Source organism: Cygnus atratus, chromosome 4, assembly GCF_013377495.2.
Source record: "Cygnus atratus isolate AKBS03 ecotype Queensland, Australia chromosome 4, CAtr_DNAZoo_HiC_assembly, whole genome shotgun sequence".
NCBI lineage: Eukaryota > Metazoa > Chordata > Aves > Anseriformes > Anatidae > Cygnus > Cygnus atratus.
Window position 1 is genome coordinate 26,584,150 of NC_066365.1, and position 120,472 is coordinate 26,704,621.

The window sequence follows — 120,472 nt, forward strand, 5'->3', positions numbered from 1 at the left end:
AGATTTCAAGCTTCATAGACATAGAGCTTTTTATCAAGTAATGATTTTAAAAATATGCGTAGATTGTGCACAGCTTTTCAAGAAGAATAATCTTCAAACCTGCCAACCAATACTGAATATCCTTGAAAATCCCCCAAGACTGAATTTTAAATTGACACAGTAAATAAGTTTGTCTGCTGAAGTAATGCTTTTAGCTGAAATTTTAAAGCCCTATTTAACACACTAACAGCTTTGCCTGGAAAGCTGCAAGGTGATCTGGCGCTGGATGGTGGTGAGGTCCTGAAGTTGTTAGAGGGTAAATCAGAATCAGTGTGGAAATGATCTTACATCTACATCCTAGAATTTACAAGTATTTCCTGGTACAATGCCATCTTCTGAAGCCTCTACACGTAAAGATCTTCAGTGGTTTAAAATAAACACAGTGCTGTTCACAAACTACTTACTGACAAATCAAAAATACAGAGAAACAGGCAGAAAGAGGTTACTCAGCTAGGTAGAATCCTATAGATAGAGCACACCTTCACCACTTGCATCCAACATGAAATCCTTGCAAACATTTTCCTGGGAGAAGAGGAGAAGGGCCCGGTGTGCCCAGCTTCCCCTAATGACTCTGTGGAATTCTGAATAAAACAAAATGTGCCATTTTTAGCACAGTTATGATCTTGTGTGTGCTTGGATATGGTGCCAATCTTCCCCTCAGCCAGAGAGCAATGTGTGCCCCTGCCTACGTTTCTAACTGACACTTTTCTTCACTAAAAGCACCCCATCAACTCTCAAATGAAACCAGGCTCTAATTAATTTTGCTAGCAGTGATAAAACAAAGACAAGCATAGAAATTTGGTTTTCAATCCTTTTAAACTTCTTTCTTCCCACTCAAGGAATTGTGTGCTTTCTCAGTTTTCATTTTAACTTGTTTATTCATGAGCTGTGTAGACTAAGATTTAGCATAAAATACAATCTGGTTGTTACCATTTCTAGAACACTTGTTTTTGCCATTTTTATCATAGCAGTTGAGATGAAGCAATTTGCAGAATGTAAATACTGTTTTTTAAATCCATAAAGAGCTTCTTCCTTTAAATTAAATTTGTGTGTTAATGCAATATGCACTTCAAATGCCTTGCCAAGTTGCTATGTTTTCCAGTTGAGCTGATGAGTTCATCAGTTCAAATAGTATCAATTTGAATGCTTGGCTTGTGCAAGAGTCTTAAAAACACTTCTTCAGCAACTAAAACCTTAATTGAATTGCTTCCATAAAGACATATTAATTTGTAGTTACTTGTGATACACATATATAGGAGTTTGGCTGCTGCTGCTAAATTGTTTGCCTTCAGCACCTGTGATCTGGTGCACTCTTCCAGGTTTTATTTCCAGGCCATTTTTAAATCAAGATGTGATTTAGCTAATTCCATTAACTTAATTTGTAACTACGTAGTTTTAAAACTTACAGAACCAAAGGCTCGGAGAGTTATTTTTCACCTTAGCTGCCCGACAGCCCCAGCCAGGCAGATTGCACAGTGAGAAGACTCCCGCGAGGCAGTGTTTGCTAAGCCTCAGGATGACGGTGACAGTTGTTTCACAAGTCACCCCTGAGGTGGACTGAATCAAATGTGAGGCTGGGGTGTTGCATGACTCACTTTTGCTTGGCTGATGGATGTTCCCTTAGGGACTATTGTCAGCTAGGAGAAAATAAAGCTCAGTTTCAAATAGCATTGTGGCTCGAGCTGATGCAGATGTGCACTGAGTATAATGGAATGATAATCACGTCCTTGACATACCCTGTTTTTTGCTGTATCCTGCAAACAGTCCTAACAGTACTCTTCTCTAGGGGAAGGGATGAAGCAGGCATTTTTGCTGTTTCCTGAATATGGAATAAAACTTGTAATTCGAATTTTAGGCAAAGATTCTGCAGTTCTAGCTCTCTTGATAAAATTTTAAGTCTCCAGCAGTACTTCAGGGGTGCTATTTTTTCCTTCTATCAGTTTCCCCATCAGCAGTCAACAGTTCTCATTGCTGGTTGTTCTGCTAGAACTATTTTAAATTTTATCAGAGTAGTTTTTAAAAAGTGAGGTACATAGCCTTCTTCTGAATAACTGATTGACTTCACAGGGATATAGAAAAGACAGAAAACTTGACATATTAATAATTAGCAACAGCTCTCTCTATTGTAGGGCTATATCCTAACATGATCATTGCTCAAGTCAGACAGTCTCCTTTTTATAAACTGCTCTAGCTGTCATAGTTTCTTTAAACTCTGTATTAAGCTGTAACAACTCTTGATAAAGCTGTCTAATAGACAATAATAAAATGCAACTAATTTGCCATTATTGTAGCACACCTAGTTGATCCTTTCCTGCTGACATTAGTTTTGAGAATTTAAATTTTAGTTTGGAGTATTTTAGCCTTGTTCTTCAAACTTTCTAAGGGAAGATAAAAAAGTGAAGATTACCATAGCATTTGAGCTTCTTTATACTGTAAGTCTGGACATACACCGGCCATAGTTTCATGCCTTTTTAATTGTAAGAAATGTTAGTATTTTCTAGTGTTTCATGCTTAAAAGACTTAAAGCATTAGAAAAACACAGGCCTTCTAAATATTAATAAACATACATGAAAAATTCTTTCCACGGCAGTAAAACATCTCTAATGTAATTCTTAGCTATTACTAATGCAGTATTTTTTTCAGCTGTTGAAAAGCCTGATTGCACTGTACAGGATCCTCTTCTGGGGACTTTAGTACGTCAGTGACCACAGTGCCCTGAATAACTTAACTCACTGTATTCACTTAATTCCCCGGAGTGCTTCCTTTTCTCAGATGATCGCTATTGCTTTCTCTACATTGGGCAATCTTGTTTGTCCAGGAAGAGGCTCCAGCAAATTCTGACTTTAACAAACATCGGGGTTAAGTGTTGCCAGCTGGGAAAGGGAGCACAGTTCAATCCCAGCCTACAGCATTTGTTAACCATGCAGTGATACTGCATTAACTAGGCTGCTCAGATGGGTAATGGACTCATTTTCCACCACCAGTGCCAGTATCTGGCCCTACATACAGCTGTGGAGCATGGATGAGCACTGTGATGAGGCCCCCCTTCTCCCAGTAAAACTTCAAGCAAGCTTACGAGATTAGCAACTAAATTCTGCCAAATCTCACCGTGATCTGTTAAGATGCTACTGTTCTCAGCTGCCTCTTCTTTTCCTTTGCTGATGATTATAAAGACTGGAAAAATGAAACGTGCCCACCCTCACACTTAGGCACAAAGCATTGCATCTTTGATTAAACTAACGAGAAGGCAGGTTTGAGACAAGTCACCAGACTCCCAGCTGCAGTTGGCGAGGATCTGAGCACATCTTCCATTCTGCTTATTGTGCCACAGTGGAAGTAATCTCCATCAGAAGGATGGGGCACAACAGATGGAAGCATGACTTAAACCACTTCGTAATAGTTCCTGAAGCTCATCGGTCAAGGATGGTATAAGACTGTAAGAGAAAATTATGTATGAACCCAAAGTGAAACAGGCTTGCTGAGGAGCACAAGGTGTGTAGTGTAGAATATTTCTCTTGCATGAATCAAGTCTTTATGGACTTAATAAACACTGGTTTTGTTTTCACTTGCTGGCAAAACTCTCAAATTTTTTGCAGCCATTAACGTTGTGAGAAATGTGTAGTTATTCTGATTAGTGGGACTGACAGTTTAAAAATTTAGGAATTGAAAAACTGCTTGTTCTGTCATATGGCAAAGCACTGGGGCTTGTTAGAGGAGTCACATAGTTTGAAACATATCAGATCTTTTCCTATAGCTGCTGCCTTTAACTCAGCTACAGAGCTGTCTTTGGTACCTCATCTCAGGCATTTTCAGCTTAAATGGAGAAGCCTTACATACTAGGCCTGTAGGATGTGGGGTGTTTCTCCCCTCCTTGCCCCTCCTTTCTGCATTTCTGCCTTATTGGTGTGTGACAAATACGCTGCTCACTTGCAATTACATTGACGTTCATGGAAATTGCAGGTACTTCATATCTGGAAACCAAACGCTGATGCTTTTTGATCCTTAGGGAACTAACTGCATTTCCTAGCCATAGGATAACAAAGAGGTCAGAAGGCTTTGCGATCCTTGGACAGAAGACTGTGTAGAATAATAAAATGAACTGGAAAAAAAATGAGCTGAAAGCATCTGGGAGTTTTTTGTATATACTGGGCAATACAGTCACTTTCTGTGACTGAAAGTTTACTGTTACCGAGGCCTAGAATTAGTCCAATAAAACAGCAGGGAGGCCTTCTCGGTGTTTCTTGCCTCCATTTCTCCCTAACATTTTTATATTCACTCGCTCCCCCTTCTAATGGAAGCAGGGAGAAAAGTGCCGAGCACAGCACTAATGACACGAAAAAAAAACACTGAAAGAAGCAGCAGGGAGGCCAAGGTTTCAACCACTCTCCCTCCCTTACCCAGGAAAATTTCAGTGACCTCTTGACACCTCCCATGGGAATCTTTAAATTGACAACAGTATTTGCCAAGTAAATACAAAAAATGGCATTAAAACAGTATTGTTTCTGACTTAATCTTCCTAAAGTCAATGGAAGTGAGTTAAAGTTCCCGCAGCAGTTGTAATGCCCTAAGCTCATTCTGGATGGCAGTGGATTTGGATACATATCAGGACTGGTTAATAAACACGCTTCCATGCGCTCAGAAAGGAGAATTCACTTGGGAAAGTGAAAAAAAAAAAATCCAGAATTTGAGTTAAAGTTCGTTCTTGGTTTATTGTCTGGGAAAGCTGGCATTTTGGTTAAACAACCATGCGTCATGACACATGGTAACACTACAACACTATCTAAAGTCAAAGCCCTGCTGTCCTGCGAAAACAAAAGGGGAAGGCATTCCAAGTTACTTATATCCTGGTTTTTTATTCTGCCATGTTTCTGCTGAAGTAAGTTACTCCTGAATGATTGTCAGGACTCTAGGAGAATATTCTGGTTTAATTATCTGCCAGTTGCCAGTTTTTCTTATGTAATCTGATGATCAGAAATGGAGGGGTATTACAGAGTACCCGGCATCTCCAGCTTCTCTGAACCATTTCTCCCAACACCTAGAGACCACCTCTGCAATAGTTTCTGGTCATTGCTCACCCTGGTCCTGGGTATTCCAGGAGACAGGTCACTAAACTGGAGATCTGTGGTTTAGTCCTGGGAATTATCCCTTTGCTTCCTCCCCAGCAAATCACGTAATTTATCCTGCAGAAATAACCACATCTATGCCACTCATTATCTCCCCTCATTTGTCTTGCCTGCTCTTCTCCTTCCAGTCTTTGTCATCATCAGGTGCAGTCTTCAACATATGAGGGAACTCTGCCTTCATGCTCCACATCGCTGTCCTGTAAAAAAGGAACAGCACAATAAATGTCATACATAAGAATGCTTCCAGAATGCAATACCAGAAAAACGTTCACAGACTAGTGGGAACTAGCACACAGGAAAACACCTCGTACAGACCATTTGCTGACAGCCATTTTGACCACAGCTGCCTTAGCTATATTTAAGGACTGTGACATGGATTAAAAATACATCCTTTGTTTACAGGGTAGGTGTGACCTTCGAGAAGAATGGTGGTAGAGCTGCATTAGCCATTTGGAGTGCTGCTTGCTAACAGGTTTCTGGCACACATACCCGTTGTTGTGCCCCATTCACATCCATATGCAGAGAGTTGCTGTGTGCGTTTTCTGGGACATGTGGGAAAATAATGCTCGAAAATGAGTTTTACTGTAGCTCATATAAAGTGTATATTCAAGCAGTATTTAAGGGCTGATTCTTAGCTACAGGGATGGAATCCAGCTGCCTGTTTTATTTGGCCCTGAGAGTCAGTTTGATATGATTTACATTTTCAGAGCTGGCTTCACAAAGAAAGAGCTAGAGGGTTGGTTTTGAGGGATTTTTTTTTTTTAGTGAGTAAATATTTTACAGACCAAATTCCTAGTTCTACAAAATCAGTGACTCTAGGCTGTGGGACAGTATAAGTAAGCACAAAGGCTGGAATTTATTGCTAGTAATGATCTATGAGATAAGATTTTCAACTAAGCCAGCGCAGAGAGGTCCATTGCCAGATGTGTGGGAGTGAAAGTGACACAAATCTACAAAAAAAAATAATCTTTGGCAATCCCAAAGTGATTATATAGCCCTGTAGCGCCAGAAGCCTCAGAGAATTCATTTTGTGTCTCAATGTCTTCATCAACTTAAAAGCCAAGTCCCAACCTTTACAAAAGAAATCCAAAGTACTGCCATGAATACTCCATAAATTTATCTCACTTTCTTAATCTTATTATAAACAAGGAAAGGATTTTTTTTTGTCTTGACTCCCCCCTTTGTAAAGAACTGTGGTAGCAGAATGACAGCGACTCTGCAAAAAATCAGTGGGGAACTTGTCCCTTTATTCACCTACTTTCATCCCAGTGCAATTCAAACTTTTCCAGTGCTCCATACAGGAGGCTTTTCCCTGAGAGTCAGGCTGCATTGCAAATCCCTGCTCTTTGCTTCTAACACATCACAGACAAAAATCGTGTACATGGATGGTACACTGAACACATCCAAACCTCTGTCTTATATCCTTCCTGAAGTATACCAGAAACTGCAGATATCTGAAGCTGTGAAAAGAGCTTTTGCACCTTTCAGACAATACAAGTATAACTTGTTCTGCTTTCTTTGTATCTGACAGTACATTCCAGAAAAGGATGCTTCATTCAAAAAAAAAATTGCTTTACACTGGGATAAGGCCACTGCCTTCCCTAGTTTTCGATGAAAGTGTTAGTGCATTTTAAATCGTTAGTGCATAGTACATTTTAAATTACATACTGTAATTTTTTATATCCTCATAAACAAACTCTTACAAAACCCATTGCATCACTTTTATTTTTGATATCACGGCAGAACTGTGTAAGTGTGGCAGAGAAGTTTGAAAAGTAAACATGCTGATAATTCTACTTGCTTGTCAGATAGCTCTGCCCAGCAAGCACTTTTATTAGGAAAATGCTATTTTAAGGAAGTAAATCTTTTTCAAAAAACTAGCTGAGCATGCTTTTAAGAACTAGCATTACAGCTCTATCAGATTTTTTTTTTTTTTTTGGCAAGCTACCAAACTATTGCAGCACTGAAAATTCTAAAATGGCTTAATTTAGAATTCGAACAAGCTACAAAACCCAAGAGTTTCATAAAGAAAAATGTCACGTATCTATCCTGGAGCATCTTACAAGCCCCTGCTCCTAAGCCTGGCAGTATGGCACAGCTACACCAAGGCTCTGTTCTGGGACAAAATCCAAACTGACCAAATTTCACTGCAGAGGAGAGCTAGGTGAAAGGAGTGTGGTGTTTTTCAACAGATGTCCTGATTTGGACAGTAGGAGGAACTGCAGGACTCAGCATAAAAACATACAAACAACATTTCGGATATAGCCTTGCTGTTGCTATATAATTCTTATGCTTTAATGACAGGTGTCATTAGATGTCCTTTACCGACAAAAGCACAACTGTTTTTATGAGTTACATCTCTGTAAATGCACTGAAGCTTTGCAGTAACTGAGTTAGACACCTAGAATTAGGTGTTTGTTAAAACCTGAATAAATGTCTGAGTTTTCATATGTTGTCGTGCAGTTGCTCAAACAACACGTTATTTGGCATGAGAATAGAAATAACATTTCTAAATCACCTTTTAAAGAGCCTGTGGGACTCTCAGTCATCTAAGTGGACTTGAAAACTTCTCATCTAGAAAGACTGAGGGGGGTGCTTACTAGCATGTTCTGAAGATAGATTTGGTGTGAAAATGTGAAGACGGTCCGAGGTTCCAGCCTGCTACTTTTTAGAGGACACTTTGTTGAGGGTAGGCCGCTGAGGCTTTGGCCAGGGATGTCTGCTCTATGAGGGTTAATTTTACCCCACTAGATAAAACAGCACAGTGCTGTGGATCCTTTCCAATTCGTGGAACTTATTGACTCTCCTTGACTCACGGGATTTTAGAGAGACAGTGGAGCTTTTCCAGAAATATAAAATACAATAAAACACAGAATTTAGGAATCGTAGACCTGATGTAACAGATACAGCCTTCTCTCAATGCCTACAACAAACCCTCCTCTGTACAGTCCACAAGCAAAAGTGCCTCTGACTCTTCTCTGCAGTTCCAGCTCCTCCTGTCTAATACCCAATTTTTCACTCAAGTCATACACATGCCAAGCACCCAGTTTCCAGACGCTCAGCTTCTTTCAGATGCTACAGTAATGATGTAATAAGGTGTGGTAATGGAGACTAAGTAAACTTTCATGAACATTGAATATTCTTTATCATATTATGTTTTTGCCTATTTAGAAAGAAAAAAAAAATGTTTGGGCCCTGTAACTCATCTAATCTGTTTGTGCTTTGAATGCTCCAAACACTTGTCACAATGTTCCTCAAAGGTAAAACGGGAGTTTAGTCTCTCCAACACGTTATTACTCAAGGTGTTTGATTATAGTTCTGCCCGATCTCAGTCTAGAGTCAGTAACACAATAATTCTACTTAAACATTTATATGGTTGTCAGTTTACTCATCTGTATGAAACACGGGTGTCAGCTCATCAAGAAGTTTTAGCCTGTGACTCGTATGCAGCCTTTGCAAGTGGGGAATTAATGGCTTTTTAACAGCTTAAAATTTGCTAATGATCTAGCAAACTACTAAAACAGCATGCAAGTGTTCCAAAAAGTCTAGGTCAGTCAGTAATTCTTAAACTGCATCCTGATTCATGTATGAATCTTCGGGAGAGCAGATCTGAATCAGATTGGGAGATACCTAGGAAAGGACTGAGCAGAGAATCTGGCACGCTCTGTCCTCACAGGAATTTCTCCTGCAGATGCAGCAGCGGATGCTGCAGCTAGGCTATGCAGATCATAAACCCAGAAGCCCAGTAGGTATCTTCCAATGACTAAACTGGGGAAAACGCTGTGAGATAACAGAGCTCACCTGAACACTGAGAATCTGTAATACATATATTCTTTAATGTCACATCCACTTTTTCTTTTGTATTTGTAGCTGTGCCATACTGTCTCGTTGTGACTTAAAAGTAATTGCAAAAGCATCAAATAGAGAATACATGCAAAGGTAAGATCCCAGCTTCACTTTGTCACAGAGAGCTAACACAATTTGTACACAAAGGACATCCTCCTCAAGGAAACAGGAAACTAAAAAGTAATCAAAATTCAAATGTCATCTCTGTCTTGTCAGGTCTGAGACGCAGCCAGGCAGCTATTGTCTGTGCTCTCAGCTAAGTGCCTAGTTGAATACTGAATAAAGCTGTAAAACTAGAAGCCAAAATGTACTGAAAGCACATCAACCCATTTCTCCTGCCTCCTCGCAAATATAAGTCATTGATCTAGTTACGACTAGTTCACAATACCTGAAGTGCAGCAGGGGCAGCACAGAACCCAGTTTGCAAGCAAACTGCCTGGATCGATATCAACCACGCTAAGCTCCCTGCTGTCAGAATCACGCTAACAGTAACCAAGGCAATTTAAAGCTAGCACTAATTGCAGCATAGCCATCTTGTTGTCAAAACAAAACCAACCAAAAATATATGAAAAGGGAATAGAGTCATCAAAGAACATCCTTGCCCATTGCCACCAGAGACTGAAGAAAGCTGGCCATGTTTCACTGTGTGTTGTACGTGCTACTACGAAAGGCAGCAACACAGCAACATCAGCACGGGCATCAATGGTAAGCTCTTACTAAATTGATGTCACTGGGAGTTTTGCTTTGCCTTTGAAAAGAAATCTCCACTGCATCTCCAGGGGTCATTTTTTGAGGAAATAAGATTAACCTTTCTGGTCTGTGCTTGAGATCAATGTGGCATGGGAAAAATAGGCTAATCTGGAAGTTACAAATGGGGAAACATCATCCTTTCTGAAAAAATAGCTATAAAAACAGTTTAGTGTGAAGAAGTGGATCTTAAAACAAAAGCATGCTTGTACTTCCCAGTTGAAATAATATTGTTAACATTCATTCTTGAACCTACAAAAAAAATTAAAAATCCAGCCTATGACTCCCTCAGAACACTGTCTTGTTTAACACTTCTTTTTGGTAGGATGTAACATCCCTGTTCCGTGATTCTTATTACCTTGGTATTACGTGATTTGCAGACATCTCAAGATTTTGAGGATGTAATCCACAAATAAATAAATATTCATATGTTTATTCCCTCAGGCCAGAGCATCCCCTACTCAGCCTCCAGTTACTCCAGTACTTTAGTGCATTTAGTGCTTTTGCTTGTTAGCGTGTTAGTTTACAAACGTCTGCACATTTCAAAAGATCTGCAAGCTAGCGAGTGGAATCCTATTCTGAAACATCTCATACTATTTCTTAGTCAAATTTCCTAAGAAACTAGATGCAAATGATCACGGAGTGCATCTGTCAGCCTCTCTTCCCAATTGTTTGTAATTCAATAGCAAAACCTGACAGAACATTTGTAAAGATATTAAGATTCTATAGGTTTTTATGGAAAGCAGTGGTCATATCCAGAAACAAGCAAAATCGAATGCCCCCGCTACAGAAGAAGGTGCAGCAGAGGTCACTCTCTTCTTGTTGGCCTGCCAACTTCCCAACTAGTCAAATGTTGCTCAGAGCCAGGCACAGCGTATGCTGTCTAGCATTTTAAGACAGAGGAAGAACTAAGGAGACTTGTAAATGTGACAGAAAAATGAATTACTGCAGTAGGATGTAGGGGAATAAAAAATATGATTGTGATGGCAGAGAGGGCTGAAGATGCGGGAAGGCCTGTAGGGTAGTTGGCCTACAGAAGAACAAGACAGCATTAGCAAATGCGAAGAAGCACAGAGGACATAGTGGGTGTACTGTCCCAATGATGCTGGACAGAGAACACAGGTTCATAAGAAATCAGGTTTACCAGTTGTGCTACTGACATTTTGTCTTTTGCTGTTCTCTTCTGCCTGTTGCCCTTCACGTTCTCCTTTATCCAGTGGCTGACCGATGAAGAGAAACAGCATACACCGGAGAGAAAAGAAAAAAGTCTGTACCTGAAAATTAACTTCCAGAGTACACAAAAATGTGTAAAAAGTTTTCACAAAAACAAACCAAAAATAATTAAAATCATAATTGTAGAAATCTAGCGATCAAGTAACTGGAGGGCCTCATACCACAAATCTGTGTTTTTAATGGTTCTCCGCCCTGCGCAACCTCTCCTTTGCATCAGCTAGGTCCCTGCACAACTTGTACTACGTAATGAACTGTACATAACAACGGAAGGGTTTCAAGAAGGAAGGTCTCCTCGTGTAAAACTGTGCAAAGTGTGCAGTTCCCTGTTTGTGGCTGGAGCAGGAATGAACGAATGCTTAAATATAACAGGAATTCTGTTCCTTTCAGTCCTGGCGTCAGCCTAGCGCAGCCACGTAGAGTCAAACACCTCATCCATAAGAGGGCAGTGGCGTACATCGGCATGCACACCCACGATTTTTTACACAGATTATGTTTGAAAATTAACTACTGCTGCTGCTCAGGAAGTAACATATTTATCTGACACTCTTCGGAATGTTTACTGCTCTGGCTAGTATACTAAAACATATTTAATATTTTACAGACTTTACAGAAAACATTCTCAGAGACTAACCTTGATAAAGGGCTAATCTTTTTATCCTGCTTCCCTGAACTTTCATCTCGCTTCTCTGGTCCACCACCTGTAATGTAAATGCCTTTACTGTTTGAGTAGATATTTTACATTCCTTAGGCAACAAACTGAGTTCAGACAACAATAATTGCGTCACTTACAAAATCATGCTGTGCTGTAAAGGCTGGTAAACCATTGCCCTGCAAACGTGATGAGATCTTGAGAAGCTATGGCCAGAAGTGACACACAATTGTGAGAAGCATTTCTGCATAGATTCAACAAGCGAGTAGCTCAAACGTACTGCTAATTCCTTCTGTAGCAGCAGTGCTTGCACAGCAAGAGAGAGGAATACTGCGAGACACAGGAATATTCCCAAGTATCAGATGTTCATACCCTTCTCCTCTATTTATGTTACAATACTCCCTGCAAAGCGCAGACATAGACCAGAACCCCATCTGCATCAGTTTTCCTAAACTCCAGAATTCGTGGGGGAGGAGGCCTTATTCCTTAATGAACCGTAGATATTTATAACTTTTACTATTGCTACTAATAAAAAGCAGTTAAAGATGTATTTGGCCTGTGCACATATATTTGGAAATCCTAACATTTGCAGAATATCACTTCTGCAGGGAACAACCCAGCTAACAAACAAGACAGCTAAGCCTACCACACAATCTACTGACATGAACCTTCACGACCTACAAAAAAAGCTTTTTATATGCACATAACTTTCAGAAGGATTGACAACAAGCTGGAATGGCTAACCTGAGCCGCTCAGAACAACACACGGGGAGGCTTTCTGGTTATTTCCCCTTGGAGCTGCAAGCAGAGGCGATGTTTAATTAGAGCCTGTGTACGAACTTGGGCTTTTGGCCAGGCACCACCACAGGCAGGGTGCCACACCTGGTTCAAAAAGCGACTTCTTACAACTCATTTTGGACGTTTTACCATCAGTTCACGCCTGCGTGAGGGTTCACTTCTTTATTTATGAGCTGCCTCGAAGCGAACCGCCTCACGAAGGATAACCTCAGCGGGGGCAGTCAGGGGCACTTTCTGCCCCCACTCGGCGGCTCAGGGGGTACCACCCGCAGACAAGCAGCCGGACAGGCCCCCCTCCTCCTCCTCTTCTTCTTTCTCCTCTTCTTCTTCCTCTTCTTCTTCTTCTTCCTCCTCCTCCTCCTCCTCCTCCTCCTCCTCCTCCTCCTCCTCCTCACAGCCGCGGGCCCCAGCTCGGGCCCCGGCCGAGGCCGCACCTGGCGGGCCCCAAGGGGCAGCCATCACGGCGCGGCCCCACCCGGGCGGGGAGGCGCCGCGGCTGAGGGGAGGTGGCTCACACCGAGCCGTGCCGGGCCGGGCCGAGCCGTGCCGGGCCGGGGGCCGCCCTCCCCGCCGCCCATCCCCTCGGCCTCGGTGGGGCGGTGCCGCCCCCCGCGTCAGCCCTGCGCGGCGGGGCGGGGAAGGGAGAGGAGGGAAGGGAAGGAGAGGGAGGGGACGGCAGCCTCGGCGCTGCCGCGGCGGGAGAGGCACCGGCGGCGGCTCCCGGGAACAAAGCGGGGCCCCTGGGGCCGGCTGCGGCGCCCCACGGTGAGGAACGGGCTCGGGGGGCTCGGGGGGGCGCTGGGTCCGCCGGCGGGGCGGGGGGGGCGGCGGGTCGCCCCCCGCCATGGGGCCGTGACAGACGCGGGCGGCTGCCGTCCCCGCTCCTGGGGGGTGGGGGGGGGAGGAAGAATCCAAATTTCTAATTTTTTAAAAAATATATTCTTTTTTTTTCGGCCCGAGCTGTGGTTTAAGGACCTCCGCCTTTTCCTCGTGGCAAAAAAAGGAGGAAAAAAAAAAAAAAAGGTTCTGGCAGATAAACGCCCGGGGGTACAGATGTGAGAGGCGAGAGCCGTGAAAAACGAGCGTTGTTCGTGTGGTGCGGGGCAGCTCCCGTGCGGGAGCGAGCCGAGGGCACGGCTGCGGGGAATAAAAGTGCTCGAGAACTTGGATTTAAAACCCCTAGCCCTCCTTATTTATTACAGTACTTCAAGTAAACAGATACGTGAATGTACATCACGACGATTACTTATTGCTGTTGTGATTTTTCTCCCATCTGTTGAAAACTGAATGCTGAATTAAAGTAGACGTGTTTTATTTTGCGCCTTGTAGGAGTATCTCCAGATGAAATAGTCCCAGTGACTCTTTTCTCAGCTTCCTAATGCCTTTTTCCCTCAAAACATTTCAGAGCACGGCCAGGAGAGGAATGGATGTAACATGATAGCCTTGGAGCGCTCAAAACACCCAAATTCTGCGAAGATTTGTTTTTTCGGTTAAGTGATACAAAGAAAATGGATGAATCAGCTCTGCTGGATCTGCTGGAGTGCCCTGTGTGCCTAGAGCGCCTTGATGCTTCTGCCAAAGTCCTGCCCTGCCAGCACACCTTCTGCAAGCGCTGTCTGCTGGGCATCGTCAGCTCTCGAAACGAGCTTCGGTGCCCCGAGTGCAGGACTTTGGTGGACTGCGGCGTCGATGAGCTCCCCAGTAATATTTTGCTTGTCAGACTACTGGATGGCATCAAGCAGAGGCCTCGGAAACCTGGCACCGGCGGTGGGACAGGTGGCACAAACGCTTTAAGGGTCCCGATTACCACTGTTGCTAATTGTGGCTCGAAGGAGCTGCCGAGCTCACAAGTTGGACAGCAGCAAAGGGTGCAGGCGCGGAGCCCTCCTGTTCGGGTGAGTACCGAGTCCTGTTGCCATCTCTTCCCTCGCTGGTTCAAAACAGTTGATGTCCCTTGCTTCAGGATAAGGGCAGGCAGTAAGTATGGCAAAACGAGTTATTCTGGAGAATTGTGGATGTCTAGCAGACACCCATTAGTATTCTTATCAGTATTGGTTTACTGCTATGTAAATACCAATAAGCTAGGGATAATACTTTCTTATTAGAGACTCTGTTTTGGTTCCTGTGCTTTCTGTAATGATTCTAATTATCAATAAACTTCCTCTAGATATAGTGAATGTTAAACATGAGCAAGGAAGTTATGTTCTTGTTGAAGTCAATGAAAGTTTGTTTATACTTCCAGTCCTCGCCCTTTACTTTGAAGAAAAAAAAAAATTATTCTTTTGAAGTGATTAGAAAATCCACGTGCTGTGATAGGAAAACATTCTTATGTCTGTGCTCATGTTCCTTCCTGGGATCCATGCAACCTGTAGACTCCACTGTGCTTTATAATCATTTATGATGATCTATTCTAGAGCACCTATCAGGAAATACCAATTTATGAGATGACTGACCTTTCTTTGTTTTGTCTAATGACAAGGTAGATTGGCTTCTCTAAAAGATCTTGCCGCCCATTTTAGAATTCTTGCCTCTTTTGAATTCCTGCATGAAAATTAAACAAAATTACAAAATGGCTTAGGATGTTTCTCTAAACCTCACGAGAAGGAAATCATAAGCTCCAAGGAGAGGGCTTAAATGTGCATTTGGCAAGACTAGTCTTTATTTTAAGGTATACCTGAATGGTAAGTAAACTAAATCAAATGAAGGAAACCTTATGCTTATTCGTCTTGAGAAGTATTTATATGTTTAGAATCTGTCTCAAACATCTTAGGTACGCGTCATAAGTTCGCATTGTTTTCCCTTCTTGGTAATCTCACTAGGTTCTTTTCTCTAGAATAAATAAATAATGATAATGCCACATACTGTTAATGAGTTTTGTTCTGTGTATATATACTGATTGGTAAGGGGGGGAGATGTATTTTTTCTTCTTCTAGAAGGTAAGCCGTAAAAAAAAATGCTGTAAGGAAACTTCAGTATCAGAAACTGTCCTGTCTTTTCCAGAACCTTAAGGAGTTTGCTATGATATCTTGCATTTGCAAAAGCCCTTCCTTTTGAAGCAAAGCAAAATGTTCATATAACTTATTTATTTATGATCGTGTAGACCTCTGTAAATAACTTCATATTTTCAGAGACTGCTTCTCCTCCAGAAAGGCTGCTGGTGTACCAATGTACTGCATATGTGAATGAGCGCACTTTGGAGTTTCTCAAAGTCTTATTAGAAAAATTATGAAACGGAATATGAAATATTGTCTCTCTTTTTAAAAATGTTCCACAATATCCTGTTGTACAACATTTGCATTTCCAGATGTTGTACAGAGTGGAAAGTGATAACATATGGAATGTTGCCTCAATTCATTAGCTCTGTTATACCACGTGCCATTAAAATTATGACCATGTGGATTCCTCATGCAATTAACTGATACTTGGTGTATATTAGGGGTAGATGTCAGCATTTTACAGGAAGTCTGAATACGTCGTTGTTCCTGGGGTTTCCAAGTTGTGTAGGGTAACGCAGGCATTCTCCTGTCTTCTTTCCTTTGGGAGACAGGGAAAGATGATCTTCTCATCTTTTGTTTGTCTTGTCCAGAGTCTTTTTTACTAGGAAGGCAGTACTTTGAAGAATATGAGCCTACTCTCAGGGATAAGAATGGAGAGATAAGAACAATTTTTCCCTTTTCTATATGAAAAGGGTTTATGAAAACATGTTCAGAAAACAAAATGCCAATCGAATGGGCAACGTTGAAGTGAATGCCCTATTTGTTTCATTAACTACACCTTAAAGATGGTTTCAAATACAGTTTCTTTCTGGGAGCTGGGAAGGAAAATCTGTTTCTAGATGAGTGGCAGAGTCAGATTTCCTAAACTAATTTTGTTGAAGTGAAACAATGAAGGGGAATAAATGAAAGTTGCTGTTACATTAAATGAAGTGAATGTGGATGAAGGCTGTCAAGTCATAAACATTCTGCTTATACCCTGAAGTAATACTAAACTCATAAATGCCCTTTCAGAGGATGCCATAATTTTCAGAAAAGGTTAATTCAGCATGTACTGCAGCGTGATTTCCTGAACTGTATCAATGACTATGAAACTGCCAGCCGTGTTATTTCAGGGTACTACCTATATTGCGTTCTCTGTGTGTATGTGGTGACATGTGGCAATAAACAAACAAACGGTTCCTTGTGTCTTAGAAGTAATGAAGCTGGGGGCTGGTGGGGATTAACGTGTCCTGCACCTTTTATCTCCCCCCCTGCAGTAACCCTGTTTCTTTCTATAACCTGTATAGTCTCTCACCACTACAACTGCAATTGCTCACTGCAAGTTCTTAACCTCTTTCTTTTCTGCTCTGTTTTGATGCAGAAAACCCTCTGTACCTTTCCCTGGCTACCAGTTGGACAAAGGCAGCATAGTGCTGTACCTGATGGAAACTGTGTTTGCTGCCTGCCCAGCCCTTCTGTTCTGAGTAGCCAGCTTGCCTGGGAGAACAAATAATGGTTGAGCTCATGCTGCAGCTTTCCCTTTGGTGTGGATGCTAATTCACTACTTCTTAAATTTTTTTTTGTGAAAACCTTCAGCTAGGTTGACAGTTTGGAAGAGCTGTCAGAACTGCAGCATGCTGTTAAATCAGCTTGGGTCTGGTCATCAGGAGCAAGTTACTGGGCTCTGTTAAGGAAGGGGCTGTGTGATGACGTGAGCCTTGTTTCCTTAAAGAGAATGCATGAAAACTTGAGGGTGCTCGCTTTCAAATTTCTATTCGTACGTATCTTGTCAGTTCCACAAAGTATGTCAAGTGGGTATTATCTTAAGTTCCTTATGGCAGTTTCACAAGGGTATGGTTATTGCAGGAGTCATAAGCTTAGCTGTGTGCATAAGTTAGGAAATGTTGAAGAATGTTCTAATTGATACATATTTAATTTTTTCTTCCCCCCTCTTGAATTTGTATGTGTCGAAGACGTACAGATTCTGCTAGTTTCTTTATGGTCCGAGTAGGTTCGGAAGTTAGGGCTGTCTTCTCAGCAGAATCCAGAGTCGGGTTGTGTAGATAGCCTGAAATCTTATCGCTGTTGAGAATGTTTTATTTTTCTTTTGTTTTCCATAATGTTTTCAGCTGTTTTCTGGACCAAGCGTAGGCCAGAAGAGATAAGTAAAGGATTCAAAGATTTTTTCTTTTCCAATAGGAAAAGTGTGAATAGCTCAAAAATTGGCCAAGCCTAATAGAGTTGATGCTTATGCTGAATGAGTGTTGATGGTGTAATTTGAGTATATTGTACTATATGGCAGTGAGAAATCTTATCGAGAAATCTTGCAGTGCAGACAATGGACAAGTCCTAAAGCTTTTTCTTTTTTTTTTGTTTTGTTTTTAATCTGGAAAGCCAAGACTTCCTCACTTGAAAGTCTCCTTGAAAGGAGAAGGTAGAGGAACGTTACAGGCTAGTAGAAGATGCTCATTCATATGTTTGTGGGAGCTTTCTCACTGCTTTAATAAATTCTAGCTCTGTTCATTCGTAAAACATCTTCTCTTCAGAACCACCAGTGTCTCAGATGTTGGCAATAAATTCTTTTAAACTGAGGAGAAAAGGAAAACCCACAAACAGAAGCTTGTTCCCTGGGTTTCTACTAATGCTGAGCTGTGTTGTATTGCATTGTAAACCCCCACTTCCATTCTCAGGCTGGTGCAACCCAGGAAAGTAGCAGCAAAATTGTAAAGTCCTGTTTTTGTACTGCTGCAGCCGCAGTGGTCATTTGCGGTCCAGTAGGGACCTGGGAACTGCTGGAGCAGTTTTAATGCCAAGAAGGAAAAAAGATGGATCCAGGTCCTCTTTTCCCAGCAGCAGTATTTGAACTCAGCACCCAAGGTGATTGGATCAAGTGTTTAATTGGGCTCTGAACAAGAGCTGGTGCCTAGAAATGTCATGTTGGTAAACATCTGCTGGTCAGGTACTCTTAAGAGAGGCCCGTTTTGTGATGATAGATCAAGCTATAAAGTATGCTGCTTCTCAAAAAACACTGCTGTGGAAACGTGCTGCTAAGGCTGTTAGTTTCATGATGGGTATTTGTGCTCATAGGTTAGAAAATCATTACCTGATGATACCTGATATTGAGGACTGTATTTGCACAATCTGCTTCTTCCTTTATTTTTTTGTACAAGTCCATTTTATTGTTGTCTGTTCAGTTCTAATTATGCATTCCTGCGTGTATTCTTTCTTATAAAGGCAAGGAACAGCAAGGTGCAGCTTCTCAAATTAAGAGCTTTCATATGCTGAATGCAGAGGTAGGCACCTGTTTGTATTCGGGAGCGATCATTAGAAAATGTTTTGAATTATCTCTAAATGATGTATATGCTCTTTTGGTTCCTCTCACGCTTTCTGAAATAACAGATTCTGGTTTTACATCTACAATTGTTTGTACAATTTTAATCACCCCTCTGTAACACTCTTGTATCCTATGTTAAGCTAGATAAAATTTAATGGCGATGATAAATATAAAAGGAAAACAGACCGCCTCTCATGGCGTTAATGTGTTTCCTCTGGCAGATAACTAATTAAGTAAAGAGGAGGCTAAGCAATGGGAAGAATTGTCTCTGCATCTAAAGACATGGGTGTAGGATTCAGGGCTTCCGGGCTTGGTTCCTGGCTCTGCCACAGACCTCTATTATAACCTTGCACAGAGTCATGCAGAGCTCTTTGTGCCTGCTTCCCATCTGCAGATATGACTGATAGTACCTCCTTTGTCTGACGTGCCGGTTAAACTGTATACTCTTCAGGGCATGGATTGACTTTTTATTTTGGATGTATGTATAGTGTGTTTTACAATGGGTCCACAGTCTTGGCTGAGGTCAGTAGATAACCGCTGTTCACTCTTTAAATAGTTGACTTCCAGATCACTAAAGAGCTGTTCATAATCCATTTCCTGTAGCAGCGATGGGCCGGTGCCTAGTGCTGAGTTGTTAAAAAGATTTCATTTTGTCTTTGGATGTTTGATAGGCAGTCACGTAAATGCCTCACTGAAGCAAAGCCAGACACTTAAAAATAGCTGGAAGCTTCTGTTGTGTTCTTCTTTGTGTCCGACTGGAAAACTTGTGTGTAGATTTGAGTGTGTTTTGAAAAGAGTGTGTCTGATGTGAGTGATGCTGGTAGTACTGAAATGCTTAATTCTGCACTTTGAACCTTGGTAGCAATCCTTCACTGCAAGCTAACAGTAATCTGCTCGGCGAAATAGGGAGAAACTAGTGTAATCCCTTTACTTAAAAAAAAAATTGGGTGTTGAAGTAGGTTGACTTAAAAACTAAAAAACAAATTGGCAGTTCTGAAGTGTGGTACTTAATCCTTTTAACTTGGTTTTTGATGCCCTTTTATTTTTTTTTTGTATTAATGGGAGACAGTGCTGTGTAATGGCTTTGTTTTCAGGAGGAAGAGGGGACTCTCCATTTCCCTTCATTTCCTGGTTTAATATTAGTACTCTTCCATCTCTGTAGATTCGTTTAAAACAGCTTATAGAAATAAAATGGTGTCTTTCTCCACTGCAGTTTGCCAGTGGGTTACAGGTTATCTCTTTGATCGTTCAAGGAACTTAAACTTCGGCACAAAAAGCAAGTTTAAAGCCTGTATTTTTAATGGGCTCGTAAAGGGCACCAGTCTTTTTTGTGGGGAATAAAAACATATTTTTTTCCTAGTACCATAGGAATCGAATGCTAATCCAGTTGCTTTACATAGGTGGTCTGGGGTCTGGTTAAAAAAAGTGACAGCAGTGCTAATGCTGTGTTTCTCTCTGCATCGTGCCCAGCTTTTTGTGGTTGGAAAGCCGCTTGTTCAGTGGCTTAATAGGTGTAGTGTAAGGTAGGAGGAGCTGCGGAGGGTGATTATAATGGGGCTCAGCTAGAAATCCTTCTTTTCCCCTCTTTTACCTGAGTAAAATGGTTTTCAGGTGGTATTTCTTCTTCTTACCTGTGTTTCACGTGCACATAGGAACTGCCGAGAGCAGCAGGCCTGAAACAGCAGCTGTAACAATAAAACTGGGAACTCTCAGTGTTGAGATGGTTATCTTTCAGCAGAATTCCCTTTGCAGTGCCTTCTCCTTAGGATCTGCTTAGCACCTTCCTCAGTCTTTCCTTTGGCTCCACTGCTGTCCTTTATTCAAATATGTCATCTCCTCTGATCTTATGTAGTGTGCTACTTCCAAGAAAAAGGAAACATATCTTGCTTCCTTCTCATGTCTAACTTATCCTTGACTGTGTCAAACATAGGGCAATAAAATAAGTAATAAGAAAGAAAATGCCCTGTTTAAGTATCTGGACTGCAGAGACTCATGGTATTTCTGCTGAATGAACGAAGAGCATAAGGCACAGGTTAGTACTGCTGTACTGGTTAGCTTCCTTCGGTTGTAAACACTTTTTTCTTCTTCTTCCTCCTCCTTTAAATCACTGACCATATACATACTGTAGTGTGGATAAGAACATGTCTCAGTAATTCAAGCTGAAATATCATCTGGTCAGCTCTGTCCATACATGCACCTTTTTCCTGTGTGCACAAAGGAAAGCGTGCATCTGTTATGTCTCAGTTCCAATCGGATGCCTCTCTGTTAGACAGAAAAGCTTCATCTCAGAAAATAAGTAGTGAATTCTTGGGTTGGTTGTATTACGTTAATTTCTTTGCATTTCTTTCCATGTGTCCAAACCGGGATCTTTTAAGAGCAGCTTTTTGGACCAAGAATGCCTGCTTTGAGGTGAGCTGGGTTAACTTCAGGAAGTAAGCAGCCCTGAAGTGGGAGAATTGCACATTCGGGGAAAGTACTCTGCTCTGCACTTGCTTCATTCCTCACCTTCCAAGCTCGTGAAGATCACTTCACCCTGTCTGACATGTCTTGACAAACTAATAGATGCCTTGACTCTGGCATGTGTTCAGAATACTGAAGAATGGCGATGTAGCGCGTGTTATTTATAGATTTCCACCTTCCTATAGATTTGAGAGGGAAAAAGAAAACCTGTCTGACAGAAGAGCTTCAAAGATAGCTTCTTAGAGATGATGTGTCCGCTTTATGAGTGCTGTGCTGCAGTTTTGTGTAATTGGTGGACTTCAGTTATACTTCGATGTCTGTGGTCCGGAACTGAAGCCTTAAGGCAAGGAGGCAATAGTAATATTATTTTAGAAGTCCTTTGTTCTCTTTTGGTTACTGATCTATCAAATTCTGGCCCGGTGGTGCTGGCAGTTGAAGATTATGTCTTGGCAGAAGTCTCTTGGGCATAGCACTGTCCGTGCAAACAAGATTTTGGTACGGAGGGGGAGATGGCAGCAGTCAGCTGTTTGATTGTCGGACAGCGGGGCTGGTCCAAGTTAGAGCCTTGCTGCACTGAGGTCCTCGCAGGTCCTCATCCCATCGGTATTGCGAGGGCTGTACACAGCTTGGGCTTGAAGCCCCTAGCTGGTTTTGGTGAGCACAGAGGCAAACTGTTAAGCCTTTTCTTCCTCTTCTGAATCCTCTTAAATGATAGGAAGTTGTCAGGACTCGGGAAGATGCTCTTCTAGAGCATCCACATAATCAACTTCAATTTTCTTAGGGGTTCTCACTTACAAACTAACTTTTATTCTGCTGTGTCTCTTCTATGAGTTAAGCTGTGAAACATTAGGTGTTGCTGGGAGGGGATTAGACTGCGCAAGAGCTAAGGACATCATACTCCTTTCTGTTTGCACAGCTCTCTAGGGCATCTCTCTGGCTTCCTGGTTATAGTAATGAACACGAGGTGTACTTTCTGCCCGTGAAAGACAAGTCAGTCTGCATGGTACATGTACTTGTTCGGGCTCTGCAGTTAAAGGGAAAAAACAGACACCATTGCCAAAGTGTGTAGGAATCTGAGCCTGCTAGATATCTGAAAATGAGCTTTGGCACATATGAGCAATCCATTGTGGAAATCATTTACCCGTGTACCCTTAGAAGCTCATGACTGGCACTCATTTGACATTTCTTGTGACGCTCAAGCATGTGATTTTATGATCCAAAGTCAAGTTCCTGTCGCATAGGAGTGTGAACTGTTCAGAATTTTAAGTAATGGAATTTCTTGTCTAGGTCTTCATGCCTACCTCGTTTAGCCCTTGATTAATTTTCTTTCCATCTACATTGTAAGCACTTTAACTCTTCTGTATAAGAAACAGAACCCATGAGAATGTCTCTTCTCAAAATGGGTACACGATTGTCTTTGCCGCATGTTTGTGCGGTTTCTTTCACACAGTAATTTTGTGTGAAACAGGGCTGATATATTATGCCTTCCACATATAATTAAAAATATGGTGTAAATTTGTGGCTGTAGTGTTATTTTTTTTTGCTTTTGAAATAAAAGTTCTGATATGGGGTTGAATTGTTCTTTTCATCTTTCACATTGAATGATTCTACAGAGCTGAATATAGGTTGTCCATTTTTACTTTTTTGTAAATGTACAAAGTATCATTTTACAATTTCTAGCTGAGAAGTATGCTATTAATCATAAATGCATTTTGATCAAAGGCAAGTATTTGAATGATGCTTAAAAATTAATACAGATATCATTCTCCTCATCTCAGAAGTGACTGAGTGCCACCAGCGTTGCACAGAACTTCAAATTTTCATTCAAAAATGAAAGGTAGGCATCAGTGAATGTTCTATTGAATTTCATAACAGCTGAAGCACTCAAAGCCAACAACTTTAAGTCTGCAGTGTGTCTTTGTTAATGAGTTTTGTTCATATCACTGGCATTTCGATAAGGTGAGGTAATTCTGTTCTCATTTTTATAAAGAAAAGATGTATATGTTACATCTCCTGACTTTCTCTTCTCAGTACCTGAACTTTCAAAATAGACGTGCACATTAAAAGCTTTTTGAAGAACTAGAGCACTGTTTTATCTTGTGTGAACTGTAATTCTACAAGACAAGCTTTTGAAAATCTCTGGTTACAGACTAAGATTACCCACTCCTATCCAACTTTCATGTCTCTGGATGAACGAGAAGGAATGTAGTCTTACTTGCACAGAAGTGTGAGAGGATCGATAACGAATAAATTGAAACAAGTATCTGGGATTATTCTCCATGAGCATGTTCTTAATTTGTTACGTTATAGTCTGCATTTTATCTATATCAAAAATCAGTGAAAAACTGAGGCACTTCTGACTGATTTAAATGTTGAGATGAAAAGTATTGAGAGATAATCAGGTGACAGTCTGTCTTGGCATACATAGGTCAAAGCTATTCTAGAAGCTTATTTTAAACAAATCCAGCAAGAATGAATTCAGCGTGCTTTGGTAACATGCCTTGTAGTAAAGATGAAGCTTTTATTCTGAAGCTCAGAGCTTGCTACAAGAAAATGAACTCGTCATGGGTCTTCACTTGTTTGTGTATGTGAGCTAGCAGGGCACTGACATGGCCATCTTTTTCATGAGCAAGATAAAGATCTGAGAGGAGACTCTTAAACCTTATCCACACTGGCAGAGCTAAGCCGTTTTCAAAACCTGTTTAATTTAACACAGTTTTAAATCCATAGCCTTATTAAGTTAACAAGCCTTCAGCCATGCCACCAGGTTCTGTAATCCTCTTAGATCTTCAGTCTAAGCAGGGCAGGGATAGTCAATAAGTAGATGGATAGATAATCTTTCAGAAGACATATAGGTCTTCCAGAAATAAGTGTTAACATCTACACTGGATTTTGAAAGGTTGGGAAATAATGATTTGAACTTACATTGGGTATAAGGCACACTACCACATTTTCTACAACTAGAGGAAAAAGTTGAAAGAATTACCACTTTTTATTTTGTTAGGAGGAAAAAAAACCTGAAGTTTTCTCTTCTGTGCTTTCATTCCTGGTTTGTAGCCGAATAAAATTAGGTTATATTTGAAATGTAGAATGTGGTAAACAAAAATAATAGTTTGTTTCATTGCCTTTGTGCATATGCAAATTGAAAGCTTCTTTGTGGTTGTTTTACAAGCTATCTTTGAAAATCTTTCAGACAATCAGTTCCATGGACCAGAATTTTAAAAGCATTAATGCAGATCTGTGGTATTGGCTAGCACTGCAGCCTGCATGTTACTTCTGTTCAGTTCTGGCTCTTCTAGGCGTGTTGAACTTCAGCTGTGCCCATCTCTTGAACAAGCTTGCTGAGGTAGTAGAGCCAGAGGAAGGGAAAAAAAAAAAAAAAGCACAACAGTTTATAGTGTAAGAAGTCAGCCTCACCATAGGATCCATGCCAGACATGTTCACACAGCGTGGAAGTAGCAGCAGAGGAAGTGGATGTGGGGTGGAAGCCAGGGCTGGGAGATGCCAAGGGTGAACTCGCACTTGGAGAGCGTAGTGTAAGAGCTAAGCACACAGGGAATGTGAGGCATGAAGGCAATCACTCATCTCATTGAAAAAATGGGGGAAGGCTTTGGGGAGGAGATGACTGATAAGTGAAGAAATTTCAGTGGTGATGGGTGATAAAGACCAGAAAGATCAAGTATAATGGGGTGGAGTGATTGTGAATGATGATGAAAGGAAAGCTGTAGCAGTAGATTGAGAATACAACGATCAGCATGTTTGAGGAAAAATAAAGGAGGAGGAAACTGGATCAAGCAAATGGCTCTTTGCTCACTGGAACTGAACTAGAGACCTGGTGAGGAGAAAGTGCTGGAGAACAGAAGTTTGAAGAGGTGGTCTGACGTTTGAGGAAGGTTTTGAAGAGCATCAAAATAGAAAAGCTGCTATGGAAGAGTTGAGTAGGTGAGAACAAGAAGAATTGTGTTGACTCACGTCATCTATATTTCACATATGTGTATTTAAATTTTAAAATACCATGTATTCTTAATATATTGTGTCATCTACTATGACACTTAGAATATTTCAGTTCCAAAATGGTTGAAGAACCTCCTATATGAGCTGCGATTGATAGGGCTGTGAGGATTACTTAACACGTCTCTAAAGCACTTCGAGATTCTTCACAAGGTTAAGAAAAATAGCAATTTTATTACTAATAAACTGTTCTCACAGTTCTTATAGGGCTAATAAAACCACAAATTTCAATCCTTCATTCAGTGATTATAGGAAAGAATACAGGAAGAGCTGGACTAGTGTCCTAGGAATTGACTGGATTAGCGTAACTTTTTTGTTTGTTTTTAGAAGAGATTTTTTTGAAGAGATTTTTCAAGGATTTTCAAAGAGATTTTCAATAATAATAATAAAAAAGCTCATTTCTGACTTCTGATTTGGTAGTGCTTTCTTTCACCCTCCTTCCATTTTTCCTTAGTCTTTTGTATCATCCTTTCACTTTGGGGAAGGAGGCAGAGTGGATTAAACTGGTAACAGAATGGGGCTTTCTGACTTGGGAGGCAGACCAAATTCTTCACTTAGCAGGGCTGATACGGAAGTAGCATTGCCACTATCACAGTGCACTGACTTCATTGACTGAAAAGCCTGAGCTTTTACCAAACTTGTTACCACTTTTATTTATTTTATTTTTTTTTTAGAGAAGGAAGCTGATTTTTATTAAGGTAAATGAATTTGGGTGTCTTAGAGGTAGTACTCTGTGAATGTAATAGCATTTGGTTTGTGCAGTCTTTTGGTTTTGCAGTTTTTTCTCCTTCTGTTCAGCATACTAAGTTTATTAGAAGAAATCTGTCCGAAGTGGTCTTACATAAATACTTGCTGTATTTTTTTTTCTCTAGCTACAAGACCTAGTGAATTATAAAGGCAGTATTGAACTTTGTTATTAAAATATACATTGGAAATTATACTGCTGGAATACAGAGGAGTGTTAATGGCTTCCATGAAAACAGATCTGGTAAAAATTAACAAACGTAGTAGATATCCTTCACTGAAGGGATGCTGGTCTTAGAGCTTCTGTGGTGGCTGAAACAATAGCAGCTGCTGCTCAGGCAATGCTGATCAGCCTAGGAAGTCTGGAACGGGGGAAAATACCCTATGAGGACTGGTAAAACTGACCATAAAGATACAAGGGCTGGGTCATTGATTGGTGCCTGAGGGAGAAAAGAAAAAAAGATTTTTCTGAGGGGGGGTGGGAAAAAGAGCAGTGGTGAGCATGAACCAGAAAGGCAACAGAGAAAGCTCCAGAGAGCGCAGGGCTTGCTGGCTAAGCATAGCAAGTGTAAGGTATGCGTGCTTCTGTTCGGTCGAGTTGTTCTCAGGGAATCGTGATTTTTATGCATGTTCTTGGTAAACAGTGTTTTACATTCTCATTTTGTCTTTCTGAGACAACTTCTGGAGGTTAGCCAGCAAGGACCTACAAACACTGGCTAGCCATTCAGGTCTAGGGGTAATAAATACTTTGCATTTATCTCTATGCTTTTTGTTTTTCTCTGCATGCAGTGTTTTTAAAAGGCACTGGAAAAAGCAGCAGTGGATATGGAAGTCCTGTGTTTTTTCTGTTTTGTCATTGTGTCAGTAAGCATTAAATCTGCCTTAAATGAATCACCTTAATCAAGGTAATTCAATCTTCGGTTCGGTATTTAACTTCCCATGAAGATTTATGCTGGTGATCGTAGTAGCTTAGTTTTGTGGACTTTCAGTGTCTCTTTTTGCAGCTGAAGTTGTTCCACTCTGGGAAAATAAAACATCTACTGGAAAAAGGATTAAAACCCAACTGTCCGCATCCCAAGCGAGTGCTTGGGTCATTAAGCCAGAGAATTGTTTTGCTGTTCCTTTCAGTGCTGTAAGAGAGGTTAAGGGAAAAACGTGGTGAGATGCACGCTCACAGTAGTTTGTACAATTGTCTTGGGGAGAAAAGGAGCTGAACCTGAGGTCTCCACATCCTGGTGAGTGCATGAACCCTTCTTGTTCCTGGGTGAAGGAGAAAGTATTGCAGGTACGAATGACAGTCTGTATGGAAATAGCCTTTTTTTTTTGGGGGGGGGGGCGGGGGTAGGGAGGGAGATGAAATGATTCTGATCTTATATTTTGTCTAGAAAGGACAAAATTAAATATGTCTTGAGGTGTAATTTTCCCCTAATTTTTGACTATCAAATGGGGATGCATCACTTGTTGTTTATGTTGATTTAGCTGTGAGAATTTTCTCATTTTCCTCTCTAATGTAAAGGTGAGATTAATTCAGGAGAAAATAGGTTGTTACTGACTTCTAAGGAGAAAATAGTACCTCTTGAAATAAACTTTCATATGTTGAAGCATATTTTTCTTTAAAGAAACTAATATTTCTGGAAGCATAAATTAAGATTTTTTCACTAGTTAATTCACCTTAAAAAAGGCAGTTTTAAAAGCACATATAGCTTTGAATAGCTACATCTCTATCATCTCATGAGAATTATTGATTTTGAAAGAAAAACAGCAAAAAAGTAATCTTAGTGTAATTTTGTTCCTTTAAAAATAATAACCTGCAAATTGCATTGAGATACATGTGGACCTCAGTTTTTCATATGACCTAGCACAGCGTATCTAGCCTTTTACTCTTTCCAATTCAATTTTTTTTCCTTATAGGAAATTAGTGAGGTATCTTCTTTCTAGGTGGTAGAAAAATAAGTAAATTTTCCAAGTTTTAGGTTGTCATGCAAACTGTTTGAAACCCTAAGTAATGAATCTGTATTTAAAATGAATCACTATGCAATATAATACTATAATATTCTTTTGTTTCCTTTTTAGAAAAGCAAAATAGAACCACAGTCTTCTACCTCCTAGGCAAGGGAACAACAGAGGCTGTACAAATGTAGTATTATTGAGAACTACAAGTGCATACTCAACTTTCTGCTCTAGATGAAGTGTAACTGTCCTACTTTACACATGCATATGGCCATAAAAACCACTGTAATATGCTATATAAAGGGCTGGCACTAGAAAGGTGAACTGCTGTTTTGTAGAGATCATCCCTTTGTTCTCTTTTTCATATTCTTCATTTATTCTATGCGATAGAGTAATTTGCATCGTTTCAAATAAAAAGCAAAATTGGGATTTTGATGGGTGTATTTCAGTTTGTCTCTTACTTATATACATACTTTTTATGTATTGTTTGATTTTTTTTTTCTTTTAATGTACATTACTTTGATGTATTGCTTGATCTTAATTCTTAATCGCTCTTGTCTTCAAGGTACTTCAGTGGCGATTGTCTTACCAAACTCGTTCCTGTTTGTGTTGGTGTCAACCTTTTCCTATCACTCTGAACTGAGAAGCGTGGTCACCAAGCAGAGCATGCACAGAAAAGGCTGTTGGGCTGGCTTGGCACTCTGTGGTCTAATCTACTCAGGGATAATTAGTACAAGCATTACTGATCGTTCCAGCCAGGCTGCATTAACACCAAGTTTCTAAGAAACCTCTTGCGCCTAGTTTTGTTTCATTAGTATTGGCAGTGGTAGAAGCGGAGGAATGTGCTGCCAAGGTTATTAGCAGTGTATGACCTGGGCTGTTCTCTCTTTTTTGGGGGCAGTGCGGGTGTTGAAAAAACCCACTGGAGTCTAGCTTGCATCACCACTCTGCTTTACATGCTGTTTAGACCAAGAGTGCCAATATTAGGAGGAGAAATTCTTGCTGTCAGTGAAGTCATGCTGGAAACTTCTCTAAAGTGAGTTATCCTCGAATGGGCACTAAACGTGAAGCTGATCCACCAGCATTTTCCTCTGTGGTTTTAGTGCCTGGATATTTCAGTTCATGAAGATAACACTGAGTGAAGCGTGCCACCACATTATATCGATACTGCTGTGACTATCAAAAACTAAATGTAGCCTCTAGCACTTTGACAGTAGAAGTTAGCTGTGCATCTCTCTCTTCATCTAATACGTTGCTGAGATGAGAAAAAGCTGTTAATAAGCAGTAGAGCCTTTGTTAGCATAGAGTTAATAGTAGTAGATTTAATGATAAGGCTCAGTTAACGTAAGCCTGGCCCCACACTTGCTTCTGTTAGAATTCAATATGCTTCCCACAAGAACTATTGGTGGGAGATCTTAATTTAAATGCTATTTTCTGAAACTAATTTTAGGCGCGTCCTCTGCAGCAGACAGATGTTTATCGCACACGCCGTGCTGCAGAAACCTGCTGTTGCAGCCTTTTCCTCAGAGCTCAGGTGGGCTATGTCGAATCGGGTTCTCTGAGCACTTCAAACGACAACAGAAGCCCACCCAGGATTTCAGTGACTTGCGTACTTCCCAGAATAGAGTGATCTTTTATCTTCAATTTGAGGAGCTGTAGACTCGTTGGCTTCTGCTTCTTGGGGTGGGTGCTACCCCCCTACCTGTAGGCTGGAGAGTTGTAAGGATTCCCCACCCTCTCTTTAGGTCATGCCCCAAAGAACAAATCTCATTTATTCCATTCCAAAAGATCAATAAAAGAACAAACAAAAGCCAATATGTACAGGGGCTACCTGGAAAAGGAGGGCTGCTATATATTTCTGATCCGAGAAGACCTGATATATTTAGTATTGTTTGATGAAAAATGCCTCTGAATCATCATGAGGGGTGGTATACTTTTCTTAGTTTCTCAAAGGTAAAATGGAGGTTTGTAAACAGAAAAACTTAAAATCAGGTGCAACAGCACAGAACAGCCTTAGCTAAAGATCCTCTGTAGGCGGAGTACTTTGTAGGTTTATATGTGTGTGTATATATCTCTATATATTAAGTCAAATGTAATCAAATCACTTGTATGTTAAGGTTTTCATTTACAGTGAGAAACATATTTTTGTTGGTTTTTTAAAGGTTTTTATTTGTTTGTCTTCTTTCCTTCTTAAAAACATGCTGATGACTTTAGAGGGCACTGTTTTAAGAAAACAAGCTGATTTCCCAAATGAAAATCAGTCTGATTAACTCAAATTGAAGGAGGAAGAAAAAGAGGTGCCAGCATTTTGATTGAGTGAACAAGAATTGCCTCCAATCACCTTACTGCCTTAATTTTATAAGTTAAATTCTCTTATCTGATTGACACTGTATTCAACAGTGACTTTGAGTTTCGGTATTCAAAATTGACCTAAAATGTTGTATTTTTATGTAAACTTCAAGAAAAATCCACGCAGGATAATAATCTTACGTAATATAATGTGAGATTAAGTACTCACTGGCAAAGAAGCAACCCCATGCTACTGTTGGTATTCAGCTTCCTTACAAATCATGTGAGGGAGAAATCCCTTGAAAACAAAATCTGATGCGCCAGAAGCTTTGAGAGCTTAGGGGAAGTAGAAGTAGAAGGGAAAATACAAATCTTCAAGCAAAATAACAAATTTCCTCAGATTTTCATGTTCTTGTTAATCATGGTTTTAAAAATAGGGGGGTCATTGCGTTTTGATGATACTGTTAGACCTAAGGTATCTTTGTGCTGAAATCTTCCTGCCTTTTTATTTTAAGAAGCAGTTAAGAAAAAACATTTGGGTGAAATAGAGATCTCTGTTCATGCCCTGTTGACAGAGGAAATAGTCTTTAGCTTTGGATAATGAGTACCTTTTAACTGCTGCTGCACATTGAGTGTTGGACAAATGGGGCAAGGGAGTTTTCAGTATGAGGTAAACAAAAAAAACATAGGTATGTTTTGAGATTCTTTGTAACATAGTTAATTTTCCTAGTGTAGAAAGTGTTTTTTTTTTAGTAATCTTTATGACTTGGAGATGGCTCGGAAAATTACCGGGAAATGAATTATGAGCTATTCTGCAGTTCCTGCCCTGAAATTATTCCGGGGTTTGGCAGTGATCAACTATGTGTATTGCCTTCTCAATTTTTGAATGGAATAGTCTCATTTATAAATTAAGATGTAGATGAAGGAACCTAAAACAACAGATTATATTGCAGTCCTAGGTGGTATGAAAATGAAGGAGCTGACAGATCCATCAAGATTCCAGGTCTGTTACATCTTATATGTGTCTCTTAAAAATGTGTGACTTCAACAGCAGGATTAGAAAAGCATTAATTTCTGCTGTAACAAATATTTCCTGTTTTCTTTAAGTAGAGTAAAGATACTGAAGAATACTTTCAGTGTACAGGTACTGTACACAACTGTTTAAAAGGCACGGTAAAGTATTACCAATTAAGAATTGCTATTTTCTTACTAGCAATTCACTTGGTGGATACATTATAGTAAGCTGTATTTCTTTCTAAAAGAGATGTTGCAAGTATTGCTAAATTTCAGGGAGGAGAGGGACAAGAAACTCTATTAGTTTCACCTAGGAATATATCTTCTTTTTAACACTAGCCATTTCTTTCTGTTGTTTTTTTCACTGTTGATGGTTTCTCCTTCCTAGTCGTAGTTGTGAACAAGTATATTTGAACGGAGCAAAGGAAATCGGAATGAATCTGATTCACAAGTCCTGTAATCAGGATGCATTTTAAAAACTGAGTGGTATGCAACTTTCCTTCTCTGCTAAAACTTTATTGGAGTAGTTTATCTCACTGTCAACTGCGGTAGCTATAGCAAGCTGTGAAAATAAGGTGGTGTTTTCAGAGTTATGATTGAAGCCCATTATTTCCTTGCAGACAAATGACAGGTTGTATTAAAAAGCTGTATTCACTTCAGTGTGTGTGAATGTGCAAACACAGCAACGCTATCAGTATAGTCACAGGCAGTAGTCAGTGTATCTATACATTCATAAATATTGGTATATCTATGTGTTGAACCAATGTTAAATACGAGGTACCTCTTAATACATTATCTGTCCTCCAAACTCTTATTTCCTACTGTCTCAGCAGTTTTCTTCCAGACTTTGGTTTTATGGACTTGTGGGATCCTTCCGTAGTGGTTGGGAACTTTATACTGTTCTTTCTTCTAGTCGTCTTTCGCTGTTTGAGATGAACAGTATAGATGAATCATTATCTGCAATATACTTTCACTGTGGTAAGGTCAAGTACGAGTACTGAATAAATGTGGTTTATTCGGGGGCCAAGTCACAAAATAATATGTCATGAAATAAGGTAGTTTGGTCTGTTTATCAGAAGAAAAAAAAACATTTTTGATTTTGTGGGCAGGTGAAAAGAGAAATACCAAGCAAAGTCAATCTGGCCATTGCTGCGTCCAGGAAACTTTGAGGGTAGCTGTACAGCTTAGCTCTGTTTATTTTCTGCTAAGGTTATTGCTTCTTTTTTGGGTTCTGTTTCTCAATTTTCTTTCCTTTGCTGATTGACTCATATTTTTGAAAAGAAAGGCAAAAGAAATGTATTGCTTTGGGGAAAAATGATCAACTCCAACTGAATATGCTGTAAGAGATGACCTTGTATGACGTCTTTAGAGTGAATCTAATAGTACAGCAATTCAGATTCATACTGTCAAGGTTGCTTCCTAGCCCAGCCATATGAAAATACAGCAGTCTGTGAATTAGGTAAAAATCCGGTTTTGCAAGAGGTAGTATTCTACATAAGCTGTGGAGTTTTCTAGCTTTTTGTATTTTTGGCAGAGTTATACATTATGGAAAAGAAAAATGGGAATCACTTATAAAAATCTGAAAAGTACAGGGTGAATTCAGAAACTTCATTTTTTGCCCTCAATAGTAAAATGTGTTAATAAGCAGTATCTTGTAGTTAAGACTAACACAGATACTGCTAAGTTCCAGCTCTTAAATTGAATATATGACATTGGGCAAATCACTTAGTCTCTCTGTGAGCTGATTCATGATCTTTGACAGGTTTATCTGAAGCAATTTAAACTGTTATCACCCCTGCCTTCTGCTGAAGGTTACTGACAAAGTCAGTTTAGGCTAATCTGCAGGTTATGAACTGTGCCTGCTGATGAGCTAGCATATGTGTGTTTTTTTTCTTACCCTGTTGTCCTTGTCAGATGGGCAATAATCTTCAGCAAAGTGGAGTAGAAAATAGAGGCAGTAACATCTCAGATGCTGTAGATGTCTTCCAGAAACAGTGAAATAATCTTCAGTTCTTCAAATGCAAAATGAATTTAACACCTTTTTGCGCTCTCGTGCTCTTTTAAAAAGTTTTATTCACTGCTTATTTACTTTGTACATAAGATTGCAGGGTTGTGTGTGTGTGTGTGCAGAAATCTGCTGCTGCATTTAGATACTGGAATGATGTCACTTTTTAGTCTTGATTACTGAACTTGGTTATTTCTGACCTATTGTTTTTCCTGGTAATAAGCAAGAATCCAGGTGCCATGAAAAAGAAATAGTACCTTTCTTTAGCTTATACAGTTAAATCTCTCAATTTCAGAATTCTGTAGAAAGCTTGCTAAAATCAATTAATTTCATTTATTAAATACATGAAATGTGCTTTCCTTTATGCTAAATATTTAATTAATAAGGAAATTATTGCAATATCAAAAGTTCTTTAAAGTAGTACAGTTTTACATAAGGAGGTAGCTGTTACTGAAATTGAAAATGACTGATTGCAATAGACTTGCATTGCTAAAGCAAGATCACTAGGAGTAGCAAGCAGAGGTAGTACTGTTATTTCGGTACGTGATTTTCTAATTACATTTTGAGACTTAATTTGAGTTTTTAAAATACTTCTTCAAGTAGCAAGTGGAATAAATCTGTTTTCTATTGAATATGCCATTCAAAAATCCCTGCGTATCTCATTCTGTTCTTAATGAAACGAACGTGTATAATTTGTATACTTATAAAACATTTTGTTCCTAGCACTTTTAGATCTTCTTTGTGGGTGTAATAGATAAGAAATCTCAAACGTGGAAGTACTGCATATTGATGGTGTTTATGCTAGAATATTGTGTGGTATTTTTCAGATGATATATCTTGGTCTTGAACTCTGTAACACAAGAAATTACTGTTGCTTACTCATAAATGAGTTTTTAACGATTGTATCTACATGCTTGTTGAAATGGAAATCATTGTACTGATGAAACAGAATGAACAGAAATTTCCCAATGGCAAGCAGAGTATTAAGAGAACATGTGCAAGTCTTGGCAAAATTGGTTACAAAACCCCTGTAGATTATAGCAATATAAATCAGATGTTTTTAGCATAAATTAGATTAACTGTATAGTGTGCTGTGTTTGTGGATGACTTTATTAATGCTTAAGTACTATTTTATACATTCAGTAAACAGAACGTGGTCTCTTTCTAACTCTAGCTGGGGGTATGTATATCACTTCATATACAGTTATATACACTTTATATATGTGGTTAAGCATTCGCTTCAGAAAGTTATAATTAAAGCTAGCATACAGTCTTGTCTTTAGCCTTTTTCACGTGTAGTCCATAATGACTTTCAATATGTCATCCTGCAGCAGGGTTTTTAAAACCTTGGATATACGTATATTTTGGTTTACTCTCTTTAGATTGATGGAACCTTAATCAGTCATATGACAAGTACCTATAAATCACTACAGAGCATAAAGTGAATTTAGTGCCTTATAGATGTATACATAGATGTACATGAAAACATAGTTACCCAAGTTTCAACATAAAGCTTTAGTTATGTTATAATACATAATACGAAGGAGTTCCACTTGTCTGCCAGGTTAATTTCTTGTTTTTTTGAGAATTTACCTGTCCAAATTTAACTTAGTAATGAGTGTTTCCTAACACATGTGGTAGGTACGTATTTCTTTTACCTTAAAGGTTAAAAAAAGGAAAAAAAATCAAACATGGAGTAGCTAGTTTGCTACTACTTGTGTACAAAAAGGATTTTTTCACTGGCATGTTTTTTTTTTTTAAAGGCTAGATATTTTTAATTTAATCAGGATGATTTACCCACAGAGCCGGGTACTTGATTTTGCGGTAGTTAGTTACTGCAATCTGGAGCTGAAATACAGAAATACTTAGAAATACTTAAATAGAATGGAAAGAGTTGAAATGACCTATTGCATGCACTGTCGTGTTAGTTGTAAAAATTATATAATCTTTCCTAAAAGTCAGTATTTGCACTTTGTTTCAGTATGATGTTAAAGATGCTGTCACATTTTGCTTACACAAGCAATCGGAAAAAGCAGAAGAAACGTTATGCCCTGTCGCAGCTAATAACAACGAGACTGATAGAAACCAATGATTTTGTTATTCTCATTTGAAGTGTAACTATTAGCATCTCATGCTATTATGAATAACTTCAAATATCGAAGATAGGAATAGGAGCAAATGTTTTGGATTGCTCTAGGCAAATTTTTATACAGAAAATGTAAACCATGAGCTGTGGCATTCAATATTTTTGTTTAAAGCTGCAGTGTTTTTTAAGCTCCTCTGCTACTCGAGGTAAATTCTAAATTGCTAAAATCAGGAGTTTTTGTATTCAATTAAAACTTTCAGCTATCCCTATCTTTGACTTTTTTTGTTTAAAGTAAATTTGCTTTTGAATTTAAAAATGTTAAACCTGCATTTGATTTTTTTCTTCAGTTTAGCCTACGTTGAAACATGGAAAAAGTGTGCAGTTTGTGATCTGTGTGCCTTGTAATATTGTCTTGTCCTTCAAAAGGAGACTTGTTACTGAGGTTGGGAACTTCTAGCAGGCAGGTATGAAGTAGGTTGGTTTTATGGTTCTTATTTGAAGTTTCAATGTGTTAATTACTGTAAAGTGTACTGACAAAATACAGTTTATTTTTATTTCTGCCCACGGACATGATTCTGTCAGGAGGAAACTATATCGTTTGTAGTTCTTACAATCTAAAAATAAGTGCAGTTCAGTGAGAAGAAATCATGCTAAATAAGATGAGTATTACCATTTGTCTGATGGATTGTGCATGTTACCTCACGTGTAGGATTGTGCAAACCCTGATCTGAAAAGAAATTTATTTTTTTTCTTTAGACTCATTTTTGATCAAGGGCAATTGCAACATGTAATCCATATCACTTGTAAAAGCAGTATTATTTAAAAGGAACTTAGTCCTCCCTAATCACCATGCTGGAAGGACTACATTTTAGTTTTTACTAGCTAGGCAGAATTATCTTTAGTTGGAGGAGAGGGAGTAATTACCACCTGAACCTTCCTCCTACACATAATTTATACTGGTTTCCAGGCATTCATGCCTGCCTGCACCTAATCCCAAATGTTCACATACGCACGTAAGACTTAAGACCGTAATTTTGCAACAGCCTTCTTCTCTCTTCGCATTGATCTGAAACAAAGCAACGCCCTCGAAGAGAGTGAGTTATGTTTTGTGTTGCAGTGTTAAGATGCTGAAGGGCTCTGGGGACCCAGAGCTTGCAGGGGAGCAGGTCGGTGGCAGCTCTGGGCCTTCCTCCTCTGAAGCGGCCATAGCTTTGCCTTGCTGCATCTGAAGGCTTAAAGCTGCTCTTATGTCAAATTTGGGGATTATGTAGGAGGCCATTTGAATTTTTTTTTTTCCCCCTAGAGACGGTAGTTCAGATCCTTGTGTAGGAAGGGGAGTTGGTCCCCTGTGAGGGGCGTTGGTATTTGTTGCCCCCTGGTTGCGGCCTGCTCTGGACGTCGCCATTAGCTTCGGCAGCAGGATGCGCCGAGCGTGGCCGTGCGACTCCCTGGTGCCTCTGCTGTGGGAACCGTCAGCCAGGTTATTAAATGGGTTTGGACGACAACAACAAACAGCAGAGAAGAAAAAGGATAAAGAACGAAATACCATGTTCAACACGCCAGCTCTCCTTTTGTACGAAAGGCCTCTGATTTCCACAGCAAGGAGTTTGAAGCGACATGGCAGTACGTCCCTGTGTGTATGATTTGACATCTTGTTTTACTCTTTCCACTGGCAGTTTTCATGGCACCACACTGCAGGCTTTTGGAACTGTAGAACTACAAATAAAAGGAAAAGGAGAAACAAAGACTTCATTTTTCTTGCTAGCATGTAACACAGGCTCAGGGAGAAATATCCGGTGAACTAAAAGAAATGAAGAAACATTTTTCCCTCCAGGGTTGCTGGTTCACAGTAGATAGTTGTAATCTTGACTATTCAGAGTCTTCTCATCTACATCCCCTAGACAACCTCCCCCCACTTTTTTTCCTGCAGAGATTTAAATTGTGCCTTTCTCACTGAACCCAGTCGTAGCTGTTAATGTGAACACTGTTGTCTTGTTAATAATAATTTTTTGTATCATTTTTGTAACAGTAAGTTATTCATAACTGTTTGCATGTAATGCTTATTATTACAAAGGATTGTTCAAAAACTGGTTTTAATCCGTCTATCCCCACTTTATGTATTTCTGAGAGTTAGGTTTGATTACCAAGGTATATTTTAATACGTAGAAGGTCTATGGAGTTAAAATTTTGAGCTTTTGCAGCTGACGTGCTCCAGTAATGTTTGGATATTTTTATATTGTAATATCTTCACTACTCTTAGGCAAAGAGCTGTGGTCAAGGGAAATTGTGTTAGTCCATATTGCAGGCTGTGGAAATGCCATTACTATATACTAGCTGAGGAAATTGAAGGACATTTTTATTTTTGACTCTTAAAAACAATTATTTTCAGGTAGTTTTTCAAAGAAATTTTCAAGGAAACGTAATGTACCTCTGTGATTAAAAAAAAAAAGTTCAATCTTTGCTAATAGTGGCTCAGCTGCATCAGTGCGTGAAGGAGATGGGAGGTCTGCCTCTGTCCTTTGGTTTCAGTGTGTCTGAAGAAGCAATTGCAACAGTGCAAATATGTTGTGAAAACTCTCTTAGTGTAGGCAAAGGTTATTGTCTCTACTGAATAAGCTTCAAGTTCCTAAGGAAAGGTGTGATTATGTGAAGAATGCATATGGAGGTTACTCAGGGTTGGCGGGGATATGACTGCCTTTTCCTGTATGAACTAATATGTGATGAAATGTTGATGAAAATATGGGAACAAAGAAAAAATATTGCAAGAGCCTTAAGAATAGCCTTAAATTTTGCATTTAAATGTGATATGTCACTGTGTCTACAGTTAGTTTACTAAGTCACTAACTATGGTTGCTTTTTGTAAATTTATGGTTAAAAACTTTGCAGTTACATTGTAGTACAACTTGAAAATTTGTCTGGAAGCACTGTCTGAGGTCCCCAGGATTTCCTTCCCCCCCCCCCCCCCCCCCCTTCAGCTGAGAGAGTATATATGTGCTCTTTTAAAGACCTGAACAAAAGTGGCAGGAAAAAGTAAGGCAATAATGAGTTGCAATGTGTTACAAAGGGATGAATGACATTCCTAAGGGAAGCAAAGTAGGAGGGCAGGGCAGAGGTCATTTAAACGCTGGACAGTAGCAGCTATTGTCTGCTGGGAAAAATGAGGGCCAACAGAAAACATATTTCTTCTAAAGAGCCTATATTCCCTGTAATAACCATTCAGGGAAAACAAAACACGTTCTAACCTTCAGCATTCTCAGAGTGCTTCCTTCTGAGACTCGAGGCTTTTTACATGGCTGCAAAACTTACACCTATGCAGGAGGAAGTTAGTTACATTTTAGCTGAGTAAATTTGTTTTTCTAATGCATCAGACTACGTGCTTTGAGAGATCAGAGTAGAGAATTGTGCATCTTCTAACTCATATATTAAGAGTCCCTTTTTTGACTGTGGCCAAGACATGCTTCGTATTCAAATAGCATAGTAGGTCTCTATTGCAGAAAGCTTCTGTTTTGCTTTTATTGTCAAGCTACTGAAGAAATAGATTGTGCAAAAATATGAAGGAGTACCAACACTTGTTCCCCTAGAAATGAATGTTCTGTCTGACTTCTGGTAACACTGGCTGACTTCTAAACTAATCTGACATTGCCCATATGTTTTGAGAAACAGAAAAATAGTTTTTTTTTTTTTTTTTTTTGCATGAGAAGTAGTGTAATAAATGAAAAAAAATCTGCTGTAGCAGGGATTCTGACTACTGCTGTAATAACAAGCAATTTCCAGGATGAGTCTGTATGCATTGCCATAAGTATAAATGTGTGTGAGCATTTTTAAGTCATCACTTGTGATTTTTAAAAAGCCTTTTACAAGTTATCTTAGTATAGTCATTAACTATTGCATTAGATAGTTTTTGAAATACTGATTAGTATTTCTTGGATTTCCTGACATAATTTGTCTTTTTTTTTTTTTAAGTAACAGGAGTCCTACTGTACATCTGGAGACAGCTGATTTCTAATTCATGGATCCTTTGAAATGCAAATATACACACAGTATATAGAAAATAGCTAGGCTGATGGGCATTAGCTTTTCCATTTTCAGCTGCCTGTCTCAAATACTGTAATCCTAACTATGAGTCAGACTTCAAAATACTCTGTCAGAATAGGAAAGTGTTTGGCACAATGAATTTAAATGGTCCACTTAAAAGGGCTTTTTTATATTAGCTGGGTAGATTTCTGGCTCTTTTTGACTACTGAATATTGGGAAATCCATTTGCGGAGCATAGTTTTTCAGTGATCTTTGCCTTCAAATAGAATATGGAGGATGAGGGGAAAAATGTACATTTCACTTTTTTTTTTATTACTGTGGAAGTGTACCACAGCTAAACCGTTTTTAGCTTTTTATGTTTAGCCTTTAAAGTTTAGGTTACGCCAGAGTTTGTACTAACCAAGTACAGGTAACAATGGCATGTAAGGCTAATCCCTGTATTTCAGTCAAGTCTCAGTTGCCGTGTGAGGGAGTAGAGCTCTGTACATTTTGAGGAAGGAAAAAATGAGATTGCCCATGAGAAAAATGAATCTTGGCAGGGAGAGGAAGGGTACAGATTAAGAAAAAAGAAGTATTTTAAGTAGGTAAAAGTTAATATGGCAGCCAGTTTGTTCTGGGGCAGATGTATTTATATGAGGTTAGCTACAGCTAACTAAATATAGTGTTTAAGTTAGGAGAGAATAGATGTCATAGGTCTTAAAGCAAGGGACAAGTTCTGTAATCTATGTGCATTTATGGGATATAAATGATGCTTTGTTATAAAAACTTGTTTGAGTTACTTTAATCACATGGTTGCTTGTAAACCTTCTCTCCTTCTGCAAGGTTGTTTAAGCTGTAATTTAGCTGGTCTGCTCGGGCTGCAGGGCCAGGGAAAGGCTGCAAATGAGAAACGCAGGAAAGGAGACTGTTTTCCTACAGAGGCCAATACATTTGCCTCATTTGCCTATCAGAGAAGACTGACTCTAACAACTGGTTCACCATGGACAACCACTGACTTTTAAAGGTTGATAGGATAGCACTGCTTAGTGTGGGACCCATCAAAATGCTGTCGCAAGCATTCTTGATGAATACTGCTCTCCTCACTTTTTGGTGTACGAATATTTGGAGAAGAAAAATGTTCCTCCTGTTTACCTGCAGATATAATATCATTTGGTTCATCAGGAGCCTGTGGAGTAAGTACTTTGGGTGTTCTCTTTAAAGTAGTGGCTACATGATGTCTTCCATTTCCCCAGACTTTGTTGTCAAACAAATTTCAATGTTAATTAGTAACACGGAATCAATTCAATAGGGTGCAATAGTTTCCTATACGGACAAGTGTTTGTGTGTTTTAGCATTGCTGGTACCTGTCTTATGAGTCACTGAAGCACTGTACAGTTTCCAGCTCTCCTTCCCAGGACACAGAAGAGAAAGGAACAGAACAAAACAGCCAAAAGGAACAAGGAGTTAAGATTGTTAACCTTTTCACGTCCGTGTGTAAAATGAAAGTTACATCACTTCCTCATCTCAGTGAAGCATTTTTGAATGTTTATAAACAACTTGCTTTTGCTTAGCATAATTAAAACCTTAGAAAGGTAAACTAAAGATTTAGTATTCAGGGCTGGTGGAGACTTAAGACAACTGATCAGTGATAAGAATATAAGTCTCTTGTGTAAAAGTTAAAATACTGATTGTGTAATTAGAGATGGTGTGGTAGTTCAGAGGGGTAATGTAAAGTTCTGCAGGCACTCTCAGATCAGCATTCACTAACTGTGAAGACCTGACTCTGTCACGTTACTGGTTTTTAACGTGGGTTGTATTTGAAAAGGAGAGGCAGTGGAGGAGCTACCTTGTCCCTAAATGTAAGTTGGTTCCAGCAGGGAATTAATGAGACTGCTGCGTCTGTATTGTTGGAGCGGTTGCTGTGTTGTTCAGCTGAAATGCTGTTCGTCTTCAGATCCCAGTGTGACACCAACAGGGGAAGTATAGTCTCTGTACTGCTAGCTTTTACCTCTCTCCAGAGAGAGAGATTTGGGGTTATTACTTTTTGATTGTTGTTTGGCTGGCTGAAGTTAAGCATGATATTGTATGGATTTTTTTCTGTATTTTTTTTTTAAATCCCTTTGCTTAAAAACAGGTGGGAAAATGAGAGCTACTGAGATCCTCCATGAGCTGACACTTGTTGATCCTGTGGTGGGGCGGACAGAGATCCGGGATCTTATCAGTCTGATTTACGAAAATTATTAAGTCTTTGCATGATTTGTATTTTAGTCTGTAACCAAAGCAAAATACCAGCTCTTCCTTAAACTAATGAGAAAAGTTGTGTTTAGATTCAAGTCCTTATTTTTGTTGTAATGATAGCGTTCTTCGTAAGTACAAAAATGGTGCACTAACTTTCAGGAAGGATATCCTAGTTTACAGAGGGCAATGCCGTTTTTATGCTAATCCTCTCACTTTCTGTATTCCCTTACCCATCCTTCATTTCTTTACTCAAGTGCTGGATTAAGTTCCTTATTTTATGGGTATTTTAATCAAATAAATTAAGATGTTGATTGCCATAGACCTTTCTCTGTTCATAGTGCAGATTTCCATGGCTCTTCATCGTTGGACAAAACAAAATTGAACTTTTGATGCTTCTGAAAGGGATCAGTTGAATGTCTGTCACATTATCAGAGCAGTTGCCATACTCCTTGAGGAGTGGATTTGTTGCTTAGCTAATTTGGGAGGTACAGGTTTAGGTAAGGTATACTTGTGCTATTGAAGCCTTTTCAGAGACCTCTTGTGCCAGTCTCAGAGGAACCGCTTGGCTCAAATCTTTCCATGCTCTGCTTAGTTTGATCTGATGGAAACAAGTAAGGTTTCAAGACATTTAAATAAATAATCCTGGGTAGCAGTAATTGCAACACGGTAGGGCTCAGCTAATGTTTGGAGTTAATGATGCAGAATTGTCTTGTCATCTTTGCTGGAATAAACTACTTGCTGGATATACTAATTGCTTTAAGAATTTGTTTGGCAGGTGCTACAGAAAAAAACCTCGATCCACACCCTTAAAATGTAGAGGGTTAAGCTAACAGCTTTAGAAATTTAATAGTGCCTTTTTTATTATATTGCATTTTTTGGAAGCTTCATTGGGATGGGGTATAAAGAAAAGCTGTTCTCGCTAGAAGATGTTGGAAAGAGCTGTTAATTTTGAGAAGAGTAGAGGATGAAAATGAAGACAGGAGAAGTAGAAAACCCTTTACTTAATGTGTAAAGTAATTAACTATGTTAGGGATAATCAATTATAGCAAAGACAGGAAGGAGAGTGAGTTTGTCTTGTACTTGCATTCTCGGTGATAGTCCAGCTACTTAAATGCGGTTACGGATGAATACAATTTTTCATCTACTAAACACCCAACAGCTGTAGAAGCAGCATCTTGTTGCTTGAAATAGTTTGTATAGTTTTAAAACTCCTGAAAAAAATGCAGTTAGGCAGATTTCTTCAATTCTTAGTGTTAAAAGATAAAATTTAATTTCTCAACTGCTACCTTCTGATTTACAAGCAAATAATTTTACATTACGTCCTCCGTGTATGTAAATAAAAAAAAAAGGTGATAAACTAACTGAAGAGAGGTAGATCTATGTTCTGTTTTGTTTTATACAGTCCAAATATATTCAAAGATGTTACAGCTCATTTTTCTTTTGACTATTTTGTTGGTGTAATCTCAGAAGATTAAAGTTGAGAAGGTATATTAGCATTATATGTATTAGTGTAATTTCAATTGTGTATACTATAAAATGAGGCTCCCTAATTCAATCTTGAGTCCTTATTGACTAGGCTAACGTGGGTGTAAAAATCGTGCCTAAGCAGGAAAAAAAGAAATCCAAGAATTCCAATATGAAGCATAAAGAAGCATCGTTAAAATGATCTTTTTAGGGGAGATGTGCTGGAGTAATTATCTATATTCCCATAAAGTAGTTTAGTACCTTAGTACATCCTGTGTTCCGAAACGTCACTGCACTTCTTGGAAAATCCAGAACTGCTGTTATGGATGACCTGATGGATGATGCCCTCTTTGAAGAAACTAGATTAGGATCCTTTTGTCTTCCTCCTTTTGATGGGAGACCTTTATTTAAAAGGGCATTTTGAGTGGGAGAAGATAGTCAACTCTTAGGAGACATTAAATGAATCTGATGTATCTATATATGATTTTAACTATTTTTTTCTGTGCTTGTTTTTGAAGTTTATTGGCATGATGAAACATGATGCTTTAGATAAGGCCATTACAGTCTGTCTGGTATTTTTAAGGTGTAAACTGCCTCACTGACTGTGTAGCTACGTTGATGTAATGGAAAGTAACAATTCAGAAGCAGCAGTAAGTCATTTCAGCTGAATGACTGATAAATTTCAAGTCTTCAGATGTTGCTTTAGAAAACATATCGAGGTAAAGTCAGTATAATGTACTTTGTACCATAAACTGTTAAGGTGAGGTTTTATGTGGCAAGATATGGGTAGCCCATCGTTATTGAGACCCAGCTAATTAACGAGTGAGCTTCTCTGACCCCGTCCCTCAGTTTGTGCTTCGCTGAAGCTGAGGTTATGCTGTAGCTGTTAGTGTGGTACCGTGCCGAAACGTTGCCTAGAAATTTACCATTCACTTCCTGATTTTGGTTCTTGTTCGATATATTGAATATTAGCTAGCAATAAGCTGCAGCAGTCAAACTGCTGAACCCAAGCAAAAGCAATTGCTCCTTTTATTCTTTTCCACTGATGTGTCTGGGAGAGAGAACATCTACCTGATTTGGTGCACGTGCAACTTTCTGGGCAGGCATTTAAACTCTAAGTCCCCTCTGGTTAAGACGGCTGCTTGTTTAGGGCTGTTCCAACACTACGGAAACCTGTGATGCCTTCTCGTGTCCTCCCTGTTAGCTGTTGCCACACTATCTGGGGTTTGCCGGTGTCCCTCTCGTGTCCCCTGCCAGCAAGCTGGAGAAGAGAGGCCTAGGCCTGCAGCTGGGGCCCAGCCGTGCACGTCCTCGCTGAAGAGCCAGCAGCCACGGAGAGCCCTGGGGAGGATGGCACAAATGTGGCTTTCCCTCTTCCTGCGTGCCTGCTTGTTTTAATGCTGCCTGGTAGACAGGGGAGCGGAGCCGGCCAAGCCTGCAGGGATTCCTTTTCAAATGTAACCAAGCTCAAAATTGCTTTTGGCTCAACAGCAAGTGTGGAGCATCTCAAACAAGTTGGAATTTTTCATAAAGTGGTGATCAGCTCGTGGGATTCCCATGCGCATTGCTAAGGTTTATATTCTAGCTCGTGCTTACAGCAAATGCTAATAATAACGCTTACTGTTTAGAACAAGTTTCCAAAGCATGCGTGGCATTTATTATTGTTGTCTTCAATATTTTAAAAGAAAATCAGTAACATGCTTTCAAAATACATGCTGATTTGTAGTGATGACAGTGCTGATTTGCAAAATGTGGTTGCTTTGGATATGTTTATATGTTAAGCTCCTCTGTACAGGGATCAAAGACACATTGAATTTAAGCAGAAGAGTTATGTATAACTAATTTTAGGGACAGTGTTACAGATGTAGATTGAATTGCTAAAGAATATTTTTAATGACTTCTTGAAATTAAATAGAATTTCACCCAAGCTTGCATCAGCTGCAAAGAGAATTGAGGAAAGCAAACTGTACTGCATTGTACACATCTGGAAAGGCTTTTACTCATAACTAGCTAGTGGTCTGTTTGCAGAGGCCATTTAAGCCAAAGCTGTGTTTGTGCTCACAAAACTATTTAAGTGAACTCCTAGAGATTTCTTTTTTTTTTTTTTAGGGCTTGGTCTTGTTTTTCAAGCAGGGGAGAGGAGAGGCGGTGCTGCATGTCTGACCTGGTAAACTATCATAACATTTAAATAGTTGGAAAAGCCAGCTGTCAAACCTTATGTTGCTAAACTGTTCAGCAAGCAGTGTAACTCTGCAAAATCAAATAAGAGAATGTATTTAGCTCTCCCAATTGAATGTCTGGGAAATACAAAAAATAGTGATGCAAGGAGCACTGGAGTCTCCATCTTGCCCAGTTTGGCTGTTTTTATGTCAAACTAATTATTTACTGTTCATCTGAAGTTTAAACAAAATAAGAGCTACTAACATAGACATTAAAACTGCAGGGAAGTTAAATTTGAAGACTTGAATAACGGGGCAATAGGTTTGATTTCCTTTAGGCAATGTAATAAATTTGCAATGTGTTTTGTCTGATGCATGGATAATAAATGAAGACTGCAGAACAGTGCGTATGCAAAAGAGCAGAATACCTAGAAGGAGGATAGTTTTATATACAATATTCCTGAAGGCTAGGATTTTATTTGTACTGCAGGATAATCATGCTACTTCCCAGACAAAATGGAGACATGTTACAAGGAAAGTGCCCTGATATGTCCCAAGAGAGACTTTTTTGGGGGTTCCACAAACCCTGTAAATATAAAATGGAGACATGCTGTAGAAATGATTTTAGTTCTATCCTATACAGACCTTCCATAATCTTAAGTTTTTTAATACTGTCAAGAGTTTGACAGAAATTAACATACTATTAAAAAAAATGGGGAAACTGAAGGTTTTTTTTATTATTATTTGATGCTTTCAGGGAAAAAAAAAAGCTGTAGTAGCCTTGCTTGTGTGTCTTAAGTTGTGTTGAAATAGAAAATCCGTGGCTTGCTTTTTTTTTTCCTCTTCAGTCTGTAAAGTTTGAGAGTTGAATCCAGGGAACTGAAGGAAGTAGTTTCATGTGGAAAGTCTTACAACTTTAGAAAATAAGGATTCCTGTGTTTATGACCATTATCAAGGAAAGTTATTCCTTTGGTCTTTGCTTACTTAATTACACAGAGTGTTAAGGGATCCATCCAGAGAAAACTCAGTGAGGTCTATTAATAGGGAAGACTGGAGTTTCCTGCAGACGAGAGAAAGCATGCTTTGAATGTACTTGCTGCTGTGTGGTTTGCTTGTTTTTTTCCTGTGCTCCCAGTCTCTTCAGTAACATTAAAGACTATTTAGTCTCTGTTACCAGCAATTCAAAGCATCCCGAATGGGGCTGGGGGGGCCCTCCAAACTCTCATGTTTAAAGAAAAGGCGAAAATCAAGTTCGGAGGTAACTACTTTCAGATTTTGAAACTGCACACTCCTTTCTGGCTTTTTTTTTTTTTGAGCTAGAAGAATTTATTTCTGAATACATCAGAGTATATATTTAAATAACTGTAAAGCCTGCAGTTTTGAAATAAATACTTAAAATCAGAAGACTGAAAATCACAGAAACTGGAACAACATGCCAATTTTCATGTGCTTTTATAATTCAGTCACAAGTGTAATTATCCACGTGCCACTTCTGTGTAAATGCTGCTGAGCTTGTGCTTGTGTGACTTGATCCTTCTATTTAGAGATCTTTTAGAGGAGATCTTATACCAGTGACAATAACAATAACGTTAATATAACCGTGCTGATTTGTTAAATCCTCAATTTCTAAGTACCTTCTCAGGCTTTGTTACCAATATAGAGAATATGGGAGTTATGTGCAGATAGCTGTAAGCAAGAGCTTGCTGGATTGTAAGGTTTGTTAATGCATTTGGGAATGGATCCTCTGTATTACAGCCTGGCTTCTGTGTATTCCAGGATTCATAACTAATACATACTATGAATTATGATCAGTGTAACTTTGTATTTAAGGAAAGTTAATCTACTGGTAAATGTGAGAAGACCTTAAATAGTATTTGGAGAAAGAAGAGAGTAAAGATTACATGTAATTAGCTGTCAAATATTTAAATGAAATAAAAATAATAAAAAAGGTTTTCAAAAATGAAAAGAATTACTTTCTCCTTAAGCACTTAATGTAATACAAAGGAAGAATTCCATCAAACTGAAATTCTTCAGGATAACAGCCTTATTTTGAAGACCTTTTGCAGCTTGTATTACTATAACTTTAGTTTCTAAAAATATAGTTAATTATTTTCCTTTAGAGAATGTAGTGAAATATATAAAACATGACTGAAATATAAATTCCTAGTTTGGGACCTCAGCCGTTTTTGGCTGTGACAATGAAGTTCAGGACAAATAATGGTTGCTTGGAAAGATCGTAACGTATATGCAGTCTAAGCAACCTCTGATGCCTGTATTTGGTGATTCAAATGGGCTATTTCTCCCCAGCTGAAAAAATAACTTAAAAATTGAGCAAAATTAGTCTCATATAGCAAGTGGGGGAAAGGGAGAATAATGATTACTGCAAATTACAGCTTTATGTAACCAGAAGAGTGATGATAAAGAACGGGCTAGAGCTACCGAGAATTACGCAGGCACTTTAAGGACGATGTGAACCTTTCCACTGGCTTACCATGCTACAAACCTCCTAATGGAAGGCGTAAGTGGTTCATCTGTCACTGTTTTCTATTTGACTTGGTACCTTTCTGGAGGAAGTGGTTTAATGAGCTCTTTAGGAACAATCTTAAATGGGGGCTTTCAGGCAGTGTGGGGACGGACTTACAAGCTAGCTCTGTTGAAGGCAGCGAATTTTGGACAGCCTGCTTCATGGCAGATATCAGGATTTTTATCCTGTACTTTCCAAAACTGTGTCAGGACAGATCAAATGCTAAACCTCAGCCGACCTAGAAAGAGAGAACAGAGTTCAGTGATCAAGAGAAGAATTTGAATGTCAACAAAACTTGATAGGGAGGGCAGTTAGAAGAAATGTGGGAGTTTTGTTGCTTACAAGTTGTTTTACTTGGAGCTAGTTCAGGGGTTGAAGTGTTTTCCTTGCACAAAAGTTGAATGCGGGTGACAATTTCAAGTGTATTGGCCTAACATCAGTACTGTCATAGCACATGCATGTTTTTATGTCTACAAGAACATATAAAGAACGTATATTTAAGGCTTTTTCTTCAGGACAGTATTTTTGCATCAGCATCAACACCAATTCACACAAATGTGCCAAGTGAAACAATTACCAAGTGTTAATAGAGTTGTGATTCATAGGGTTTCTACTGTATATTTGCAGGTTGTGTTGTTGTTGTTATTGTTTGTTTTTTGAAGAGTGTTTGATCTGAGTGATTCTGTCTAGATGAAGTACAATAGCATGCAAGATCGGAGAAAAGCCAGCCCTGATAGCGGCGGGCCCTAAGTTGCAAGCTGTCCTAGCAAGACAATGAAGCAGGGACAAGAAATCACTAACAGCTTGTGGAGTTTCAGTCCATTGGAGCGTCCTACTCAGGGAGTCATCTTGCGTCAGGCCATGCCAGAGTCTGAATCAGAGACCTCAGAGGTCGCACTAATGACATCTATTTTCCAAACATATCTCAGCCAGTTTAGTAGCGTGAGTAGTTGAGAGAGAATTAAAGAGTCGTCAGCCTTTCATTATCCTATCTGATTCTTAACTCTTGGCTCCAAAGCAGTGCTTTCCCATTACAATGCGTTATGATTGAACCACGTAATTAAAATACTTTTTATCTAAATGAGAGAGTTGTACTTCTTGTGAGTTTGTCTTTGGAATTTCTTTGTGGAATGTAATTATTCTGTGCATTCCCTACTCGTGAACGTAGGCGGTTATTAATTTTGCTTACTATGAAGTCTCAAAGGTAGGAGGAGCTTATGCAGTAGGACCTTACAGGCTCCTTCAAGTTTTAGAAGTTAAAATTGCTCAAGAAGTGCATGGTCTCAGCCCACTGGAAGGGCTTTCTCTTATCTAGTCCATTCTCATTATTAGTCATTTTATCTGAGCAGTTTTACTGTCCTTAGAAGACAGGTTATGGCAGAAATCTCTCTGGATATCATGGAATTAATTTTCATGGAATAAGCTTTTAGTGGAATTAACCTGGCTGAAGTGAGAACTAACTGAATTATTTTGAAGAAAACATTGAGATCATGGCACGTGTCATATTTGAAAGTCAGAGGACTGAAACCTTTAGGTTGAGAAAACTTTGAGGTTATCTATATTAGCAAGTCACTTGTGTTTCACACTAACACTTCCCTGCTAATGCTGTTGATGTGAGCAGTGCGGAACATAAGGTACAGTGCTCTCCATTTCAGTATGTGCACTGGATTCGAGTCCCTTCCAGCAGGACTGCGCTGAGCAGAGGCTGGCTATAGCTGGGCTCTTGGTCTATCTTTATAGTCTGGCTGAAGCAACCATGAGGTACAAACCCCAGCTTGTCACTACACAAGAGATAAATGTTAATGTAGCACTTTTCTGGCTCCCTCAGCCTTTTTGTTACAATAAGGAACGTTTATCTTGCAAAAAATGTATAATTTGTCTAGGATTAGTTGTCTTTTCAAAAGGCCAACCAGCTGCTTCAAGGAGAGTACCATAAAATGTTTTGAAAGCAAAAATTTTATTTCAGGAAGTTTTGAGGCAAGCAAAATTTAAAGGATATGTAAAAATAGTGAATGGAGTTTGTCATCTACTTCACATACACAGCATACATACATTCGTGTATGCTACAGTAGCAGCTAAAATTAACACCTTTGCTTTTCCACAGTAGGCTCGGGGCTGTTTGAAGTCAGGACATTAAAGGAAATTAAATTGGTTCCAAAAGAATCTCGAGGAAGTGATGGGGTCTCAGGGGAAGGAGGCATGGTATTGCTTCCAAATGAAGCTTAGTGGGACTCTCTCCAGATCCTGGCAGAAAGCTTGCGTGTGACACCAAGCGAAGATGTATGGCAGTGATGTCATGTTCATCCAGAAGACTGGACAAACACCTGAACATTTACAAAATACTGATGATGACAGGAAATAAACCCCAAAATACTTTCTCATCAGGCAGTGGAATGTCAGATGTTATCTCAGATTTTAAAAATTCTGATTCAGGTAGGAGAGCTGCGTGTGGTTACTTTGTTTTTTCAGTATCATTGATAGAGTCGTTTTAATTTTAGACCGTGTGCAGTTTTGGCAGCATTAACACTTGAACATAATGGAAAGCAAAACATGCTCAGATGAGAAGACATGCATGTCAACCTTGATAGGTTTTCATCAAAAGGATGCAGCAACTTCTTCTTTTGCAACTGTTTTGTTCCATTGCCCAATTTTTGGCAGCAAAGTATTGAGAGATTAAAGGTACATTTCTTCATGCTGATCTCATCAAGAATGATCTCACCAAGTCACTCCCTTGTTCAGAGTCATTTGCTGGCTTTGCTCCTTCTGTATCATGTTCAAACTCCTCACCTTCAAAGCTCAGTAAGACTTTGCTCTTGGCAATCTAATTTCTCATTTATTCTCTGTGCATGAGGGTGTTTGTCTTTACGTGTGGAATTCCCTCTCCTTTTCTTGGTGCAATAAGTAAACAGAATGATTTTCATGTCTCAGTGAGCAGAGCCTGAGTTCGTATTCAAAGGGTAAAACCCTTCAGAACAATACAGAGCATTACTCTGAAGTTTCTACCTTGTTGATAAACCCTATGGGGCTTTTGATACCTGTGGTAAAATACCAGCACGAACAGGGCCTTCCGTGTTTCAGTGCTGTGTTAGTAAATCAGATGTCCCAGACTTCTGCATTGAACAGAAACTTTTTTGTAAAAGTGAGCAAATAATGTGTTTTGTAAAGGGATGTTATAAAGCTTGGATTTGTGAGAGAATTTGAGGTGTACTCAGTAAAAAAATCCATGCTTTGCCCAGATCAGTGGCTTCAGTTTAATGCAAAAATGGAAGAGGAGATGTATTCTGATTAGCCACATTAAGACAGGTAGAGGACATAGAAATATTTCTATTTGCTTCTTACCATTACTATTACAGCCTAGTAATACCACTTTAATACTGGAATCTTTTCTAGCTGTTAGCAATACACTATGGGGTTATGGAGACTGCCTTTTACTTCCTTCTAATACAGTACGGTTTTGTGTTAATCGATTTAAAAAAAAAAAAAAAAAGAAGAAGAAAAAAAGATTGTATTAAGCAAAAAAAGGGGGGTGTTTCTTAGCGCTGCAAGATGTTTCCTTTCTCTGAGATGATGCTGACTGTGTGTCCCTGTATCTTCTTCAGCAAGCACATGCGCTGTAGGACTGCTCATTGTGTAAAATATGTCTGCCATACTGGCTGTATAGGTTACAGCAATGTGTTTTTGAAAATGTTTAGTTGGATTAATAGTGGTTTTTTTTTTTTCTTCTGATGACTGATAAAAACTTACCAGGTGCATTTCTTAGATGGCTGTTTGGTTAATAGGACAGGTTTCAAATGAGAGCTGCAGTTTCTGATGCTTTGTTTCTGGATATGCACACGAGAGCCTGTGGTATCTCTAGCTGGCTCCCACTAAGCCGATGGGAAAGAAGACTGCTTTGGGTTTACATGAGAATTTTCTTATTTAATCTGGACTTGGAGTTGAGAATGGCATGCATCTCCCTTGGGAATTAATTATTTGGCTGGGTATACAATTGCATATATGGCTTTTGACAGGGAGAGTAAATCCCAGATACCTGTATTAGAAGGGTAAGTATGAATTTGCAGAGCAGTGAAAAGTGCCACAGATGTGGAATTTCCAGGTTATGTGGAAAGTGAAATGAAGAGTGAAAAGAGAAGACTACACAATAGCTGTGTGGGAAAGAATGTAATGCTCAGATGTGGTCTGTAGTTTGCTAGTTTTCAGAGGGGTTTTTTGCACCTTAGGTGATCTTATGGAAACAATCAGAAGTTCTTCATACAAGCAAACGAAAAAGCAGGTGATGTTGAAGGATCTGTATTGGCACAGGAAAGTTATCAGACTTCCCAGATTTTGGGTGGGGAACGAATAGTTATGAAAGGCACTTACTAAGCTACTAGGTAAAATGAGGCTTCTTGCTAAAAGCAGAAATGTTGTCTAGGAATTTGGCATTTTGAACAACTGAATAGCTCTGGGTTCTGAGCTTCAATGATACCATGGAGAACTACTTAAGATGTGCTCTTTATAAGTCTTTCAAGTCTTTTTCCCAGTTCTTTGACAGACCCTTGACCTACATGAACGTTATCCTATGTGATATTTTTTTGTTTGCTTCTTTTCTATACATCTTTCTGATTCAGTTTTCTTCCCTGAAAAAAAAAAAAAAGGCTGTGCCTTATGATTGCAAAGGTAAGTGACTTTTCTCAAGCTGGCAGGAAAAATAAAAGTCAAACTTCACAACTTTGTATCTGTAATTTATTGCATCTACACGGAGTAGATGTTCCTGACAGTTTTTTAAAAAGGACCATTTTCCTAACTTGTTCTTCATAAAGTTAATACCTGTGAGGTAAGTTTCTTGCACTTTTATAAGTGTATGTTGAGAAAGTAGAAACAGCGAAACTTTCCAAAGCACTTAGTGTTGACACATACCAGTGTAACTTGGGAAGTCCCCAGGGGTTTTAGTTTTGACAAATTGGATATGGCTGGGGAGCACTAAATACATTTTAAAAATCCTACCCCACGCTGAGACCTCTTCAGGGATATACAGCTGTTTAGTGGCAGTTTGCAGTAGGACTGGTAAGTCCTGCTACGCAGTCTCCCAGTTGTACTGCTCCTCTGTATGTAGGCTTGCCAAGACAGCCGAGTGTCCTCCTCCTTTATTCTTCTTGAGGGATGCAGTTTTCTGGTATTAGAAGCCGTAGATGATATTACATGAGAACAGAATGCATTGAAAAATATGTTGGTGAAAGAGTTTAAGTGAAATGGAATAAAATTATACTGCATAACAATTTGAGGTCCCTAAACAGATTAGGAAATCCACACTGCTATACTCTGAAATGGCATTGGGACAGGAAAAATTAGCAGTTTTATGGAGACATCAAACAGCAGTCAGTCATAACATACCAAGAGAAAACCCATGGGACTAGCAGCGTTTTCAGACTAACCAACAGGGTTGTATAGCAGCTGTAAGAGCAGATCTTTAAAGCGAGTCTTTGCTTTTGAGATGAACAATTTATATAAACATCTTAGTGCTACTTAGTGTATCCTTTAAAGTTTTGTTTGGATTCTTGCAAGGATCTATTTTTTCAAAACAAAATGGTTTTGTAGTAAACAATGAATCAAAAAATTTTAAAGACTTGGAATGAAATTGTCTGATATGCTTTGGCATTCCTTTTCACAATCGGTAAGAATGCAGACCCAAATTCTTTCTTGGATCTTGAAAGTTAGCTTAGTTTTCCTGAGCTTGACTTGTATACCGTCTGGTTTCCTTGTACTCCCCCCCCCCCCCCCCCCCCCCCCCATGGAAAAAGCAATCTTTAACCTGTTGAGTGCATACAGTTAAAATATTTGGGGACAGCCATTGTGCAGAGCATAATTCTTTTCTTCCTTCTACTTTTTTCCTATTTTTTTGCTTATTTGTTTGTTTATTTTGAGAGCTTAGCTTAATGGAAAGTGTTTAAAACTTTATTTAACAAACCATGGAAAAGTAAGTAGCTGAGAACATTGTGTTCCTGATAGGAGAAGGAGAGAAGCTGGCATTCTGAAGACACTGATTTTTTTCATTTTAAAAGTTTTCAAAAACACAGGTATTGCACAGAAAGCGACTAGGCTAAGTGCCTTTGGGAAGCTTTGTAAATGTCCCTTTCTAACCTTCCATGTTATTAGTCTGATTGTTTCGGCCCTAAGGCAACATTTTTAAATTCCTTTCATTCTCCTGTATTCCAGCTTTTAATTTCAAAACACCTTTGTGGGAGACAGTTTCTCATACTTACATTAAACAACCTTGTATTTATTTCTTGACATCAGACAATAAAAAGTGCCAAAATGTTTTCTTCTATGTATGCTAAAAGCAGTTAAGGCAGATGAAGCAAAAATGGCTTTCATAAACCAACTCTGTCACTTTGAGCTGGCCACTGGTAATTTACCTCAAAACAACATATAAAAATTAAGTGAGGAGAGATACAACCCTCCTATTACAAAATGCAGGGTTTTCCTGAGCCAGTCTTGTGAAGTTCTGCCGAAATTTGCCAGGAGCAAATTAACTGATAAAGGCCTTAAAAGAGTTGGGTAGTCAAAGGGCTCTAGGAGTGCTTGCAACTCCAGGCTGTTAGCTGGCTGAAACTTGGAAGTTAAAATCCTTTTACTTTAATAATATTCTGGTATGTCACACGCTATTACGTCTAGAGGTAGTATTGCTGTTGATTAGCAGGTATACACATTAGTACAGAAAAAAATTACTATATTCTCTGATAGTTAGCTAGTAGCAGTGAAGCTTTGCAAGTCTACAAAATAGATTTTAACTTGATTGTTAAATTAAATAATTGTAAAAATATTGTTCAGTTCCTTCATTTACCAAGAATCGATTTTTTTCCTGATTGCAGTGGTTTAGCTTTTTGAAAAGGATAACAAATATGTTGATGTAATTGTACTTTATGAAAAAAAAAAGGGGGGGACTGGGATAATAAAAAAGTAATCTTGCTTCAAAATTGTTATGTAGGTCGCTGATAAATTGCACATGGGTGGATTTCAGGGGTAACCTGGCCAGCTAATGTTCTCTTAATGTTATTTATTTAAAATAGCAAACTTTTACTAAAATTAAAAACTGCACCAAGTAGCAGCTAACTGTACTTAAACGTGCCATTTCAAAACAACTACAAATCATTTTACTGTTTTAAGTCAAACGTGTGGTAATTTTGTAGGTATGCTGAGAACAACGATATCTAGTACAGCTATATCATTAGAAGCTAGTAGAAATGGATATAGTTACTGACATTAACATCACCTACTTCCCTAATCTAAGGAGCTGTCATAGAAAAAAGTGAACTGTCAGATAGTGTCTCAGTATACTCAGGAGAGCAAAGTAATTTACATCATGTGATGCCAAAGGTTTGTTTTTATGGTTACTACAGCATGCTGGCAACCTGATAGAGCCTCCTCATAGAAGTAATCTCACATTTTTATCATTCATATGGCAGGTATCTCAGAAGCTCTATAAATAGAAATCATTACATTTGTACTCATGACCTTTGCAATCTTCCAAGAAAGTTGTGATGGTGAAAGTATGTGAAATTGATTCTATTATTAATTTAGTGTTGGGTGCAGGTTAATAATACTACACTTTAGCCTCTTGGAGCACATCTGACCTTGTTTGTATCATTCTTTAGATTAGCCAAAAAAAAAAAAAAAAAGCAAGGAGCAGCTCTTAACATTCTTCTTGGGTTATGGAGACGCTTCATGTTCTAGAACACAAAAGGAAATGGGGAGATTTAGTTTAAAATATTAAACCTCTAGGTTGGTGTGTTCTGTAAAACTGAGTACCTGATTTGTTCAGGTGACAGCAGTACATGTATGACTTTAAAAAGGGAGCATGTTTCCTTTGCTTAGAAGGAAATCCTACTGAAGGAAACAATGTAAGCAGTTTAAGAAAGGTTTCAGCGAAGTGTTCGCATCAGCTTTGTCCTACAATACGTGAAAAGTTAAGCGCAGCTACAGAAAGAAGGAAGGAGGCAGAAACAAAGAAATTAGCCCTGCAAACCAGACAGATCAGGTGGCTTTAAATTAAGACTCAGAAACAGGTGTTGGAGCCAGCTAGATGAAAGAGACATGAAACAACTGTAGGTATGACATGGGATGATCTGGAGATAGGACTGAGCAGCTTGGCAAAGGCCAAACAAGTTAAGAAGAAAAATGCATGTTAAAAAAAAAAAAAAAGTGAAAGATCTGAGTCAGAAGAGCAACAAGATGGAGAATGAACAAGAAGATTAAAAGGGACAATATATTGTCATTGAAAAGGTTTTTTTTGAATAGGAGTCGGAAGATGAAATCTTGGGTATGCCTGCACATAATGCAGAAAGTACATGCAGAGAACTCGCCCGACCCAAACCTGTATTGCCAACAAGCTGGCTGGTATAGTTACTGCAGCATATTAACAAACACCTTTCTTACGTAAAGGCAGTTTGTACTGGCAACCAAGTGTGTCTTACAATACTGGTTCTTAAGGCAAAAAATGTTATACTGATAAAGGCACCTTGATAGCCCTGAAGTTATTGTACTTAGAATTGCCGCGTAATTGGAGCATTTCAGGAATCATTAATTTCTCATCTTGTGCTGGTTATTAATGTGACTTAGTTCGGCTGAGGAACTCCATGCAAGTAAAAATAGAAGAAAAATCATTTTTCTGTCTTGACCTGTAATAGAATTGCAAATAATTGATGATTATTAAAGATCCTTTTATAACACGGATCAAAATGATAGTAACTCCCAGTTTTAGACTTTCTCTAAGGAAAGGCAGAGGTTATTTCGGAAAGCTGGGCATAAAAGCTGCTGCTGAGCTGTCTGAGCAGGCCAGCGTTTTTGGAGGCTGATACGCTATGGTTTTGCATCTAGGCAGTTTCAGAAAGCTTTTTTGTCTGTCTAGTACTCAGAAAAAAGCCTGCCTGCTCCCTTGAAGACACTCAGTGTCTGGGAATCTCAAATAGCTGAAAGCTCTGTAGATAACATGGGTGAATTCAGCCGGCTGACAGGAGAACCCAGGCAATGTCCCAGTGCGGCAGCCGGAGCGGGATAGGACGACGTGCCTGGAGGAGTGCGGAGCCCAGCGGCAGCACCACGGTGGGAGGCTGGGACGAGGCCAGGAGGCGGCTGCCCTGCTACCTGCTGAATTCGTTTCCTTGGTGGCAGCAGGAGGGGAGGTGGTATTTTTGCTCCTTCAGCTTGCCCTGGTTCTCCAAGTGAAATAAGTTACGCAACGAGCACTGTTTTATGCCAGTGTAAGCATATTTACACTTGGGCCTCTGCCACAGAAACTTCTTTTTAAAAGGAAATCAGATCTCGTGTTTCTGTGCAGGCATAAGTTTCTCTTGGCTTAAGCTCATGAAACGTACGTACAGTTGTCCATTAAAAAGTAAAAGTAAAGTTAGAAATAAGGGGACTAAAGAGAAAGTATAAATCCAAAGAGAACTGCACAGGAGTTCTGTAGGTTTCTAAGACAAAATATCTGGATGGGGAGAAGAAATATGGGGAAATCTAAGAAATCCCAGCCTCATATATAAATGGATGCATATGCTCTTTTTGATATTCTTGTTAAGCTGTTGGTTTTGATGTCACTGCATGTTATTTTCTGTAAAGGAGTCTTTGGATGTATATCCATGCCTTAGCTAAAACTGAATTTAACAGTTTGCATTTAAGCAGTAGCATTAGAAATCTGAATATTAGTTATTGCATAAGGACAACTGAGGAAATAATTTTAAGAAACCTATTTTGCATGATGTCCTTCTGGGTTTTAAATTTTCATTTCCTAAAATGTTTTTTTTTTGTCTGTTCTTTGGTTGCTTCCTCAAAGAGCCCCAGGCTAAATGGCAGCTGTAAACCTCAGGGTAGACTGCAAAGTTTTTCTTCCAAAGCCTTCCTTTCATGTTTAGCCAAGCGAGAGACGGGGAGTGAACTGTAAACTCTGGCTCAGCATTATCTTTGCGGCCTGCCCTCCTGGTGAGCGGTTGGAGGGGCAAAGGGGAGGCCGCTGAGCGTGGTGGCCGAGAGCTGCGACCACCAGGCCCTTGAGGGGTGCCCGGGCAGGCCATGCACATACAGGGCACTGTGGTGGGCCGTAACCCACCCCAGCCTTCCCCCCGTTATCCTTTGCCTGCTGCAGAAGGAAAAGGCATTCACCTGCTTTCTCTCCCAAGTCATTTAACCCTTTCTCCTTAATTGTTGGTAGCCTGGCTGAAATCCTTTGCCTGGCTGGCTGAGAACAAGTGCAGATCTTTGACAGGATCTGTTCCACTCACACTCCTGTCTTGTTTTGGTTTTGTTTGCGTCTCTGAAAAGGGATTTTTTTCTGACCATATTTCATACACAAAGCCAGTATTTCAGTTCTTCCCTGGTACAGGGACACAGGTGGCTTTCTCTGGGGACCACCGGGTGAGCGTCCTGGACAGCTCTGGTGATAACCTTGGCACAAGAGAGAAAGGAAATTATCTTGTCATAGCTGTAACTGCTCGGAGCCCTCTTTCTACCAAGTAGTTCTTCGGATCGTAATCACTGAAGTGCAGTAGGGTTCTTGTTGTTTTTTGTTTGTTTGTTTTTAATTGGGGAGGAAATGGATAAGCAAGCAGTGCTTCCTCTGTTATATAGAGGCATGCTTCTTTTGTGGCCCCGAATTTCCCCTTTGGTCAGTCAGAGCCTACAAATTCTTCGTTTGATGTCTTAGTCTTTTTCCTTGTCTGGGTTCATTAAGTCTACCATTGCTGTTTATAATGTGCACCAATACCATTTTAAGTGTGATCATGAAGAAAAGTACTGTTTGCATCAGTCTGAAGATCACCAGATTTTGTGAACAACTGTATGTATAATAATATGTTTTAGTGCCCATCCTGGCTGCTCTAGAATGAGCTGTGGTTGGCCTGTGTTCATATATAAATCATACTCATCTGTACCTTTGTGTGTGTACATATATATATGAATATGATTATCCTTTGACTTTTTGGTATAGAAAGAAAACTATTAAATAGGCTAATCTTTAAGATATTATTTACTTGTTCATGAAATTATTATGATTATAAAGTCATGCACAAAAATTAAAGGTACCAAGAAAAATGGGATTATATTGAAAGACAGAATTTTAAGTGGTAAATATGAAATAAATTATGAAGTACTCTGCCTTCTGACTAATGACACAGACTCTTAAGTGGTAATTCCTTCTGAGAATTTTCTTACGTTGTGTACCTCCTGAGATATTGCGTGTTCTACTTCAGTTTACAATCTGTTGTGGTAGAAAACTTGAGAGGAGAGATGTATCGTGGTATAGACCATGGTGAATAATACTGCCAACGTTGAAATTCATTACAACTTATATTTTCTGTATGGGATTGCATTAAAGATGTAAAATGCTGTGCTGTAGTTGAATATAAATGCTGTCTTTGGTATGGAAAAACTGTCTTGGTAAGGGAAGTTACTGCTGTTTACATCATTAAAGGGTTGAGCTCCCCTCTAAATGCTTAAATTTGGAGAGAGAAGAGTGTTGAAGGAAGAAGCCCTAATACTGGAGTTGTAGAGGCTCACTCTTTAAGGAAGGATGACACTTATTTTGTAATGCTTCTGACATGCATTCAAGAGCAGCACTAATGACCAACAGTTTTAAGTTACTCTAGAGGAATCGGAAGAAAACCCAAGGATACAAACCTTCAACTGGTTTTATTCAGTAATTCTTTTTGCCATGTTTGAAGAATAAATAAATAAAAGGGGTTGTTCCAGGATGAAATCTCTCACCTTTAATCAAGGGAGATTTGTTTTTCAGGCTGGAAAACACCTCCCTTATGTCCTCATGCTCATCATTAATAAGCAAGCAAGACAGGCAGAAAACATGCCCCAAAGGTCGTACACCAAATTTGTTATTCTAATGCTGCATTTTCTTGCAGAATTCTTCTGTCGGCTCTCTCGAGTGGTCAGAATACTTTTCAGTAGTCTGATTTTGTTTCCCAGTAATGTTGTTGTTGTTGTTGTTGTTTTGTTTATTTTTAATATTGAACTGATAAGCTTAGTGGATTTGTATGTAAGGGTTAAAATATAATGCTTTTTATTTTGCTTCTTTGGTGTCTCAATGTTGCAGCATTACTGGAAATCATGAAATTTAGAGGAAAATGATAATTAAGACTGTACAGAACTGAAGCTCTTCCTATATGTTTAGGTAAAAACAGTAGAATTGCTACAGTGAAATAATTTTATTATGTATAATTTTACTAAGAAATTTTATACATCTGTTTGCATGCATAGTCCCCCAAAGAAGGCAATATAACTTCAATTTAGTAATGCTTACCTAATTCTAGCGATCTTTTTTCTTTTTCTTTAGGGTGTACCTCAGTTACCGTGTGCCAAAGCATTGTACAACTATGAGGGAAAAGAACCTGGAGATCTTAAGTTCAGTAAAGGAGACATCATCATTTTGCGTCGACAGGTGGATGAAAATTGGTATCATGGAGAAGTCAATGGCATCCATGGCTTTTTTCCTACCAACTTTGTTCAGATTATTAAACCTTTACCTCAACCTCCGCCTCAGTGCAAAGCACTTTATGACTTTGAAGTAAAAGACAAGGAAGCAGATAAAGACTGTTTACCATTTGCAAAGGTAAAAACTGAATAAAATTAGTATTTTCTTTTAATAATTTCATTCACTTGGATAAGAAATAATAAGACTTCAGTAGTCTCATCTGTGTTTTTAATGGATCTATACAAATATGAAAAGGGTAGATAATTCTGTATGTATTTCTCATTTGTAGATTAGGTTTGCTTTCTTTTTCTTTCTGAATTACATACAATTTCTCTGAGGTTTTATTTTTGAGAATACAGTTTTTCATAATTACAGGAATAGCAGTCTTAACTTCTGAGAAATAACCTATGTTATGAATTAAGTGTTCCATCTTCTAAAGAAATGCTCACTTAAAATTGTCAAAATTGATGCTAATTTTTAGCTTTGTGTTCAGTAAGTGACATTTTTAGACTCCAGACACTAAATACAAAGTACTACTGAATTTTGTTGTTCTGTAATATAATTAATTGCCTTTTGGAAAACATGACATTTCTTCTTACATTGTTGTAATTAATTTTCTATCTTGCAAAGCACAAAATGATACTGAGTTTTAACAAGTATTGGAGCTGTTCCTTTTTTGGTTTGTGATTCTTTAGTTTATGAAATTGCACAAAAATGCTACAAGATAAATGTGAGCTGATCACATTTTTGTACTTATTAAAAAAGGAAAGGATGGGTAAAATTTTAAAAGTGACAAGTTTTATCTCTTTTCCTGAAATTAGGACAAGTGCATATATCAACAGGCAATGTTTTTTTACCACACCTAGCTAATTGGCATTGGCTAGCATGTTTTGGTTAGATTGTTGACTGTTTCTTTTTTTGTTTTTTTTTTGATATACAGTCATTCTTGAGTGGGCATCTGTTTCCACATGCTTTAACTTACCTGTGAAGTAAATGTGTATCTCAGTATAGCAATGTTTAATATGCATATGAAACTTTTTTAGTGTAATGTTCTCAAAATCTTATCTAAAAACAAAAGTTCAATCTGTATCTGAAAGAAGTCATACCACTTACCAGTGTTCTTATGTATTTAAGTTGAAGAGCAACACCTAGGGAAGTTTGAATAATGAGTCAGCTGAGACGTAAAAAAGTTGAGGTTCTGTTGATTAATGACAGGACTTAAAAGTGGGGCTGATAAGAGTACAACAGGCTGAACGTGACAGGAAGTCTGTTATGAAGGACAAAGTCAAATGGCTGAGGTTGGCTATGGACAGTTAGCTGACCTCCAACAAAATTAACTTCAAACCCAAGAGCAGCATTTTTGTGTTACGGAGTGCCTTCTTTGTGGTACTTGTCCACGTACTGCCTTCTCTGATTACCCGTGCATTATGGAGGGAAATTTAATTAGAAGCTTAATTAGAGCTGGGAGACATAATCACTGCATGTTCACACAGGATGATGTTCTGACTGTAATACGCCGAGTGGATGAAAACTGGGCAGAAGGAATGCTGGCTGACAAGATAGGAATATTTCCGATCTCGTATGTTGAGGTGAGTACAGTTGGGCTATCAGTAAGGTTGTGCCTATGGTGTATTTCATCTTCGAAAAGAAAACTCCTGCAGTTACTTGATAGTATTTTTAAAATAATGGTACCGTTGATGCTTCTAAAATAACCTGAGATATAAATAATCTTAGATCTAGAATAATCTAGAATAAGATCTGTGTGCTTAGTTTGGGAAAGTTCATGACCTCAGCAGCTGAACAAGTGATTTTTATTTAGCTATTTGATACGTATTTTCATTAAATGAAATTGGAATGAAAGTACTTGGAGGCAGTCACTGCATTTTCTTGTTAGTACTGTGAGTCACACAGTCAATCACAAACTACACTTAACTACAAAATGAAAGACATCAAGTCTGAGAAATAGTAATTTTTGCACTGTCCCTAATACCTGCCTCTCAAAACCAAATGAGCATAGCTAGAAATTTGGAGAATATAGGCTGTTAAGCAAGCAAAGCATCGAACTTTACATCAAACAGACTGTTAGATAAAATGCTCAGTATATTCCTGGATTTCTCAAATCTGATATGACAACTTGCAGTGAGAGGTAGTGCTTGAGAAAGTTTCCCTCATCTTTTAGAATTTCACATCGAAAACTATTTATGTTCTATATAGAAATAAGTGAGTAAGAACAGAATCTACGGCTACAACAACAGTTACTGTAGTTTGCATTACATAAAGATACAGAGGCTTGGAATAGTGTTTGTCTTTTTCTGCTAGGTATGCTATGGACACATGGTAAGATGGACTTCTTGTGCTGAAGAGATTTTATTTAAATAAATGAAACAAAGATGAAAGGAAGTATTTTCACAGTAGAAGTGGGATGAGAAATACCTGCTTCAGGTCACAGGAGAAATGTGTAACCATACTAAGCATTAAGTCAGGTGTTCGATTCCTGAATGCCCTGGTGAGATGGGAACTTTTTTTAAAAAAAAGTTTTCAAACAGTATAGAAAGTTCTTTTTTTTTTTTCAAAAAGGATAGATATGTGTAATCATTTTTATACGCTGATTTAAAGGTCTCTGTACTTGGGGATAGAAAATTCTATCCAACTTAAAAATAAACATAATAGTTATAATAATAAAACACACACAAAAACATAAATGTTTCAACGTATTCAGTCCAACTCTGTCTTCAGTTTAAGAAGCTTTCAAAAGCTGATTTAAGATGTTTTTGCCCCTGGCTATAAATTTCTATCTCCTTGCAGTTAACTGCCCCTTCAATTCAGACAGTACAGCATTTTCCTGGTGCTTCTTTTAAATAAATCACTTAACTTAGCCAAGTCAGAAAAAAAATCCTTCCCTAGGGCTGCCACTTGGGCTAACTATTAGCTCACAACTCAGTTTAGATTTCTATAAAAGTTTGCAAAATGGAGATTTCCTATTAAAAACACACAATTTAAGTTAAAATGATAGTCGCAAAGTGTATTTCACTGTTGAAATTTTAAGACAAATTCCATCAACTAAGAAAATTTATCTTCAACAAACCCTTTTAGAGTAGGCATGAACACTTATACACATTTTCAAATTCCCAATAACACAGTGTGGGAAATCTAGAGAAATAAATATACCAAAAGGGATACTTCAGATTAGATAAGTGTTTTTTTTTCCCAGCGTATACTGAACTGAAACGCTTGCTGTAGTGAAGAGCAGTGAGATATACCAAGAACTATATGAATTTTGAAATGTTTGTTTTCTGAGATTATATAACTATTGTCCTTGAAAATAGACAGTTGATGTAAACAATTAAACCATTCATAGACACTAAACAATTAAATCGCTAAAGACACTAAAAACTGAAGTAATTCATATTTTTTAGGTATTCCAGTATGGTATTTTTAGTTATATTTTGCAACCCTGTAACTGTTACCTGTTTTTGTCATAATGACAGTTGCATCTTTGCCCTGTGCATGTCAGTCCACTAATTTTGTTTGTGTTGTTGCTTTTTAATGTCAGACAGTAGCTGCATTTACTGAAGATTTTAATGTCTGAAGTCATTAACTTTAAAACGAGGACAGCCTGTTCTGTTTATTCTGTAGTATGTATGTCTGATAGTTAAAATGTTTCTTGTACTGTGAGGTCACAGAGTAAAACTTTAGGTATGTTGAAGTCCATGAAAAATTCTAAATGACTATATTTGAGGGCAACTTTTTACCTGGAGGAATATTTTAATCATTGCAGTGATTGCCAGTCTATTCTTTTAGATCACTTTATTATATTTGTGATAGTAATAAAAGCTAGGACTGAAAACATTTTGAGAAATATCTTAATAGTGATTGCATTAAAAGTATAATTTGTTAACTGACTCACAGACCATTATGTCTTTATCTGTAGACACATGGCACAGTGAAATAATTGCTTCTCTCTGCAAGTGAAAAATAAATTATGCAAAACGTTGAAAAAATATTTTCTATGAGGGAAAACTGCTAAAACAAACAAAAAAGCTTTTTAGCTTTATTAGAGCAAGTCCTGATTAATATTATCTAAATTACTAGGCTTGACTGATGGAATTTCAACACATTTGCATTAAAAGTGAGTCAGCCAAGTTCTTGCACAGTGACAAAAGTAAATGCAGGGAGTACAGAAACTGTACAATTCATTTCATGACTCGTTTATCTCTTAACAAAAAACAAGAACTGAACAGATTTTTTCAAAATAGAATGCAGCTTGGGGTAGAATATAAATTTCTTAGAACCGCAAATTTGACACTGATGTGGTTTAACACTTAGTAAACACACTCAAAATCTAAAACCTATTTGAATTGTTGCAAGTCATTCAGCACTCTTAACAACTAGAAAAATATGAACATCCAGAATTGAAAAATGAAAGACTAGGTAATAGAAATCACTTTTCAATCAAAATGTCAGTAGAAAAGAATGACAGCTCTTGTTTTTCAAAGTTAATGTGAACAACAAGGAAACATCTTTTTATTAATCCGTGTCCCCTAGTTTTATTTGCAACCAATCTTTCAGAAATATAGGGAAGTATTTTCTTCCGTATCTTGAATGCTCATCGTTGTAGATTTTTAAGTTCATTGTCAGTTTATGCTGCTGTATCCATCAGTTAATGTGACATTTTCATCAATGGGAAAATAAGATTTTATGTACCTACTGTGTCAGGGTTTTTTTTTGTTAGCATCTCCTCCAGTACTAAATAAGAGTGTTTGTACTGAAGTACAACACTCCAGTAGTATTAGATTATGTGAGCTAATTTTAAGCACTTTTGTAGCAATAATAACTCGGAAGAGTAAGATTAAGCCTTTTATGAAAACTTTTCTTTTTGGCTGTTTTGCCTGCCCACACTTTAAAAACAGAAAAATATGCAGAAAGTTAATATTTTATATTATGCTTGAAAACAGATTGTTAGTTTTGAGTAAAAAAATCATAGTCTAATTCATGCTATATCTGAATGTGATAATATCAATGTTGTCATCTAATGACAATTTCAGACTGTCGCAGTTTTGATTAATTTCCCAAACAAAAACGGCAATACAGAAGTACTGAGTTTGTTTCATAAATTAAAGTAGATGCAGCTGTGCTCAGGATCTGTTCAGGTTTTGCAAAACCTGATGCTTCTGATGGTTTATATTTGTTCTGAAACCTTAACTGCAAAGCTGAATTTAGGTTTCTAAGCTATCACCTGTCCTCCAGGATGATGCTTAGCAAGAACAGTAATGTCAAATAAGGGCAATGTTTGCCTAAGTTCCGATTACAATCTGCTCCTTTGTTTCAAAATACAAAGGTAAAAGTCAAATGCAGTCTAGGAATTGGTATTTGACTAATAATAGTGTTGGTGATGTGGAAAAATAGCTCCTTGATGTATGATGATGGAATAAAATTTCATAAATAAAAATTTTGGATAAAGATGAATAGAAAGATTATTTGGGGGAGAAGGTAGTGTTTTCATTTAATTTCAGAAAGTGATGATATTTGAATTCCATCTGTCTCTATGTGAGTGAAAAATGCCAGAATGCATTTGCTAAATAAGTGCAGTAAAGCACAACGATAAGGGGCTTGGAAGTAGGTCTTTCATGGTAGTCTAGTTGGTAATTTCTCCAGACAGCTGCAAGCAGGCGGAAGGCTGCCTGTTGGCCTAGACCCCTCAAGGAGCACCGAGCTGACTCCATGTTGTTCCCATTTGGGAAGTTGGTCTATTTCCTGGGTTTCTATGGGGAGGAGAATTGGGTTTCAGGCTATCTGATACAGCAAAAAAATAAAAAATAAAAAGTTCATTAAAAAAAAAAGAATAAAAATATGTGAAGGTAAAAGTTAAAGAAGCTTCAGTTCAGATGTGTTTGTTCAGGAAAACCTCTGACACAGAAAATATGGAAATAGATAAAGGGACGTTTGTGCAGAAAGGAATGCTGTATTCAGACACTTCATAGCAGGAATGGCGTGCATTACCATCATGACCTGGAGTGGTGGCTAGCCATTTATTTGGAAAATGCATGCAAGTTCTTAATTTCTTAATGAAGAGCTGAAGTGCACTCTGCGAAATACTGTTCAATACTCCTGTCCTTGGGTTGTTTCTGCAAAAAGGCCAGTCATCAGCTCATGTCCGTGGTTAGGTTGCATGCTACTGTCTTGTGTGTTTTTTTCCATAAGAAAGCTCAGTACATTGCTTATATTTGAATCAGTCCCATGAGCAAGCCTTAACTTTTCCCTAATATGTTGTTTACCGTATAGAATAATCAGATTCTGCAGGCATTACTAGTTTCAGGAGGTAAACAAACATATTTAGGTTTAACAGCTACGTTGGGGTGCTCTTAGCAGTGTGGCTTTTTTTTCACACTCATGGGAGATCCTTCAGCTTTTCTGGTTAGGTAATTCATACAAGTGAGTACTGTTTTTCTTTCTGTGATCTTACATAATTTGTGAACAGACTGTTAAATTGGTGTTAGAGAGTAGGTAGATAATAACAGAAGTGGTTGTGGCCAGTGTGTAAGACAACGTGGAATGCACAAATTCTCAGGAAGGACATGAAGAATTTCAGTCAGAGTTGGAAAAATAAAATGGCTGCAAGTACAAAATGTATAAAATGATCAGTCTTTGAAAAACCTACCAGTTCTTCCATGGTGAAGGGTAGGATGCTGACAGAATAAGTAGCAGAACAGTCTTTTTTTGGTCATATTTTCTACTTGTTTCATATCCTTCAACTTGCTATTGGTGGTCTGTGTTAAAGTTGCTTTTCACTAGTCTGTCAAAAGTATGTATGCTCTAAATTTAAAATTTAATTAAGAATTAAAAAAAATGATCAATAAATGGTTTTGCAAATTAGTTGGAGAAAGCTGCATGGTGATGCCTTATGTTTTACAAAAATGGTACAAAAATATTTTGTCTGTATGATTCACGTCCAGTGGAAGGAAAATCTTGTGTCTACATTTTTCCTTAGGAATGTTTACTACTGTGATATTGTCCTTCACCATTCTTCCTGGTCTTTTCAGTTGCATTTTAAAGGACCAATAATAAGATGATGATGATTTAGGAAACATTGCTGTATTCTCATCTTCATATCCGTTTCAAAATCCTCCTTTATGTCCCTCTTCCACTGCATTGTATTGTAGGTCCTTTTTCCTCTTTAAGACCTTTCATAATTTAAATTTTCCTGCTTTGATGTCCTAGCAGGTTTTTATGTCAGCTTCTCATTGTTCAATAATTCCTATTTTGATCCTTGTTTGTCTGTTTCTCATGTATGTGTGCAATTTCCTTCCAGATCTCATCATTTAAATAAATGATTCTCAAGTAGTATTTATTTTCTATGTGCGTATATACATATTCTTTATTATTTTGTACCGCTTTATATTATCCACTTGTTACATTTTCTGATCTCTGAGGACAAGTATAAACTGTCAACTTTTCTATGAGACACACTTAGATCAATACTGCATTGATACTGTCACAATTAATAATGTGTAACTTGTGTAGTAAAGTTTTGTTGGGTTAAAATACTTCTTTAAAACTCCTTATGAGCATAGTAGGTGTCTTAAGACTTGTGGAAAAGCGGTTAAGATAAATAGAAGAAATAACATGCTGAAGAATAGAAATACTGTTTCCACAGTCGCTGTTTTCATTCTTTCTTTGTAATATTCTTGAAAAAAGTTTTTTTCCCTTCATAATTGGCTGCAATCATCAAGTAACGGTACTTATAGTTATTGGTACACATTAATTTGTACAGAAAACTGGTGCTGGTGTTACATCAGCTCATGAATAAATGAGAGTTCTGACTATTATTTACAGGAGCTCTAAAATATCAATAAGACTTTTCTGGAAAAAAAAAGTTTTATGAAAAATGTAGGCTTATTTTTCTTCCTCTCTGACTGATTTAGTGAAAGAAGAAAATGTGTGGGATTCCATACTTGATTATCAGAGTGTAAGGATTTGTTTGTATTTTTTATCATGTTGTTATAACAAACCAACAAATAGAAACAGGTCATTTTGAGCGAGAATTCATTAGATATGCTTAAAAAACTATGACCTGTTTTAGGCTCCTAGGCACAAAGATACCGTCTCAGCATTAGAGAGTTCAGAAGCTACAGATTGTTCTAAGCTGAGAATGTATTTCCACAGAGCTGTCAAAGTGTTCCTTTGCTTCTTATACTGTCCTTCGCTTGTAAATCTACTTGTCAGGCAGTGAATAGATATAGCTGGATCTCTAGTCCGTCCTACTACATTAAATCTGAATTTAGGAAGCTTGTTATTTTAATACTGATAATGTTCAATATATATGCATAAATAGTAAGGAATACTAGCAGGAGTGTCTTCAGGAGCCCACATGCAAAGGTTTGGGCTGATGTCATAAACAAGAAAAAAGGCTTAAAATGAAATTAATGTTCAAGAAGTTTTGTAATATAAATTTTTATATTATACGGTCAAAGGGGACCTCTGTGATTTAGTCTGACTTCTTGATAACACAGGCTGTGGATATTGCTGAATTAATCCATGCTTGAACCAGAGTATAGCATCCTTTCTTAACTGAAATTTTACCTCTCATGGGTAGTCCACCACAAACTGACTCAAAGCATGTTGAGTGGGTAGTTAAAGACTTAACTCTGTAATGACTAATTTTTAGAGTAGGTCAGTATGGCCCATTTTTAAATTGCATGGTTTAAATTTGGCTATAATGAATAAAAGGAAAATATATTTTGGCTGTCTTCAGGTGATTTTTTTCAAAATCAAACTAATTATTAATGTGTAATATTTTCTTGTAGTTTAACACAGCAGCCAAGCAGCTGATAGAATTGGATAAGCCCTCAGGTTCTGCTGTAGACTCTGGAGAAGGTACCTCTGGGGCAGCCCACAACAATTCAGTCCAAAAGCACACCGATACAAAGAAAAACACCAAAAAACGGCACTCTTTTACCTCCCTCACGATGTCCAACAAGTCTTCACAGTCTTCTCAGAATCGCCACTCAATGGAAATCAGTCCTCCTGTCCTCATCAGCTCCAGCAACCCAACTGCAGCAGCCCGCATAAGTGAGCTGACGGGACTTTCTTGTAGTGCCCCTTCTCAGGTAATTTACATGAAATTAAGTATAAATCATATTTGTGTTTTTTTAATAACTATAAAGGCTTCTGATCTTGTCATATTACCCCAAATTATTTGTTACATGTAATTAATACTAACGGACGCTTTCACAAAGCTCATCTTCCAACATGGAGAGCGTTTTAAGGGGGGGGAAAAACACTCCTTAAAAATGCAGATATTTTTGGTCTTGTGAACTTATTTTTACAGTTCTCAATGTCTAAAAAATCAGAAATTGTAAAATTTTAGAATCTAGAGTGACTTTATTTCTTCATTTTCTTGTAAATTGAATACAGTACTGGATATTAATAAAGCATATGCAAATAAAAGGTAAATTCAACATGAAAATTACATACATTCCAGAAATGTACCACATTAATATGATTGTGATAAGTAGAGGTATTTATCTGGCTTCATTTATTTGTTATCTCATGTTTTTTCAAAGCCGTTAATTACAAACTTTAGCAGTTAGTGAACAATTGTTTGGTTCACATAAAGATTAAATTTTGGGAGTAGAGATGGCAATAGAGACGGAGGTGTGGAATTATTTTACATGAACTAGTAAATATGTTTTATTTCCACATCTTGGGGTCTGACTGACATTTATGGAAAAAAGAAAATGATTATGATTAAAAGTGTTTCACATTGGTAGTTCAATATATCTCCAAAGTTTCTGAAACATGAGAAAATAATTTGCTGAAAAAAGGTGAACACTATGATCCAGTGTTGTTTGCATGAGTATCTAACCATAAATTATTTCTAAAGTTACGGACAGTAGAATGCCAGTGATTTTGACCATGAAGCTTATAGCTATGTCAAAAGAGCTCCCATCAAACTACTCACAGAATCACAGAATCGTCTAGGTTGGAAGAGACCTCCAAGATCATCCAGTCCAACCTCTGTCCTAACACTAACAAGACCTCCACTAAACCATATCACTAAGGACTACATCTAAACGTCTTTTAAAGACCTCCAGGGATGGCGACTCAACCACTTCCCTGGGTAGCCCATTCCAATACCTAACAACCCTTTCAGTAAAGAAGTTCTTCCTAATATCCAACCTAAACCTCCCCTGGCGCAACTTCAGCCCATTCCCCCTCGTCCTGCCACCAGGCACGTGGGAGAATAGACCAATCCCCACCTCTCTACAGCCTCCTTTAAGGTACCTATAGAGAGCGATAAGGTCACCCCTGAGTCTCCTCTTCTCCAGGCTAAACAATCCCAGCTCCCTCAGCTGCTCCTCGTAAGACTTGTTCTCCAGACCCCTCACCAGCCTCATCGCCCTTCTCTGGACTCTCTTGAGCACCTCCATGTCCTTCTTGTAGCGAGGGGCCCAAAACTGAACACAGTACTCGAGGTGCGGCCTCACCAGGGCCGAGTACAGGGGGACAATCACCTCCCTAGACCTACTGGCCACACTGCTTCTTATACAAGCCAGGATGCTGTTGGCCTTCTTGGCCACCTGAGCACACTGCTGGCTCATATTCAGCCGACTATCAACCAGTACTCCCAGGTCCTTCTCTGCCAGGCAGCTTTCCAACCACTCATCTCGCAGCCTGTAGTGCTGCTTGGGGTTGTTACGCCCCAGGTGCAGGACCCGGCACTTGGCCTTGTTGAACTTCATACAGTTGACCTCAGCCCATCGGTCCAGCCTATCCAGATCCTCCTGCAGAGACTTCCTACCCTCGAGCAGATCGACACACGCACCTAACTTGGTGTCGACTGCAAACTTACTGAGGGTGCACTCAATCCCCTCATCCAGATCATCGATAAAGATATTAAAGAGGACTGGCCCCAGCACTGAGCCCTGGGGGACTCCACTAGTGACCGGCCTCCAACCAGATTTGACTCCATTCACCACAACTCTTTGGGCCCGGCCATCCAACCAGTTTCTAACCCAACGAAGCGTACGCCAGTCCAAGCCACGAGCAGCCAGTTTCTTGAGGAGAATGTTGTGGGAAATGGTGTCAAAAGCCTTACTGAAGTCAAGGTAGATCACATCCACAGCCTTCCCCTCATCCACTAAGCGTGTCACTTTGTCATAGAAGGAGATCAGGTTCGTCAAGCAGGACCTGCCTTTCATAAACCCATGCTGACTGGGCCTGATCGCCTGGTTGCCCTGTAAGTGCCGCGTGATGACCCTCAAGATAATCTGCTCCATGAGCTTCCCTGGCACTGACGTCAAACTAACAGGCCTATAGTTTCCCGGGTCTACCCTCCGGCCCTTCTTGTAGATGGGCGTCACATTTGCTAGCCTCCAGTCGACTGGGACCTCCCCTGATAGCCAGGACTGCCGATAAATGATGGAAAGCGGCTTGGCCAGCTCCTCTGCTAGTTCTCTCAGTACCCTCGGGTGGATCCCATCCGGCCCCATCGACTTGCGTACATCCAAGTGCTGTAGCAGGTCGCCAACCATTTCCTCGTGGAACTGACCTCAGAACTGACCCTGCTGTTGTGTTGTTTTTTTTTGTTTTGACAGGTTCATATTGGTACTACAGGGCTAATTGTGACTCCACCGCCTAGCAGCCCAGTCACAACAGGGCCTTCATTTACCTTCCCATCGGAAGTTACCTACCAAGCTGCTCTTAGTGTAAGTACCATTTAAGAAAACTCATCCTTTTATCTTTGGTCTGTACTGTCACTTTTCATTCCAGAGATTTCACTGGATTCTTTCGCTGATTTAAGATAACTACTTTATGGTGATCATCTGTGTGATAGACAAGAATATAAACTGAACTACAGAAGAAACATTATTCATAAAATAATGCTTGAATCCTGTGATCCATATCCATTCCTCCATCTTTCCTCTGTGTAGTAAGCACAAGAAACACATATACTTCAAGAACAATAGTTTTTTTCAGCATGAGAAGGAAATAGATTATGTTGGAGGAAGGTTAGGAGAAACAAGCAAGACCTTGAAAAACAAAAACAAACAAAAAAACCAACCCACAACCAAAAAAAATACAAGAACTTAGACCTTGGTTGCCAGGTATTTTTGTCTTCCTTAACTCATTACTAGCAAGATTCTCTGAAATTTCAAAACTGTGCTTTCTTTAAACAAGCTTATTTTAGTTGTGTGTACCCTTGTCAGATAGTGGATGTATCTGACGTGTCTAGGTTGGGTTCTTTGAAATCAATCAGAAAAACTTGCAAATGGTCATCTTTTACAGGAAGGAATACATTGCTCTGTGACTTTTCTTGGACAAAGAAATTGTCTCCAAAAAGTGCAGGATTTCATTCCAAAAACAATGGAAGTTTCTTTTGCTGTGTTTTTGGTGGACGAGCTCTGGAATGTCGTATATCATACTGCAGTTGTCAAAGACTGACCTTAGCTGCAGTCAAGAGCGTGGATGCCAGTTTTCACAGATTTTAAAGGGAACTTCATGAATTCTTAGTTTGATAATATGAATTCTCTAAATTTAATACTTATTTCAAGTCCAAAAATTGCATCCTTAACCTTCAAGGGGCGGCACAGTTAATAATAATTTTCCAGTTAGTCTCCTTTAAATAAAAACTAAAAAGTAAAAAAAAAAAAAAAAAAAAAAAAAAAAGCTTGAGGCTTGATTTGTTTAGGTGTCTAATTATCCTTGCAGTCTTTAAAGCAAGTAAAAAGTGATGCTTACCCTTGCTGCTGAATTTCTCTAGGCTGGTTTTCAACTTTGAGCACTTGAATCATTTTACATAATTGTCTGTAAAATCAAAGGCAGAATTGTCTGCCTTCTGCTATCAATTTTTTGTTGTTTAATTAAAGGCTTAGGTGCGGCTTGGTCACAGCTGAGAGGTTTCATTTTGACCACTTCCTTCGGAACTCTTAAGTTACATTTCTCAGTCCTTCAACTTACGATGCTGTTAGTTTCTGAATTATTTCCAGTACTTCCTTCTGGCATAGTAAGTGCATTCCAGAACTAGGTACAGTACTACACGATCATTTTAAGTGGTGAGAATATTGATAGTGTGACCTTTTCACTTTTATCCCAGTAGTCTGATGGTTTCTGTCTTGAGAATTTCGGTGCATGGACTGAGTGTGGCACCAAGTTTTTGTTCAGCTACATATCCATGATGATCCCACAATTTTTTGTTGTCATTGGTGATACAGTAATTGCTCTCATCCAAGTAAGTATATTTCACCACATATGTTCTTCAGATGGATGAGCCTATTGACAAGTACACAGACAGTATGTTTGTGCTCTGTTTCACTGAGTAATCCCGGTTGTGCTGTAGCAATTCTTCATCCTTTTATTGTTTATCACTCCTTCAGTCTGTGGATCATCTGTGCAATCTTACTGTTAAAGTTATTCTGGAACCAATTAATAATCTCCTTAGACTTGTATTTTAATGTCACAGAATGATTGAGCTTGGAAGGGACCTCTGGAGGTCATCTGGTCCAAACCCCCTGCTCAAGCACGTTGCCCAGGACCATATCCAGACAGATTTTGAAGATCTCCAAGGACTCCTCAACCTCACTGGACAACCTGTTCCAGTGCTCAGTCACCTTCAAAGAGAAAAAAATTTTCCTGATGTTCAGATGGAGCCTTCTATGTTTCAGTTTGTCCCCACTGCTTCTTATCCTGTCACTGGGCACCACCTGGCTTCATCTGTTGCATGCTCCCTTGTATACACTGATAATAAGGTCCCTCCTGAGCCTTCTCTTTAGGTTGAACTGTCCCAGCTGTCTCAGCCTTTTGTCATAAGAGAGATGCACCAGTCCCTTAATTATCTTTGTGGTCCTTTGCTGGACTCTCCTTAGTATGTTTGTGTGTGGCCAGTGCTGAACAGAGGGGCAGGATCACCTCCTGTAACATACAGGCAGTGCTTCTCCTCATGCAGCCCAAGGTACCATTAGCCTTCTTTGCTGCAAGGGCACACTTCTGACTCATGTTCAACTTGGTGTCCACCAGGACCCCCAAATCCTTTTCTTGTATCTGAGGTGTACATCTAATACTGGAAACAATTAGCTGCTTACATACTGGCTCATGTAATCTTTTAGACTTCTTTCATCCTGTCCTTCAGAAAATACCTTCAAGCACTGAGCAAACAAAACAACTGTTGATATCATCTGTGCTGTTAGGCAAAATACAAGTCTAGTTAATGTATTTGCTGCAAACATCAAGTATCGATTTGATTTGTGGCCAAGATACTCAGTTTTGGAGAGGATGAGTTAGGCAGGATTCAAAGCATAATCTCAAAAGTTCTATCAGAAGTTTTTTTTCTTCCTTTTAGTAACAAACAGTTTTGCTTGTTAAGAATCAGTAGTTCTTTCTTTGATGCCAGCATAGAAGAATACTTTATTTTGGTGTTGGTGCAAAGTCATTAAAGCACCTCGGGTGCTTTAGTTGCATAAGCTTGTTCAAAAGCAATCTCACCATCAGTACCCATAGGGAAGAAATTACAGTGCTAAATGCAGCATGGATTGAAACTTTGCCACATGATTGTCCTGTATCCTGGAGTGATACTTTCTCTTTGTGATAACCAGGTTCTTGGTTATGTTTCCAATTAGGCATATAATTCCCATTGAGAATCTGAATTATTCTCTGCCACCCTCTTTAAAAGTCAATAACCTTCTGTACATAATGTTCTGTTTCTTTTTGACTTGTTTTCAGCATGACTAAAATACAAGCTGGTGCTGGCAGCCCAGACTACAGTTAGGTGGTTCCTATGTTCTTTTACTATAGATGATATTAGATGATGCAATTTGTACTCATAGACTGTGAAGTGTGTCTTTAAATTCCCCTTTTTCACTTGCTTCATAAACTCGTTTTAATTTTAGAAATCTGCAAAACAGCTCTGATAAGTCAAGAGAGAAGGTGATGTTCTTTTCTCTCTAGATATTTTTCCCCTCTAGAAATACCCTCCCTGACATCCTCAGCCTTAATGTTAAGCCACAGAACAATTGTGCTGTATGATACAATATACCAGTGGTTAGCTTGAGCCCTTTTGCTTTTGTATTTTTCATTTTTTTTAGGTAAAAGCTCTCGCATTTCTCAAAGCTTATCCCTTTAGCTTTTCTCTTCATCTCTGAGTACTATGCAAATGACAAGAGAGTTGGGATGGAATAGGGAGAGTTTCTCTTTAGCATGAATATGATTTAATTGGATCTTCTTCCTGTCAATCGTTCTGGCATTTATAACACTGTTTAAAGTAACTGTTCTTTGAGAGCAAGCCATTCAATGCTACCTTTTACTTCATGCCAAATTCAGATTAAGGGAGAAGAATCAATAAGAATTAGGAATGATGATGTTTTTTGTCAGATGGCCATATACACCATCTGCTGCTTGTGTCACATAAGCAAATTCTTATTTGCATTGAGAAAACCTGTGATAATTTCTTTAGAAGTTTTATTTTACAGCAGCAGTTCTTTAAACGAGTTCTTTAGCCAGCAGCATGAATTCTTCTTTTGTGTTTTGAGGTTTGATTCTTTGAAATTGAAGAAGCTATGAACTGAGACAAACTTCTCACAGCTGAAGCTTTTGATTGTGATACTATCACTTAGTGTTCTCTGGGACTTCAAACCACAGCTTTGCCCTTAACGGGGGCATTAATTGGTCTTCTCTTCTTGGCTACTGGCATTTTTGAACCTTGTAGGTGCTTGGTATATTTGACGTTCTTTATAAAATATAAATAGCAGATGTCAAGTTCAATAGTTGTTGGGCGAAAATATGCATGTACAATTAAGTCTCATTTACGTTGGAGGAAATTCTTGGATGTAATTTACAAGGCAGTTATCTAATGGAGGAGATCTAGTTGCCGTAGATTTTGCTGAAAAAAATGTTAAAGGAAGTATGTGATTTGAGCTGTGATATGGGAAAAACAGAACTTAAATATACTACAGCAAAGTTAGAGTTGCATTCAAAAGCAGCAGAAGAGAAACAGAATGCATCACCAACAGATAGCTTACCATCCTTTCATTCTGCTTTTTACATCCTCTCAAGAAGTTTTTGGACTGTAGTTGGCCCAGATATCCATATTTCTACTTCTTTAGATTGAATATGTTGACTTTGAAATAGTGTCATGATATGTGCACTTAACTAGCAAAAACAAGTGGTCTGTATTTGGATGGTTTACATTAGCTTACATGCTGAAGGTTCCAAAAAAAAAAAATCCCTGGTTGTTCTAGTCCTGTTTGTTCTCTTGCCTACACACAAAAAAATTACCCTTCTATATTAAAGTATATGAGGTAGTCTGATTTATTAGTAACGAGGCACAAGCTGTGAGGGTTATAGTATACTGATGACTTTTAACTCTCTTTCATGTTGTTCCAGCTGATTCAATAGTGTGAGTAAGTCAGGAGGAGGTTTAAATAAGAACTGTCTGAGTTTTAACCAACAATAATTCAAATTAACTTTTGTAGGTAAGAGGAAGCAGCTGAAAGAAATGATGAGGTTTTGTATGAGAGGCCTGCTCTTGATAACATATATTTATAGTTTAGGAATTTTGTTAAATATGAGCCTTAATTTGTTAGCCCTCAGGGGATTTTGCAAGTCGTGTATTTTTTCCTAGACCTTGTGGGACTGACAGTTAATTAATGTTTTTTCTACTGCTGTGCCTTTTGTTGTTCTTTGCGTGAGCTGATTATTGGTCTTCAGTTGACTGATACAGGAATAAAGGCTAATTATATTTCAACTTAGTGATATGTATGAGTTTCTAGAGCACAGTTATAAGTACTATTTTAAATTTTTACATAAATTAAGTATCAAATTAAGTATAATGTTCCATGTTTCAATTAAAAAACTATCATTGCTTTTCAGAGATACGTTTAAGATGCTGTTTTATGCTGAAAATACATGTCTGAAGAGTAGTTGCAGGAAGTTTCTATTTTTTCCCACTCAACTGCTTGAAATAAAAATACTTTATTTTGATAAGTATATTTTATTAAATGACAGGGGAGTTTGCATATATTTTTTCACAAAATGTTGAATATGGAAACCATCAAAGCTAGCTTGCGCTGTAGAGGTAGATATGTTTCTCAATAGCTACAAAAATGGATACATGCCAGAAAACTTTTTGAAAATTTAGCTACAGCATTTGGGGCTATTTTATTAAGTTGTAGCAGTGCAAACTGAGGAGCAGTTATCTTCTAAAGCGTATCAGGTAGTTTGTTTGGATTTCTAAGTACTTGCCAAGTCTTCTGGAGTTTAATTGGGCTGCGGCTCACTGCAGGTTTCATTACCGTAGTAATAGACACGGGAAGGGGAGCAGAACCTTAATGGAGCAAAATAAAATAGAGCTGGGAAGATGCCTTTATTGCAGCTGAAAAATCTATGTATGTTGTATGATCAGATGAATAAAATACAATGCCCAGTATATATACGTTTAGAAATACAGGAAGTGTGAAATATTGACACCTTGATATTGGGCATGAATAAGTATTTAAAGATTTCCAGCTAACTATCTCTAATGTGAATTTACAGGTTCCCTATGTATAAGGAAATCTAGATTCCTAAAAAAAAAGGGTTTGAATTTGTATTCTATAGACCAGTTGTCTAAAAGGTTCTCACATTTTTTCAGTCTGGATTCATCCAAGGCATTTATTGAAGCTGACTGGGAGAGGGAATTAACTTCTGCTGGAAAGCAGTTGAAAGAGCAATGTTAGTATTTCAGTATGGATGTTTAAGATATTTTTAAAATATTGTTGAATGGATGGGGATCTAGAATATAAAGCAAATGCATATACAATTCTTGTAAATAACTAAGTATGAAAGCTCACAGTTATGCTTCACGAGCAGATCACGTCTGCTTTGTATTGAATACAGTTGATCTGTTTGATTTAAAAAAAAAAAGCATGATTAGAAAAATAAATAAAAAATAACTACTTTGCAATTTACATTGGTATTCATATCTAATTAAGCATAGGAAGTTTGACTGTGAAATTATGCTTACTGTAAGAGATAATCAGTTTTCTCTAGATTTTGTTCCTTTTAATAATTTAGTACTTTACTGTGTCTTGACAATTAAGACTAGTTCAGAGAATCATATTTTTATTAACGCTCTCAAAATACAGTGAGGTAATAATCCCACAGTGCAGAACTCCTTTGCCTAGAGATTTTTGTTTAGAAAAACAACAAACTTTAGAAGTAGGCTGTTTGAGGGGAATTAAAATTACTTCCAATTATATTTTTCCAAAGCAATAATGTAGTGCTGTGCATTTATATGCTGATGTACTGGATGAGCCAGGCAATGCTTCAGTACATTTTGGTAATTTATATTCTTATGTGGGTTTTTTTAGATCTAAAGTGGCATAATTTAGAGTTTTGCTTCAGTATTAAAGGGTTGTTTTAAGTCAAAGATCATGTATGAAATGAATTCTGTTTCACATCTTGAAATGTTTGAGTTTTTTATTTCTTTTTTTTTCCTGTTTGTTGTAACACAATTATTTTTGGAAAGGGGGGAAGAAAAGTTCTCCTTTTGTGAGAGACTTTTCCCAGGAGTGTTGGTACGCGAAGTCCTAAAGAATTGTCTAAGGCTTTATAGAACAGAAGGTAACAATTGCTCCATTGAGCCTCAAAAGGCATAGAATCCTGTAGGCAGGACCCCCCTTAGGATCTGCCTGTAAAGAACTGTGCCTTTTTACTGGGGTGTTTGTTAAAGATTACCAATCTCGATAATACTGAATTTCAAAAGCTAACTCTTTAAACTAGAAGAATAGGCAAAAGTGGTAACAATAGCTCAGTGGCTATGGTCTCATATTGTGCTTGCTTTTTGTTACCCATACATCAAAAGAAAATTTTCCCCAGAAGGGGGTGGTTTTGGGTGCACTACTGCTGAATGGCATATTATGTTTCAGCTTCAGGTTACAAAAACAATCATGTTTTGAAGTACAGTCAGCAGTAGGATGTTAAAATCTACCTCCTGGAAGGCTTCTGCATTTTTTTTTGAGTCCTATCCTAAAGATGTTATAATTAGAAAGAATGCTTTCTGTTTTTCCTCTGCTGAGAAATTGCTTGTCATTTGCGTAATTAGCTGCCAAGACTTCAAGATTTTAAAATGCAAAAAGTGAAATACAAACAAACCTAACTCTCCAGTTATATTTTACCAGTAAGTAATGGAATACTGAACTCTAGCTGATTTTTTTGTTTTTCTTAGCATATCATACTTCTCTTTCAGCCGATTCAACTCATCAAACAATATTGATCATCTGTTGCTATTTTTTTTCCCTCAAAAAATCAGAATATGAATCCCCCACTTCCACCACCACCTCTCTTGTCTGCTGCAATCATTGCATCAGCTTCTTCTGGACCTCAGTCTGCAGGTGTAATACAAAGGCCGACATCAGGATCAGCTGACCAAATGACACATTTACGACCACAAACTCGTCCAAGTGTGTAAGTAAAATCAAAACTTTTTGCCAATCAGAACAATGCAATGAGATCAATAACTTCATTTGTACTTACTTTGTGCCAGCTGGCTATGTTCTGCTAAAATTCCCAGGAAACCACGCGTACAACTTAGAACAAAAACAAGGCATGCATAAAGGTGATATCCTCAAATGGCCTTTGTACTGAGGGTTATTTATGCCTTAAGCAAATATCATCAGCTCTTGCTGTGTATAGGAAACACTCACTTCAAAAATATAAAACGTTTATCGTGTCGAAGATGAATGAATCTTTGAGTCAGTGATGAGGACTGTGTAACTCGCAAGTGGCAAACACAGGAGTGAATTTATTCAATGTTTTCTGTTATGCGTGGAATGAAAAGGCTATTCTCATATGGAATAACTTATGCCAAAACATAGAAATGCTGTATCTCATTTAGACTGTTATATTAGCATGTCATTGTCAGTCTGCTTGTCTGAGATGCGATTGAAATTTGACTGAGGATTCTACAGTTCAGTTAATTAGTGGGTGTCAATTTGGAATGAAGGCAGAAAGCTGCTAGTTAGCATTATGTCTTCACACTTGTACAAGCAAATGTGCATCATCCTTCTGGGTGAAAATATTTTGTGTATTAACGTGCTTCTGACAACATCTTTCTTCTCGGAAGCTTCTTTGTGTGCAGTTTGGAGAGTAAGAAAGAAAAGAAAAAATAAAAATCAGGAGTGGTTGAACCACGTAATTGGACACATTTGAATAATGCAAGGGCTGCTTTTGTTCTTTTTTTTTTTTTATCTTCCCACCAGGTTTCCTCCCACTCCAAAAGAGCGCCCATCTTGTACAGCAGGTGCATCTGGGTTTGGGCTGTTTCTTCGATGTTGAGCATTTTAACGCTGCTTCTTATGGATCATTGTGCTTTGTGTAGTTAATCAAGTTCCCATCTCATTTATTCCAATCCTCCATCTTCAAAGGGTTGCTCTGTAAGAGGATACTAATGAAATTTGTAATGATTTAACTAAAAGGGAAGTTAATGAACACCAATTAAGGCACATCAGTTGCTTTCCCATAGAGGTTCAGCATATGGCTTTGTAGATCATGTGCTAGTGAAGCTTTTATTGCCAACGTGTTATATGTAGCCTTTAAAGCATATTATGGACTTGCTTTACTATGTACCTGTATTGCCTTTAAAGCATTTTTGCAGGTAATGCAAAAATTCTTGGGTAGACAACGAAGAATACAAATACAGTACAAAGCAGATAAGCACGCAGTTAATGCTATCGTTACTGTGTGTAAAAGACAGTTTTGACCAGAGAATGTTTTATAAAGCCTCCTTTCTACCCCTGGGGTAACAAGGGGAGTGGGAAAGACTAGCACTGCAAGTAACTGTGGATCCTTTTCCAAAACGGGATATTATACCCATCTACCCTGATTGGCTACATCTTATGAAAAATACATTCTTTGTGAGAAAATGTGATTTATTAGAATGCCATTTCCTGTAGATCAGGGTCCATAATTATATAGATGTTTTTATATAAACAATTTAAACAGTTTTCTAATGTTCAAATTGTGGCAGAAAATAGAACACCATGTATCACTTTTTAATATGACACTCTGCATTCTTATTTGAAGACTTCCATAGGAATATTCCAGCATGCAAATACAAAAGTTGCGGTTTTGTTTTTTTCTCTCTGTAAATCTAGACAGTTTTCTACTAATATTTAAAAAAAAAAAAAGTAAAATGCTTTCTCAATTTTCACTATGATTTCAGATGTGCTATATTATACATTAATGTTGCTTTGCAGGAAAAAAAAGTGAAGAAATTTTAAAAGGTGAACAACTGCTAGCTAACTTACCTATAGACTTCCAATTCCGTTATCTTTTTTTACACTGCAGTTGCATGGGAAGATTACAATTTTGCAATTTGATAAGTAATTCTGATGCTGATCTTTCATTCCCTACTAACAGAATATTTCCTTCCCCTCCCCCCCATTTCCTCCTCCCAAAAGTTGGCATGTCACCTAGTGTAAGAGATTAGAAGGAAGCGTAGTGAGAGAGGAGTAGGTTTTGATGGGATTTGGAGTCATTAATCACATATTTAGAGGTCACTAACTTAATTAAGGAAATGAACAATCTTATTGGAAGTGTTATCTGTTACAGTGTTTTTAATGGTCGTTGTTCTCCTTGTTACTACCATAACTTTCTGTTTTAATATTGTAAGTGTGATTGATCAACTGCCATACAACCCTTTCTGCCATGCCTTCTCATCTCTGACCCTGAACTCTCAGCTAGAAAACACAAGTGATGTTTTTAATGGTTTTAGATTTAACAATTACATCTACTTTCCTGTCTTGTAGATATATTGCTATATACCCTTACACTCCTCGAAAGGAGGATGAACTGGAACTGCGGAAGGGAGAAATGTTCTTGGTATTTGAACGCTGCCAAGATGGCTGGTTCAAGGGAACTTCCATGCACACAAGCAAGATTGGTGTTTTTCCTGGCAATTACGTGGCTCCAGTTACAAGGTACATTTTCATAGAGGTGTCTAAATAGTTCCTAGGTGTCTAGTTTCAGGTCCTAATCCTAAAACTAAATAACGGAAAAGCTGCAGGTGTCAGCAACTGGCATATTTTTCAGTTGTGTTTTAGTGTTTTGTTTTCAATTTTGGCAGGACAGTGACAAGTGCATCACAAACAAAAGTTCCCATGTCTACTGCGGGCCAAACAGGACGAGTGGTAACTATGGTCAGCCCTTCCACTGCTAGTGGAACATCTCAGAAGCTCCAGGGGAACGGTGTGGCAGTGAACTCCAGCACAGTACCCACAGCTGTGGTTTCTGCAGCACATATCCAAACTAGTCCACAAACCAAGGTCCTTATGCACGTGACAGGACAAATGACAGTCAACCAGGCTCGCAACGCAGTTAGAACAGGTAAAAGAAAAAAAAAATAATAATAAAACAGCTTTGTATTTGCAGTAGTATCTTTGTGGTACACAAACTATTTGTCTGGGCAGGTGGCTTGAGTCAGAATATGTGTAAATACATGTTTCTGTTTTTCTAAAGTATTTTTATAGTATTTTATAGAGCTGAATGCTTTCTGAAATGCCAGTATATCTCTCTAAATTCATCAATCTTTTATTATTCTGCAAGCAATTGTGCGTTCGTACGTATTCCTACTGTTGGAAACTTATATACAGGTATCTTAGGTGGAAATTTTTGTTTTTCCATCAGTATCTGGGATGAAGACATTCTTTGAGCTTCCCGACTAATATGCAATTCATGTAGTAATAAAAATGATAAGAACATCTGAGTCATAGCTTATGTTTTTGTGCTAACTGCGTAACAACTACAGATTGCTCTAATTTAGCATTCGTTCTTAAATTCTCACCTAACATCTTTGAAGACTTTTAGCATTCATTCATGCTTCTTTTCAGGGCTCAGGGCTGGTTTTTATGCTTTCCAAATTGTTCTCTACACTTGACTTTAACTTTTTCCAGCTTTGACTCTGAAACCATTAAGACTGGACTAGCTTCAAGATACGTACCATCTATGTCATAAAACTCAGTATTTCTGACAGGTATAACTGCCTTTACTGTCTGGGGCAGGCCACATCATAGTGAAACATGCCTTCTTGTTATTTAAACCCAGATCCAAAAAGATTGATAGTGGTATTTTCAAGAGTTTTTGTTTACCAAATCTATGCGCTCCTCTGTGGATTTGCCAGGCTAGGAAAATACCATGCATCTGTAATATAACCTTTTCCAGTTGCTCCTAGGCCCTCAAGAGGAAAAATAATAATTAAAAAAAACAACACAGCAACATAAACCTCCACTGCAAACTATCCCAGTGTTCCATCTTTCAGCCTTGTATTTGGGCCCTAAGATTTCTTAGATGAAAGAATCATGAATGGAACTTTTTTTTAATCACTACATCCTAATTGGCAGAGCAGGAGAGAAAATGAGATGCCAATGGTATAATCTGTTTCCAGATTAAGGATGATTATTTTTTATGGTCTCAATATCTGTGATTTAGCCCACTCTTCCTTCAGAGTCATCTCCTAAAACATCTTATGCATGCTCAGATGCCAGCAGCAGGTTTGATTTTGGAGGTAGAAAATGTGCATGTGTCTTTAGATGCTTTATTTCTTTAATTGGCCCGTCTTCCTCCAGACTGATCTGAGGCTGGAAGACATGCGATAGTCCTTTGTAACCACTTTGTTCTTTACCTTTAAATTAAAAACAACAACAACAACAAAAACACACCAGGTGCTATTGGCAGCTGGTAAGAGAAACCTAGCAAAACATCTGTACATTTTTGCCTCTCAGGCACAGGTGGTTCCTACTTCAAATCCTTCTTTTGAGCTGTCTAAAAGTTTGCAAGTGACAGCACAAAGGATAAGGTTCCTGTGGGCTCCAGAGGCTTTTCTGTCTCTGCATCTCTGCACTTCTGTCAAGATGAATAAGCTCTTACAGTTCCATTCAGCTGGAAAACATGACAACGTGCTTTCCACCAACTTTTCAGGTCCCAAATGGAAAATTCAAAGGGGCTGCGTTCTCTTCACAGGGAACTTAACATTGTATTGCAGTGTAAAGGTGTACTGTTCACTCACAGTTCAGTCACAAATATATATCTGTTCTTGTAATGGCCTGTTTAACTAGAACCGAAGCAATAATGGTTGCTTTATGTGCAAATGTTACATAAAACTGTGTAGTCAGCATCTGAAATGTGATCATCTTGAGCTTTTGCTTGCTGAGTGTTATTCTCTCAGCGAGGCTTCGCAGGCTAATGCTGCATTTGCAGGGCTGTTCTTCACTTTCAGTTTAGCTCAGGACTTTGAGGATCCTTCTTCAAATGATCTTAGTGAGATGTTGCTCGTCGTCATCTGCAGTGAGGGGGATCCATTCTTTGATGGAAAGGAACTGGAAAAGAAGTGTATGTTCTGCCTATTTTGTTAAAAGATGAACTACATGAAAGCAGGGGAACTTGAAGCCTTTTCCTATGGATTTCATCAGGGATCAGGAAACAAAACAAGAAAGCTATTCCATACTTGTACTCCATTGTTTGCATGCAATTATAGACATAGCTTGAAGAGTAGCAGCTACTTGTAAGAAAACTGACTTTATGTCAGGAACAAAAGGCAGCATTAACAATTGACTTTTTTTTATACCAAAAAGCTTGCTGCTGTTGGTTTTAGGCAAGCCTGCACTCTCCCTTTTTGAAATGTTCATGGTACTTAGAAAAGGTCTGCTACAGTGGGAGAGCTTACATATCAGAAAATACACATAGCAATTTGTGGTGCTTTCTCTTTAGGAAACAACTTGTGTTTCTTATCTCAGAGATTATAATTGGGTATAATACTTACTGTAGTATTGTTATATCCCATTTGTGAATTGTGTCAGGCTTCTCTAATACACTGTTAGTACAATATACCCAGGGGATTAGTAGAGAGCAGAATAGAGTGAGTGCTAGAGGCTTGATGCCAGCATATCAGTTACAAGAAGACTGCAACTCTAATTAGTATTAGAAAAATCAAAGTGAATTGATATATTTGAGAAGTATGCTCACCAAGCTAGAGAGATGACCCCTCTCTAGATACTCTGTTTCAGTGTATTTGAAGGAAAGAGGCCGTGCAGCAATGGAATGCGGCGTTTTGCCTCGTGTTGTTTGGGTGAAATGTCTGCACTCCATGCCACCCAATTGTACAGAGATACCCAGCCTGTTTTAATGATCTAAAGCATATAATGTTGATGATATAACTATGACAGCAATGTTGCTTCTTGGAAAGGGTAAAGTAGTTCATGCAGAGGTCTGTGCTTTGCAGCTAGGCTGCAGCCCAGGTTAGTGTATTCATCCCTATGTTGTTTTCCAACTTCCAGTGTAAATGTTGCTTTTATTTCACAAGGGTATGAGTAAATCCGTTCCTATATTTAAACACCCCAAGAGACAATAGCTTACGTTTTCAGAGAAACCACTCACAGCAGTAATTGCCACTGTACTTATTGTTTGAAAGACCCACTAAATCTGTTGTGATTTTGTGAGTAGTTTAGGGAAAACAATCCAATTATATTTTTAGCAGCTTCTGTAAGGAGTGTTTCTTCCTACATTGTTTTATATGCCCTGACAACTACACAGCGTATTAAAAGGAACAAACAAGTTCCAGGCAGGATTTAACTAGCTCTTGTGAACTAAAATGTAATGTTTGCATTTCTGTTCTTATGTGAAGCGTTTTACTTAGCAGCTTGGATATCTCCACAATAGTTGCGGTGATGTTAATCTTCTGTTGCATAGTGGTGCAAGTAGGTTACCAGGCGTATGCTGCCACTTTATTATGCTGAGATAAATTGGATGCTGTGTAAGTTGCTATTATAGTAATATAAATGGAATTGGCACAGGTAGGAAGGAAGCTTCTTGTAATTGATTAGTTATTACACAGTGACAGTACCTCTCTTTCTGTGTGCCTTATGAAAAGATGAACTCTCTTGCATATTATTCTTTTGTTCTAGTTGCTGCACACAATCAAGAAAGACCTACGGCAGCAGTCACACCCATACAAGCGCAGAGTCCAACATGCCTTATTCCTGCAGCTGTGATCATTCCCCACCACTCTGTTGCCTCCCAGCAGCTCCAGCCCCAGCTTCCAAATACTGCTGCTTACGTCACAGCTGTAAATGTGAACCGCTCAACCATCCCTCTGGCATGTGCAACAGCTTCTTTGAATTCTCCCAGCGTTGCTGCTTCATCTTTGGAGGGAGATATTAGTGGGAAAACTGTAAACACTCACCCTGGAGCTCCTGCATCTCCAGAGAGTGCTTTAGCAGCTGGTGGAAGTGCTGCTGTCAGTAAAGCAGACAAGGATGGCAAGGTGGGTAGAGAATCAAGTCACTTCCTTGCATTCTCCAATTTTTATCATGCAAACTTTTGAGAAATCTGTATTTATTTCTTACATTTGCTGAATTGGAGCACTGTAAGTTTACAAGGCTGAGCCTGAATCCCAGGCAGCCATTTTGTGACTATAGCAAGCCCATTCATGGCCATTCCATAATAATTTAGGAGGGATAACATACAGAGCAGACCTTGGGGAAGGGTTAAAATAGGGTAGCAGATTCATGCCTCTAGTGGTGAAAAAAGGTGAACTGGTAAAGTTCAGAAGAGCTATTAGACTGACACTTGGAATTTTAAATATTTTCTTTTCTGGAACTGTGACCAGATTGCTGGGTGCTTTAGAAAGTTACATGGTTAGTAATTGTTATCAGTAAGAATCTCTAAACTAGTATACTACCCTGGTAATGGGAAAAAAAAAAAGTAAGGGAAAAAAAAGAAAACAACAACAAAAAACTTACAGGAACATAAGAAGTTTAATTTTAACAAAATGAAATTCATATTTAGTAAAAACTAGTGTTCCTTTAGGTTGTATAAATAAGTGAAAAAATTCAATTATGAAACAATTTTATTTATAGTATTACAACATTTGTCTTATTAAGTAGACACAGATTATGAAAAAGGTTATAAGGAATGCTTATTGCGCAAAGAAAAAGAGGTAAGCTGCAATATCAATCACATAAGTATCTTTTGTAAATGGAGGTCGGTAGAGTTTCTAGTGATTCCATTTCTCTTCCTTCCATTTAAAGTAGTTTTCTCTGTGTCTGAACTCATTTTGAGTGTCCAACAAACCATGTCATTATGTTACATTGTTGGCAGAAACATTCCTCCAAATTTCTGAGTGGTTGTCTTTTACAGTTGTGGTCTATTTGGAATCTTTCTGTTTTTGACAATTTCCTTTAGATCTCAAATGTTTTAGACATTACCTTGCAACTTTTCACCTACATGCACTCCTTAATGAAGTTTTTGAAGGTTTTAATCATAGGTTTGTAACAGTAATCTCACCCACTTTTTAATTATTTTTGCTGATTATTGTTGAATGGAGGAACCTAGAAGTTTTTTTTTTTTTTTTTTTTTTTAATGGATTTAGCTGTAACCACTGAATCCAGACCAAGGTGCCTTTAGGCAGGACTTTTAGAAAATAGATTTAGAGTTCAAGGTTGAAGATGCTAACATATTCGGATCGTGTTAATTTCTTTGAGTTTTTGTATTTCTTTCCTATTCTGTAGACAGCAGTTCTTTCCTGAAATAGCTTTAATTTCTTGGAGCCTTGGAAGAAAGACAGAGGATTTTTCACTCACAGTTCACCAATTCCACTGCATCCCAAGCTATAATAAAAATCTCATATTGCTTAGCTTTTCTCTTTCTGTGGTTAAATAGCTTATTTTTGTCTTCAGGGCTTACAATCTGGCACCTCTCATAAGCACTAAATTCACTTAGTCAAAGGGTTGGTAAGAAGATCACTGCCACACCCCTTAAAAGACAAACACAAAAGCTACTTAAATAATTCTCTTTAGGGTAAGTCTTAGTCTTCAGGGATTCCTGTCTGGACAAGCAAAAAGAATGTTTACAATTCTCCCCTCTAGCAGAACAGCAAAGCACAATACATTCCCCTTGTGGCAAATTTCTGCTAAATCATGAAGGTCTTCCCTTACTGAGGGAGGGTAAATAAAAGACACTTATCTAAACAGCGGCCTCCAGGGCAGACTTTTCTCCCTGGTTGGTTTGAAATGATTCTTTATTCCTTCCTAGAAACTTCCTTGTTAACTAAATGTTTACTTCTTAGATTCCCTTTGTGGGAATCTAACTCCTCACTCCTTTTTCTAGACAACCTTTTGGGCCAGTGCCATTGGCTTTTTAAAGTAAGCTTTAACTTACCTTAACTAAGCAAAAGGGCTTAGCATATTTATGGTCTAAACGAGTTACAGTTTTTCTCTTTAGAATTTTAATAATTGTCTTTCTCTTTTATAATTTTTCATAATTAACTCTTGTAATAATTTGTACAATATCAAGCATTTCCTCATAATTTACTTGAGTCCTCTCTGATCAAGGTGACATCTGTAAGAAGGAAGTGTTCAACTCTTTGTGGAATGCCTTTGTTCTCAAATGAAGCACTGCTTTTGGTTCACAGAAAGAAAAAAAGGGGTTGCTGAAGCTGCTTTCTGGAGCATCCACCAAACGCAAGCCCCGCTTGTCACCTCCGGCATCACCAACTCTGGAGGCTGAGCAAGCAGCTGCAGAGTTAGCCCTGCAAGGTGCAGTTGGGCCAGAGCTTCCAGCAGCAGGTGGTCACAGCAAAGCTGGATCCTGTCCCACCGACTGCGAGGTCTCTGGGCTGGCGCAGGAGACGCAGCATCGGAAGACAAGTTCCCTGGATTCCGCTATTCCAATAGCGCCACCGCCTCGGCAGCCGTGCTCGTCCCTGGGTCCGGTCCTGAATGAGTCCAGGCCTCTTGTCTGTGAAAGGTAAATTATCCCTGTCATGAAACTTAGGCAAAGCAAGGAAAAAATTGCACACGGATATTTGCTGTGTATTAGAACTGCTAGTAGTTCTTCAAAATGCTGAGGTTTTGTAGAGAAAATAAAATTTGCTCTTTTAACATTGCTTTATATACTTACCAGCCAACTCTAATGTTTGTTTATTTTCTTTCTGTGTTACTTTAAAGTTTTGGCATAAAAAGACACTCAAACACGGTGATCTAGTCCTGGTATGAGAACTGAGGTAGATAAAACAGAACACTTTATAATCTTGCATATGTGAATATCAGGTTAGTCTTTAGGATTATTAGCACTACATAATTGCCAACCCAAACATATGTTGAATAAGGCACTTATCTATGCTTAGGCTTACTATGTAATTTCTTAAACTGTTGCAGAGAGAGCTTTACTGTATGAAGGCCCTGTTACTGTGCATTCCACATAGGAATCTGTAGGGCAACCTCTGAATCCTGGCAAGTAAGCCTAAAAAGCGCACAGTTGTCTGGTCTCTGAAGCTGACAGGCAGTTGCTTTAAAGTTCTGTCCCTTTTATTTTGTGTGCACCTATTATTTTCAAATTTCAAGTTCCTCAGTAGGCTGCACAGGCTGTGAAGGAAGTGGCAGTTTTCTAACTTCTGTCTCTTTTTATTACCCTTGGTAGTAGACAAGCAATATGAAGAATGTCATAGGATTTCTTTTGCAGTAGCTACAGGATTGTGTGGCGTACAGAAAAAAATAGGGTTGCGGTATAACAGTTCTAAGACTAAATTGATTCATGCTGACTACTGTAGACTTTGTTCTGATACTATTAACTCATGGTGTGTGGGCATACCATTGTACTTTCAGAGTCCCATTGATCTTAAGCTACATTTGTGTCTTAAGAGCCAGACAGTATGTAAGTTTCTACTTTGTCTTTTATTTCACTTCTGTCATACCTTTAGCATTTTTTTAAAAGGTTATTACTGTTTCTATGCAATTTTCTTGCAGGAAATGTCTTATTTCATGTTAAGTTTCTGAAGTAGATTACATTCATGGATAGAAAGTGAAAACTGAAGGACTTTGCTTTAAAACTAACATAATTTATTTTCACATTATCATGAATCTATTTGGCACAGTGGTATATTTTAATGCTTTGAATGTGGCAATAATATCAAATTCATTCTGGTATGACCAGTGGATATTAACATAAAGCTATTTGCATCCACACAAAATGTGGATTTTTCACTTCCATGATGGAGTTTTCTTGTTACTACTTATTGCAAATGATGCTGTATACTTTTATTGATATAATAATAATATACACTCAAACATTCCTTTTAGTATAAATCTGTGTCCTTAATGTTTATTTAAGTGATAATTGCTACCACAAAATAATTTTCCCTGATAGTCATGTAGAGTCGTTATACTTTTGTCAGCACATTTAAATAGAATTTCATCTGGGTTCTCTTTGTCCTTTTCAGGGCAGTGTTAATACTTTTCTTGCTGATATGCTCTTGTTAAGTTTGTTTCTTTAGGCTGAATTGCTTCAAATCTGTTGCTTAATAATACGTACAACTCACCTTGTACTCAAGGTCTTCAGAGTAACTTAGAAGCATCAATCAATCCTACTGGTTCTCAGAAGGGATGTGTAGGGAACGTACTGATAGTACAATAGTATCTTCAGTGAAAATTTGGAGTTGAGGAGGAAAATAAAAATAAGTTCAGCAAAAAGCAAAAGAACAGAGAAATCTGCTAAAATTGTTCTGCTCTTACATATCACAATTGCCATCACAGGCTACAGTCTGTTTGGAAAAGGTAATGGTACTCTTTCTATTCTGACTCCAGTTTTGGACTACAATTATTAGTGTTTAAGGTTTATTTTCAAATCTGACTAGAGGATTTAGGAGTCAGGTTCTGCTGATATTCTGGGTGAATTGGCAGCAAAAGTGTCTGAATCAACTCTGAAAAGCACTTGAAAATATTCCTGTTTAACACTGAGTTTTCTCTGGAGTCCTGGCTTCCTTTAAAGACACAGGAGTACATTCTCATTGTAATCCCACTGTTTCTCCATTCACTAGAATTGCAGGTTCTCTTAGAGTATGTTTAATGTATGTTCTACAGAAAAGAAGTAAAAAAGTGAACCATTAAAGAGATTGTTTCCAGTTATACAGAATAAATAGATTAGCATATTTGATAGCGCACAGGTTCTTTGTGGTATGGATTTGCAGATAAATACTGTGATACCTGTAGCCATTTCTCTAATGGAAGGGAAGATGATGGCATTCCCTTCCATCTTAATATTGCAGGTCTCCTCTGTAGCAAACCAGTAGTTTACTTGCCACTACTGTACTCTTCTCCTTTGAGCTAGGTTGACTGCTCAATGGTGTCCATGCTCTTTCATATGTTCATTGTATAGGATAAGGAGAAACGTTAAACAAATTTCAGCCAAGTCTCGCTTCCAGTTTGGAGCAGTTTGGAGAATTCTTTTCTCCTCACAAAGGGTGTTAGATCACCTGCGACTTTGCAATGGTGTTCAGGCATTCTTCTGGTCCCCCAGCCAAGCTGCAAGTTGTCTTACAGTGGTACCAAATCTTTTTCAAGACTTTTCTCTTTTAGAAGGAAGCATTGATTAAATAGCCTTAGGTTTTACAGTAAATATATAGCACTGTAATAATAAACTTTTCAGCACCCCACAAGGGGGTTAAAGACCTGAAATTGGACCTAAATGCACATCACTGTGTAACCTAAACTATAAAACAAGTCCTTCATCCAGTTATAGTGAAAGATAGCAGAAATTTTGTTCTGCCAGTAAAGTGGCTCTAAGCCATTTAATTCCCCACAGAATGATTGGTGTAATATCTGCTTCCAGTGAGCAGGCTCGTGGCTTTAGAGCGAACGGGTTTTATCAGGTCTGGCAGCATGTAACTCTGTTCAGAACCATTCCCCCCTAGAAGGGGGTTGATCAGTGCATCAGGGCACCTACTCAGCAGATGCAAAAGGTGCACAACAGCAGTATATAGGTGAGGTGAAAAGTAAAAATTCAAAAAAACAAACAAAAAAAACCTGAAAAGTTTAATATAAACTTTAGTGTAATAACAGTAATTCCAACTTTCTGTTGTCTGCTTTCCTCAGCTAAATTTTTTTTTGCATATGTGAAAGTATCCTCTAGGTGACTGGACAAATGATTCATAGAACAAAATAGGAAAAACACAAGTAAAACAGTCTAAAAATAACTGCAAATAGCTTGGAAGAAGATCAGTATTTAGTGAAATTGAAGCGATGAAGGAAGAGAAACACATGAAAGATGTAATCCTTTTCATGTTATTGAAAAGTGTCAGAAATGCCAATATTACCAATGAAAAGTAGAATGGAGAAATGTGAAGATAGATCACCTTCACCCCCCTAAAAAAAAAAAATCACAAATACGAAGTGCAAGAGCACTGTGGGATACAGCCAGACACGTTAGGAATATCAGGAAAGAACTCATGGCAAATATAGTGGTTGCTTCTGGGACGCTGTTGCAAGTTCATTTTTATAATATTTGATCACTAACTTATTAGAAAGAATAACATTTTGAAACATAATTTAAAAAATACTGTAAAACAGTCAAAGCAAATAGAAAGAAAACACATACTGTGCATCTAAATATACTGGGCAGATGGGGGATTGTCATAACTGAAACAAAGTCGTAGTTTATAAGTCACTAATGAATATACTGTGCACGTAAAAAGTATTCATAGATTACGTGACCAAAAGGATCTGCAAATTTGACCTTCAGACATTGAAAACGTTTGCAAATACTGAGTAGGGAGATAAACAAGGAAGTGTTTTGGAGATTCAGACGTGGGAATGAAAATGTTTTTCCAAAACATAACCCACGCTTAGTAAATGTGGTTGTTTTTTTCCAGGAACCTGGCAATGAATTTTTGAGCTGAAGCATAAGCTCTTTATTGTGCATAAAATTGGTAATTTTGACAGTCTGTTGTAAATGATGAAATAGGTAATAGAATTTTTGTTCCATAGTTGATAGAAGGTGATCTGAATGGACAGCTGTATGAATTTATGATGAGTCTGGATGGGATCACCTCTGTTTGGGCAAATAGAATTTGTAAAATATGACATGAAATTTGCTGGTTTGCCATAATAAGAAGAGATGGTGTGATTTTTAAGGGCACAAACTCTTGTAGGTTTCTTGCTGATTAAGCATTGCAGAAGATAGTAAAACAGCACTTAAATGCCAGGAGTGTTGTGCTTTGTATTAGACATAACATTAAAAGATGAATATCAAAATATTTGGAAAGCTAATGAGAGGTACTAAGCTACTGCAGGGGTGTGAGTGTTCAAATCTATATGGAAAGCTTTGTATTTCTGTGCAAGTTGGTGATGGTCTAGGGAGGGCAAAGAGGAGATGGGTGTTTGCTAAGTTGTTGGGTTTTAACACTTAGGAAGGAACCAGCAGCAGAAGCTGGGAAAGGAGTAGACTAGTCTACTAATTCAGGAGAATGCAGAGGTAACTTATGGACAGCATTAGAAACTGAAACGAGGGTATTTCAAGTGGAACAAATATTTACAGGGCACAATTTGAAAGAATGGAAGGTAAGTAATATAGGTATTCTTTCTTAACACTCATTTTTAATGGGCTTTTTTTTAGATAAATATAGTGTGTGTTCTGTAGTGTGGTGGTTAATTTTGAGCCCCCAAAGCAACCATTTATTGCAATAGTAGAAGTTCATCATAGCTTTATTGCAGTCCTTTATCTTTTACTATCTTGTCCTGTCTGAGTAGAGGCTGTTGTTTATGTCAAGTAGTATACATTCTTAAGAGAACTTATGGTCTATTAAAAATGTTTGCTTCTCATGTCTTAAGGCAGCATGGAAACCCAAGCTGCCCACGGCAGAAGTTAGTGCAGGGGTTTGCCAGGCTATCTAGGCTGGACAGGTAATGTTCTGAAGCTGTACATTTGATAATCTCATAATTTGGCTTGGTAGCTTCTATGAAGCATGAATCTAATAATTTCAGTGCTCTAAAATCTGGGGATTTTGATAATTAAAATAAAGTCATAGTTTATAAGTCACAAAATTTGATGACTGATTAAGTCCTAATATAATTTGCTACGCATACATTTCCCAAAAGACTTTAACTATTTACACCGCGCTGCTACTCTTTTTCTGAATATTTCTAACAGTGTGGACAGACTTTATTTTTGTTTTATTTGTTCTTAGGCAGAATGCGCTACTATAACACATCTTTTTCTGTATCAGCATTACAGAATTAACTTATACTGTTACGGTACATTGAGCTATAGTTGGTATTTCATCCTCTACCGAAAGTATCCTGTTACATTCTTCATGAGTGAAATCAGATTTTACCCAACACATCTAGCGCTGCACTGAAGGCTCTTAACCTTAAAAGTTTTTGAATTCTACAGTGAGCCATGGATTCTATTTGATTTCAACATGCTGACATTACTGGCTGTGTAGCTAGAAACTCAATTATAATAATTATCAGAAAACTTTTGAGAAGTTGACACAATTGTCTGCGGAGCTATAACATTTAAATTTTAGGTTGATGTGAACTCAAGCTGTGATATTAGATTGAGTGGTGTTATACATGTTTGAAAATAGGTATAGAAGAGTGTTTGTAGCCTGTATTTAATGTGTAGTGGAAGTCATATTCAAAAAGTGATTTTACTGTGAAAAATTGGAAAAACATAGTTTTTTCTTATCGGTCAGATGCTAAAGAAAATTGTTGGGCTGAACACTTTTTAAAATGTTGTTTTAATATAGTAGTACACAAATTGCGCAACTGTGTCTAATTAAGATGGCATGCGTTCTTTTCCTGAAAAGCTTCTAAGATAAACACAAATAATTAAAAACAAATGCAAATTAATGTGTTTTGTTAGTTGCATCTTTTTATACTATGCCTTTCCTTAAGAACATTCCCTGGGATAACATCATATTAAACATATAGTCATAAAATTATGCCCAATTATTGCTGTGAATGCTTTGATATTGTTGAGTCATGCTAGCTGGAAGAGCCTGCAAATTTATGTCCAAAAATGTGTTTATAGGTTTTCTCCTGTTATTTGACCTTTTAGTGCATTTTTACAGGGATCTTGGTTAAAAAATTGTGGTAGGAGATGCTTACGTTTGACTTAAATTCATTATGTTGCTATTATTATTTTCTGTTCAAGATATATTTAACTTTCAAGTTGCTGTGTTCTACTCAACAAACAGTTCTAGGCAGTTTCCTGTTTTGATAAGTTTTAACGTGCACAAGAATATTTTTAAAAGCATTGGTTTTTAAAAAGAACCTGAACTAAGGTGGGATTTTTTTTTCTCTAATTATACAGGTACAGAGTTGTGGTGTCCTATCCTCCTCAGAGTGAAGCAGAACTTGAACTTAAGGAAGGTGACATTGTTTTTGTACACAAAAAACGTGAGGATGGCTGGTTCAAAGGCACTCTGCAACGAAATGGAAAAACTGGCCTTTTCCCTGGCAGCTTTGTAGAGAACATTTGAGAAGATTCATTCCAAGAGCTTCAAATCATACCATACTGCAAAGTAGCACAAGTATTTTACCAGAAAAAGCACAGTCATGAAATATTTTCAAATGACTGTAATGTAAACAAAAATATTACATATTTTTACAGTGTCTATAGCACAATTACACCAGCGAGCAAAGAAGATGAAGGCATCTGCTGGTTTTATCACTTCGGATTCTTAAGTGTGATGTGTGCCTTGTACTGTCTGATTTATTATATAGAGGAACTTTTTTCCCCCAAGTATGTTACATAAATGAACATTTGTTTACAAGGCTGTAACTAATTTATTCTTGTTTTTTTTTTTAAACTTGAATTTTGTGTAATAGCTGAAATTCTTGTGACTATGATTTTAACAAATTATTAATTTATGAAAGAATAACTAAGGGGAAGCTGGATTCTCTCCTTATGAACAAGCAATTATATCTGATAAAGAGCCTCCCATTTATCCTCTGGACATTTTTCCCCTGCCGTGTCTGACAGTGGAGTAAGTCTCTGTTTTACGAGTTAATGTTGAGTGGTGGTGATGTGGCGTCAAATAGAATTTGCCAGGTGGGGAAAAAATGTGTATTTAGTTCTTTGGATGGAGAGAAAAAGTCAGTGGTGTTCCTGAGTCTAGTTCTACTCCTTCATAAATCACCCAAGCAATGTTTCCAGGAGGCAAAGATGTATGTGAACAACTGATTAAAATTCAACAATTTCAAGGTTAGAATCATCTCAAGGTTAGGAAGGAAGAAATTTAGAAGTGTCGGTACGAAATTCCCTATACCTTCTGTTTATGTAATAACTGGGCTATTTGAACAAAGCTTAGCTTTGTATAATTTGGCCAGTCCTTCGAGCATTTAGCCCTCAGGATCCAACAAAATTGGAAGGAATGTTAAAGCCCAACACTTAGAACAATGATAACTTGAAAACACCTGTTTGAAAAGACTGAATACAAAAATAAATTTATAAGTTGTACTTAATGTCTAAAAATGCCTAAGAAGTGTAATTTGCTGTTTTCTTCTCAAACTGATCTGCATGGCCAAGAGATGTTTAAACATGTCTGAGCAATAGTGGTGGTAAGTGATGCACTTGTGTTAAAGTAAAAGGCTGTATGAAACACTGTGAAAACTTTACTAACTTCTTGACCATTGCTACTTTGGTATGTTCTGACCTTTTCTTTGTCTTGCATGTGTTACTCAATTCTTGCAGTAATATAGCTGTGCATGATTTGCATTTTCCATCCCAATTACCTGTTGCTGGGTTATTTTGCTCTGAAAGTTTCCCAAAAGCCACTTGACCAAAACTAGTGAGCAACTCACCTTCAACTAGAGAAGGTGTCCAGTGTTTGAATCATTAATAATATATTTTAATGTCCTTGCAGCTGATGGATATAAAGAATGCAGCCTGCAAGAAAAGTGTGGTTAGTCTTTCAGGGTTTTGTTAAAGATTTGACACTGGTGGACACACACGCTACTCAGCTGAACTTGCTTTTTTTATTTTACTGTTTGATTGTGAGTCACAAGTTCAGTTGTGACTTTTTGCAAGACACTGAGCACCATCGTCTCCAGTTAAATCTGATGTAATTTGGCTGTTACTCAGCACTTTACAAAGGGAAGCCAGTAGTGTGATTCAGTGTCACACAGTATACAGAATAGTGATGTGTTAAATCCTTATCATTTTATTTTTTGAAGTTATACATTGAAAAATATCATATTAGCGACAAGGATTCCTTGCCATATCAGGTAGTTACCATGATGGTCTTAAAAATAAGAAAAAGTATATCTATAAGTATATGTAGTTGGACATGACATCATTCCCAAATTAACCGTCTCTCTGAAACACTGTATAATTCAGTTTTTGTGTTTTTAAATATTTTAAATAGTTTACTTGAATATTCATGTAATATATAAAGGTTTTGTGAAATGAATTTTTAGTTAGAAAGAAGCTGATATCAGCTTTTGTCAGTATAAATTGGCACTAGTGTGTCATAATATTCTTATTTTGGAAAATTTATTGCATTTTATATTAAAGACTACTAAAGGTTAATTTTTTCTATCTCTACTCTCCATATCTTAAACAAAGTGACTAAGGTACCTCTATTAATAGAATTTCATGGTGTAAAGTCAGTTAAAAATCAGCTGTTAAATCCAGTAGTTCTGTTAGATGGAATACATTTTAAATTTTTTTCATATTAAATGTTTGTAAAAAGGGCTTATTACATAGCAGTGCAACAATGACAAAAATGCAGTTTATCATTCCTTTTTTGGTGATCTTTTAGGGGTTATTTTTTGGTTTTGGCTTGGGATTAATTCAGTGTAGAAACAGACAAACCCTGTGCATTTGCTTTGTGTAATTCCATAAAAATTTTGTAAGATATTTTATATCTATGTTTGAAGTCCAGTGAATGTTAAGTGTTTGATTTACTATGTTAAACTTCCAATCCTAATAAATATTTTCTTAGCAAACAGCTAAATCAAAATGTGTATGCAAACATTAAACATAAAGTACTTGTAAAACAAACAAACAAACAAAAAAACAGAAATTAATTTCAGAATTTATAGGAGGATATTTCTGCTGATGGAGAAAGTCTTCAGATTCCATAATGTTGGAAGTTTGGAATGGTGAATATTATGCAAAAACTGTAGAAAGAACTGATGGATCTGGCTGATCTTTTCCCTTTGCTTATTTCTGCAAGCAACTTCAGAACACGTAGGTAACTTCCATCTCAATCTGATCATGACTGACTAGTTTGCTCTAGGTCTTCTTATATCAGGCACACAGGAGTTAAAAAGTGCTTTCCCTAGAGGAAGTATCTTGTGTAATAGATCTGCTGTGTGTGTACTGAGAGAGTTCCCAGCCCTGAGGTTTGAGCATCTACTGAGGTAGAGGTGTTGGGTGGCAAGAGACTCCTTTGCCCTGAAGAAGTTTGCTGTGTGCACCAGACAGACAGTAATGCCTAAGTAGGAGACCTCGATTTGGATGTGTTCACTCATCTACTATATACGTGTGGCTGATGGAAAAATCGTAGACAGTTATTCCTGATAGTATTAGCAAAAATGTTTAGATGTTCTAAATGTTGCAGCTACTATGGTAGGTTTCTTGTTAGTTAAGACTGACTTGGTCCTACATCCTGCTAGCAGTGGGTGATGCAGCTTCAAGTCCTCTCTGTAAAGAAGGGATATTTAGTCTAAGTTTCCTTAATTTAAAAAATACGTTTAACAACAAAAAAAGCAACATGAGTGGTAGAAATGCAGAGTGGAAATTATTGAAAAACAGCTTTTATTTTTTTTTTCAGAATTGTGATCAGACATCAGTGTATCCGCAGGAGAAAAGTACACACAAATGTTGTGGTAAGAAATAAAACTATTTCTTTGGATTGGAGGGGTTTGTTTGTGTGTGTGTGTGTATTTTCCTGTATTGTAATTATTGAATAATTCTAATACGTGTTTAGCGTTTGGATTGCCAAAGGTGCCTGAAATCCTTTTCACCCTCACTTCATTACCTCTGCCTTACAGCAGTGATGCCAATTATGATAGTTTTGCATAGGCTTAAAAACATGGCTTCTGAGCATTCTGTTTCTTTTTCATAGGGCTGGCAAAATGTTTCAGCTGGATTGCTCTTTTCCAGTAGCTTTAAGCAAATATGTTTAAAGGTGCATATTGACTTTAATGAAGCACAAGAATCCATTTGTCTATTTAAAAAGCTTTGTGTCTGGCATTAATAAAACTCCAACAGCATAGTCTCATATATTTGCACAATAAATAGTGATGTCCCTGGTTTGTAGGGTATCCTGGGTATTGTAGGACATACCAATGCACCCATCTTCTTTGGATTCTTACCACGAATCTGCAGTAAGTATACTTCTCAAGTCATTGTCAACTGCTCTTTTCCTGCACTGTGGTAAATAGTTAATGGTAAATCCTACAGCAGATCTGAAGCTTGGCTTGACCAAAACCAGTGTTATTGTTCATTTGAATGATTTAATTATTAATCAGCTGGTGTACTCAAAATACCTGTATATAGGAAAAATAAGGGCTGAGAATGGTGATGGTTGAAGATGAGGACCCAGACATTAAAGGTGAGGAAAGAGTGGGAAAGAGAAAAGGAGCTGGAAGACCTGGATGTGGGACATGGATCTTACCTAATTTATTTGTGATATATTATCACAGTCCAGCTCTATGAAAGGACCTAAGGGGAACTTGCACGTCTAAGACTGAAAATGCAGCCCTCAATCTTTGTGTAGTCTCTTAAGCTTGTGTTTGCCTGTGTCTACAGAACAACTACGGTTCTGGTTGGCCTGAGCTGCATAGTTGTTCTCATGTCAAAACACGTTTGAAATCCAAAACAAGACATCTGTATTCATGAATTACCTGAAAGGCACCTGATGGGTGTGCTTGGAGAATATATATCACACTGCGTACTGATTTAAAAGAAAACAAACAAACAAAAACCACAGCAGGAGTTACAGGTTGCCATTAATAAACAGTGGTAGTGTCTATTTTCAACATAATCTGTAGTATACTGATACTTGTGGGCTGTCTTGGGAAATGGTACAGATGCAAGGCAGTCTTTTTCACAGTGTTATCCAAATTCCTCTTACTTTCTAGGAGACAAACTTGTTGAGGTCCTTGAAGTCAGCAGCTGCTCTTGAAATCCTGAGGTCTCATCTTTCTGAGCCTCAGTTTCCTCATTTGCCAAACTGACAACTCCTGTTCTTGTGAGGTATGTGATGTTAAGCCCATTCTGAATGTAAATGCTCACTAGTTTTAGTGGACTTGCAGATAACTTCTGATGGATGATTACACATGCCTCCAAATACAATCAACAGCTGGAACATCTAAATCCTTCTCCTAGAGAAGTCTCCTGCAGACTGATTTCTATGAGTGAGAGACTTAGCTGATCCATTGAGCAGTTGAAGAGCAGTTTGATCAGAATCAGCCTGATACAAGGAACAAAACAAAAATGAATTCACTGTATGCAATCTGCAATATGCAAAAGCTATTCAAAATGTAACATAATGAGCATTTCATGCATGCCTATCAAATCATGGCAGTTACACTGAATATAATGTTAGTAGATGTCAGAAATTACTATTTATCCGTTCCTTCTACTGTTCTCTTTCCTGCCAGCTGTATTATTTTTCTCAAAATAGAAGTGGCAAAATCATTCCTTAACTTCTGTTGTTCCTACTCAATGGATTAAAGACAATTTAAACACAGTAACGTTAGCCCCAGATTTCAACTATACATAGTTATAACTAGCTTGTAAAAAATCCCTCTTAGCACATTTAAATGAATAGTACTTAGCTGTTCTCTGCAACCAACCTAAGTCCCTATATTATGGTCCTGTTTACGTGGCATGCAGAACCCAAAGCCTTCTGATGTTCGCATCTAGTAGTTACTTAGATCAAAACCAATCCAGGAGATGTGCCCAAACAGTAGCTACATTTTATTTTCAGAGTTGTGGGAACAGCCTGTGCAGGAGAGTAAAGAGTGGAAATTTGGCAAGCACAGCACAAAAAAAATACTGTATTACAAAGGCAGAAAGAAAAATGTCAGGATTTTGAAATATCTGTGCAGGTGTTTTCTATCCCTGCTGTCTTAGATGGAACCCCATTCCACAAAACAAATGGACTTTGATCCCCCCCAGCTTCCATCCTGTCACACACACACACTTCCTAGAAAGGAAGGCAATATAAGTCTTTAAAAGATCCAAATTCTTTGGCATTAGAACACATGGTTGGACTCTCAATTACTGCAAATCAGTGCTACTTCATTGATTTCATTAAACTTTGTTGGCATACACTGAATATGCCCCCTACTGTTAAACAGTGAAAGAAAATATCTTCTCTGGAGAAGGAATATATCTGAAAGAAACAACTTGTTCATTTTCATACTTGGAAAATACGGAGGTTTAAGGGCTGTGTTATCCTTTTCTCAAAAATATTTATCCCACTGGTATAGATAAGGCTCTAACTAGATCAAAGATGATGCTGTTTAGCAGCACTGTAATGCATGGGAGACTTGGTCACTTTTCAATCAAACCTATAAATTTTCAGATCCATAATTGCAGAGTAGTGTCTGGTTTGGAAACAGCTGCTAGCCCCAGAATCTTTTGTGGTTAGTTACTGCAGTATTTTCTCATGGTATATCTGTGGAGGCTTGGGAGAGAAGATGAGTCAGCAGCTGAATGTCTTTAAAGTGGTCATTGACTTTGTTTTCCATAACAAGGGACACGACCTAGGTCAAATTTCTTATTTCAGCTGGCTGAACTCTCAATAAGCTGAAGAATGCTAGCTCTTAAAAGTTTACAGTTTAAATAAGTTTTCTCTACTTTCTTTGCTAGGCAATCTCAATGTGTCTTTTGAATACATGCAGATCAGGAAAATTTGCTGTGTTTTTTCTCCATTATCAAAGGTTTGCTCTATGCTTCTCTCCAACTTCTAAGTTTATAGTTTACAAGTAACTATATTGTCCTACATATCACTGAAATACATTGCATTTAGTAATTTATGACATCTGATATGCATTACAGCTTTTTTTACAAGGATGAAATTTAATAACTTTTTAAAATAAAACAATATTGGGCTATGTGAAGATCAGCCTTTTCAGGACGGATAAGAACACATGCAAAGAGATAAATGTTCTAAAACTCAGTTTATAAATATTTTTTATAAAGGGGTAATCGCCCTGCCTACGCATTCAGTACCCTTGTACCACAGGCATATTCCTTAATACTGAAGCACATATTTTTGCCAAAGACTGCTAGGTGTAACTCATAGGAAGCTGGAGTGCTTCTGTTGAGAATGTCTCTGGGAGACGGAGAGCAAGAATGAGATGATGTCTGATTTCTGTCAGGTGAACCAGAGACAGGTTCCTAACCAACTATCATTGGCCCAGTTGCGTGCACCACTACCATATTGATTTTTGGAGGCCTGCTACAGGTTTGGTCAATAAGATGCTGGAAAGCACTTCTGATATGTACCTGTTTAGATGTAACATCTAAATTCCTCGATAAGGAAATCCATGTTAACTTGTTGTCAAATGCAAATAAGATTTGGCAATATCCACAACACAGGAGTGTTCTTGCAGTTTGGTTTCTCTCATTTGGTGTAGTATTAATGAACATAGAGAATATATGGAAGTGGCCCGCAAGAATCAAGCCCAACTCCTACATTTAGACTATCCAAGAAAATCTAAATACTAAAATATAAAACTCTCTGGGTAACATTTCTCAAGTGTTCCCTTGAGCACAGGATCAGCCCGGCTTTGACGATCGGTTTCTGAGAATGGGAAAGTTGCTGCAGTTCTCTTCGACTGATGACTTGCCAATCTTTACTGTGCCCCAGTGGGGAATGGGTGGGAGGAGAAAGAGCCCTGTAATTAGAGATCGGTGAAACGTGGTCTGGTTTAACTACAATTTTTTCTTTTTTATGTTTTTGTCACTAAGCTGTCCCTTAGTAAAAGATGGCAGTACTCCTCTCCCACAGTAGGGCAGTGTGGTTCGTTACTGGATCTGACCAAGTGTTTGGATGTCTGGGAGATGAGGACCACAACAGAACTTCACTACTTCACTGAACTACTTCACTGAACCACAACAGAACTTCACTGTCTGTGAGGCCTCTTCTTCCCAGCAGGGCCCCTGCGGTGACAGCTCCGTTGCCAGGTTGCCTGAGTGCAGGCACAGTCTAGGCCGATGGCAAGACTTGGTGGTGGAGCTGCTCAACATCCTCGGATGGCTGAACCAAGCCGTGAAAGCTGTCTGCTCCTAGAGCAGTTGCATCTTTTCAGAGGTTGTGCTGGTGGAAAAAGATCAATCAATAGGTTGCGTCTGTCTTTGCAGTGTAATGTATTTATGTTGGCAAGCCTTTGTTGTGTAGGCTCAGCTGAAGCGTGTTACTGATGAACAGGGTGATGTGGGAATTTTTCCATCTGCTCTCTTACTGCTTTTGCTGATCTGTGTAACAGGTTTGGTTTTGACTGTGAAGTATCACACTCTTGTAGCTGACAGTAATAGAGCATACTCGCACAGCTGTGATTTAATTACACTACAGCCCCGTTTTCATTGAGTAATGGCTAAGTCCGCCAGTACAAGAGGCATCTTCTGTCAAGTACAAGAGTTAGCTTAGAGAAAAACTAGCAAACCTGTGCTTTTGAGGTTTTTGGACTTGAACGTCAGATAGTGCTGGCAGAGGCTGTAACTCTTCTTTGTTGTCTGTGTGCGAGTCTGAAGATCTGTCTGCATATATCTGTATATTTTCTCTTCTAAAATCTTGTGAAAAGCAGCATTTTTTAGGAAGTAGTTGAAAATTTAAGTAGTTTCTTCAAGGACAAATACCAGATTCTGGTCAACTTCTGGTTGATGTTTTTTTCTTAAAAGCTGCCAGTTTGTCAGGCATTTGAAATGACATAAATAGAAAGTATTGACAAATTTATAATAGCTTATAGCTGGACTATGCTATATTTTTGCTATATTCAGTAACACAATCAAATGCTTTGGGAGCAGAGATTGGATGCTGAATTTGTGATTCCAAGTATAAAAGAGGTCCCTAAGGCATGAATGTAATATCTTGCTTATAACTTCAAATTACTTTTTTATAGCTAGAACTAGTATGTCTAGTGGCTAATTATAACGTAGCCTGATGTTATGCCCAACCACCTCTTTCTCTGCTTTCTCGCATTTAACCTCCTAGGCCTTCATTTCAGAAAGGATTAAGTGCATTGGAGTCTCATTAAACAAAAAAGCAAACAAAAAAATGTTAAACACTTTACGGAACAGGAATGGATTTAAGCATGGTCTTGATAGTTAAATGTGTGATGAGGTGTTTTACTGAATAAGTTTTTCTTTGTCTGGACCATCCCAGAAATAAACTGGTGTGAAGCATCTGGTTCTAGGAAAACGAATGCAATGTTACGTACAAATAGAAGTTATTTATACGTTTCTAAACCAGCAAAAATAAATCCAATTGACATTTCAATCCTAAAATTGATTTCTTGGGTGCTTTAATGTTTAGATATGAGGGGAAAGTACAGCACTTTGGAGATCTCGGGAAATGTTTTCTATTTTCCACTTTGAGATTTAATGGTCATGGTTGACTGAATTGGCCCAGAATACTCCTTCCCTTCCTCTCATGTTATGCATTAGTCACCATGGCTGTCTTTGGTGTAATCCTTTGGTGTAGGCACTAAAGCTACGCTGACTTCAGTGGGAGTTTCAGGTGCTTGTGAGTTTTGCTGAATCAGGGACTTAAATTATGCCTTGGACCGTGCTTAAGCAAATAATCCCAGACACTTTCACCAATTGGGTATTTAAAACAGTCTGCTGACACGCACGTTGAGAGCAGTGCGTGCCTTCACTGAAAGAAAGTTCAGAGCAAAGGCCTTCAGTTGCTGTAATTGGGCAGCACAACACATGGATCGAGGCTTGTTCCAAGAAATCCTGGCAATGCTGACAATAATTTCAATCTGTTCATGCATGTCCAACGTTAGTCATGTGGAGTCTCCTGTCACTAGTGCTGGAAAACTGCTGAAGCCTGTGATGAGAAATTTACAGATGTAGAGTTAGAAATTAAGAGGGCAAATGCTTTCTTTTGGAGGAAAAGAAATGAAGTGCTAGGTGTAAGCTAGGCATTGTATCAGACATCTGTAATGTAGGTGCACGGGTTTGGTGTTGGTGGCAGGAAGAGGACACCTGTGGTACCTGGGAGAGCTACTTACCCAAGTTGTGGAGGAAAAGTAAGTTGAACATCATCTGTGCCGATAACTTGAACAATGAACATGCAAAAGTGGGAGGTGGGAGAGAGAGGCCTTTTACTAAAACAGATGTGGGAAGCTCCTTAATTTCAGGGTAATCAAAATCTGGTTTATTTCATTGAAGCTTTTATCATCTGGGTTTTAGGAATAATTCTTGGCTTGCCATGTTAAATATGTCCAAAGGGCCGGAGGGTGTGACACTGTGCACTGTCTCCTTTCTTTGCATTTTCTAAAAAGGAGAGGATTGGCTTTGGGAAAGGAAAGGGTGAGATAAATGACACCTTGCCTTATGAGCAAACTAGTTGGGGGCCACAGAGGGAGGAAGACTTCCAAAAGAGCTGGAAGTGTATCAGCCAGGGGAGCGCTAATTCTGGGATAGGTACTGGCACCAATGCTACGTATTAGCTGCAGGAAGGGTTGGGAATAATCTGACAATTGTACCTAGAAATTGAATGGCTGCGCACCTTATTAACTAAAAGACAGGCTTATACAGGATGTGCTAAAGGTGTGAAAATCAAGGTGAATGTGTAGCCTCTGTCTGAAAAGAAAGAGCTGCCTTTCAAATGATGCTGTAAAAAAAAATGAGGACCTGTAGCATCGCAATGCCTTGTTTTCCAAAGGAAGATACATGGATGAATGCTATACCATTAGTATTTGTATGGCTGTAGTTGTCTTAGTTTGACATTTATGTGTTAATGTGCGTGCTCTTCTGAAAGAACTGAATCATGCTGTAGCAGAATGAATGGATTTTATTACAGAAAGCGGGGCTATAGAATGGAACTGTGATACAGGCTGATGATCTTTGCTTTACTTAGATACTGTTTATCTACTTGTTTATGATTTGCACAATGCGTTTATATTATAAATAAAACTAGAAAATTCCTACTTATGAAACAATTATGTTCAGAGGCATGGGAGTTACAAACAGTAACCTTACTCTAAGTGAGCTTTAGTCAAATGGTAGAACTGGACTTTGTGTTTTTGCATTTTTCAGCCACACGAGTATAATTCTTCTGAGTGTGGAAATGCTTGGAATGCAGACACCGTTAGGGACAATATTATCCTGTGTGTTTTCTTATTATTTTGACAGAAAAATGAACTGGTAATTTACTTGCTGGGCTGATAAAATATGCAGAAATGGTTAATATTAGTGGCAGTTGTGATTTCTCAGCTGGTATAAAGATATTCAAATTTATGCTGCTTTCTGAGTTACCACAAGCAGAATACCTACCCTGCCCTGTTCTTTACAGCGTATCCATTCTATCATCACGTGAATCTCTCTGCATGGCTGCCCCTCACACGGCAAGAGCCGTTCATTAGGAACGGCTGCCCAGCACTGGCTTGTCTCATTCACATAAATTTGCTGGCACAGACAGTGCACACTAATTCCACATACATGGGCTTTCTCATCCCTTGGGGAGCAGTCTGTCTTATCAGAAACAGAATGACCCTCCTGTCAGCATAACAGATTTATTAACTTACAAGAATCTTGTTTTGGAACCTCCTGCTGTGTTGTGAAGTTCCAGATGGCAAAACAGAAGAGCATGGCAGCATTTCTCTTTGCTTGCAAGCTCCACCCCACCCCGCCTCCCTCATTAACTGACTTGTTTTTGTCGTAATTTCTGAGCGTCCAGGTACAGAAGTCTTAGAACAAAAGGCTTCCTTTTACATCCGAATAGGGGTATTCACTGCTTTATTTATTTCCCTGTGTATATTTTTTTTCCCGAACTGCTTAACAAGATAGGCAGCCTAGATTGGTTACAGCTACGAAGGATGTCGCAACTGCATGTAGCATTACAGCCAAAATGGGTTATAAAACATTATGCAGAGTTCTGCTGCTAAAAATAGCTATGCATTGAGTTGAACAAAATGCAGAGAGGCTGGATAAGGTCAGCCTCAGTACAACACTACCCAGTTCTCACAACAGAGAATCTACCCACCTAGTCCACGTGTTATGCAGGAGACGTAGTCCTGCTGTGTACTGGATGAGGACATAATGTTTTTCCCTTCTCAGCCCATTTGGTTATCTGTTGTTCTCCTTCTCTTTACTCCCTGGGCTGTTGTCTGCAAGATCACAGCTTGTTCTTTTCTCTTGCGTCAGTGTTATCAGGCAGTGTACCAGTATGTCATAAGTATTAACACTTATTTATCAGATAACTTATTTACATATATTTAACAGCTTTTAAATGTAAATATACATTACCACCACCACCCCTTTTTTTTAGGCACATGCTTCTTCCAGAAAATGGAAGTCTAGCAATGTTTAGTAAAAAGGATAAATCTGATTTGAAAAAATTGCAGGAAATACTGAGCTACTATCAAACTTTTTTTAGTGCTCATTTTTTTTTGGATACTTCCCTAGCCTTCCCTAACCTATTTGTTTCCCATGAAAAATTAATTATTGTCTCCAAATGGGGCTTAAGGCCTGGATCTGTTAATTCATTTTTTTTTCAGGAGTAGTTCTCTTTCTACAGTAAGGCCTACAAGTGCTTCCACAGGGGGAAAAAAAAGAAGACAAAAACTGTAAAATATGCAATATCTTTTCCAGGGGCTGTGTCAAGAGGGGAAATCAATAACCGTTAGCCTCAGTTAAAAATGGGAGAACTGACATTCAGAGAAGAAAAAAAACTGTAAGTGGCTTGGCAAGTCTTAAAAGAAACTTGTAGCATGTCCTCTGAATCGCAGTTCATAAGAACATCCTTCCTCTTAGCAACCTAAATAGTCTATTGCTTGAGTTTGCCATTCCCCTGCTAGTTTTTCTTCCCTTTTCATGTCACTTGGGAAATAAAATTGGACCACAAACTCCTGGGAATAGGATCTGTCATCTGTCTTTGTTCTCTGAAATGGCGGGCACGTTCTTAATTGTAAGAAATGTTAAATTATTTAAAAAAAAATAATTTAACCACTTCCTTTTTTTCTTGCTTGTTTTGTCAATAAATATATATATTTAAGTGTTGGGCATCATGTGATCATAGCTTCCTTAAACATTCATGTTCCAATGGATTTAATGAGCGTTTGGGAGCCAGATGGCATGCCATATTTTTTTTGAAAACACTTTGGAGCACATGGCAGACAACTAATGTTGAGAGGAGTGCTACATTGAGGTGTCTGCAAAGCAAATGTGTTGCTTGTTACTATTAGAGCAGAATAATTGTTTATGAAAGGCATCCTCAAGTTGAATGATGATTTGATGAACTAAACAGGAATGAGTTCTGCTATGTAAACATTGCACACTGCAGAAATGTTTCCCACTTGTATAAGTTGCCTAAAATAGTTGTGATCTGTGTGCATATGCAACTTTGTATTATGCAGTGGCAGTCAATTAAGTCTAGATTTGGGCAATTTTGCTTGAAAATCTTCAGTCGGTGAGCAATATTAGGGAAAAAAAAAGTATGATTTGCAGGTGATAAAGATGACTTCTTGTAAGACAGAAAGAAAAGCATTCTTTATCCTTCTGTATAGCAGGAAGGGAGAAAAACACGAAAGGAAGAATCACGTAGAAGAAACAATGGAAAGCAATGGACTTCACCATTCCAGTTAAGGTTGGTTGGAGTTGCAGATACATCTTAAAAAGTCATGCCTCATGACCCTCTTCCTGCACAGAATCAGCTATAAGGAGAAGCAGCTATCTTGTTTTGGGAAATAGCAAGGTCTCTGATTAAATGTTTTGTCATTGCTTACGTATCTTCTCTGGCTCAGTAGCTAAGCTGAGACAATCAGGAGGGAAATGCTACCTTCAGTCTCCTCAGAATATTCGGTGTTTCGATTAAGTAATTCTCTGAAAAGCTAACCTTCAAGTTCTCTTTTTTTTTTTTTCCCCAAACATGGACAAATGTACTTCATTCCTAAATGTTAGTCATGATTTTTTTTTTCTGTGCCCTTCAGAAGTGACTTTTTGGCAGATCTATAGTTCCCTAAAGAAATTTACCCTACTCAAGCAGTGGTATATGAATTTTGTGTCTATTGAAAGAACTTGGATGGGCCGAGGGAAAGAGCACGTCCTGCATTCAAGTATAAACACACTGTGAAGAAACTGGATGAAGGGAAGTTGAACTCTGGCAGAAAAGGGAGCTTATCCACAGAAGGCTGGGAGTAATCTGCCACTGTAGTATGTAGAATATAGTATATTTTGTATGTTCAGTATAGAAATGATACAAAACCTTATAGAGAATGTTTAGGCAGGTGAGGATAAAAACAAACTATATATATATATATATATATGTATATATATATAACAGGAAAATTCCACACACACACACACACACACACATATATATATATAATATAAATAATATATATTTATATTTATTTATATATATAAATAATATATATATAATAATATAAATAATAAATATATATATATATATGTGGAATTTTCCTGTTCTAGAAAAGTAGCTCAGACTCCTGTAGCACCCTACAGCTGCATCAGCCTGCATCACATAAAAGACATACCTTCTAGACTGATCTTGTAAATTGCTCTTTCCCCCCCCTTTGCATAATTTAATAAATTAAATAATAATTATATTATATATAATATAATTATAATTATATTATATATATTATATTATATTATATATTATATATTGTATAATTAAATATAATTATATAATATAATATATATTATATAATAAATTAAATAATTTAATAAATTAAAATAATTTAATTATTTTATAAAATGAATAACTGTAAATATATATGATTCATAAAATTCCTTTCTGAGGTTTCAGGATAATAGCTTGTGCCATCCTAGATTGCTGTAATACTAACTGTGTGTGGCTGGGCAGGAGTGCTTACTGGACCTCTTTTGGGGATCTAGAAAAATGCGTTGGACTTCTAGGACAATCTTGTAATAAACTGTGCTCCTGAAAATCAATACCTATGAAAAATGATTACAAATTAAAACTGTTGAAATAAGGCAAACGTTTTATATAATCAGCCATCACTTGATCTGACATAGTCTAGAGTGAGCAATAGTTAATTCTTTTCAAGAATGCTAATCGATTCTGCTAATTTTTGAAGGAAAATACTCACTGTGATAAATTAAAAAATGGCACTAGCAATCATCTAAAAATACCTCTTCTCATTTTTAATAACCTACTTCCTACCTCATTAAGCCAGCTGATTGGTATTATGATTTACTACGCTAATGCTCAGTCATTGGAAGGAAATACAATGTCATGGGCTTCTGTATCTCACAAGGAGATGAAGTCTTCAGCTGCTCAGTAATACATGAGCAAGATGAAATGACACCAAAGTATTTCTGTGAGGAGATGAGATATGAAACTAGATTTATTTAGGGCAATCTGATGGAGAAAATTGAATGTTGGGTATTGAGCTCCTTGAAAGTGCTCCAAGTGTTACTGTATATGTTTTGGGCTGCAAAATGGGTAACAGCTGTAAAGAATATTGTCTTTGACATTTCCTATAATACTGGTGAAGATAAAGGAGGTGAGCAGTATATGAGATATGAGTGATTGTCACTATCACTATCACAGTTGCTATTTATTATGGACCATGTTCAACACTCATTACTGGCAAATCATCAGCTGAAGTTCTGCCAGAAGTCCTTATGGTTAGGATCACATCTATTTGCAGTTGTGACAGGATGACTGCACAGTCCCTTGACTTGCTGTTTTCTGTCAGTAAGTAGATGTGCCACATTAAGCTGGTATTCCTGCAGTCAGTAAATCTGTGCCTCATTAGGGTTAACCTTGAAAACATTTTCATAGTCCTGTAATGAACAATCCTGCTAAAATAGGAGGTTATAAAAATGGCTTAATGCTTGTGGATATGCCTTCAGTTTCCTGCTTCAAACAGCCTTTGGTCTCCTCCTGTTCACAAATGTTACAGATTTCTAAGCAGATACTAGGAATCTTGGAAGTCTTTCACTTTCATGTGTCTCAGGTCTGAGGGCTAATTACTGTGTTCACAAAATAAAGCTTTTGCTTCTATAAGTTCTTCTTAGAGCTTATAAAGGGAAGGTAGGTGAAGGATCAAGTCATGGTGCTTATTAACTGTTTTACTACTCCTGCAGTGTAGAGCTTTAGTTGTGTTTATCTCATAGAGTTCAGTTCAAATCATTACGCAAAATCTTTCCACATTTATTATCCCTCCTCTTCTTTCTGACTCTGTTCACTCCCTTCTCCCTGTCATCATCTCCCGACATCCCACTTTCTTCCCTTTCCCCAACAAAACAAACCTGACGACACAGTAAATACAGTGCACTGAATAGAAATATGAGTAGACATAGTGAATTTCCAGAAGGCTGTATCACAGGACCAAAGTGGGCAACGATTCAAAGCTGTCCATACCATGAGTGGAGATTCAGTAACCGACATTGTGGTTAGTGATGTATTAGGGCAGGAATAACTTCACATCATAATATGACGGAAATCTTGGCTGTTTAGAACTCTTTGCTTATAGTCCGAATGCTGACAGCAGATTATGAGCTAAAGCCTAGTTATATTTGCTGAGAAATACTTTTCACCAACAATCGGAGGAATATCCAAAGAGGCTGTTGCATGGTAAATTATTGAAATGCTAAATTCTTAAAGTGATTGCCATAGATGATATTGTGCAGTGTATATAAAAGCACGTAGTGAATGGGAGTAGGGATGAATATGCAAGGCAGAATGAGGAAAGTTAGGACCGTTTTGATATACGGAGAAGTAAAGACTGACGCCCTCTGTGGCAGTGCCCTGCTTAAGTGAGGAGTCAGATGTATCGAGGGAAGTGAGCGATAGCACGAGAGACAGAGATCGCAGTGGAAATCTCTTAGGTCCGAAGTCCATTGATAGATGGTAGGAGGGGCCAGTGCCTGGGATCTGGCTGGAGTCCTGGCCGGAAGGTCATCCGTGCGGTGTTTCTGGAATAGATCCTTTTACAGAGTGGGTGGTGGTGGTAGTGGTTTTGTTTAATGTGTAACTGCCCTGGAAGGGGAGTGCTCGGTGTGAGCAGCGGTGAGGCAAGCTGCTCCTCGCTGCCTGGGCCAGGGAAACGCCAGGGCCGGGCTGTACAAACAGGAGCACAGGCCTCACGCTGAGGTGTCAAATAATCCTCCTTGTGGTGGGGAAACCTGTTTAGCCAGGAGGGTATGAAAACACTGGGTGCTGTGCCAGAATGCTGATGGCTTTGTTTTGTGCAAGCCTGAGGGTGGCGGTGTGTATTATTTATTTATTTTGACATAACTTTTCACTCAGGTACAGTAAGTTTCTCAAGAGTGAAATTTGCTCACATATTTGTGGAAAAAGGGCATCTGAACAATTGGGGCGTGATAGTGTTCACTCTTACAGCAGAATCAAAATACATGCAGAAATTTTGGATATGCTGGGGGGGGGGGGGGGGGGAAGAAAACCTTCAGTAATAAAGATGAGCTAAGAACAAAACCGTGGCCCTTCGGCTACAGCTCCGTGAAGGGGTGCGACTGGGGATAGCGTGCTACGTCGCTAAGCAGCGGGAGGAGCAGGGAGTGTTTCCCCTTCGCACAACCCGTGCTGTTTCCCCCGGCCGCCTAACGCCCCTTCCCCTCTAACTCGTGAGGGGGCGGCGGGGCCCGCCCTGCCACCGTGGCACGGCCACCGCTGCGCGGGGACTACACATCCCGGCGTGCCCCGCGCCGCCCGGGCGGGCGGCACCCCTACGCGCCGCGGGCTCCATCTTGAGCGCCGGGCCGCGCCGGTGAGCCGCGCCGCGGAGCCCCCGCCCTACCCCGGCGCCGCGCCGCCCCGCCCCGAGGAGGTGAGCGCGCAGCCGGGCGCCCGGCAGCCGCCACGGCGCCTCCGCGGCCGGCGGAAGGGAGGGAGGAAGGGAGGGAGGGCGCCGGCTGCCGCTGCCCGCAGCGCTGGGGAAGGCATGGCTGCGCGCGGGCGCCCCCTGGCGGCGGCCGTTAGGGGCCGTTGGGGCGCGCGGGGCGGGGCGAAGAGGGGAGGGGGGGTTCGCAGAGAGGGCGTCCCTTCCCCGGCCGCAGTCAAAACAAAAAGAGAAATAAAATTTTAAAAAAGGGCCCGGCGGGAGGGGGGGGCCGGTTGTCCTCGAGGGCCGGGGCGGCGTGGCACGGCTGGTGAGGGGCTGCCCTCCTGCGCCGTCAGGAGCTTGTATGTGGTGGGCTGCAGGGCTCAAACCGCCCTGGTGCGTGAGGGAGGCTTTTCTTCCCTGCAGTTACGTGACCAGGGAATGTCGTGTTATTCATCCTACTGCGTGTTTTTTTTTTTTTTTCCCCAAGTCAAACTCCAAAGAAGCCGTATGGCTTTTTTTGTCTTAAAACACAGATTGTATGTTGTTTTGTTGCAACTAGGCTTACGTGCTCCCCCCGTGACTACCTGGTTAATGCACAAAGAGACTGAGTATTTCTGAAAACACTACAGTCACTGGGCTTTTTCCTTTGTCACAGAGAACAGGAAGGGCAGAATGATAGATTGTAGAGGCAGTTTCCTCAGCCCAGAACAATTCATGGCACCTTTATTTGCACCAATAGCTTTTGGGGGCCTGTACACCTAAGCATATTCAGAGAAAGGAACGTACATACAGGTATGAAAGCATTTATAAACAGCATGCGATGGCTCACTGTAGCTAACCCCAGAACTGATTCTGAAGAGCTGCAGAGGTACCTTATGCTGATTAAGGCAACACTCAAGATTTGCTGTGAGTTTTTTCACACTTATGAATATCCTTCAGAGCTCAACTGGACAAGGCCCTGAGTGACGTGACCTAAGCTGACATTGCTTTGGGTGGAGGAGTTAGACAAGATGACTTCCAAAGATCCTTTCCAACCTGTATTATTCCAGGTTTTACATAAAAATAAGAGAGTAGGTATGTTCAGTGCTGGTAAGAACAAAATATGGAGGAAGAAACAAATCCTAGTACCACATTGTTGCAACAATCAGGCAAGAACTTCCAGGAGCCTGTGTGGATAGATCCGTCATGATGGACAAGGAATTGCCTTCACACAGCAAGTCTTTTTGTACGTGTTCTTTTGAAAGGGGCCCCATCTGAGGCACAAGTATTTAGTCCTCTTCCTGCTCCTAGGAGGCTAATTTAAATTTGCCAGCTGGGAAGGGGATGCATGGGTTGATTCCAGGCACTTGGGTTTACTTTCTATTATAGAAAAGGACGGACTGCTCCTTCAGGAAGGTTTTGGTCACAGAAGACCAAAATTGTTATGTCATTGTATGAGTTGACTGTGTTCATTTTTCATGTATGTTTAATACTGTGTGTGATTATCACATATCAAAAGGGTATAATAGAACTAAATAAGACAAAGGGTAGGGTGACAGGATTAGTGAGCTTGGGCAGTCTTTTATTGTCTTCCACAGGTGTGAGAGTAGCTAAGTAAACCTGGAAGAGGATATAGGAAGAAAGGTAATATGCAGAAGTGTACGTAGTCTCAAGTTATGAGCAGAAAGGGGAAGATACGAGGAGAAAAGCAGAGTATTCACTAATCAGAAATTTAAGAACAAAAGGAAGTACTTTTCCACAAATAATGTAACTCGTTGCCTTAGGATGTTATAGAGACGAAGTATGATTAGATTCAAAAAGGATTTATTCAAATGTATGGAAAAGAGGTTCATTACTATTACTTGGATTCTGCCTCTGGCTCAGGAAGTCCCTAAACAGCTGATTGGGCTCTGGAGGTTGCCAAATAGAAGTCCTCCATTCTATAGGAGTACTTTCATCTTACAGTCCTGCCTAGACATCTAAGCTAGTTATTTCAGAGTCATTTCACATCTCAAAAAGCATTTTCTTTCTTCAAAAGTAGAAGCAAAAAATAAATAAATAAAGCTAAGGCTAGTGGTTAAGCATAGCTTTAGTAACTTAGTAGTGTATCTTAGCATTAACCTGCTATAAATATATCAAGTCATATATAAAACATATTATCAACTCATGCTCAAGTAATGCTTGTGGTTTGGGTGTCTAGCACAGATAGATAGGATGGAGTGAGACCTTGAGGCTAAATGGTTTTAGTACTAGCATAGTGCAAGAGTAATATAGTTACAACTAGTATGTTGGCTTTGAATAAGCAGCAGAATGTTATGTCATGGCCTTTGGATATATAAAAATAGATATATAAATTTCCTCAGCTAAATAGGAGTTATAACACTAGTATTGAAATGCTGGATTACATGCATAATTTTTTTTTTTTTACTAGTTCAGAAATGTTTAAGAATTTACTTGCATTTGTAGGAGTGGTGTCTAATTTAGTTCCGCTTTTTTTTTTTGAATAAAATTTTAAAAATCAATAATTTTATAATCCAGTATTTTAAAATGCTGCAAAATAGTACGAGTCATGATATCAACAACAATAGTGTTTGTCTTCTGCAATATTGGGCCAGAAATTCATGCTTGATTTGCAATTTATAAATTATTTTTGAAGATGGGCAAGGTCTGCGCCATTTTTGGAGGATCCCGAGGAATAGGAAAAGCTGTTGCAGAACTATTGGCACAGAAAGGCTGCCGCCTGGCGATTATTGCTAGAAATCTGGAAGTAGCCCAAACTACTGCACGTAGTCTTGGTGGTATGTATGCTGCTTTGTAATAATTTCTTCACTGTCGAATGCGTAGGTAACTTGTGAAAGTAGTTAATCATTAAATAAGCCTTTTTATTTAACTAGATGAAAACAAAGGCTGAGAAATTGGCAGGGGGAGGGAGTTATATCAGTACAATTCTGTTTTTGCAATGTTCTATGGGAAAGTTAAGTATATTACAATTCATGTCTTGCCAGTAGAATAGTTAAGATTCAAGGAAATATTCAAGGTCCCAACCGGGAGTTGGTGTGAACGGTCTCATCCATGGCTCCTGACCAAGTGAGAACTGAGATCAGTCAGCTCATGCTGACTTCAAGAGGGCAAAAATACCGTATACTGTTGTCATGTAGCTAATCAATATAGTACTTGAAAATTGTGCCTATTTAATTCTCTGAAGATGGAATGGGTTCCTCGTGTTATAACTAGTTCAACAACTGTTTTTTTCAATTCAGTTTATAAATTCTTAAGAAGACTTATGAATGATGCACCTTCTTTTACTATTATTATCATGTGCCTTTATTTCAATACAGCGGGACATCTGGCACTTAGCTGTGATGTATCCAGAGAACAAGAAGTCCAAAATACTTTTGAGGAGATACAGAGGAATTTAGGTCCCATTAACTACTTGGTTAATGCAGCTGCGATCAACAGGTTAGTTATTAGTTACAAGATTATATGTAATTCTAGACCACACTGTTGTCTCGTAAGGTGCCAAGTACGGGAAAGGGCTTTTGCAATTAGTGTGTTGTTAGTGAGAGCATCTGAAAAACAGTAGTAGGTATTCACCTGTATTGTATTTCTGATGGAAGTAAAATTCTGACAGCTGACAATAGCTCTCACCGTAGGTTCTGAGTTCATGAATTCCCCCTCTACTCCTTTTTCTTCCGCTTCTTCCCCCAATATATATTTATATTTTCTGGTCTATTTATCAGGGATGGCTTGTTACTGAGAACCAAGACTGAAGATATGATATCCCAGATTCACACTAACCTTTTGGGAACAATGTTGACATGCAAAGCTGCTGTAAAAAGTATGATTCAACAACAAGGAGGTGCTATTGTTAATATCGGTAAGTTGCTTGTCTATTCCGGTGGAATTCTGTGTGAGCAAGTTTTCTAGAAAGGTTTTGTCATGTGTAACATGTTGAATGTTACTTGTTACAATTGACTATTTTCTTTGTATTTCTTTGTATTCTATATTTAGCATTTCTTTATGAATTCTTATTCTTTCATTTAATTTTAGCAACTTCTAAATGTTGCTAAACAGCATGTTTCAATAATAAACACCCAAGAGTTTACTGAAAAAAATAATTTTACCATTCTTTATTAGCTCTTTTAGTAGCTAAATCTACCAGCTACTACTTATGAAAAATAATTAAATATGGTGGTTTCTTTTTTCTGTGCAATGATAAGTTTTTAAAAAGCTTTCCAGTTTACTCTCCTTGTACGTGTTCCCCAACATAGATACACGCATCTCGTCAAAATCACAGATAATTAAGGGATTGCTTATCCCGGAGAGAGGCTGTAAGGCTCACTTAGTAATACACTTTCAACTCCTTTTCTTGTAATCTCATTTTCCATTCCAAATTTCAAACTAAAACAAGCATTCAAATTACTCATTTAATCTTTTCTTTTCTTTGATGTTCCTTTATTTTAGGAAGTGTTGTAGGACTTAAAGGCAACTCTGGTCAAAGTGTATACAGTGCTAGCAAAGCAGGAGTAGTTGGATTTTCACGGTCTCTTGCTAAAGAAGTAGCAAGAAAGCAAATTCGAGTCAACGTGGTTGCTCCAGGTTAGTTTTTGGGAAATTCCTAAGTTCTTGACTGTTGCAATAAATGGTCGTCAAGACTGCTGGATATTTGCTCTACTCTGAATGTAACTTAAGGTAAATTACTTTGATTTTCTTCAACCTTTGTAAGTACATTTTTTGTTTGTTTGCGTTATAAGGTATAATATATTCTTTTACAAAAAACTTCAGTCTTTTCAAGGGAACACTGAGAAATTTGGGGGCGTGTGTCTACCTGTTCCTCTATCCACTCTTACATAATAAATAGCTTTTTTTCTTTGTTCCTCCTTCAAAACTTGCCATCCTTACAGAAGGAAGGATTAGAGCTAATTATATACAGATAACTACTTTCATGTCCTGATAGAGAATGCTTGTTTGTTATTAGAGAGACTTGAATGTCAGTGAGAAGCTGGCATGAAAGTATCCCTGTCTTTCCCTTTAGTAAACAGAGAGAGTCTGGATAGACAGTTCTGTGAGGATGAGGCTGTGATTTCACAAGTCAATCTATTCCAGGCAAATCACTGCCCTTAAGGAAAAATCCCTTTTGTCTTTTCTGACATTCTCTGCTCAGTGCTGTGTACTCTGCTGCTCACCTTGTGCTAGCTGTCATGCCTTTCAGATTTCTACATAACCAATCCAGCTTCTGAACTAGGCAGGGAAAACACTTTTTCTTGGTTAGTAAATTGAATGGCTCACGAAAGGGACCAGAGCCATCATAAAGGGGCAGAGGTGTACAGTAGAAAGCAAAACTGAGACTTCCCATTCTGGGTGTCAGGTAGAGGTTACAGATCACACATGCTGCAGCTTCATAAAGAAAAGAAACGCAGCAATGGGAATATGGAGCCTCAGAGAGCTGAAATTGTAAAGAATTGTCCTTCAAAATTGTAAAGAAATATTCTTGAAATAAGGGTTATAGCAGAAATACTTGCAAGTGCTAGAATAAGTTCTGAAACATAATAGAAACACTTGCAAGCTGTTGGTGTTCCTTGCCAGAGATTTCATACCTACGTTATATTTTGTTTTTCAGAAAAGTGATACTAAATATGGGTTTTGAGCCCAATTTTAGAGTTACCTTTTCTTTGTTTTCATTGACTTCTACAGATCAGTGTGTTTTGATTATTACATCAGTTCTTTCAAAACAAAGACATTTTATTGGTTAGGTAAAAATTTGTTCTTGGCTCTAAAATGATGTAGACTGAATTCTGAGACTTTGGAGAATGGTAGCCAGTGCTGAATTGTGGTAGTAGATTTTGCTTTAGAGGATTGCAGGGAAAATCCACTGGAGAAATTTAATTGGAGGTTAGATAACTCTTCAAATGTTTTTCCTCTCTTAGGCTTTGTTCACACAGAGATGACTGCTCATTTGGAAGAAGATGAGTTGAAGAAAGCAATTCCTCTTGGAAGATTTGGAGACCCTCATGAAGTTGCACACGCTGTTTTATTTCTTCTAGAGTCCCCTTATGTTACAGGGAGTACTTTAGTTGTAGATGGAGGCTTGCAGCTTCTGACTTAAATACTACCTTGAATAAGTGCCTACGTAAATGTCACGATGATAACCTATAAATGTATACTAATTAATGAGAGGGAAATTAATTAAAGATTCACAGGCGTGATTAACTTGATATTCTTTAGTCGGAGGAGTAATTCATCAGGAGTAAAGTAAGGTGTGTATGTTTAGCTGCCTGGAAGAGTCCATTTGGTAGTATGAAGTCTGTGTATGTAACAATTTTAAAAGGATCTGGTTTTGGTATGGTGGTACTTTTAAGTAACATCCTGATAAATTTTTGAAGTGCTATATTTTTATAAAGTAATGTTTTCCAGTGTTTTTTTGGGATAGAGTGGAGACTGTATTCTGAATTATCATGTTACACAAAGATTAATAAAGTGCAGAGACGTGTATTGGTTGGCAGTTATGATTGCATCAAGTTTTGCATGTAAGCTGATGACTGTGAACAGTAAAATTTTTTATTCTTATCAGTCAGGCCTTACAAAGCGGCAAAGAGTTTTCTTTGGTTTTTGTTTGTTTGTAGCTGAAACTACAAAGCTGGAAGATTCTGGATCTCCAGCATACCTGAACTGCCTTTAGGAGATGTAATTATATGCATGCAATTATATATGCATACATAGTATGTAATATATAAAAATTATATATTTTTATAAAAACAAACTTTGTAATTCTATTCTTAAATGTACGTACAGCACTTATTTAATTCAGTTGCACTCGAGTATAATGAAGGAGTGTTGATTGGTCACTAGAGTTGCTAATTCTGTGGTATTCTGAGTTTCAATGACACTTGGGCTGGCCACTGGTGAAGAGCAGGGTTGCAGGCCTTGCCGCATAAAAGTCTTTTCAGTGACTCAGTACGTGTTGAGAAAACAAGTATCGCTTCCAAAGTGTGAAGTCAAGGTGCACTGCTGTGTATCTTCCTTAATGCTCAGCTCAGCTATGTTATGTTGATGCTCTTTAATATGTATGTATAGTCAATAAAATAGCTGTTTATTTGATTCAAAGCGGCTTTTGAAGCAGGCTAATTATTCAAGTGTAAATGATCTTGAGTGTTCCTCTCTTACTGAAAAATTGCCAAAAGGTTGACCTCAGGCTTTTCTACTGAGATCAAGTAATTTTTGGTAATTGATGTTTTTATCTTCTCTGAAGAAAACTGTGAATGTGGTTTAGGACCTTCTCTTAGCTCCAGTGTTCATTGCATCATGATCCAGATGTTGGTTCAGCTTTTGAAATTACTTCCCGTCTTGGCACAAACTGAAGTACAGAAAGAAGAGATCTCACCGATGATAACTTTGAGTCTTTAAAGTCTGACATTTTCTTCATTTCTGCAGCTGAGAAATTTTGTCATTGTGCCAGGAAACAGCACATGTTCAAGCTTCTTGCAGGTATGTATTAAGAAATAATACAAGGAATGGTTGTATTTCCAGGGAGTTTTACAGTGGGTTGTGTTACTCACTTTGGTGTC

General features: G+C 38.3%; 2 protein-coding genes across 2 annotated transcripts; both read left to right on the forward strand.

Annotated features, from left to right (window-relative positions):
- The first annotated feature begins 13,074 nt into the window (after nucleotides 1–13,074).
- On the forward strand, nucleotides 13,075–97,933 carry SH3RF1 (SH3 domain containing ring finger 1). The gene is made up of 12 exons (XM_035552991.2): nucleotides 13,075–13,200; nucleotides 13,841–14,330; nucleotides 60,019–60,294; nucleotides 61,650–61,745; nucleotides 68,961–69,263; nucleotides 71,754–71,864; nucleotides 79,439–79,593; nucleotides 81,936–82,106; nucleotides 82,253–82,512; nucleotides 86,085–86,443; nucleotides 88,592–88,926; nucleotides 95,269–97,933. The coding sequence occupies exons 2-12, from the start codon at nucleotides 13,944–13,946 to the stop codon at nucleotides 95,435–95,437; spliced, it is 2,622 nt and encodes an 873-aa protein (XP_035408884.1). The 5' UTR covers nucleotides 13,075–13,200; nucleotides 13,841–13,943; the 3' UTR covers nucleotides 95,438–97,933.
- Nucleotides 97,934–112,802: 14,869 nt separating this feature from the next.
- On the forward strand, nucleotides 112,803–120,011 carry CBR4 (carbonyl reductase 4). Its single transcript, XM_035551037.1, has 6 exons — nucleotides 112,803–112,931; nucleotides 115,564–115,705; nucleotides 116,246–116,366; nucleotides 116,648–116,784; nucleotides 117,372–117,506; nucleotides 118,835–120,011. The coding sequence occupies exons 2-6, from the start codon at nucleotides 115,564–115,566 to the stop codon at nucleotides 119,011–119,013; spliced, it is 714 nt and encodes a 237-aa protein (XP_035406930.1). The 5' UTR covers nucleotides 112,803–112,931; the 3' UTR covers nucleotides 119,014–120,011.
- Nucleotides 120,012–120,472: the final 461 nt, after the last annotated feature.

Bases quoted from the DNA above. Each gene is read 5' to 3' on its own strand.
- SH3RF1 (XM_035552991.2), top strand. From the start codon at position 13,944: ATGGATGAATCAGCTCTGCTGGATCTGCTGGAGTGCCCTGTGTGCCTA. The intron at 79,594-81,935 runs GTAAGTAAAATC...CCTGTCTTGTAG, and splicing joins CCACAAACTCGTCCAAGTGT to ATATATTGCTATATACCCTT. The intron at 82,107-82,252 runs GTACATTTTCAT...CAATTTTGGCAG, and splicing joins TACGTGGCTCCAGTTACAAG to GACAGTGACAAGTGCATCAC.
- CBR4 (XM_035551037.1), top strand. From the start codon at position 115,564: ATGGGCAAGGTCTGCGCCATTTTTGGAGGATCCCGAGGAATAGGAAAA. The intron at 116,785-117,371 runs GTAAGTTGCTTG...CCTTTATTTTAG, and splicing joins AGGTGCTATTGTTAATATCG to GAAGTGTTGTAGGACTTAAA. The intron at 117,507-118,834 runs GTTAGTTTTTGG...TTCCTCTCTTAG, and splicing joins AGTCAACGTGGTTGCTCCAG to GCTTTGTTCACACAGAGATG.